General features: G+C 41.6%; 4 protein-coding genes across 15 annotated transcripts in view; 2 read left to right on the top strand and 2 right to left on the bottom strand.

The window, feature by feature from the left end:
• The first annotated feature begins 12731 nt into the window (after positions 1-12731).
• Positions 12732-28364, top strand: LOC307036101 (uncharacterized protein). Of its 6 annotated transcripts, none has more exons than XM_079676106.1 (8): positions 12732-16437; positions 16801-16964; positions 17069-17199; positions 17363-17437; positions 17762-18083; positions 18208-18388; positions 18584-18894; positions 25791-28364. In XM_079676106.1, exons 1-4 carry the CDS (start codon positions 16335-16337, stop codon positions 17421-17423), a joined length of 459 nt encoding a protein of 152 aa, XP_079532232.1. In that variant the 5' UTR covers positions 12732-16334; the 3' UTR covers positions 17424-17437; positions 17762-18083; positions 18208-18388; positions 18584-18894; positions 25791-28364. The 6 variants fall into 5 exon arrangements, with proteins under 6 accessions (XP_079532232.1, XP_079532236.1, XP_079532231.1 ...); XM_079676105.1 differs by lacking the exon at positions 17363-17437 and having other exon boundaries at positions 12735-16043; positions 16298-16437; positions 17069-17205; positions 17766-18083; XM_079676108.1 differs by lacking the exon at positions 17363-17437 and having other exon boundaries at positions 12736-16437.
• Positions 28365-30776: 2412 nt separating this feature from the next.
• On the bottom strand, positions 30777-57684 carry ngef (neuronal guanine nucleotide exchange factor). The gene is made up of 15 exons (XM_079673654.1): positions 56904-57684; positions 54016-54112; positions 51238-51576; positions 50464-50528; positions 48769-49019; positions 47755-47915; positions 47481-47633; positions 45008-45137; positions 44756-44830; positions 42228-42317; positions 41683-41846; positions 35050-35208; positions 33405-33484; positions 33213-33317; positions 30777-33126 (listed from the first exon to the last, which is right to left on the bottom strand). The coding sequence occupies exons 1-15, from the start codon at positions 57112-57114 to the stop codon at positions 32906-32908; spliced, it is 2301 nt and encodes a 766-aa protein (XP_079529780.1). The 5' UTR covers positions 57115-57684; the 3' UTR covers positions 30777-32905.
• Positions 57685-59664: 1980 nt separating this feature from the next.
• mrps23 (mitochondrial ribosomal protein S23) lies at positions 59665-65442 on the top strand. Of its 2 annotated transcripts, XM_079673656.1 has the most exons (6): positions 59665-59803; positions 60453-60524; positions 63702-63878; positions 64114-64191; positions 64462-64585; positions 65035-65442. In XM_079673656.1, exons 2-6 carry the CDS (start codon positions 60481-60483, stop codon positions 65137-65139), a joined length of 528 nt encoding a protein of 175 aa, XP_079529782.1. In that variant the 5' UTR covers positions 59665-59803; positions 60453-60480; the 3' UTR covers positions 65140-65442. The 2 variants fall into 2 exon arrangements, with proteins under 2 accessions (XP_079529782.1, XP_079529781.1); XM_079673655.1 differs by lacking the exon at positions 59665-59803 and having other exon boundaries at positions 60361-60524.
• Positions 65443-94841: 29399 nt separating this feature from the next.
• The window catches only part of LOC307035812 (RNA-binding protein Musashi homolog 2-like), a 232643-nt gene continuing 205588 nt past the window's right edge, over positions 94842-121896 (bottom strand). For 4 of the 6 annotated variants that reach the window (XM_079675526.1, XM_079675522.1, XM_079675527.1 and 1 more), the window contains 3 exons: positions 102793-102987; positions 100391-100545; positions 94842-96967 (listed from right to left, as the gene is read on the bottom strand). In XM_079675526.1, coding sequence (XP_079531652.1) covers positions 96899-96967; positions 100391-100545; positions 102793-102987 — 419 coding nt within the window. In that variant the 3' untranslated portion in view covers positions 94842-96898. Of the gene's footprint in view, positions 96968-98560; positions 98638-100390; positions 100546-102792; positions 102988-121896 lie in introns of all 6 variants that reach the window. The other 2 variants (XM_079675523.1, XM_079675525.1) reach the window with 1 other exon arrangement.

Below are 121896 nucleotides of genomic sequence, written 5' to 3'. Positions count from 1 at the left end.
CTCAACAAACCAATAAAAGTGACGTAAACAAATAATAATAATAATACAAATAATGAACTTGGGCTAAGTAGCATTATGGCACCTACACCCTCTTCAAAGAGACTTCCTTGTAGTTAATAAAGTAATTAAACATTAGTTCACAAGCCATACAACTTAAAAAGAACATCCTTAGTTAACACAAATCATATTAAAAACTAATCTAATTTAGAGAGGAAAATAACGTTTTAGGTGACTTAGTGAGTGAAAATGAATGGCTAGTTATAGGCTAACAGAAACATCAGGGGATGACAGGAAGGGGGAGAGGAAGAGGGGAGAGGAAGGGGTGTGAGGGGGACGGGGGGAGACAGTCTCACACATCCAGACTCTTTTTCATGAAGAGCCTCAGACGGAGGGGTCTGAACCCGGCACAGATACTGCATCCGTTTCTTGACTGGCGCTCCCGACGGATGGCGGTAAGTTGTCACAGGTGTCTCGCTGATTAAACCCATATCGATGCGTCTCTTAGCCATTTTCTTTTTTAAAGTTTTAGGTGACTTAGCGAGTGGAAATAACTGGCTTTTTATCTAGTTTGAACGGATTTCTTTTTTTACCTAACTCCACCTCCCGATCTTCTGGCATCACAGGGGGGTGACAGGAAGGGGGAGAGGAAGGGGTGACAGGGGGACGGAGGGAGACTGTCTCAAACAACTTCACAATGTCACATCTACATGATATCTGTCATCAGACACCTCACCCCTCACATCAAAGGACATATATCAAAGGTTAATTAGATTAGATTGACAACAAAGGGTCTATAACAGGGGGTAATATCACACCTACATGTTATAACACCTCACCCCTCACATCAAGGGACAGACATCAAAGGTTAATTAGATTAGATTGACAACAAAGGGTCTATTAGAGGGGGTAATATCACACCTACATGTTATAACACCTCACCCCTCACATCAAAGGATGTCACACCTATATGTGATATCACACCTACATGTGATACACCTCGAACAAAGGGTCCATTAGCATAAGTGGGGAAAGGTGTGACCTGTCACAGCACCTGCCACTTTGTATGCATACTAATGTGATTGAAACAGCATGAATATCACTACTAACATATTAAAAGACCGACTGGAAAACTTGGTCGGACTTTGGGAAACAATTCTGAATTTGTTTGAATCCTACGTAAAGGACAGTGAAAACATTGCTTCGATAGGTAACTATACATCTGAGTTGACAAATATGACATGTGGGGTTCCTCAAGTCTCCATCTTGGGGCCTCTTTTATCTACATGCTACCACTCAGATAATGAAAAACAACATAATAAGTTACCACATAATAAGTTACTATAGCTATGCAGATGACACACAAATGTACATAACCATTTCAACAGGAGACTATGCTCCAATTCAAACAAACACACAAGTAAATGCATTGAAAAAATACATGACTGTATGTGTCAGAACTTTCGTCAAATAAACAAAGATAAAACTGAGGTGATTGTTTTTGGAGCCTTGGAGGAACTAATAAAAGTCAGCGCTGAGCTTCAGTCAGCAATGTTCAAAACAACAGATAAAGACAGAAATGTAGGAGTAACAGTCACATTAAAACAATTACTAAGTCAGCCTACTTAAGAATATATCGAGGATTAAAGATTTATGTCACAGCTGATTTGGAAAAACCTGTACATGCTTTTATCTTCAGTAGACTCGACTGTAATGGTGTTTTTATAGGTGTCACAAAAAAAACTTTTAGAAAGCTGCAGCTGATTCAGAATGCCGCTCCCTGAGTCCTCACCTATATTCCTCACTAGCACTAAGAAAGTGGATCACATCAGTCCAGTTCTGAGGTGTTTACACTAGCCTGTCTTTCAAATAACTTATTTGAATAAAGCATTGAATGGTTTAGGGCCAAAATACATTTCTGATCACCTGATAAATTGATGAACCATCCAGATCTCTCAGGTCTTCTGGGACAGGTCTGCTTTCTGTCCCCAGAGTCAGAAGTAATCATGGAGAAGTTCAGTTATTATGCTCCAAATATTTGGAACAAACCAGAAAACTGCAGGTCCGCTGCAGCTCCTACTACTTTTAAATCCAGGCTGAAGACTTTTATTTTTGTCGCTGCTTTTAAGTGAACTATTCATATCTTACACTGCACTGTAACCTTTTTTTCATGCATTTTATACCTGTGTTATTATGTTTATTTTATTATCTTTGTTTTTAATGAATGTTTTTAAATGCCATTTTATAATGTGTTTCCGATGCAATATTTCTTAATGCCCTTAATGTCTTCCAATTTTTAAAAGCACTTTGAATTGCCTAGTGTTGAAAGGTGTTATGTAAATAAACATGCCTTGCCTTGTTTAGTACAATTTATTTTCTTTAAATCGTTCCTTTCTCAAACTTCAAAGACGCTTCTGGTCTGCTGATATTTAAACCTGATGTGGCTCCTTGTTTTGAGATAAACATTAAACATCCATGGCCTCTATGTTTATCTTATTCAACTCTCAGTGGTCTTGGGCATACAATGTATAAAGTTAATGTTTATAGTCACTGAGACGCCATTGGTTTGTACTCTGTTCAAACAGATCAGAGTATTGAAAAGTTGTCGTTTTTAATGTCACCTGGTATGGACAAGTCGATGTCTTTATCCTGTGAGTAAAAGTCAAATCAAATATGGAGAAAACATGCTGCTTTATAAAGAAAAAAGCCAAGAGTTGTTACAAAATCTGGCATAGTGCAATGTTCAATTGCTTGCAAGCTAAATTTCCTTTTTGAAAACAACATCATTCCTTTTTGAGAACAACATAACACGCAGAAAAAGTTAAACTTTTACTGTGTGTCTGGAGTAACAATTAACACAACGTAAACACCAATTACAAGTGTGAAAGATGGTCTGGTGGGGATGCAGGCAGCCGTCAGCCTTCTCTCCCACCTTTACGAACTGGGATCCCTTGAACACTGTGCATTCTGGCACCTCCTCAACTAGGGAGCTCATTATTTTCAGGTGTTTTGGAGTGACTTATTATGGCAGATTAATGTATGACCTGTTACATGAAACAAAAACATCAGCACTCTTGACAAGCCAAGCAATCATAGTTTAGTTTGAATGACTAGGATTTTAGCTAGACATGTGATTTAAATCTTTTAGCAGAAAGTTGTAATTTTTCTGTCCATTTTCTCAACTAGTTCAAATTCAAAGACTGGAGATAGAAAAACTAGGATAACAATAGAGGTTTACTTTATAGGACTCAATAACATTCAAGGGTACTGGAATAATGACATTAAATACTATGAGGTATTTTTGGGATTGTATCTACCCTGACTGTTTTAGCACATGCAAGAATAAAGAGCAGAACACTGGGTGATTATAGCCCCAGTTTGTGCCCTTAAAACATAGACCCTAGTTGCGTTAGCATATGTAAGCCTAACAACTGGAAATCAATGTCATTATTTATTCTTATTCAGTGGCAGTTAACACAACTGATGGTAAGTGTGCTATATTCAGACCTTCACAAGATGTTTAGGTAGTAAACATTAGGTTACTTGTGATGAACAGCAAGGCTATGTTCTGATAATCACCCACAGCCAACAGAGACCCTTTCTTAGCAGCAAAAATACTTGTACTATTTCTCAATTGGACCACTTCTGTTCGTACATGTGCTATTTTGAGTGCATAAATGCATCTGAATTCAAGGTTTGGCAAATGGCACACAGCAAATACCAAAGTTTTAAAATCCCAGAGTACTGATTACCAGAGTAGAAATGTTTACACTTTGGAATAGATTGCACCAGAACCTCTATTGGGTGTTGTTGCTTGGTGTGGTGTTGGTGTTGAGTTGTGTAGTGTTTATTCTGGGATGATGGACTCCCCGAGAGTATATCTTTGCATTGAGTTGTCTGGTCCGCATCTGATTTTAGGTTTCGATTCGTCATCAGACAGGCCGCGCCATCTCATTGGTTTAATGCAGCCTCGTGACCATCTTCATTTTTTGGAATATTCTCTTTGAGAAGCGCGACCGTGAACCTTTCAGGTCGATGCAGGAGATCAGAGACGTCGACATTTATCCGCAGGACTGTAACGTTTGGTAAGTAGACACCAAGTGAATAATTCTGAATACTCATATTTGTCTTCTTGTTTTAATGTGTATATCTAAACAACTAAAAACGCTAACGTTAGCATGTAGAGTAATCTTGACGATACTGTAGTGTCAACCTTAGCCGTAGCCAATCAGATTAGCTTATTCGTCAACGAAAGTTTTTTTGTTCGTTAATGTAGCTGCCGCTCCCGTTACCTGGGCTAATGTTAATTGTTAGGCTTAATTCACACTGACTCAGGCATTTCAAGAAAACCGCTACTCTTTCAAATCATTCGAAAGGGGGTAACGTGACGGGGGTGTTGCACAGGGTGCACAGAAAACACGTGCTGCTAACTGCTACCGCCAATGTACGTTACTCATGATTTTATGCTGTTAATGGTGAAGTCTGACTTTGCACTACATTGGTAAGCTACTGTAAATGTGCAATAAACCAATTGCAATGGTGGATGAAGTTTTCATATGATTTAAGTTTAGTAAAAGTACAAATACCACCCTGTGAAAAGATTCCACTAGAAGTAAAAGGGACGCATTTAAAACTTTACTTAAGTAAAAGTGTGAGTATTATAAGCAAAATGTAAGTAAAATCACTCATTAGGCGCTTTCACACCGGAGCACTTTTCCCAAGAACTAGGCTGATAAAAGGGGGGGGGGGGGGGGATTTGGTTTCACACCAAAAAGATAGTGGTGAAGCCACCATTTTATTTGCTCGCATTAGCATTAGTTCAGCGCAACAAAGTAAACATGGGAGCGGTGGAGTGATGAGGAGGTGTCATATGCTTCTGGCGATTTACTCGGAAGACACGACCCAGCAGCTTCTACTGAAGCCAGTCCCCAACTCCGGGACTTCGGGTGGTATACGCCGTGAAGTTGTTAACGGCCTTCCAGTAAACCCAAAGCAGAAGAAGAAGTGGCTTCATTTGCGTAATCATCCCTCAGGGATTTATTCCGGTGAGAACGCGATCTACTAGGACAGTTCCAGGGACTAAAGAGTTCGGGGGGACTAAGTACCGCGGACTAAGTACCGCAAAGTACTTGGTGTGAAAGTGGCTATTGTCAGGGCTGCACATAACTGGTGCGCAGGTGCGCATGCGCACCCCCTGCCAAACAATGTGCGAGCCATTTAGGTTTAATTGTCCTCCCCCCCCCCCCCTCAAAAGGACGGGTTTATTTCATTTTAAGGATGCGCACAAAGCAACATCTCCAGGTGCTCCTTTGAGGGGCAAAACAGTTATGTGCACCCCTGGCTATTGTGCATTAAAATTGTCCATGTCAGTGTTTTACAATATTTTACAGGATGCTTTTTGGATTTATATTACTGCTGCATTAATGTGTGTTGCATTTGACTGATAATGGCCCTGTTGATTTTTAACTAACTGGCTTACTTTATTTATTGTTGGGTAGTTTAAACTCACTCTCTTCAGACATAACATGTTCCAGCTCATCCAACAGGGTTTTTCAATCATTTAGCTTAAGATCTAGGATCATTTTCACAACCTATAAATACACGTAATCCTTTCAGTTTATCACACATTCAAAATCAAGACATTTGAAAATTCATCAACACAACCACATTTAAATATGAAAAGTAAATGGAGAAAATAGTACAATATTTCTCTCTGAAATGTAGTGGACTGGAAGTTTAAAGTTGCATCAAATGTAAATACTCAGGGAAAGTACAAACACGTAATGTATACTTAAGAACACTACTTGAGTAAATGTACTTAGCTACTGTCCGTCACTGACCAATTGTACTTTTATGTTGTAGTAACGTTGGAGGAGGAATACAGCAATGCTGTTCAAAGTGCAGTACCAAGGAAAGAAGAAGTACATCAAACAAAATGGAGCCTCATATCCAGAATTTCTCAATGAAGGTACACTGTAAAATATTACCATGATTTCACAATATTTAGCTGTAATGTTTTACAATACATTACTGTTTTACCACTTTACAGTCTTTACCTGTAATGTTCACAATATAATACTGTAATTTAGAATTTCACAGTGAAATCAATACATTCACAGTTAATTACTGTGAATGTACAGGATCAATGATTAGGATTTCACAACATGTTACTGTATTATTTCATATTAAAATACTGTATTCAGACCATCCTCTGTGATAACACAAATTAAGCGATTTTCTGGCTTTTATCGCTCTTGCTTGGCTTTAAATACTAATGTATTTCTTTGGTGCAGGTTTTACTTAAATTGAAAGGGGCACCGCTGCATGTGCCTTAAAATAAACGATGCAACATATAAATCTATGTCAAATTGAAATTGTTTTCTTGGCTTATTGTTTTCAGGTGCTTCCTGGTCATTAATCCTGAGACGGGCTCGAAAGCCAAAAAGAGGCATGGCAATTTAAACCCCATGTCAGCACATTCTTCAGAAAAATTGTTGACTTCGAGTGGATGTCTGTGTAGACATGTGCTACGTGCTCCCCTCCTTGTTTTCTTTCTGTCTTTCTGCTGCGCAGGTCCACCTGGTCTGCCCCTGGCTCCGCCTCTGCCGAGGTGCACCTGGTACAATACGATATTACTTTATTTGTCAGATCAAGTCTGAAATTTGACTTTCGTCACAGCAGTTCCATGTCCAACATCAACAGACAAGTATCCAGACACAATACATGAAACAAACAACAAACATTAACATAACAGCACAATCAGTGAGAGAAAACATGCTCAAAGAACCTTCAGCGTGCATTTGATCTGGGATTTAGCTCTGTATTTATTGTGAGGATTGACTGATGCACGAAGGAGTGCTTCAGTCTGGCTTTATTGAATCGTGGGACCCTGTATCTCCGATTAGATGGTAGCAGTTCATATTCAATGTTCAGAACATGGTTTGGGTCAGAGATGATGTTGTTGGACAGCCTAACTAGGTTGTTATGATAGGCTGAGTCATAGAGTCTCTGACAGGGTTGACCAACAATCTTTGAGCAGATTTTTAACAGGTGGAGCAGTTTTGATTTTAAAGCTGCTGACAAACATTTGTACCAGGTAGTATTGCAATGCTGCAGAATAGACAAGATCACAGATGCAAAGAACAACAGAAGAATTTCTCTGCTCGCCCCAAAAGACCTAAGACGGCGGAGAAAGTACAATTATTTGTTTTGTCCTTTTGCACAGATATTCAATGTGATCCTTCCATGACAGCAGATGGTCAATCATTACACCCAAGTATTTATATGAAACTCCCTGCTTGATTTCATCTGTATGGATGACAATGGGGACTTTATGGGAGTCAGATGGAGAGCCAAAAATGATTTCCTCATTTTTCTTGGTGTTGATCTCAAGAGCATTGTTATCACTCCACTCAACCACCTGATTTACAGCCTGTTGGTGCAGCTCAGGGTCGTCTGTGTTACTGAGCAGAGATATTATTGCAGTATCATCAGAGTACTTAATGATGACTTGATTGTATTTGTTGGTACGACAATCATCAGTGTAGAGAGTAAAGAGCACAGCTGAACTCACGCAGTCCTGGGGGGCCCCTACATTGGTTGTGATGGCAGATGACAGGGTTTTGTTAACCTTCGCAAGTTGCTCTCTACTAGTGAGGAAAGCAGCATACCAGTAAATCAGGTATGGATTTACTTCCATTTTGGCCATTTTTGACACCAACATGTCTGCTTGTATTGTGTTGAATGCTGATGAGAAGTCTAGGAAGAGGGCTCTTGCATAGGTGTTGCGTTTATCGAAATGTTTAGTGATGATGTGAACCAGAGTGGCCACAGCGTCTTCCGTGCCGCACCCTTGTTTAAAGGCAAATTGGTATGGATCCAGTTTGTCTTGTGTTGTACTGATAAGAAATCGGAGCAGAATTCTTTCGAGTGATTTCATAATCACTGAGGTGAGGGCTATTGGTCTATAGTCCTTATGTTCTTTTGGGCATGGAATTTTGGGCAGCGGTTTGATGTGTGAAGTTTTCCATGACAGAGGGATGGTGTGCGTGTCAATAGAAGCCTGAAAGATGTGTTGCCACACTGGAGCCAGCTCAGTAGCAAAGTTTTTCAGCAGAAAACCGCTGCACCCATCTGGCCCAGCCGCTTTCTTGGTGTTGGTGTACTGTAATGTTTTTCTGACCTCTTCGACACTGATGGTAATTTTGTCAGAGGAAGCAGGTATTATGGTTTCGAGCATTTCAGTGCACTTTGCAGAATTATCCAGTGACTCAAAACGGGTAAAGAAAGTGTTTAGTTCGTTAGCAAAACAAAATTCATTGTTCGTCACAATAGGTTTAGCTGAGGATGACATTCCTGTCATGGTTTTCATGGTGTCCCATACCTTTTGGGGGTTTTTGGCTTTAAAAGCATTTTGCAAAAGCTCTCTGTGTGCAAGTTTTGATTCCCTCAATTTGACTTTCAGTTCTTTCTCTGTCTGTTTAAGTGCTCCATAGTCTTTGTTTTTGAAAGCTATTTTCCTGGTATTTATAACGGTTTTAATGTCCTTAGTCACATAAGATTTATTATTTGGATAGATTTGTATTTCTTTAGTGGGAACAACTAGTTCTACACAGAAGTTGATATAGTCATTGGTAACAGTAGTTATTTAATCTAGTGAACCTTCCTGAAAAATGTCCCAATCTGTCCAATCAAAATAGGCTTTCAACTGTTACCTACTTTCATTTGTCCATGTCCTTATTACTTTCTTTTCTGGTTTTCTTCTCTTCAGTTTGGTCTTATACACTGGTATCATATTTACAACATTATGATCAGAGTTCAGTATTGGTGGTCTACATTTAGTCACATAGGCTCCTTTAACATTTACGAAACATTTGTCCAGGATATTGTCTTTTCTGGTGTGATCCTTAACATACTGTTGGAACCCAGGTAACACAGTCTCTAGGCGACATTGGTTCATGTCCCCGAGCACTATTGCCGGTGCATCGGGGTGGCTGAGTTGCAGCTCGTGAACACAGTCAGCGATGGAGCCGGCCGCCAGTGACGCTCTGCCGCTGGGAGGCACGTAAACAACAAACAGTAAAATACACCCGAATTCTCTAGGCAGATAGAAGGGTCTTAACGTCATGGTCTGCCCCTGGCTCCGCCTCTGCCCAGGTGTTCCAAATTCCACTCAGCCGTGTATACTGTATATAAAAAAATCTGAAGGAGAAGGATGTCTCACCTATCCTAACGCTGGGAGACACTCTCCTTATGCCTCTTTGCCATTTGGAGCTGTAGGCCATATTTTTGCAGATGTGTTTATGTTTAGCCTGCTGGTAGTCCAGTTTTTGCAGCTTTATTTTTTTTCCCAAAGGGGTTTATATTTGATATCTGGTTAGGGGGGGGTGGGTTAGCTCTGGGCCCTACGGCCCGTGGTGTGGCTGGCTCGGGTTCCCTCCTTCTGTTTGTTCCTTTTGGCCATTCATCCAGACCTCTTTTTGTTTCCCGTTTGGCTTGTGTGAGCAAACGGCTGATTAACAATAAATGCTCGTTACCAAGTGCCGGTTATTGCGTGTAGTCTTTCATGTTGCGGGTCTCAGCACGAGCCACTACCGCGGAGAGAGGTTGGGGCCGTAACAACATGTCCAAGACACTGTGAAATGTACTTTGCACTTCAATGGAGTAATAAGAAGTTAAAATGGGCATTTTCTTTGATTTTCTTTGTTGATTGAGCAGATTCAATTGTGTAGTTATGGCCAAAAGTCAAATTTAGAATATATTATCGTATTATTTACATTTTTATATTTACAGTAAATTACTGGCTACTGTGTTGCATTACTTCTACAGTAATAGTTTTAAAATGTAGATAATTACTGTAATTTATGTACAGCAAGGTACCATAATACAACAGCTCTGTACTGCTATATCACAGTAATTCCATGGGCATGGCAACTGTAAAGTCTACAGTAACTCTATCCATAAAGATAGAATGGTGCTAGAAGTTGATTGATTTGCCACTTTGTTGCATTTCTTTAAGCACAATGTGTTAGGTTTCTTGAGAAGTGACTGGAGATGAGAAACCGCTATGCAAGCACTAAAACTGAGACAGAGGTGAAGTGTAAAAAAAAGGCTTTATTTTGTCCACGACACTGACAAGGAGTTGACGAAGAGCACGTAGAGGGAAGACGTGGAGCGGGGCTGATCAGGAGGGGAGGCTGGACGTGGCAGGCAGAGCGGCTGGAGTATGTGGATCTGGAACAGGAAAAACAAGCAGGATTAGGAAATCATTTCCTTTCACAAGGAGCATCAAAAAGTCACTAGGAAAAAACACTAGTTGGCCTGGACGATAGTTTACCACTGAAGAATAAACGAAGAACTGGCGAAGTCTGAGGATGGGAACCAGGGTTTTAAGCAGATGCAGGTGAGTAGTGGCAATCAGTGAGATGAACAACAGCAGCGGAGGTGAGTTGGCGGGAATCGGAATGTAGGTAGCCATGCTCAGCCAGGAAGACAAACAAACCGACAAAACAAACACAGACAGGGGAAAAAGAAGGAGGAAATACTGCAGATCCTCACAGTATCCCTCAAAGGGAGCCTCCTGTCGACCACCAGGCTTGTCTGGATGAGCCCTGTGAAAGGCCCTTATCATCAAAGGGTAAAGGACTCGCGAGCGAGGGACCCAGCATTGCTCCTCGAGGCCATAACCCTCCCAGTCCACCGGATACTGTAAGCCCCTGCCCTGGTACCTGACGTCCATGAGACGGTGCACCGTGTAAGCAGGATGGTCATCGACGATACGGGGGGGAGGAGTGGGAACGGTTGGAGGGCTCAGGTCACTGGTGTGAACAGGCTTAATCTGGGAGACATGAAAGGTGGGATGGATTCTCAATGTTCTGGGAAGCTTCAGCCAGACTGCAGAGGGGTTAATAATCCTTTGAATGGAGAAGGGACCAATAAAGCGTGGGGACAGCTACTTAGACTCAGAGACGAGGAATGTTCCTGGAAGATAACCAGACAGACTGACCTGGGACGTAAGGAGGGGCAGCTTGTCTGTGGCGGTTGGCTGACCGTTGGTTCCGAGCTGAAGTCAGGAGAAGAGCAGATCGAGTGTCTCTCCAGATCTTCTGACAGCGACGAACATGCTGCTGGACCGAGGGGACTGCTAGTTCTCTTTCCTCTTCAGGGAACAGGGGCGGCTGGTACCCTAAAGAGGCCTCAAACGGGGTGAGACCAATAGCAGAACAGGTTAGGGCATTATGAGAGTACTCAACCCAGGGAAGATGGGTGCTCCAGGTTGAGGGGTTACGGTCAACGATGCAGCGGAGGGCTGATTCCAGGTCCTGGTTGGTTCGCTCAGTTTGACCGTTTGACTTGGGATGATATCCGGATGTTAAACTGACAGAAGCTCCCAGGGATTGACAGAACTCCTTCCACACTCGAGAGGTGAATTGAGGGCCGCGGTCAGAGACTATGTCAGAAGGGATTCCATGTAGCCTGAAAACATGTACAGAGAGGAGTTGGGAGGTCTCCAGGGCTGAAGGGAGCTTAGGAAGAGCTACAAAGTGGGCAGACTTAGAGAACCTGTCAACAATTGTGAGAATTGTGGTGTTACCCTGGGAGGGAGGCAGGCCGGTAACAAAGTCCAAGGCGATGTGTGACCAGGGACGACTAGGGATGGGTAGAGGCTGGAGCAATCCTGCGGGTGTTTGGTGGGAGGACTTACTCCTAGCACACGTGGGACAGGAAGAAACAAACTCCTGAGTGTCCTTGCTGACAGTTGGCCACCAGAAGTGTCTCTTAAGAAAGGAACGTGTGTGGTTTACTCCGGGATGGGTGGAGAACCGGGAACTGTGAACCCACTGTAGGACCTTGGAGCGAGCAGCATCGGGAACGAACTGACGGTTCGGAGGACCGTTACCCGGGTCTGGTTGCTCTCTCAAAGCCTCCTGGATGGTGTTATTAATCTCCCAGGAGAGGGCGCCTACAACACCACTCTTGGGCAGGATTGAAACAGCAGAGGACTTGGGAGAGTCAGGCGAGTCCAGTCTGGATAGAGCATCGGGCTTCACATTCCGGGAACCTGGACGGTATGTGAGACTAAAGTTGAAACGACTAAAAAAGAGAGCCCACCTTGCCTGTCGGGAGTTCAGCCGTTTCGCTGACTGGATGTAGGCGAGATTCTTGTGGTCTGTCCAGACCAGGAATGACTGCTTGCTGCCCTCGAGCCAGTGTCTCCACTCCTCTAACGCCAACTTTACTCCCAGATGCTCCCTGTTTCCAACATCATAATTGCGCTCAGCAGGAGAGAGGCGGCGTGAAAAGAAGGCACAAGGATGGAGGATGTTATTAGAACCAGCTGTTTGCGACAAGACAGCTCCCACCCCAGTGTCTGACGCATCAACCTCCACAACAAACTGCTTCTCAGGGTCTGGCTGGATGAGGATGGGAGCAGAGGTGAACAGGGATTTGAGTTTGTGAAAAGCCTCATTAGCCTCAGGGGTCCAGAAGAACTTACTGTTGACAGAGGTGAGTCTTGAGAGGGGTGCAGCAACCTTACTGAAGTTCCTGATGAAGCGGCGGTAAAAGTTGGCGAAGCCCAGAAACCTCTGAAGCTCCCTCCTCGTAGTAGGGGTTGGCCACTCCACCACCGCCTCGATCTTTCCAGGATCTGCCTCCACTCTGCCTTGCCTGATGATATAGCCCAGGAAGCTGATCCGGTTCTGGTGGAACTCACACTTCTCAGCCTTGACATAGAGCTTGTTCTCCAGCAGTCTCTGAAGCACCAGGCGGACATGGTTCTCGTGTTCCTCCTGGTTCTTGGGGGAAATCAGGATGTTGTCTATGTACACAAAGACAAATCAGTTAAGGAAATCACGCAGGACATCGTTGACCGGAGCCTGAAATACTGCTGGAGCGTTAGTGAGACAAAAAGGCATGACTATGTACTCAAAATGACCTAAGGGAGTGTTGAAAGACGTCTTCCATTCATCCCCTTGACGGATACGGATCAGGTGATAGGCGTTCCTAAGGTCAAGCTTGGTGAACAGGGTTGCCAATTGGAGAGGTTCAAAAGCAGAGGTGAGAAGTGGTAAAGGGTACTTGTTCTTAACAGTGATGTTGTTTAACCCACGAAAGTCAATGCAAGGTCGCAGTGACTTATCCTTCTTGCCAACGAAGAAGAACCCGGCACCCACGGGGGAGGAGGAAGGACGAATAATCCCAGCAGCCACTGAGTCAGTGATATATAGCTCCATAGCCTCTTTCTCAGGACAGGACAGGTTGTAGAGGCGGCTGGTGGGTAGAGGAGCCCCAGGAAACAGATCTATGGAGCAGTCGGTGAGGAGGAAGGGATAGAGCCCTCTCCTTGCTGAAGACCAATCTGAGGTCGTAGGGATTCCAGTTAAGTCTACAGAAGCAGCAGAGCAGAAGGCAGGGTTTGGGGAGACAGAGACAGGAGGCACGGCAGATAATAGGCAGTTAGCGAGACAGTCCTGATCCCATTCAATGATTTTTCCCTGAGCCCAATCAATGTGTGGGTTGTGGGTGTGAAGCCCTGGATAACCCAATACCAGAGGTGTGGAAGGTGCAGAGATTACCTTTAACTGGATGAGCTCTCTGTGGTTGCCGGAGGTGATCAATGTCAAAGGAGCTGACTGTGCTGTTACTGAGGAAATTATTTGCCCATTAAGTGCATAGGCTGTTAGAGGTTCATCTAAAGGCTCCAGACAGAGCTGTTCAGCTAGCTCACGGTCCAAAAAACTATCCTCAGCACCAGAATCAATGAGGGCTTGGAGAGGCAAAGTCATAGTGTTAACACAGATCTTGGCGGGTATTAGAAAACGACTCAAGGAAGGGGGTAAAGATGATGGCTGTGGACTCATCAGGACCCCCAATCTCACTGACGAGCTCCCACGTTTGGGCGTACTGGACAGTTGGCAATGACATGCCCGGCGTTGCCACAATACATGCATTGGCCAACACACATCCGGCGCTGACGCTCCTCTGGAGAGAGTCTAGCACGCCCCAGATGCATAGCCTCCTCGTGAGAAGAGGTGCGCACGCTGGGCGGCGAGAAAATGGAGGGAGACTTAAACACTGAGGGGACAGGGTAGATGGAAAAACTGGGCTTACTGTGTGAGACTGGTGGATTCCGCTGTGTCTGCTCAGCTCGGCGCCCCCGCAAACGACAGTCTAGGCGTGATACCAAGGAAATCAGATCTGGGAGATCCGCTGGAACGTCTCGTGCTGCCAATTCATCCCGGAGCTGATCCTCTAATCCTCTCAAAAACACCGCCTTGAGAGCCGCCTCGTCCCATCGAGCCTCTGCAGCGAGTGTGTGAAACTCTATGGAATACTCAGCTACAGTGCGGTTTCCTTGTTGTAAACTGAGCAGCTGACTCTCGGTGGAGCCAGAATAATTGGGATGATCAAAAACAGCAGAAAAAACGCAGAGAGTCATAATCCACTGAAGAGCTCAAAGCCTCTACCCAGGTTAAAGCCTTGCCACGGAGCAAACTCAGAACGTAATTAATCCTGGTAACATCAGCGGCAAACGAAACAGGACGCTGGCGAAAAACCTTGTTGCACTGAAAAAGAAATCCTCTGCATTTCTCCACCTCTCCGTGGAATGGCTCAGGGTCGGTGATGGGGAAATCCTGGCGTGGAGTAGGAAAAATAGCTGGATTGGGAGTGGCATGAGAAGCTGCAGCCGAGGTAGTTAGAGCTGAGATCTGGCATGCTAACTCAGAGACATGATGAGCCATGAATTGATTGCTCTCTACGAATGAGCTGGTCGTGTTGACCCAGAATGGAACCCTGACTAGACAGGGCATGATGGACTGTGGCGGGATCCGCTCCAGTGCCTGCGGGGTTCATTGTTGGCCAGTTCTTCTGTTAGGTTTCCCGAGAAGTGACTGGAGATGAGAACCCGCTATGCAAGCACCAAAGTTGGTTGTAACGCGTTACAAAGTAACACGTTATTGTAATAATATTACTTTTGTCGGTAACGGAGTAGTGTAACGTGCTACTTTTATAATTCAGTAATCACACTACAATTACTAAAATTGCCCCGACACGCGTTACTTCGTTACTTACTAAAATCGGTCATAATCAAACCTCAACAAACACCTGCAAAGAACACATGCTAAGGTGAAGCTAACGCACAGCTATTTGTTGTTTGTTTATATCACGCATTCTGTTCTTCTTCTCTGTTTTCCGGCTGTTGCCTGTTTTGAATGACGAATACACACTACCGCCGCCTGCTGGTAAGGAGAGTTATTGCCACTCACGCATACGCAGTTCGTACGTGCTCGGCTGAAGTCTTAGCGGTTTCAGTCTGGTTCCAGGGTTCCAGTGCAACACATGGCCAACACGCAGGAGAACACGCCGACGCAACAGCGTGAGCAGAGCTATACTGCGCAAAATATACAGATAGCAGGAGACAGAGGACAGTCATGGTCAGATAGGAAAACATTCAGGAGCTATCTGGATCAGTCTTATGCGACAATGCAAACTGAACTAAAGAGAACATTTAAAACTGTAGCAGTCTGCATGATCTGCCTGCAGGGAGGGGCGGGCCGGCCCTGCAAGTAAAGTAACGAGTAAAGTAACAAGTAAAGTAACGAGTAAAGTTAATTTATGTAGAGAGTAATGTAGTGTAATATATTACTTTTTTTTAAAGTAATATGTAATATATAATATATTACTTTTTTTTAGTAACGACCCCATCTCTGGCAAGCACTAAAACTGAGACAGTGGTGAAGTGTAAAAAAAAGGCTTTATTTTGTCCACGACACTGACAAGGAGTTGACGAAGAGCACATAGAGGGAAGACGCGGAGCTGGGCTGACCAGGAGGGGAGGCTGGACGTGGCAGGCAGAGCGGCTGGTATTGTTGATCTGGAACAGGAAAAACAAGCAGGATTAGGAAATAATTTCCTTTGACAAGGAGCATCAAAAAGTCACTAGAAAAAAACACTAGTTGGCCTGGACGATAGTTTACCACTGAAGAATAAACGAAGAACTGGCGAAGTCTGTGGATGGGAACCAGGGTTTTAAGCAGATGCAGGTGAGTAGTGGCAATCAGTGAGATGAACAACAGCAGCGGAGGTGAGTTGGCGGGAATCGGAATGTAGGTAGCCAAGCCCAGCCAGGAAGACAGACAAATAGACAAACAGACAAAACAAACTCAGACAGGGGAAAAAGAAGGAGGAAGTACTGCAGATCCTCACACAATGTCTGTATCTGTGGCAGTGAGATGAACAATATAATGTATTCCAGGTTTAACTTTGCATTAATTTAAAATGTAATTTGTGTTCAAAGCTAAAGCGAAGTTCAGCATACCCACTGAGAAAAACGTATGGATGACACAGGAACAGAGGTTGACGAAGAGGTCTTCAGTGACATCGTGGAGGAAAAATCAGACATCCTGTGGACCATTATTGCTGTTCCTTCAGTGACTGGTAAATGGTTGTATGATTACAGTGTAAATTGCCGATTTACAGTATCAACATGTGTCCATTGTAATTAATTTTGCACATTAAAACGCACAAAAAAGCCAGAGGTTCTCGCCAATGTCCTGTTGGAGTTTTGCCGGTTAAGCATTATTTCCCCTCCCATTTTTAAATAACACAAACAATTTATTGCCAACTAGTATACTACGTATCATGGCCAAAACTGCTTAAAATATGGCCAAATTAACTACCAAAGAAAACACAGTTTTCTGGGGGTATTCTCCTCATGCTCTCTTCTCGCTTGAACCTGTGGATCATTAAATTACAGGTAAAAAATGTTTTTGAAAATGATGTTGTGTTCTCCATCTTCAGACTCTCCTGCCCCATCCACGTGCACAGACACCTTGTCACTATCATCGCAGTCAGAAGAGTGTGATTTGTCTCTGATGTTGCCAAAAAGACCACACGTTGATGACGCCTTTCTGATGTCGCCAAAAAGACAACACATTGACGACAGTTCTTCACAGGCCAAAGAGGTAATATTTATTGTAGAAAATGCCTCCTTATGTTGTAAATGTTGTATATTCTTGGCATAATATGTTGGGGTTTTTTGGTGTTACATTTTTCTTTTTCATCAAAGCTTTTCAAAAGAGTTCTGGAACAAAAACCTGGAGGGGAGAAGATAATGAGAGAATATGCTATGAGAGGAGAGATGAAGGACCGAACACGCCGTAATCTAGTCAATATTGTTGTTGCTGATATGGTGGAAAAGTATGGGTTAGTAAAATGCTCTATGGTGCATGATTTAGTGAAGAGTATATTCATAGTATTTGATTGCAAACACACAGTAAAGTCAATAGAGAAAACTATTATGCCCTAACTTGGTAAAACAATGTAGCAATAATACACCGTTTTTTTTTTTTTACATCTGCAGGCGAGCTCCACCTATGGACAAAAGAACACAGTACGCATTGGGGATAGTAACACTGTTCTGAGTATATATTTTAAAGTACGATAAATATTTTCAAACACACTGCAATCAAAGCTTTTTAGTTAGTTTAGTCTTCGGAGTCATATAGACGTTCTTCTGTTGTAGGAACATCGCTAGTTGTGCAGGCAGCCAGAGGGCAATTAACAGTTTTGATAGTAACGGCAAGATTGCGAAGTTTGAGCAATATTTTCTTTCTAAATCTTAAAAAATGAATAATGTTCAAATGCATTTTGGAAGTCTTACACTTATTTTCTGTACTTCTCTTTGTTCATGCTGAAACCATTATTATTATTTTTGTAATGTTTTCCAACATTGTTGATATTGATATTGTCTTTGATACAGACAGCAATGAGGGCTACATTGCCTGGAAGCTTAAAAACACACAGCGAGAACTCAGCGGTGCCGGTACCAGTGGGGTTAGGAAAAACGGCACTCGAACCTCAAATGGCAGCGGACCAGAGTTGGAGAGAGAAGTGACTGAAGAGCAGCAATTGGAGACCAGTGTCGCGAGGCCATATCTCTACTGAAACACAGCACAGACATTGAACAGATCTGCATGAAAATGAGAGCAACCTTCAAGCACAGACAACAGTTGATCCATGATCCTGAGCAATGCAGCACAGTACTTACAGTGTTCCTGAGGTTCCTTGACACAAAAGGCCTGGTAAGTTTACATTCATTGTTTACAGTGTATTCTCTGTCAAGAACAGCTGTGCAAAGATGAAAATGGTCAACTCCTCCCACTACCACCATCATCAAATACACCTACATTTGTTTCCTCCCTTTAGGTGTTGCAAGACTTTGACCTGTTGTTTGGGGCTGAGACTTCATCAAAACTCCTTGAGAAATGGGGAACCCTCCTGAAGGCCAAAGTGATGGAGCAAGCCAAAGACTTCAGCAAGACTCCCCATCTTGACTACCTCATCCAGTGTGCAGAGGAGAACCCTGATGAGGATGAAGAAGTCCCAGGTAATTGATTGAAAAATGGCCAGGTTAATTTAATACATTTCAATTATCGTTGGCTTGTTTAACTTATTAACAATGAAAAATATTTTTGTAGACAAATAGCCTTTATATTGAAAATAACTTTTCATATTGATGTATCAAGGACCTTCGTTGGTTGTATTTCATGCTGAAAGCAGGTGCCCTCCTCCTTCTTCTCAGGTTGGGACAGCGACATGGCCTCACTGCTACTGCTGATCTACCTTCTGCCACCGCCACCAAGTCGAAATAAGGGAACTGTTAAGATCAGTGTCCGGGATGCTGTATACCCATAGACTGTATATATAAATGGACGTAGTGTCTGTGACGTCACCCATAGGATTCTGCAGAGTTGCCGAGAAGCCCTTAGTAGGCGGGAGTCGGCCACTAACGCTTGACAGCGACGTCAGAGTCTAATCCCGCCTGCTCCAAATAAGGGCAAAGAGGCGGAGCCGAGGCGGGACCTGCTGCCTCCGAACTGGAAGTAAACAGAGGTAGCTCAGGCGAAGAAGCTAAGCTAACATGAAGTACATGCATACCAAGTTACTGCTAACAGTGTAGTTCCCCTATATAAACGTTACATTCATAATCAAATGAGACAATCTGCTAGAGAATTAGCTATATTTTGTTATTCTTAATCAGTGTTGGGCAAGTTACTTCCAAAATGTAATATATTACATATTACTTATTACTCTCTTTTGAAAGTAATAAGTTACATTACAATATTACTGTCTCTGAAATGTAATGAGTTACACTACTTTAGTTACTTTTTAGTTACTTTCACCAAAATAACCGCAAAAGAATAGCTAGGTATTTTAAATGCTAAAATGTAGTTTAGTGCAGCTCATTATGCATCCAGTGAAGGGCAATGTGGTATAGCATAACAACTGTGTAGGCCCTTAAGGCTACTAACAACTTGTATTACACGGCTTAGTTGAATACTCGATTCTGATTGTAAATTCTTAACATGTGACACGTTGTTAATACAGCAGTACAAACCGCTGTTAAGGACTATAATGAAGGTTAACATATTGTAAATCAAGGCAAATATTATTTAAACCATGCTCATGGTTTGAAATGGCAAACATTGAAAGGCAAAAGTATTATTAAAACCATGTAGCCTACTACATCATCACCTTGGTCCCATCATATACTCTGGAAAGATAATATTTACTGTGCTTGAAAACTGGTATCACATCATCATGTGAGGTTGACTTTGTGACCTGGAGAACATTTCAGCTGCAACATCAGCTCGTTGATAAGCTTGGGATATGAGATATTTTTGTTGCCATTCGTGGTGAAGGCATCTGTGCTATTGTATGCATTATTTGTGACCCAAAATTTATACAGGCATGTCAGAATATGGTACTATTTTCACATGAATATTCTAGCCATTGTCTATTTTTATACCACAAGCTGCAAAATGACCGCCTTACCCCACTGTACAGGCGGGTAGTTGTTTAGATATACCTGGTACCTGCGGGCCGCAGAGGGGCAGCGTAGTTTCGGGCGACGAAGACTGCTGCTCCGGGGCCGGCGAGTCAGGCGGGAGTAAGCTAGTGTCCACAACGGAGGGTAATGTGATGTCCGCATCTGACCTGTTGCTACTGTCTGCAGTAGATGCAGTGTTGCTGGCGTTTAGTGATGGTTGCTTTAACCAGGTTCGTATAAATGATTATCCACAGATCAGATGTGTGTCACTGCTGTGGAAGCACTTTGGAAATGATGCACGTGCAGCGGAGCAGGTCACGCGCACCTGACCCAATTTGTTGTTTGTATTTTTCGCTACGTCCTCTTTTTTGAATGGTTGCATAACGTTCAACTTCCCCGAAGATCTCGAGCGAAGCCTGAAGGGTAAACACCAGGTTTACTAATCTACCCGCACAATTTGTCCGGTGTCGGAATGTCTCGCTATGTTAGTACATTCTTAAAAAACAAAACACCATTTAATTTCGGGTTAAAATGTGTTGTAACTGCGTTACTGAGCATTGTAACGGGTAATATATTACCCACATTTCATTAGTAATGCGTTACATTACTTCGTTACAGCAAAAAGTAATATATTACTGTAACTCCGTTACTTTTGTAACGCGTTACACCCAACACTGTTCTTAATGCTTGTCATTCACACGTTAAGAAAAGAAGTACCGATACATAGCAGAACCATTGTGGCGATGTTCAGCTTAATAAGCCTTGTTCAACATAATTTATTTAGCTAATACTACAGCAGGCAAACCAAGTCTGCGTTTCGCTGCATTCCTTGATTGCAGTTATAACGACGGACTCCATTGCCCGGACCTAACGGAGCCGCAGTGGGCTAGCTCAGTGGTTCTCAAAGTGGGGGGCGCGCCCCCCCTGGTGGGCGCAGAGGCATGCCAGGGGGGGCGCGAGAGACCAGGAGGAAAAATGGTTATAAAAAAAAAATAAAAAAGATTAAAAAAATAAATAAAATAAAAATCATAATTTGAAAAATTATTGATTCGAAAATAATATGATGCAGTACAGTACTATTACGTCTGGGTCTCTGTTTCATTAAAGCTCGGCTCTGTGCGTGTGTGTGGAACGAGCCATTTTGTGTGCGCGTGAGAGAGAGAGAGAGCGCACCGGTACTGGAGATCGTTGTTGTTAGCTTCTGGTGCTAGCGAGCTACGCTAACGGATATAAGGAGTTTTTTCAACAACAAAGTGGAGGAGAGTCCTCTCCTGTCAGACTGAGAGCTAAAGGACTCTCTCAGTGTTATCTCAGTGGGTCTCAAATGTTTTGGTCACCATTAATGTAAATAATTATTTCCGAGGCACACGTTTATATGATCATTATAGTTATAAAAAAATAAGAGAATAAATGAAAAACAGGTATGAAATACTATATGACAGTAAAACAAGAATAAAGTTTAAAAGGGTGATTTGTAAAATATCCATCAAGAAAAAGTAAATCTGTTTACATTTCTGTTTCATATGGGTGTTGAGAGATGTATCCATAGATCTCTTCCTTTCGCTCTCAAAGTGCACCAGATTGATGCTTTTAACTTCAATATTTAAAAATAAATATTCCCGGGGAAGCTTGCCCCCGGACCCCCCTATGTGACGTCCACACATCACCTATAAAAATAGCACTTTATCCCTGCTTACACCTATATGCCGTGAGCTGAATATTGAGCCTTCATTGTAACAGTCGCGGGTACGTTGTGTATTTGCGTGGGGATTGTTGCAGTAGAAAATTCCACTGTAGCGACCGGTACATTAATGGGAAACCCTAAATGTTTGAGCATCCTCTATGAAACGTCAAGCTACCCCACAGCACCCCCAAAATAAATCTCTGGCGCCGCCACTGAGCCTGATTATTCGTTTTGGGGGGGCCCGACTTTTTTTTTTCTCCAAAGGGGGGGCCTGACAGAAAAAGTTTGAGAACCACTGGGCTAGCTCCGGCGGCCACCAGTGGGATAATTGGGTCCCCTATTAACATTTGCTCCCGTTTAGCATTATGGGCGTCATAGCCATAGACTATAAAAGCAGGGTGTCCGCGGGGTCTTAAAAAGTATTAAAAGTTGATAAATCAATTTAGCGAAAATTAAGGCTATTAAAAAGTATTAAACGGCATTTTCCAAGGTATTAAGAAGTCCCACAGCAACGACAACATGAAACACCCTTTAATTTACTGAAACGACATGTCGGGAAACCCCCTCAAGGCGGCCCCATGCATAGCGCGCCGTAAAATGCTGCTTCTTATTTTAAGTTTCGTTGCCTTGCTCCGCTCTGTGGGGGGGGGGGGGGTGTCCCAAGGTGGGTAGACCGACATATGCAACGCTCTGGGGGTCCAACGGCTCCGTGTGTAAGCCCTATAAGATAATTTTCTGATAACGATGAAATAGCCCGCCTCCCTCTCCCCACGTCTCCTGCTGCTGCTGGGCTGTCAGAAGAGGGGGAGGAAAAGAGAGGCAGGCACCGTTTATTAAATATTATTATACAGAAAACAGAGTCGTTATCAATTTGTTTTAAAGCTCAATAAATAACAAAGAAGACCTCTGATCGGCACTTTTCTAATTTTGTACGGAAGATTTAAACTTTAACGGACATGTTGACCGGCGGAACATTTTTTTTAACGGAAACTCTGCCGCACGGTCCCCTCGTTCCTTGGAAGTGGTGGAGAGGTGGGTGCTTTTCATCTGCTGGTGGACTACCTGAGAGATATACAGCAGGAGAACACGCCATCCACCGCGGAGAATAAACAGAAGGGCAACCATGGCAACCATGCTCCGGGGTCTTCTTCGCTGCTTTTGGTGTATTTTGTGGCGGCAGCTGCGCCACTTACAGGCCTGGCATATGTACTACAGCGTTTCCAGCATTTCCAGCGGTCTTTAGTGTGAACGGACATATTAATGAATCGAATGCGTGTGAACGGAATAATTTTTTGCGTTTGCGTATGCGTTTTACCGCATGCGTCCTCGTGGGACCGGGGTCTAAGTCAAACTATATCCGGTCACAGAGATCTGCTATTTTAAAGTAAAGTCAACACATATCGACCCTAATATAGTCTATATTAAGAACGAGAAAAGTCTTAATATATATATCGTTTTTTGTAAACATATGACAAATGTGTGAGGGTGATGACGTCAGAGCATCGTCCTATGTGCCAGGGCTTAGCCCCGGACAGTCCCAGCCCAATTTAACCCCTGGGTATTTGTGAGGGAGCTCCTATATGGCATTACCCCGCTGAAGCTCACCAAAGTTTAATATATTTCATAGTTCAAAGTTTTGTAAATTGTTTTGTTTGTTGGTCAAATACTAGTTTCTAATTGTTTCTGAGGAGTTTTACTGGAATGAAAGAGCACGGAGTCTACAGAAGCAACAAAGCAGCATACTGCATTAAAACTGACCTTCACAGAGAGGTTGAAGTTCATGTGGAGAGGAGGCTTCAGTAGTCTGTCTGCACTCTGTTTAGTTGTGCTATCTTACAATCAATATAGTCAATGTGAGGTAAAGTGTGTAACCGGTTAGAACTCAAAGTTGTGACGAGGTCTTAAAATGTATGGAAAGGGTCTTAAAAAAGTTCTTAAAAGGTATTAAATTTGACCTCAGGATTTCTGCATATACCCTGAAAAATCTTACCCAAGGCTGAATCATAAACTAAAATGTATATATATGTATAAAGGGTTACGTCCTTCGCTGGCTAATAAGTAACAAGCTAAGCTACCAAGCACACAAGCACCTGCGAACGGGATTAACATGTATAATATTATCATTTTAGACTTCTTGGAAGTTCTGTTAGTACATTCAAGCGCACCGCACAACATTTTAATTGTCTGGTATTTGTAACAATATTCCCTAAAAGGCACAATCACCACGAACACGGCTAAAGCTAAAGGGTCAAGTACAGTACTATGACTAACTAACGTTGTAGCCTCTATGGTAGTAGCCTACAGAGTGGACAAGTTGCTGTTAGCTGACAGTGAGGCATGTGCCTGTCCATCAAAGTGACCACGCCCTAATTTATGCAAAAACTTTAAGACCTAATATAAATAAAAGGGTCGTGTTAGAAAACAATTCACTCACAGATTCATAATCATGAAGGTGGAATCTAACTAATAATATTTATTGCATCCATGGGTAGAAACATGTTTTTTTCTGCTGTAAAGTTGGGCATTTTAACATGGTGGTCTATGGAAATTGTTCCTTTCTGCAGTCAGTCCCTAGCGGCCCATGTATGAACTGCAGTGTGTTGCACTTCCGTATTGGCGTCCTGGCTGTTCCCCAGAGTTTGCCGCTTGTGTAGACCATGTAGTAAAGTTTCATAAGGTTAGTGTGTCCTGATTTCCAATTTTAACCATCCAATAGGAAATAGAGTAACCCGCACTCCAAAAACAAACATATTGGCCAAATATCATGCCTTGCACTCCAAACAAAGGAACTATAGGTGGAATATCTCATAGCTAATCACATGACTGTTCAACATACATGCTGAATAGAGTAAAAGTCAGGGAGGAAATGCCTGAAATTATGCATATAGATAAAGTCCCCCTCCACTCAAAAACTTGGTAGTCTTCTTGTTCCTTCAGTTGGATGTTTGAGCATCACTGTACAGAATGACGTAAAGGCAGAGTTTGTTTTCACATTCACCAACTAAAGGGGAAAGTTTCCATGTAGGCCTACTCATTGAAAATTACATTTTAAGAGGTGGGCCTGCAATTATAATTTGTGACACCTCAAATAGTGTGGAAACCAATCCTGGTCCAATATTCAACCTATACTGTACAAGTGTGATGTGGAAAATTGAAGCCTCCAATGCAAAAACAGTGAGAATGGACTTTACAGTGAAGTAGGAGAGATATTGTGTCAGCAGTAGGGCTGCACGATATATCGTGTCGTGACGATAACTACGATATGCGCATGTGTGATATTAGCATCGCAGGCTGTGACGATTTAAATAAAATAAAAATTCATTTACATTTTTTTATTTTTTGGACTTGCGATATTAAGTAGGCAAATTAACTCAAACACGTCATGTTACAATTATTTTTCTACTTGCTACAAAAGGAAAACTTGCACGGCTCTCATGTCAGGGGTACTTGAGTGAGTGACATGCAGGCTCTGCATGCACAGCAAACCACAATCACAATCAAATCTCCAAAGCAAACGGACCCGGTGATTAAAGGTAAAAACACTGAATAAAGTAGTTTCATGTGTTTCTCCAGGGTAGTTTGGCGCTGCTAACCGAGCTAGCTCAGCTTGTTGCTCTGATAACTTAAGATCCAGACTTCCGCGACTAAAATCCTTCATCCAGTTAAATATAGTTACAAAAATACCAATTGTATAGCATTAAAGTTCAAGAAAGGATGGTTTGCGGGGAAAAAAAGGTATTTTCTTCAATTCCTGTATGTTTTTATATATCGCAATATATATTGCAGGGGGGGGGAGGGAAATCGCAATGTCAGTTTTTTTCCAATATCGTGCAGCCCTAGTCAGCAGTGAATATATTGAGATGAAAAATATATGAAAATGTATAGAATGAGGAATTTTTAATCAGGGAAAAGGAACTAATATCATTTAAAGGATATAACAAGTTAATTTGTCTTTTTCGTATGGGAAAAACTATATCATACAAATTATTATTCAGAGTTGAGTATTTCATGTACATCCTTAAAAGATGTCCGGTTTATCCTTTTAAGTTGTGTGTACAGGGACATGTGATAAGGTAGATAACGCAGATTATCTCTTTGATGTTTTATTCTCGTTGTGTGACCGTGCTACAAAAACATTAATTGTACATCACAGGCTGAAAAGATAGTGCAGAGAAAAAAGCCAACTGTGTATCAAAGGTTTATGTCAGAGTCTGACCTTTCCATCAAAATATGATGTACAGTGTAGTTATATTTTTGTTTATTGTTATTTTACAGTCATGTCACAGCCTTCAGGAGCACTCTGGTCCAGACCAGCGGAGGCAGCCCTAAATCGTGGCAGTTGGGACCACAAGGGACAGCATCCATGACTACTATATTGCATTCGATGGTGAGCTCCTTCCCTGCAAGGCCAAGTCTTCGCTGTCTGCTTTTGATGAACTCTTTAAAAAAAAATTATGTGTTCGGAATCAAGTATGACCAGGCCATTTAAGGCCTTTACACATTTGTGCAGACCACGATCTTCAACATCGATCTAGGTCTAGGAGTCAAAGACCTTAGGGCTAAGCTCCTCAACTGATGTTAAGATGCTTTGTTTGCAAGTCCACCTTTGTCACCATTCAACAGTTGGTCCGTCATCTCAAGTTCACACATGCATTTTATCCTGGGAAGAAGTTTCAATTGATGTGTGACCAAAAAGGATGCCACCAGACATGTTGCACCTTTTCAGGCCTCAGGAAACATCTCCATAAAAAACATAGCGCTGATCATCATAGTCTAGATGAAATCGGCAATGAACCCACCACTACTTCAGTTAATGTATCTGATTAGCAAACAGTGTCAACTTTAATCCCAGAGCAACCAGATGATTCTCAAAGCTGTAACCAGACCAGGCAACATACCCAAGAAATGTGTGCATCTCCTATTGCAAAACTCCAAGGCTCTGGTGTGGCTACTAATGTCATAAAGACTGTTGTTGAAAACATGGAGGAGCTTGTACAGGAATTGCATTCAAATGTCAAAGAAGATGTTCTAAAATTACTCCCCAACGATGAGGACATGAGAACAAAATTAAACGGTTATTTTGACAGCCTTGAAAATCAGTTCAGCAAACTGAACACTGAGACAAAATGGAAAAAACATTTAAGTGAAAAATTGAGTTTTGTAGAACCTGTTGAGCACTGAGACAAAATGGAAAAAACATTTAAGTGAAAAATTGAGTTTTATAGAACCTGTTGAGGTCGCCCTAGGAGTGAGGTATGACACCAGAAGGAATCGAACCACTGGCACATATGATCAAGTTCCCATAACGACACATTTGTGTACATTCCTCTATTGGAAACTTTAAAATTCATATTCGCCAACCAAGAGATCTGTAATCATATTGTCAAGCCTTGTAAGGAAACAGGGGTTTATAAAGATTTCTGTGATGGGAACTATTTTAGGGAACACCCACTATTCTCTGAAAAACCAAACGCTCTCCAAATACAGATATTCTATGATGATTTTGAAATCATCTAGGATCAAAGCACGGTATCCACAAGGTTGGAAGTGTATACTTTATTTTACGAAACCTATCTCCAAAGGTAAACTCAGCTCTTATGAATATTCATCTTTTGGCACTTTTTCATACTGAGGATTTGAAGAAGTATGGATTTGATGCTATCTTGGAGCCCATTGTACATGATCTGAAAGTCCTTGAGAGTACAGGAATTACATTTCCTTTTTCTGATGAACCAGTTCATGGGACAATTGCGCAAGTACCTGGGGACAATTTGGGATTGCACACGTTTCTTGGGTATGTTAAATCATTCAGCGCAAACCATTTTTGCCACTTTTGTCTAGTAGATAAACAGACCTCACAGACAGTTTTCAGTGATGATGATCACAGAATAACATTGCGCATTAGAGCACTGCATGCTCAGCAATGCAATGACCTCATGGCAGATCCTACACTGCCGTCAACATTTGGAGTTAAGCGAACATGTTTACTCAATGACCTTGAGTACTTTCATGTTTCTGACAATTATGCTGTTGACATTATGCACGACATATTGGAAGGAGTGGGACAATTTGAGCTGAAGTTGCTTTTTGGTTACCTCTCAAACAACAAAATAATATCCAAGATGGATATTTGTAACCGAATATACGCATACAATTATGGCTTTGTTGAGCGAAAAAATAGAGCAACCAGAATCCACTTGGAACAGACTGGAAACAAAATTGGTCTCAATGCCATTCAGACATTTTGCTTAATCCGTCATGTTCCCTTGATACTTGGAGATGTTTTACAAGAAGAAAATGAACACTGGAGACTTTTGCTGCTTCTGTTGCAAATTATAAACATAATATTTTCTCCAGTCATTACTGATAGCATGACATTATGTCTGAAGCATCTAATTGTTGAACATCATACACTTTTCAAAGATCTTTACACACATCGCAAATTGATCCCTAAACATCACTTCATGACTCATCCGAAAAATGTGTCCAATTATCCATGTTTGGGCAATGACATTTGAAGCGAAACATAGGTTTTTCAAGAACACAATTAACAATTTCAAAAACATAACAAAGTCGTTTGCCAGGATTTGCCAGTATTTAGTCAGATAAAAGACATTATTGGTTTTGATGGAACATTTTTCTTATAACAGAGGACCTTGAAACACTTTGTTTTGCAGAGCCTTTCGATTCCTTTCATCTTGTACTGGGAAATGATGCAAATGTTTCCATGCTGAAGGTTGAGGAGTTGCGCTTCTTTAAGCCATTTGATCTGCAGACAAGTTATGGTTTTGACAGAGATGACCAGTATGTGATTCCTGTTCATGTGTTTGTATAACTTGTCACTTAACTGAACATAAATGTAAGTCCAGTCTTACTTTGTTTGACATTTTAAGAACCTACACCAGGTTAATACTTAATTTTATGTAGGCACTGTAATTTTCTGTGGTGTTGGTACTGTATTCCACATTTAAGATGGTATCTAATCAGACAACTTTTCTGATTAGACACCATCTTAAATGTGGAATACAGTACAAACACCACAGAAAATTACAGTTAAACTTAAGTATTGACCTAGTTCGTAAAATGTCAAACAAAGTAAGACTGGGCTTACATTTATGTACAGTTAAGTGACAAGTTATACAAACATGGAGACATGAACACTTGTCACTTAAAGAGCCTGTGAGACGGGTTTTACCCATCATCCAAACCCATCAATTTTAGTAAATATTTTCCCCCTTGAAACCGTTACTGAACTGATTTGGGATATTTATACTTTGATAACCATTAATCTCCCCTTCAATGTTGACCATATTCTGGATCTTCTTGGGGATTCTTCAAATCCCGCCAAATTATGTGTGACGTAATTACGGGCCAAGAGCTCCAGCTGCACCGTTCCGGATCCCAGCATCTGCATGCAAGCGCACGATGGCGCACACAGCTGCAAGCTCAGACAGCGATGACAGTTTAATTTTGAACGTGTCTGAGAGCTCATATGAGGCTGAAGGATCGGTTTATGTTTTATCTGTTAGAAGTTTAGGAATTAGGTGCGTCAATATGGGCGATAATACGGTCATGTAGCCAGTGGTGGAGTGGGACTAAAAATCAGCCCGGGACTCTAGACCTGCCCTCTTCGGTACCGCTAGTAAATTGTCAACGGGGGGAGTGGGGGAGTGACTTATCCGACTGGCCCACTTCGGTACCGGCCCATCGGGATTCGTCCCGAGGGGAACCTCGCTGTGGGGAAACGGTGGACCTCGTGTCCCGATCGGAGTGGGAATAATAATAATCATAATCTGTGCATTTTATCCATTAATTTCCCCAACATTGTGGTAAAAAAAACACACGTTTAATCCATGTTGGTGTACTAAAACTACAAAAAGCATCGGTTTGTTTTTTCATCAGGAAATGCAGACCGGCTCAAACAAACGATTTTTAAATCATCCTCCTCATGATCATTTAATGTATCATATGTTCGCCGTATTGACATAAAAGCACTAAAAAATGTAGTTTCATCCACTTGAGTTTACAACTACAAAAATAATCGATTTGTTTTTATATCACATCCGACAGGAGGAAATTCAGCAGCTCTCACTACCGATTTTTAATTCTAATTTAATAATCATCTTCACCACGATCATTTATGTTTATGTTCACCGAATTGACATGAAAGCACTGACAAATATGAATATACTGTAGTCAACTTCATTAAAACGTTATAAACGTTACGTGCCTAAACTCAGTAATTCACAATTTATACGCATGACAACACACTTTGTCCGTGTTTGGCTCTCTCGCCGCACAGTGAAGCATTCCCGCATTGACGTCACTTCCGGCTTCACCCAAAACTTCAAAATGAGTCGAATGAATTTTCCCGCGATGTTCGAAATTATTGATATTTATCGGAACCGTATCGCACCTTCTTTTTTAAACTGACGGTTCAAGATTACTTGTAGCCCAATATTTCATTGCACAACAGTTGTTGGGAGGCTTTCACAGGCTCTTTAAGCCCGGGGGAGAAATGCTAACGCTACATTAGCACCGGCGACCTGTTCTACGTCATGCTAACTGCACAAATGGTTGACATTAAACATTAAAAAGATCAGGCAGTTCAGAGAGAATCAAAGGAAGGCAGGCAGCTTTGCATGACATTCTTCTGGACATGTTTCATTGCGGTGATAGCGAGGGTAGTCGATCCCTTGTTTAGCAAGACAGTAGTGACGGCCGTCTTGGTGACGTCTGTGTTGTTGTGCGAGAGCAGAGATGTAGTTCTTTGAGCGTTTCACACAAAAAAATGTGTTACTTCACAGTTTCACGACAGTCTTTTTTTTTTTTTGACTGGCAAAATTATCTTTTAAATTGACAAACATCATATGTGTAATTCGTGGCACAATTCAAACGGGATCGAAAGATAATCTTTCTCTCTCCATTGACTTCAATACATGTTTTTTACAAAATAAGGTCCCATGGAGGTCCACCGGAAGGGGAGGGACTTCGCCACTCTATAGATCAGTTAGAAGTGACGCACTTAATAAACACATTCAGTTGCTAAAAATATACCGGTGCTATCATGAAGCTTCTTTCTAGCATTATTGACACGTCGCATGTATGTCTGCTCTATTTTCAAAGAACTTAAAGAGAAAAGGAACAGCCATGCATATTAATTTGTATATTCCACACTGGAGAAAATACAACAACCAAAATACAATATAATATATTATATAATAATTGAATCAGTAAATGTACATCAGCAAGACAGGCCCATTTCTGATTAATGCTTTTTTATGAACAATAATTTACATCTTAAAAAATGAAATAACAATTATTTAGTAATCATACGCTTTAACATCAAATGTTTGCTTTACTGTACACATGCCATATTTAAAGACACAGGGCTTTACAATCATGCTGATCCATAGTTATTTATAGGGTTGATACATTCTGTACAGTTACGACATATTGCATTTTTTTGGCATTACATTGATATTACAGGATTTAACCCTTGCACATGTATGTGCTCCTGTTGTGTTGGCAATTTCCAAGTGATATTCCACACAAAATGAATATTCTGAATATAAAACACTGAAATAAAATTATCTTTAGTGTGCAGTTTCTTCTATGACAGAAGCCTATCGTGGGTTTATGCCAGGTAGAAGATTACAAGGGCTGTGTGCTATCTTATCTTATAACATGTAGGGGTCCATGTGCAATGTATAATAGCAGCTCTTCTCTTCTTCACTTATCTTTCTGTATCATACTTGGTGGTTACTGGAATAATGTTTTCCATTGTCGATTGTCTATTTGATGATTTGATTTTAGTGTTCAAGCTAAGTGCTTCAGGCAGAATGCTGGAAAAGCCTTTCATTCCAAACTAAGTCAAAATGTAAAGGCTTCCATAAAGTCTCCCACAAATGAAAAATATGCCCACTGTGGACAAAGCTTTTTAAAGTTTAGACAAATTATGAACCGTTACATGAATTCTATCAAACTGAGAACACCTGATTTACGACCGTCATTAAGGATTCTTCAAAGCCCAAGGTTTGTTCAGATGCCATTTGGTGAGTGGATTATAGGCTAGGAGTTTGTTTTGTGAGGGGTATGTGTTCTGACAATCGAACATGCTGACCTGATACAGTTATATACATGTTGTTCTCTGATAGTATTTTAAATATCAAATGCACTTTTTTTTAACCTAATGGTAACTAATAAAATTAATTTGTTGCAGTGGTGTTTGTATTAGCAATCTATTTGGCATGTGTTTTTGTACTCACGATTCAGTTCTCATCTCGAGGTCCTTTCGTTACCAGTTGAAATCACAGATTCCTATAATTTTTTTAACTCTAGTAGCGGCTGTCTTAACGGCTTTGAATGAATCTGCTATTGTTTATCTGTTTCCTATTTTATTTTGAAACATTTTGTATTCCCCTGTTTCTTGTCTGTTTTTACTTCCTGTCTTTGGGTGTTTTCCCGTCTGCCATATTAGTTCCATCTGTTCACCATTAGCCCTGCAATCACGTGACCATTGGTACACCTGCAATGTATCCCCTGATTAGTTGTGGTTGTATTTAAGGCTGGTTTTCGGTTCTGTTCTGCCTTGTCTTGTCTTGACCAAACCTTGTATCTGTTCTAAGTTTCCTATGAGTTTGGATCCATCCTGCTCCACAGCTGAAAAATTCACAGCCAGCATCATGTCTGGCTGTAGCCAGTGTTTCGTATTCATAAAGGGTTTTGGGTGGAGTATCACTTCAGCTGACTCTTTTAAATAATAATTTGTATGTGAAACTTTTACGGTGGACCTGAAAACTCAATGCACTTCATGTATTTTGTTTTGTTTTAGAATTTTGCAGCATGTTTTTGTATTGCATTGTGTTGTGTTTTAATCGCATGTGTTTTTCTTAAGTTGCAGTGCATTGAGTTCTTTGGGCAATCGTACATTTGAAGGTTTGTGTTTTGGGGTAGAATCCCGAGTGCAAAGATGTTTTTTTACAATGAAATGAACACATTTAAAATAGTTAAATTTGCCCATGCAGCTGAGGGATGATTACAGTACTTTTGCAAGACCTGCTGGGATTCTTTCCATCTCCAAACGTAGCTCCTTACCAAATACAGATATTTGCTTCATGCATTACACTCCAGTGTGTGGGGCTGAATAACACCTGTAGCACACGTTTATATTAGACATGCAGCATGGCTTGTACATGGTTATCGACCCAAGCGCTTTGATCATTTGGATTTTTAAAACCATCAAGTCAAATCAAAAGGACAAGGGGACATTGTAAGGGATAAAAGTCACATGTATCCTGATTGTTTCTTTTAATGCATTTAGCCCTGAACGGTGACATTCTTCCCGCTTTACTGCTTGAAGAATATTGCTTTTCCCCCATTTGATCAATTCAAGAATTGGAATGGTTGGAGACCCTTCCGGTGCGTCTCCCCGCCCTTATACCACTTCTGGCTCCAGTTTGCACTGCTCCTCCACCTTCCTGGGCTTGCTGGATCCTGAAGGCCTCTCTCAGGTTTTGAGCCCGGAGCTCCTTGCTCTGGATCTCCTCTACAACTCGACTAGGGAACCAGCCCCTTTCTCCATCATGGAGCCTTTCACCCATCATCCAGCCTGGATTACATAAAACAAAAGATTCACTCAGAAATACAAGCAAAAGTCTCAAATAGGATATAAAGTGGATTTGTGCCTTTACACACCATCGTTTGTTCTCTCTAGGAGGTTCAAGACATCAGCCATCTCAATGGAGAGTTCATCTGGTTCCTGGGATGAGTATGACTGAATGCACTGCACCTGGGGAGAGTCTGAAAAATAGAGATAGTTTGAGTTTATATCAACATATCTGCATGTTGAGGACTGTCCACAATGTCGGGAATGATATTCTGTTGTACCTGGTTGGTGGGCACTAGTAGACATAAAGCGTGTGCGCCGGTTAGGAGTGAGGGTACACATCCATCGAAGCTTGTCACTCCTGTGTACAGGATGTAGTTCATGAGAAACCAGTTTAAGGCTAAGCATTTATAATACTATTGTTATTTGGTATGTTTATTGTTCTCCCTGTAGGGCCAACAAGTTAGACAAAAGGGTTCTATACAAATCCACATCCATCATATTCTATATTTTTTCTTTGGTTACCAAACCCCATAAAATTAAAAAACAACAGTGAGGTCATTCTTATCAACACACTGATATATATCCTCTGATTTCCTATATGAATATGAAAGTGGAAAATCATATTGTATCAGTCAGATGTAACATTTAATTGCAGAGCGATAGTGTGTATAAATGATATACAACTGACGTGAAGACAGTAAAGGAGGTGAAGATGGTGTCGATAAAGCTGATTCTTAGAATTTTCAGTAAGTCTTAAGTCTTACCTGTACATGACATATGCAGGTATTTTTTATTAATATTTATTTGTATTTAATAGGATCAAGTGTTAATAATGACAATATCAAAATAATTTCAAGTTAGTTATGTACTGGTTGTCTTTTTAAATAATAGCCGCTTTCACACCAAGTACTTTGCCCTACTTAGTTCCCAGTACTTAGTCCTGCAAACTCTTTAGTCCCGGAACTGTCCTAGTAGGTCTTGTTCACACTGGAATAAGTCCCTCAGGGAGGATTATGCAAATGAAGCCGCTGACATCACTTCTTCTTCTTCTGCTTTGGGTTTACTGGCAGGCCGCAAACAACTTCACGGCGTACACCCGAAGTCCCCGGACGGAAGTCCCCGGAGTTGAGGACTGGCTTCAGTAGAAGCTGCTGGGACTCCCGGCAGCTTCTACTGCTAATAATAATAATAATGCTAATAATGCTAATGCGAGCAAATAAAATGGCGGCTTCGCAAAATTGAGTTTTTCGGGGCGTGGTGTGCAATTCGCCCAGCCAATCAGAAATTGGAACCTTTTCCTCCCCAGGAAAGTACCACCTCTCTAGCAGGGACTATCTGGGGGTGAAAAGGTTTGCATGAACTTGGTTCTAGTTTCAGATGTTTTTGGTGTGAAATCAAAATCTCAAAAAGTAAAAAAAAAGTACTCCGATGTGAAAGCGCCTATTGTGTTAAAATGTCTCTATCTCTATAAATGTATTCATTGTATTTTACTCATATCTTACACTGCATTTATTCATGTATTTTTTATGTATATTTTATTATCTTTTACTAGCTTTTTCATGACTGTTTTTGAATGCCATTTTATAATGTGTTTCAGCTGCACTATTTCCTAATGCTCTTAATGTCTTTCATTTTTGTAACTCACTTTGAATTTCCTTGTGTTGAAAGGTGCTATGTAAATCAAATTGCTACCTTGCCTTATTGATGACAGCTCTTCAGATTTTTGTATAGGCTTTTGTAATATGTCTACAGAGGTGTAAACTTTTCCACACGAAATTGACCCTTTAAGCTTTCCATATTTTATCACGAAAGCCTTAGTTCTTTGTGCCAAAAGCATAGTCAAAGGGCACAGTTATCATATAGGCTTCCTGTGTGTATTTTTTACATTCATAACTGCTTGATGATTCTGCTTCAGATACTCACATGCTGGCGGTCTTCAGCATGTAGCTGACTGGACGCTCCTCTTGGTTCTCCAGCAGTTTAAGATTAAAGACATTTGCCAAGAGCTGGCCCTGGTCTTCAAGATCTTCAGTCCTCAACATGGACCGAGTGCATGAGTCCAGAACCTGGAACCTTTCCCCACTGACAAACAAGTTGATTTAATTAATATTTGTTCAATGTAAACAAACATTTACTAAGATTATGGTGCTGTGGAATTCATTTGTAAAATATATTTGTCATGTGGAGGACAAACATTTAAAATGATAAATTATGGTACTACATCCTTTATGATAAATCATTCATTTGAATCAGCACAACACAACACTTCTAATGAAAATGTAATTAATTGATTAATTTAGGTTCAGGAGCAGGGCCATGCCTCAACCCCACCCATCCTTAGCTACATCCCTCAATCCCTCCACCTATCAACCCATTCATGTGTCCCACCATCCACTTCCCTTTATTCCTACACCCATTGACCCCTTCATTCATTGGTCCTTAATCCCTCCTTCCCCTCAACGTTTCATCCCTTCATTGTCTCTACCCATGTCTTCCCATCCCTAACCAGCTTGTGCTTACTTCTCTGATGTCTCATTCTATTGACTCCTTCATCCCTTCATCCCTCCAGGAACACCCTTCATCCTTTTCCCCCTAAGTCTTTTTATCCGTCCCTCCCCTATCCCCTCATCCCTTCATCCCCATCGCATCCTTTCCTATTCAACTTGTGAAAACCTCTTTCACTTCATCCATTCATCCCTTACATTGCTTCTGCCCTCCCACCCTTCATATCTTCATTCTCACACACATCCCTTCATCGTACCACCCATTACTCTAGTGGGTAGAAGGGGGTATCATCCACCCCCCTGAAATATACTTCTAATCAGCTTTTCTAGATTGGAAAAATTATTTAGAAAACGATTAGCTATGTTAAAAAGTTGGCAAATTGTCCCACGTATATATTTTTCCCAAATTAGTGTTTATTTACCCTAAAAATCGAGTTTCACTCTTTTTATACCTTTCACTATATCTCAGCCATTATTACAGATAACTGAACAAATAAGGTATCCATATCCATGTTTAGAGGGTCAAGGAACACAATAAAACTATTCTTACAGTGATCACATGTGCCTGTGGCATGCTATTATACTAATTAGTGCCGCCATTACAAGAAAATAGCAATTTAGTCTTGTACCAAGAACGATGTATTTTGCACCGACACAGAAATATTCTTATAATCAGTGTTTCCTAAGTGTAAAAAGTATGTAGAAAATGATGAGCTATGTTAAAATGTTGTCTGGATGTCCCATATGTATTTTTTATGCAAATGTATCACCATTACCAAAAACGGAGTTTTCACACTTTCCACTCTATCTCAGCCAATATTGCAAATAAATGAACCAATAATGTGTCTAGACCCATGTTTTGATGGTCAAAGATCACAATAAAACTATTCCCAAAGTGATCACATGTATCTGTGGAATGCTAGCATACAGCGCTGGCAGTAGTGAAAATTCCTGCCTTTTTTTTTTACTATGTTTAATCTGAATTTACTCTGAAACAGCAATATCTATATTGATTCTGACACTTATACAGCCAACTCACAGGTGTATCATTGCTTTGATAAAAAATATTATTCATATACCCCTTTTAGTTGTGAAGATATAATCATTCATTCTGGGCATGAGGCATGAGGCCTGAAAAATAGGCCCATGGCTTAACAGGTTAAACTGTGGAACATGATGGCTGCTCTCAGAACATCTGTTATAATTATCAAAAGTTCTGATTGTATAACAGGGTGTCTTTAGGTGCTTTCACACCGGAGTACTTTTCCCACAATAGTTCCGATATAGTTCCGAAAAGTTGCGTTCACACAAAAAAAACAAAAAACTAAAATTAGTTAATCAGAACCTTTTTTACCCCCTTTGCTAGAGAGCAGGGACTTTCGTGGGAGAAAAAGGTTTGTATTTCTGATTGGCTTGGCGGATTGCAAACCATGCCCTGTAAAACTTCCAAAAGGTTTTGTGAATCTGCCATTTTATTAACTTCGCATTAGCATTAGCCCAACGCACAAACGCAGAGAGACTAACTTATGGCTTATTAACTTGAATGATGATTTCTATTTCATTTATCTGACAGTGATGTAGTAAGCCAGCATGCCCAAAAGAAAACGAAGTGTAGATTGTCCAGCCCACAAATGCTCGCCAAGTGTCTGCATCCTTCATGTGCCATCCATGTCTGATCATGGTCCGTTTACACCCCTCACTAAAATTAAAGGAACAGCTATAGAAACAGCTGCATGAGATCCGGGCCCAACGTCTCCATCATCCCCATATTGTATGCAATCAGTTTTTGACCAGATCCCTACAATTCTCCCTGATGACCTGGAAAGTGTTGAGTATCAACACAACTGTTATCAGCGCTTTACTTGCAACCTTCCTCTTCTGGAAAATGCATGGGAGCAAATTGAATCACGGACTGAGAAAATGGGTTTAGTTTGACTTCAAAGACAAGTGAATGGCAAAGACCTCTTTGCTTGCGAGGCTAAACACCATCAGTCGTGCTTTAAATCTTTCCGCACAGCATTCGCCAACTACGAGCGCAGCAGTATTCTTAAAGCAGGAGCTAAGGATACTAACCAAGCTTTCATGTCAGCCTCCCATGAAAAGGCATTTGTTTCAGTACTGGAAAACATTGGAACTCATGTAGTCCAGCAAAATGAGGTCGTACTGCTATCTTCCTTGCGCTTGCTGTATGTGGAAGAGCTGAAATTGAATGGGTACGAGAACACAAATTATCGCTCAGATAAACTCCTGAAACGGCTACAGAAAGATCCAATCTAGGAGCATATCCAGTTTACGAGAGTTGACCACGACAATGCTGATGCCATTTCTTTCTGGCTGGTGTACAGCTTGAAAATCACGGTATCGAATGCCGTTGCGCGAGCTTACACTCTCGGAACCACAGACAAGTACAAACACGTTGCTCTCCTACTTTGCCAGAATATTCTGCAGGCTTTCAGAGAGTCCAAAGACCTACAGTGTGGGCCAACAGCTGACGAAATGGAGCTCACTCCTGAAAATCTCCTACCCACAGACCTCGTCCGGTTTCTCAGCATGGTTATGGCTGGCAAGGAAGACATGGAGACGAATGAAAAGATGAAGTGCCTGGTATTTTTCATTGGGCAAGACCTGTGCCGTGCAGTGTCAGAGGGAGAATGGAAGTTACCAAAACACATTCTACTCTGTGTGACTGTCAGAAGCAAGCAGCTCACCACAATATTACACAGGCTTGGCCACTCTGAGAGCTACAGATTTGGTTTAGAGTTGGAAACTGCCCTGGCAAAGGTCCTGAACAAAGTCTCATCCTATCGGACACCCGCAATTGTGATAGGAGAGGGAAACCTGGTATTCCACTGTGAGTGAGACAATTTGAATAAAACCACACCCAGTGTGCACGGCAGCAACATTGTCAACAGTGCTGGGGGAATCATGGTCCAGGAGGTCAAGACTGGGTTTGAGAGCAACAAGGTCCGAATGCTACCCGTCATCGACAAGTCGCAAGTCGCAACAGTATAGCCTGAAAGTCAACACACCAGAAACACTCCCACCCTTGCACTTCACTCGCGCCGACCCAAAGTTTAAGGATGGCTCATCATTCACACCGCCTGCAGAAAATGACACAGTCTATGTAACTGAGATGCAAGTGTACGACATCTGGCTCTTTATCAGGTACATCAGAAGCAATGGAAAGCAGCCTGTGCCTGGACTAGGGGGCTTCACCTCTGCAACTGGTACTCCTCCACTCAGAAAATCAATAGTGGACTACTTCACGCCCATCCATCAACCAATCAATGACAATGCAGTTGTTCGTGAGCTACTGAAGCGTTCTGAGCTAGCCACTGATGAGGTGGGTCAGAGGTGGGTCCTGGATACATTTAATCTTGGTGTCTGTATGAAAGCCCTACCCATCATCTGGCGTTGGCCAGATACATTTGTCCGTCATGTGGTTATGATTGGACCCTTTCTTTACATTCTGGAGGACACCACCCCAAAGGATCTGCCACACCCTAAGGATGCCCTGTTCATCCAGGATAGCATGGCTCTGCTCCATGTCCTCACCAACATTCCCCGAAACCTGTGGGGAGATATGCCTACAAGTGCTTGATCAGATGGTGGCCAAAAAGCACTTTTTGCTCTCGACTGACAGTTACCATCCAGGATCTATCAAAGTACAGGAGAGGTTGAGACGAGGGAGTTCAGAGAAGATCATTTTTGGCTGGACCAGCAACCAGGAAGCCATATGACTTCAAGATGTTTCTCACAATTGATGACAACAAAAAGGAACTCTGCCAGCTCCTGCTGCCAGTAAGGAGTGATCAACAGGCAGCTTCAAGGCTGGAGAGAACAGAAATGGCAGTGCTGATCGTGGAAGGGAGAGCCCATCAACTTCTCTCTTCAAATGGCAAGGTAAATTGAAAGCCCATATTAAAAATAATTGATGGTTAAATTATACTCTAAGTGATTATCTGTGATTTGTGTCTCTGTCATTGTTGATCAAAGTGCAATGTCCCATTGTGTATCAGGTTGAGGTACGTGAGCTCCCCACAATCTACAGCAACCAGGAAGAGACTGATACAAGGGTGGTACTCTACCTTCATCATGCTGCTGCCTTTGGGTACAAGAATGCTGTTGTCTGAACACCTGACACAGATATCTTTGTGATTCTTCTTTACCACGCTCATGCCATCAGGCTGACTATATACCTGGATACGGGGTCAGGGAAACATAGACAACTTCTCAACCTCTCTGAGCTCGCAGAATCCCTGGGAGAAGACTACAGTGCCAAACTTCTTGGATTCCATGTGTTCAGCAGAGAAGACTGCACCAGTGGCTTCAAATGGAAGGGGAAGGTGGGGCCCTTGAAAAAGCTGGAGGAGAACCTGAAGTTTCACAGGGCGTTCAGTCAACTCGGTGACAACTGCAATGTCAAGCCTGAGGTGCTGAAGCAGTTGGAGCAATTCACCTGTCTGATATATGGAGAGAGTTGTGAGTCTTCAGTGGACGTAGTCCGTGCCAAGTTGCTGCGCAAAATGGTGGGGCAGGATGATAAACTCACTGCCAATTCTAAGGTTGACCTGGCTCGCCTTCCTCCATGCTATGATGCTCTGAAGCCGCACGTCCAACGTGTGAACCATCACGTCGCCCTGTACAAGCGAGCTGATGAATCAATTTTAGAAAAAACAAACCCCTATGATGAGGAGCAGGGATGGATGAGGACTGATGGAGTGTTGAGACCGGTGTGGTCCTGTGGTCCTGTCCTGCCAACCTCCCTGGTTGATCTCCTGGACATGACAGAGCGTGAACAGGAAGACGAGGAGGAAGAGGAATTTGACTCTGATGATAGCATTGAAAACGATGATTGAGTATTAATCAGATAGTGGAGAGCCAAACCTTGACTGCTTATCTGGAATGGGAAAGAGTACATCAATACTTATATTATTATGTTTGACCCTTGCTGTAGGCTAGTAAAAAACAAATAAATATTGGTTAAATACACAACATCTGTCTAGACACCTTATGTGTTCACTTACTGTACTGCAATATTGGCATCTCTTCATTTGCATAGCATGCCACAGATACATGTGATCACTTTGGGAATAGTTTTATTGTGATCTTTGACCATCAAAACATGGGTCTAGACACATGATTTGTTCATTTATCTGCAATATTGGCTGAGATAGAGTGAAAAGTGTGAGAATTCGGTTTTGGTAATGGTGGCCATAATTTGCATAAAACATACATGTGGGACATCCAGGCAACATTTTAACATAGCTCATCATTTTCTACATACTTTTCCACTTAGGAAACACTGATTATAAGAATATTTCTGTGTCAGTGCAAAATACATCGTTCTTGGTACAAGACTAAAATGCTATTTTCTTGTAATAGCGGCACTAATTAGCATAATAGCATGCCACAGACACATGTGATCACTTTAAGAATAGTTTTATTGCGTTCCTTGACCCTCTAAACATGGATCTGGATACCTTATTTGTTCAGTTATCTGTAATAATGGCTGAGATATAGTGAAAGGTGTAAAAAGAGTGAAACTCAATTTTTAGGGTAAATAAACACTAATTTGGGAAAAAAATATACGCGGGACAATTTGTCAGCTTTTTAACATAGCTAATCGTTTTCTACACAATTTTTCCAATCTAGAAATTATTTTTATCCATCCCTCCGCTATCGCCTCATCCCTTCATCCTTTATACCCATCACATCTCATCCCTTCCTATTCAACTCCCATCATCGTTCCACCCATCAACCCTTCATCCCTCCATTTCCTCATAATTTGACCTATTTTTTCTATCTCATCCCTTCCCATTTAAAATTGTGCAAACTTGTCTCATGTCTCCTTCTGTGTACCATCTGGTAGAACAATCTTTAAATTACATTGTTAAGGCGTGGTCCTTGCTATTGAAACCAAACGTGGAAAACTTCATGGACGGAGGAGGCTTTTTAGGACTCTTTGTTTGACTGTATTAGTTTTGGCTAAGGGTTCCAAATGAACTGGCAACTTCGTGTTTCACAGTGAGAATGCATAACCAAAGCTTACCTGGAGCTTGGCTTGGTGACCAGTAGCAGATTGTTAAAAAGGAACAAGTATACTGGTTGATAGAGCTTACGACTCCGCATGGTCCGAGTGCTCTTAGGTCCAGCCATGAGCTGCACTTCACCTTTCTTTAGCAACCAGCGTGAGTGGGAAATGATGGGCACAGACTGCAAAGGACAAAACAATTGGGGGTTGAAATAAGGTTAACTGCAGATATCTCTAGTTTGTCTCAATAATTCACCAAGTCTTAGGAAATGTGGAATACTACGAATAGCCAAGCTAGCCTAAACAGGTGTATTGATAAATTATTGGCTTTTTACTCTGAGGTCCCCAGGCCCATCCCTGCCAGCCTGTCATATTGGAAGAACCGTTGAGTTATGACCAATGCCAATATTTCTTATTAATATGCAAAGAGTCAGGTTTGCTTTTCTATTTATTTTGAACAAGAAATGTCCTAAATGATGAACGTTAAATTCCCTCAATCTTTGTGTGTTGTGGTTCAACTACTTCCTGTATTGGAACTTCCCATTCACTAAAACTTGGATTACCTTGGATTTGAACTCCAGTGTTTTCTCAATGCTGATAAGCTCCTCAGTGCGACTCATTTTTCTCACCCCTTCATTACACTCTTTCACGATCTGAAAAAGATAAAATATACAGCATGAATGCATAACCTTATAGCATCATATGCTATGGTTTTCCCTTTCTCTTGATCAGTGGTTCCCAACCTGTGGGCCGCGGCCGTGTTCTTATTATACATGCAACCAAGGCGGAATATTACTTCCAAAAGTCACGTGACTTTTGGCAGTAATATTCCGCCGTGAGAAGAAAACATTTTGTACTTATAAAAAAAAGTGTTGTACTTGAATTTGAATTTGTCTGTGAAACATGATTTATTAGAAAAATGTTATGTGTTTGTTTGATAGACGTTTTTTCTTTGCAAAACTAAATGCATTAGTTTGTAGATGGTGTTTTGTATTTGCAAACCACATTGTGTTTGTTAGTGAATCATGAGGCATTTTTAAAACCTGTTTAGCTTGTTTGTGGAGTTATGGCAGGAAATTAGCTCCATACATTTGTTTTTACAAGTGCTAGTCTGAGCCTTTACGGCCCCTACACAGGGCGGCGTGCGTTGCCGCTTCAACGCTTCTGCCCATTCACTTTGAATGGGGTGACGTCACGATTCGCCGAACTGCATTCTGGGAGCAAAGCGTAACTTCTCTCGTGGTGCTCGCTGCAAAAGTAGAGCAATGTTCTACTTTTGACGTCTCGACGGAGGCGTCAGCCAATCGAATCATATGCCAGTACAAGCTCTAGCCAATCAAACCGCGTGCTTGTGTGTCTGGGGCGGGAGATTCATGTGATTTGTTGTTGTTCGAGTTTCAGCCCCCCCCACGCCGGCAAGCGACAACGCACGCCGCAATTAGGGTTATGCAAACTGCAGTATAACCTGCTTTTATTCAAGTGCTGACTCCACTTACAAGTGAGCCCAGTAAATGACTGATGTTGCACAAGTGGGTGTAAATAGGAATTCTAACTAGTAGAATTATTTTTTTAAAACGTTTGTCACTTCTCTAAAATCAAGCTTGCTTTTCTTTGCTAATATCTCATTGGCTCACAGTAAACACAAGCTGAATAAGGAGCGCTATGTAGAGCTATGGTTTGGACAGAAAACACAACAAAGCACAAGTCGTGGTTAACTTAATCTCAATAGGGCCCGTCAAGACCAGGCTCGCCCCTCCCCTACAGGCCAATCAGAGGGCCTCAGCTGCTGTGCGCAGTTCTCCGCGCACCCCCCGCTGACACGCGAGAGTGAGAGGTGACAAGGGGAGCACGTCTGTAACCCGACACCATTGCAATGAATCGACATCTGACCAATCACGGCTTTGATACGGCCACTAGTGCAGGTGAAGAGATGTCGGTGAAAAGACAGTTTCAGTCCGGCGCAGGCAAGAGGGAAAAAAATTAAAAACATGAAGAAACTAGAGCATCACTCGCAGGTGGGTTATTGTATGAGTCAAATGTACAACTTGCGAATGTTTTATAAGTCAAATTGCTAATTGCCATATTAAAACATTAGCTGCAATTCAGGACATGAAGAAGGCAGTCTCTGCATAGCATATAGGCTGATGGAGATGCAGTTATTTCCAGCATTCTTTATTTACCATTCATTCAAGTATCGTATGCCTTTTATCTGCTAATGTACATGAGGAAGAGTGATAAACTGTGTGTCTAGTTGGCTTACATAACAGTTAAAGTTTACAGCCTAAAAAACACGTAGCATTTTTTCCCTTTTTATTCATTTTTATGTCAATTTGCACATTTCATGGTGGTGCTCATTCTCTCCCCTTAACTCCTAACAGTCATCATCATGTCAACCACAACACAGAGAAATACTGATAGAAATGTGTGTGTAGTTGTTGATACATTGCTGACAGAGGGAACTTCCTTTGAATACAGATTTAAGAAATATCCGTTTTTGTCATAAGCATGTTTTGTCTTGACTATATTACAACTATATTATAATAAAATAATATAGTATTTATATTATTGAATTGATTATGATTATTATTATTATTAGTAGAAGTAGTTTATTTGCATTAATTATATTTTAATCTTTTTGAGGCTAGTATTTGGCAGGAAATGCAGACGTATTCACCTGTAAACGCATACTGAACGACATGCAGGCACATTTACCATTTACCTAACTGTATAAAAAAGTAACTGTGTTAAAATATAATAACAATGAACAGGAACAGTCTGACTGCATTTGTTTTTGTTATGTTTGTTTTGCCCATGTTCTTCTTTGTAAAGCGACCTTGGGCCTCATGAAAGGCGCTATATAAATCCAAGCTATTATTATTATTAATAAACAATGCAAATGATGCTTCTAATGACACAAGGAATATACAGGGAATGTATGCTTGCGCGTAATTGATAAGCCCCTGCAGTGCGAAAATAAATATGTCAACACAGTGACAGGTATGTTATTATATCTTTATATTGAGTCACATTATAATGACTAATGATAGGCATATTATCATGTTGACATGATCCTATTAACTCTGATGCTTACCTGCTCCAGTTGCTGATGTGCTTTTATAGCGTTTGCCTCCCTCTCTGAGTTCTCCTCTGCTTTTTTCAGGATATTCTGTGTGAGAAACAAAGTCACATTAAGAAAACAAAACATTTCAGCAGTGGCACCAAACCATTTCTTTATTACTGCAACATAACGTGTTAGAATGTATCTAAACTCACTGCTCAATCTTGCAATTTTACTTTGTAGTTTCTCTTTGTATAAAGTGTCTACTGCTGTTAGAACACTCACCTGAACAAGCATCTTGAGCCGTGTGATCCTCTGGAAGGGAAGGATTAGGAAGGAGGTGAAGGACAGGCCCCTGACACAGGGGTGATTCTCCAGAGCAGCCATGGCATCACGGAACGCCTGGTTTCCCTCTCTGCAGTCAGGTTAAGACAACACAATGCTTTCTTTAAAATACAGCTGCATTACAAACTCACACACTCTTTCTCCTCTTTGTTGTGTTGACAAGAAATAGAAAAGGAAGCTATCACGGTAACCCAGGTCAGAGATCACACTGGCGTTAAGGGGTTTTCATACTAACATGATGCCGTTATGTGTATATATGGCATTGTGTGTGTGTGTGTGTGTGTGTGTGTGTGTGTGTGTGTGTGTGTGTGTGTGTGTGTGTGTGTGTGTGTGTGTGTGTGTGTGTGTGTGTGTGTGTGTGTGTGTGTGTGTGTGTGTGTGTGTGTGTGTGTGTGTGTGTGTGTGTGTGTGTGTGTGTGTGTATGTATGTATGAGTGTGTATCCGTGTGGGTATACATGTACATGTGTATATCTGAGGGTGTATCATGGGTATATATACAGTAAGTGTACAAATGTGTGATTATTTGTATGTATTTATGTGTATATGTGTTTGTGTATGTGTGTTTATATGTTTGTTTATGTATGTGTGTGTATATGTTTGTTTATGTGTGTGTATATACAGTATACAGTATGTTTGGATATGTCTGTGTATATATGTGTGGATATGTGTGTTTTCATGTCTGTGTTCATGAATGTGTATGTGTGTATATGTGGTTTTGAGTTTGTTTATATGTCTGTATGTATATATGTGTGTATGTATATATATATATATACTGTATATATATATATATATATATATATATGTGTGTGTATCTGTGTGTAAATGTGTGTGTATGTTTATGAGTGTGTATATGTTTGTGTATATATGTGTGTGTGTATATGTGTGTAAATGTAAATCTATATGTTTGTGTAAATCAAGCTGATATCTAGGCATCCTTATCATGATATTGTTTATACTTCTGTTCCATTGGGGACTGCCCAATATTTCAAAACCAAAATAGTCAAACAAATGTCCCATTTAACTAACTCCAACACAACGACACTCATTGTAACCTGCTAATTGCAGTTTTGTTTTACCTTTTTAGTTGAACCACTTAAATATGCATTAGGTAAGCATGTGCTCCCTGAAGGGAAAAAAGGGTTGCTCCCTTACCTCTAATAGTAAATATGAAGTAAAGGAGCTAATCATCTTTGCTTTAAGTCATGCAGTCTGGAAATAATCTGTCCTGGATTGCTGGAATCTACCATTCTGTATGAGGAAGGACCATGCTTTACAAATTGAGAGGGAGGGAAAAATCTCTTCTCTTCTCAAGCATCAAAACAAAATGAGTCATGGGGTTTATGCACAGTTCTGATACAACTAACATTTCTACATGTGACAAGTAAGTAGGCTTGCCACTCCTTATGCCAACACAATTGCCATCGCACGCCTGTAAAAAACCCTTCTGAATGTGCTTGAAACATGTTGTGTAAACAGATGAATCTCCAAGATTTTAGATCATGAACGAGTTACAGGCTGTTTAATGTTCATATTAAAAATGTAAACCCTGAAAAACCCTAACCAACAGGTGTCAGAGTTTCTTCCAGTAACTGGCAGAGGTCCATTTGGTTTCACTGCAGCGTGTGGGAACGCTGAACTCTCACTCAGGTATGTGTGGTTGATGAAGAGGGACATACGCATTATAGTCACCACACCCTTAACATCACATTTCTTATGATAAAAAACAAACCTGTTATAAAAATACGGACAAACAACATTCATAGACATAAAGAAACAAATAAGATGACTATTATTCTTTCTCTCAATTACTCTAGTCATGTATTCCTCATCAGTAATAAAACAGGCCACAGTATTGTTTTGAGCAGAGCCCTTCAGTTATTATTATTTTCTGTTTTCAAAAGAAAATACTGTCCAATATTTTAAAAAAAATACCATATATCGGTCAAAACCACCAAGAAACTGCTACCCAGCTCATTGAAAGTTTATAAGGAAGGCTTGGTCCACTATAGCGACAGCAGGAAACAAAATCGCTGAGAGGCTGAGGCCGGGCCTGTTTGATATTGTGTGACACGCTACAAAAAAGTACTTGTTGAAATCAAAAACTCTGTTGCAAAATAATGTAGTTTAATGAAAACTGGGATCCTTGGACATGTACATTGTTATATTAATCAAAGCAATAATTTCAACTGGCGGTCAACAAAAAAGTACAACGGCCCTGTGTCACCCTCTCTTCCACCCACACCTCACGCAGGTGAACAGGATTATAATGAGTGCCGCCCATATCCATGTGACCCAAGCTAACCAATCAATAGAGATCAAACAAATATCTTATATTAAAACATAAAGGATTACTAAACACGTTTCATGGCTCCTACAGTCCACATTGTAACTAATAATTAACTGGGTACTTACAAAAGGCGCCTGTAGTTCTTCTCCTGGTACACTTGGTTGATGACGTATTTGATGAAGACATTGAAGTGTTCCACAGCATGGAAGAAAACAATGTCACACACATCAGAGATCAAAATTGACTTCTCCATTCGGTGCTCAAGATCCATCAGGAACCTGAAGATATTAAGAGATGGTTATCGTGGAATAGGAAGCCAAAGTTTGTAATCTGGGTTAGTGTTTGTTGTTTCATCAGACTTCATATATCAAACTCATTTTAATCAAGACCATGTCCTACCTTTCACTGGCTTTCATGACTTCCTCGATGTTGGAGAACAGGAAATGCATGTCAGACTGGCTGAGAGAGTTGATTAAAACTGGGTTACGCAGGAAGTGAGCCTCTAAAACTTCCAAACTCTTGTAGTACGATGCTTCTGAAGTTACAAGCTCAAACATGGCCTTGACAGAAAAGAAAAATCATAAGGCCACATTAATACTAACCAAGTGAACAATTGATATGATGACATGATAAAGAAGGATGTTGTTATTTTCTTTTCATTTTACTAATTTTCATTGAGAAACTACCAGATATTAATGATGGTTGTTTAATATGGTACTTATGTGTTGAGGTAATCCATGTGGGTTCTCAATCTGTTTACATGAATATTCATAAAGGATGTATTGCACTGTTATTTGGGAGCAAGGCATCTGCCCGTCCATGTGTTTGTTTCTCTTGTAATTATCACGTTTAGCCATGCTAGCATCTTGGCTCTATGTTTGGCAATGTCAGTCTGTCGCCCGTCTGTCCAGCAATTCTATCCAGACTGACACATCTCAGCAACTATTAAATGGACCATGAAGTCCACTTTATTTTTTCCTCGAGTCTAGTGCCACAGTGAGGATGACATGTTTGTGTTATAGTGAAACATCTCATCATGTAGTTGATGGATTGCCTTCAGATTTGGTAAAAACATGCATGGCCACTAGAGGATGCTCCTTATGATTTTAAAGACTCAACTCAGCCTGTGAAATACTAATTTAATAATGGCACAGAATTGTGTGCAGAGTAGACATTCTTGGTCTCCAGAGGATGTGACTTTCCATAATGTTTTCCTCTAACTCCAACATGGGGTTTGTATTTTTAGTGAGGGGAAATGTCCCGACATGAAGGGTCAGGTCAACATTTGATTCCGTCCAATGCTTTAGTTAATGACCAAATACTAAAATGAATGCCTGTATGCTCACTCTTGACCACAGTATTCAAAATTAACGTTTGTACCTATCCATATAACCCTGTTCCCTATTTGCTCACCTCTTGCATTATGATTTCTTTCTGCAGTAGCTGGGTGAGCAGACCGCTGGCCTGCACCACGTCTAGGTTCTGCCACAGGCTCATTGAGCGAGCACTTCTCCTCAGCTGGAGCTGTAACACTGGGGGGGACACCATACCGGACCCTTCCACCACAGTCCCTGCAGAGACCCGGGGGGAAAGGTTCTCAAGCTGCCGCCGCTGCTCGATCTCCTGCTGCTTGGACGTGTCCCGGTATTCCTGGTATAGGAAGGCTGGAGAAACAAATTACAATGAGTCAGGCGTCAGTTTATAATTGGGCTGGATTACCACTCGAAATAGTAAAATAATGATAAATAGAATTACTAAGGAGGAATTTGTATGATATGTATTACTTCAGAATTACTGTACCCAGATTTAAAGTACCAACAGATCCATGCTTTTTTTCTGTTGCCAACAGGTGGATTTTGACCTTTCTGTCATGGCGACTGGTAACAATGTGATGATGTAAGTGTTCTGTAATGGGCTTATAACAACATAATATCATAACAGAAGTGTGGCTTTTGTGCATACAATATTTCTTAATAGTAATTATAGTAGGATCCAAAATAAATGGGTGGGTGAAAAGTTACATCTTTATATATATTTAATATCCTCTTCGATAAATACAAAGCAACCATCAGATAGTTCGGTGATCGTTTGTGTCCGCAAATACGTTTTTTTCTAGGCCCACCCAGGAGTTAGCATCATAAGGGATCGCTCGACAAAAAGCTAAAAAGCTAACAGAAACTACCCGAGGCTAACAGACAAAACCAGAAGGACACAAGTGACGGCTCAAAAGGTCAGCAATGTTGCTAGCATTGAATTTTGTGGAGAAGAATGTTTATAATACATTCTGCAACTTCATATTTCAATGCATGGTTGGCAACATGTGATTGTAGATTTGCTTTAGTTTATTCAACTGCAAGTAAAACACTTGCAGATAAGAAAAGCTTCTCTATTTGGAGGGAACATTCGCAATGTGTATATGAAGAGGCAAGGTGACTTTGAACAACACAGGCCTGTTGCATAATCTCCCTCAGTCATATACTGCAGATTGCTTTGGTGGGCGTAGAACTGGACTAAGACTTACATAAGAGAGAGTGAAATGTGCATAGATATGAACAGTATCTGTACAAAATATCTGTAAACCAATACTGTTTGTTGAGATTTTGATTTGTTTACCATACTACTCGTGCGGGTAAGCTGCCGTCTTGAGTACATTTGTATAAATCTATGCAAATAACCATTATGCTATGTACACAGCGAACAACACAACTCAGAGAGGCACTCAACCCTGCTGAACGAGTCCCTGATAGGCAGCAGCAGACACAGCTCAGTGGAGCTGCTGAAAACCTTATCAAGTTGTCTATGAGAGAGTTGTGTTTGCACGTGTACAGGTGTGTGTGTGTGTGTGTGTGTGTGTGTGTGTGTGTGTGTGTGTGTGTGTGTGTGTGTGTGTGTGTGTGTGTGTGTGTGTGTGTGTGTGTGTGTGTGTGTGTGTGTGTGTGTGTGTGTGTGTGTGTGGGGGGGGGGGGTGTGTGTGGGGGGGGTGTGTGTGTGTGTGTGTGTGTGATTTACCAATGTTCAGTCTTAGTCCTATAATAAATTCACAAATAAAAGAGAGAGGTGGTAAAGTGGGTGGAATATATATATATATCTTTATGAGTCTTTCCTCACCAATGTTTTTGACGATGTTGAGGCTGTGGCAGATTGTCTGGGGGCCTTCTCCATTGCTGGGTACCCTGAAAGGGAAAAAAAAGTCATGCTACCAAAAACATTACCTTCCAGTTAGGTGTGACAAAAAAAATCGGAATTAATAATGTATCCGTTATCTGTTTACCATATCCTAAATGATTTGTTTGTTTTTTCAGCTTTCTTTCTCTTTTTCTGATGCATGGATTTTTATGGATTTTTATATTTCAGTATTGACTGAATTTCATTTTGTTATGAATGCCTTGTTTCCATATCATTTCTTAAAATAAAAATGATACAAATTAAAAACTATACATTACTGTTCTTATTGTTTCTTAGTTTGTTTTCTTTTTCTGATTTCTGGATATTTGTTTAGCTATCTATATGCATTTTTGTTTACTGTATTCCAATGCATTATAAATGCCTTGTTACCATATCATTTCCTAAAGTGCAAATACAAAACAAATGTGAAAATGATGCAATGATGTTGGTGCATTCCAGCACACAGACAGCCAGGAATCAAGATTCCTCTTTGCAATATTGGATGGGAAATAAAAACACTCAACCACACAATGAGTCACAGCCCAATCTCTCCATCACCTATTTTCTCACTTTGTCTTTGTCATTGTGTTGCTCTCAAGCAAAAGTACCAAGTGTATTTCTGATCAGGACTAGAACCCCACAGTTTAATCTTTATAAAAAACAATCCTTTCCATTTCCACCCTCTACCCCTCTCTGTTTCTAGTCGTTAGATCTGACCTGAACTTGGCGTTCTCCGGGTCTGCTCCCTCAACGCTGGTCCGTGGTGAGTTCATGGTCTTCCCTATGACCTCCTGCACAGTGCACGCTGCAGCTGTTTTCTCAGACAGCTGTTTTATGTCTCCGCTATGAATGTCGTGAGTCCGGTAAGGGATCATGTCTTGTGTAAAACCTTGATGCTTGCTGTTGGAGGCAGCAGATATGTCCAAACTCCTCCCTCCTCCCACTCCTCTTCTCTTATCCACAGCATCTTTTCCGTACAGAGCATGTCTGCTGCTGGCCTCCCCATTGCTTGGCAACGGAGTCCTGGAATGATGGAGCTGTGGCGAAAGCTGAGGGCTACATTTGAAGGCAGAAACACACACTTTAGAATCACATTTATAGCAGCCCTATCTACGTAGAAACTATAGTAGCTATACCTATTTCATGTGTTTTTCACAGTTGTATCTCTAGTTGTTTAAAGTTGAATTCATTGCTTTTGTGCAGCAACCTTCAGCCAGCTTGTATTTGACATTCAGTTCCCTAACTCATTGGTTGGATTCTTAAAAGGAAACATTTCTAGTTCAAAAACGGTATGTTAATACTGTAACTAGGGCTGTAAAAGTTAACGCCATAATAACAAGTAAACGGAAATTCCTTTTTAATGCCACTCATTTTAATCTATGATTATGACCCTCTGCCTGCCCTGAAGTTTGGGAAACCAGGAAGCAATGGAGCAGCAGACATGTTGTGTATGGCAAGCAGAATCATACCTCAAATGGAAAAAGAAAAGGCCCTTACTGGCGTACATCAAGTCTTAAAACCACTTGATGACCAGCCATACAGCTCATGCAGAGAGGCCCCCTGCCCCTCACCAAAAGCAGACCACTCTGGATATTCTGCAACATATAGACGCATGGACTATGCACAAGCAACAAACTTTAAACAGTGATAGGTAATGGGTGGCTACAGCTTTTTGTGGAGGACTAGGGTCTGCATCAAATAATTTGCATTGCATCCAACTACACTGAAAAAACTGAACCGTTGACTTTAATAAAATGTATTATGTAAGTGAAAATTCATATAACTGTATTAGGTTAGTTGAAAGCCATAATATTAAGTTGAACCAGATATTATTACATTGCAGATATGTTTTATTTAAACTTAATATTATTGTTTTCAACTAACCTAATACAGTTATGTGATATCTGTTGACATAATACATTTAGTATCAACGTTTCAGTTTTCAGTGCACTGTTTGTCCACTCAATTCTGATTGGTTGAACAGTGCATTATCCCGAACCACAGTTCTCACAGCTTCAACAAAAATGATCAAGATATTGAGCCATATCTTGCTGGCAAAATACATCTAGCAGTTATCCTTGGATCTTAATGAGCACTACATCAGGAGCTTTGACCAAAAAGCGGTTAGGGAGGACCTTCACTTCGTTTAAGATGATCATATTGGAACAGCGATACTGTCTTATGGGACCAAGTTCCTCACAGGTCAAGTAATTACTCCTGAGCCAGCTCTCTCTGCTGAACGAAGGCTGTGAGGCGTGGGTGAAAGTTATGAAACGTTGTTTATTGACCTTTTAGCCTTTTTTTTGTTACATGTACTTTCTGTCATGAAGGTCAGATAGGGGTTTATTGGAGGAATCCAGTTACCGTTGGCAACTTGTAGGAAGTTGAACCAAGTGCATGCATCACTGCCAATTTAAAGAGCGGAAATCAGACAAACCCCTACCATGTTTAATCTATAAGTATGTTATTCCCTTAAACTGGTAGAGTTATTGCCTTTTGTTCACCGTCGCAACCTCTACTGTAACCCCAGGTGTTATAAAACGTTACGTTTCTCCCAGTGATAAACTCAGAACAGTTTGACTTGATAAGTTGTAGTCAAACATTCACTGAATAACTGACTGAAAGTAACGTGATTGTTCTTTCCCATCAGACTAAGACCATCTTGTATCATCTCCACTTTATGGTTAAATGGGTCAACATTGTAACAAATTGTTCTCTATAAGCTTGCCACCCATACTGAAATGCCAAAAAGCAGAAAGGACAAGGTTAGCATTTCCTTCATGGTCACATTGAGAACTCAGAAGCTAGACCTCTGTTCTCTCACCTCAGACTCCTTCTCTTATCGGCAGATGAATAAAAGAAAAATTGAGTGAGTGAGAGACTCATGTCTATAACCTGTTCTCTGTTTGTTCAGCATGGCATGCCTACAATTCAGATGTTAAGTGGTTCGGGCCACAGCCCCTGAACATAACATGTCAAAGTGTACTTGAGCAAGAGACTCAACCCCATATTGCTCCAATAAGCATGAATGTGATTATTGAAGTGTAAGTTAATTTGGATAAAAGTGTCAGCTAAATACTGTCATAAAATGTAATGATGTGCTATATTTCATATCTCAGTCTTCAGATCAAGCTGCCTATTGTTGAGTCTTCAAAACCACAAGCCAGACTGCAGTATCAATTGTTGACTTATGCTATATGCTTGTTTTGAAATAAGAAAACAGTACTGTGTCTTGAACCTTCAGCATTCTGCTTCCTGTGACCACAGTCTTCAGCTCAAAACTGAATTCATTAGGAGACGGCTGTCTGTCTCAATGAGTTGACCTTCAAAATGGATAGCCTTGTGTGCTGATCGAGGCCCGATACGTAGAGTAAGTAGTATGTATAAAAAGTGGATTGTGTGCAGAGTTTAAACAAGCCCTGTACGTGCGTGTTTGTTTTACGGGCGTTTTTGTGTTCAGTGTTAGGGTTGGGCATTGGAGGCATGAGGACTCACCGTCTAGCCCTTGGCAACAAAGGTGATTTTCTGGGTGGGAGAACATTAGGGGGGGAGAGCCCCGCTCTGCTAGATGGACTGTGGTCCAAATGAGGATCTGGAAAAAGGGAAGAAAAAATAAAAGTATTCAGATTAGATGAGATTTAACTTTATTGTCATTCAAATGCCTTTAGCGTCTAACCAAGAGTGCAAAAGAAGTAGTAAAGTGCAGTGTGATATATGGGAATGATATAATAATATAAATATGGCAGGTATAAAAAATAAAAAACACATAAAGTATGAACTGTATTAATGGGTATAAACTACACTATGAAAAGTATATCAGGAAAAACAGTGAGAATCATTATTTCTTCGTTTTCTATCACCTGTTATAAACACACACACAAACACACACACACAACACAATCAAATCACAGAGTAACCATTAAGCTTTAGTGGAAGATTATTTCATCTAAGTATTACAAAGAAACGTATGCTTTAGAAGTTGTTGTAATGCAAACTTCATGCCATTAATATGGGTACAATAAACATATGTAACTTGTTCTAGCACGGCTTGTCTGTAAATGCCGCTGTATTCCCCTCAATCCGATACCAAAAGTACTATAAATTGCTTTCAGCCTATGACAAGGAAAAAACCTGCGTCAGGTTTAACCATATTCAAATTGTGCAATAAGCTAATGATGTGCCAGTGTTTTTACACCTGTTTAGTGCTGCAGGCTAGTGGCAATCCAACTGTAAGTGGGTGTGTGTGTTTAACTTTGACTTGAAAATGCCCATGTGTGACACATAAATGCAGTATCTACAGCTCTATGAAAAAGTTGACAAAAGACGGAGTTAACAAAATAAAACAATAAAAGCACTGAGGATACACTGATGTATAAATCGAGCAGCGCGTAATAAATTACAAGAAGGAAATATAAGAAAAATACAATGTCTGTTCAACAGTCTATATATAAACTGCCTGTGTTTTAATGTATAAAAGCATATCATTAAATACTGTATACGTTTCCAACCCAGGGCCATGGGACATTTCTTGCAGGGCCACAAGGACGCAATCTTAGTTGGTAAGATAATCTGATAAAGCTGGATAATAGTTTCAACACTTCACAGGCTGTTTGTGTTGTAATCACTTTTTACTAATTATGTAAAGACACAGTGCCTATGCACTTCTTGTCACTGCTCTAAATCTAGTTTGAACTGATTTCAAACCATCTCATCAATGCTTCAGGACAGATTTTGATAAAAAGCATACAACACGGTTGGATAGAAATCCCTCTAATAACACAACATATTCTAATTGTGTCTCATTATAGAAGACGTTCCCTTTCTCTGTGACCTTTGAATTCTATCATAAAATGACTATGTGATGGGTTTAGACATGTGGAGTTGGCCAAAGTCTACTTCACATCATGCATACTGCAAAACATGCAGTTTAATGTGGGAAAGACTGCAAGCCTGATTATTCATCACTGGCAAAGCCACTAAAAGTACAAGAAGACTTGATGAGACTTGAAAAAATAACTCTTCGGGGTGTGACAGCAGTTAAAAATGACGTTTACTGTACCTTGAGTTTTGTTGTTGCCAGACACTATTCATAAATCCTGTTTTCTTCTGAAAAAACTGACTAACCTGTTCTTTTGAAGTACAACTAACCCACCCCCCCCGAAACATTCTTACTATCTTACTTTTTTATTTATTTGTACCTTTTATTGTAAATTGTACTTAACTTCTTATATTTGTATAAATATTTTAATTCTATTTTATCTTATTTAATTATAATATGGAACAAATGTCACGAAACCGAATCTCCCCAGGAATAAACAAAGTATTCTGATGGTGATGATTCTTAAGGATCAGTCACAATTCTGTACTATTCGTAAAACAGTTTGGTCTAATTGGTACCTGGAGATAACATCAGGAAATGTAATTCAATGAACAGAATTTAGCATTAGGACTGGAGACTGCCTCTGAAAATCCATTACCGTTTTTAGTTTCCTTGTTCCATGTCAATGGATTATCATGTTATCAGGCCTCACTTTTTTATGACTGAAATGTACTTTTTTTTCTTTCTATGGCTGATGCTGACTGGTTATGTATTAAGTAATCTCTTCAATCCCTCCCTTTGAGGCCTCTCCGAGATGCCGGGCAAAGTCTAAGCCCGAACACTTTATTGTTGCGTGTGGTGTGGCTCTGTGAATAAGGTGCATTCCTTTAGATGACAATGCACAGGATAACAACACCAGAACAATACCTTTGTTTTGGCACATTAAGTTATCACTTTTATTCAGATGATGTGATTCTGCTTCCTGAAGGCTGTTGAGTATTGATCTCAAATTGGCAAATATAACTACTTTCCAAGTGATTTCAGACTCTGATATAAACCTAATATTTGGTTGCTTTAATTCAACATACAAACTTCAATTGGTTTTAGCTTGAAATCATGACCTTTAGAAATGAAAGCACTGTCATTACAGACAATGGTGAAGTTCAATCAAAACTAGTTTCTCAGGTTCTATTTTAATCTAGGGATAGGAGCACCAAGCCTTTGTTCCAGTTAAATTCATTTGAATGACGTGCCAGATGACAACAATGTGTGTAGAACAACAATGTACTGTATGTATGCAGTACATTGTTGTTCTACACATTGTTGTCTTTAGTAGGAAGTAGGAAATTAGGAACTAGTAGGAAAGACAGAACTGAGTTCTTAACCAATGCATATGCTGTGATTCTCTCCAATGGAGCCTGTCAAAGCATTCATCATCAGGAGCAAACTTGTTAGAATTGGGCCGAAAACCAAACCCTTCAGGGCCACAAAAGTTGAGAAAAGTTCCACAAATTTGAGTTACAGTTGAAAAAACGGTGTGAAAATTCAGATCATGTTTTCTTACTGTCAGGCTGCTCAGATGGGATCCTCTTCTTCCTCATGGACCGATAAAAGCGAGAGTTCCTGCGGCAAGTATCCCTGCTGAACCCCGATTTTGTGTCATCTTCATCTTCGTCATCTTCGCGGCTGGGTTGAACTACAGGTGGTGGATGCTTCTCCGAGGCATCTTGTGATTTCTGCCACAACTTGCCCCTGAACAGGGCAGTCACAGACATGGCAAAGGATTGCTGTTGCTTTCAGAGAAAAGTCAGGGAATTTCTGTTTGACTTTGAGAAAAATGGGAGAAAGTCATAATCAGCCAGAATCCAAGAGCAAATCCATGACTGAAAAATCAAAAGATCTGTTGAAAAGTAAATCCAAGCAACAACTGAGAGAGAGAGAGAATTGTTGTGTTGGCTGTCAGTGTGACAGCAGTGTTGTTAGCTACGCAGACAGCCTGTTGAATCTGCAGAGTGCGTCACTTTTTTCTGCCTAAACTGTAATTATTGCATGTATGACTCTCTCTCCCTTTCTTGCGCTTTGTCCCTCCTCTGATAGGCGCCCTCCCTCCGTCCCTCTCTCTACACCACCCTGTTACGTACTGACATTCCTCAACTCAACCTGGCCCTACCAGCCAGCCTGTCCCACGGCTCCAAAACTCTCCCTGTTGTGGAACCTGAAAAGTCACCTGGTGACTCTCTGACTCTTTGTTTCAGAGCTCCTCAGAGCCCATCACAAAACCTGTATGATGGGCCAAATAATTAAAGGTAAAGAATAACAAATAAATCCTCCATTTTGCAGGTGGTGTGTTTTATTTCCTTGTTGATAGTGAATTGGTTATACAGTAATTGTATCTGCAGTCAGCTGACAAGGAGAGTTTAAAGTTCACTTTCACTCTTTCTTTTTTTTCCTCAGTGCAATAATCCTCACTGTGCTGTCTTTTCTACTATAACACTGTGCTCTGTATTCAGAGTAACAAAGACAAAGAATGTCTATAGAGGCAGAGAGATTCCCTTCATCGTTGAGACAACACAACCCTGTGGGTTACAATACACTAATGGTATTCTTTTTCATAATTGTTTTGGATTGCCCTCTATAGTCTTTAATAAATGCATTGCATGCATTACAGTTTGGTTTGGTTAAGTTATTATAATATCCCTACATTCTGTTTTTTCAATGCAATTCATTGTATTCACAAACAGTTCAAAAATACAGTACAATCATATATTCTCAATATATATAAAATGGGCCACCCCAAAAAGCAAACAATTATTTACAATATAAATTATTAACATATCTCAAATTAGAGAGTTGGTCATTCCAGAATTGGAGGACAATTTAGACACCATCATTTTTGAAAAATGAACCTTTTATTTTATAATTTATTTTAATGTATTTAGGAAAAAAAGATAATAAACCATCAAAAAAAGTGATTTGCCCAGCTAAGGCATAAAAAGTATATTTTCCAATGAAGAATTACCCCTGTTACTCTAATTATAGTAACAGGGTTGAAAGTAAAAGGGTTGAAAATCAATGCTAATTTGATCTTTAACCTCAGGAATTATTGCTAGATGTAGCATGGAATGCTACTTTCAAGGCAAGGACAAACTTGGATATTTAATGAAAGAAAGATAACTTTGAAATGAATATGCTTTATTCTGATAATATGAGTAATAGGGTTGAGTGGGTTAGAGTGCCACACTCTTTTAAGACTGAAAAGATTGTAAAAATATGAAAAATAAAAGAGAGGACTTAGTTTTGGTTTACCCTCTCGCACATGGCTTGCCGATGTCACTTCTACTGTGTCATTTGACTTACCGTTTTTTCACTTCCTCTGCCAATCTAAAAAGGTTTAGGTAACAGGGTTGAACGCATGTTGAGGGACACACCTTCTATGCAAAATTACTGTTATTTAAAACATGTTTATGATTTAACCAATTGATTTTACCATTGCAAGAGACATATATCAATAGAATAATAACAACCAAAAGTAAATAAAATCCCTATTTTTAATGTTATATTTGACATACAAGTTGGTCACCAAGAAGTGGGGACAAGAGAAAAATGCCATTTTAGGGGATGTTCGAGAGCTATTTGATCATTTCAATGATATTTTGAAACCACTTTTTCTACAACTTTATATACATTTTGTCTCAAGACAAGTATGTTTAACACAGCAAGTGCATGCTTTAGCTTTTTGGGCATGGATTATTAGATTTTGTATATGGGGGACATCATGAAATGTCCTCCAATTCTGGAATGAAAGCTAAAAGTACCCAACACTAACAACCAGACTAAGCTAACTTTACCTGAACTACTACAATACAGACACAATGGTGTGTGTGTGTGTGTGTGTGTGTGTGTGTGTGTGTGTGTGTGTGTGTGTGTGTGTGTGTGTGTGTGTGTGTGTGTGTGTGTGTGTGTGTGTGTGTGTGTGTGTGTGTGTGTGTGTGTGTGTGTGTGTGTGTGTGTGTAATCCTTACATGACATGTCATTTAGTTAACGTTTGTATTCAAAGTCCCTTACATGCACTTAAATGCCTTTGACATGCTAACTGAAGAACTGTGTGGTTGAGTATCTTTCCCAAGGGACATTAGATAAGAAAAAGTACTTTATTGATCCCAATTTGGGAAATGTTTGCTTTGCTGTAGAATCAAAAAACATGGCATTTGTACAATCAAAATGTATAGACTAAAAATAAACATTCCATGCTCTGCTGCCCAGCTGCTTTAGTATGCGATGTACCTTCAGCTCGTGAAATCTCTGCAGTACCAGAAGGAAGTAGCCTAATGATAAATCTGCAGCCTCTGAAAAGTGCTGCGTCAGAGAACCAGTGCCATTTACGCACGGCCGCTCACTTCGCTACATCCGCTAAAAAGGACAGCAGGCAGCAGTCTAACCACACAGACACACATCAGGAGCTCGGTAATTATTCCATATTCTGCCGTTGTATGCTCTTTGTTTATAAATGTATCAATGTATTGTGAACCAAAACAAAATAACATGCTGAGTAGGCTATAACATTTAATGTCACTCATTGCGGCCATGCAGCGTGCCGCTTAATCATTTAAATAATATTTAAGCTTCTTATACGTGAACATGTTTAAGAGACAAGGGTTTAGAAAAAGTGTCTTTACTATAGGAAATATGCATTACACAGTTGCTTACAATGGTATGCAGGCATTTCGTTTTCTTTTCTTTTTGTTAACGAGAAACATTTGAACAGGCCCAGCCGAAATTACATTGGCCCACCCACAATTGAAATCCTGCCGCCGCGGCTGACGCTAACTACAGGGGATGGCGATTGAACTCTAAGCTACAGTCTTACTTTTATTTTTCTCTCTCTTCATGTTTGTTTGTTTTGTTTTATAAATAGTCATTAATATAGCACCATGGTACTAAACATTACGATACGGCAGGTGGCGGTATGCACTTTAAACGTTGGTTTCTGATCTACCTATAAACCCATAGAAGAAGTAGGAAAGGGACGAAGAAGAACACACATTAAAAAGTAAAAAAAATATCTCACCGGAGGTCTGTTTGTGTAAGTTGACAGAATACACTTTTGTTACAGTTTTGCAGCCGTCGGTAAACAAACACAAATGGCTGGCAGCAGACTGGAGAAGTTTGGAACCGTTTACTCCCGGTAAGAGATCCTTGTGTTATAAGCGTGTGGAAGCTAGGTAGCTAACACTATTAGCCATATCCTTGACCTATAAAAAGCCATATTATCAAGAGCAATGTTGTTGTTTTACTTAACACAGATGTACTTTCGGTGTTGGTTATTGCTTATACACGCTGTTCCTTTGATAACATCCAGGTTTGTTGCAGTAAGTGTAATAAAGTCTGCTGTCCTTCAGCAGCGGTGTCAGCTTTATTCAGCAGGAGTTACGTCCGGGCATTAACGGTGCTCATGCAACACCTATGTGTACGAAACAAGGCCAAAAGGGACAATTATAAAACAATTAAAATGTTCAAGAACATGACAGGTCACACGAGTTTAATGATACAGGGTGATGACGTCATATCCATGCGACCAAGGCGGCAGTCCCGTTTGTGTTTTAAAAACATGGGTTGCGTTCGGATAGTTTAAAAATCAGCTCCTAAATTCTAACCCTATCTCCTATTCCTTGACCTCTGAGTGAAACGTCATGGGGTTAAGGGATAGTGGATAGGAGAATTCAAAAGGACTTAGGAGAAGAGACTGCAGTACTATAGAGAATCCGAATGCACTTTCACTATCCGACGTGTTTATGATGCGCCAGCGGACGTCATTAGAGGTTTCTCAATACTCACATTTCCCCTCCTCGACTCCTTTCCTCGACTCCTATCCTCGATACTTAGTCCCGCCCACAGGAGATGCGAGAGGAGGACTGAGGAGGGGAACCGAGGAGAGAGGAGGGGAAGCAGCAGGCGGCTAGAGAAATGAGAACTCCTCTCCTCTGAGCGGTCATTTTAAAGAGATGTCCATCGATGATGACAGGAGGCACAGCAGCCCTCTGTTTGATGGACAGATGTGTTCATGACGACTTATATATTTACTTTAATTCATTCACGGTGCGGTATAATGAGACAATAACAGGCTACAGATGCGGACATATATACACACATATATTTATATAAATATATACAATTTCAGAATCAAACAAGTATGAGAGCACTCTCATAATAACGTAACACAATCAGAGACTGGATATATCCCCCCTCTCTCTGGTCGCTGAAATGGGGAATTGAAATTACGGGCCAAAAGTTGTATTTACAAGTATTTAAAGTAAGCATAGGATACCAAACCAACTGAGACCCGTCTGTCCGCCGCATCTACGCACTGTACAACACACACACCTACACACTGTACCACACACACCTACACACTGTACCACACACACCTACAGCTCCTAAAGCATAATCAGGCTACAGCCGTTTTGTATTTTATTATGTGAAGCACTAAATGGTCTTAGAAAGATATCGACTCTTTGTTTGTAGATATCTACTAAACTAAAGCAAATAGGCCTAAAGAGAGTACGCCTGTTATACTGAGTGATATATATTTTACACACTGCTCTGCTTTCTGCACGGACCTCACAGCTGTTCTCACTGTAAACATCGCGTCGCGATGAAAGCAGTTACTAAAATAATATCCAGGGGATGCATGCAGAGCTGTCATTGGCTGAGATAAGTCCTGCCGTGCGTCACGCCTCCACCGTTCCCGGAAATGCATCCGTGGAGGAGCCGTGGAGGACCCATCAGTGTCTCCTCGGCTATAGCTCCTCCAGAGAGCCTCCTCGACGCTCGATGCTCGGTCCTCGAAGTGCATTTAGAGAAATGAGATGTCCTTCAACATGGCGCGCTGAAATTCATTTCCGGGTCACTACCGGAGGGTCGAGGAGGGGAAATTTGAGTATTGAGAAACCTCTATGGTGTGCGTCTGCTGCTGTGGGGAAACTATGGAAACTACAGTTTTCTATACAACGGACTACAACATGGATGTTTAATAAGAACGACGGACTGATCTAGAGACTCTGCACCGTGCCCTGATGCTGTTGCTTTATGCTTTATGAACAACAGAGAAACATATTCTTCATGACCAAAGCTGGAATTGAAATAAAAAATGAAAGTGAAACTTATGCTCGTCACCCTCTCCCTCCGGTCCACATTAATACAAATGATCCCAATACGTATGATTGTATGAACTATGAAAATATCTTAAAATCAATACAAAGGTATTTATTATAAACCTTAGTCCTTAACATCTATCACTGTGTATATCACCATTCAAACATCTTTTAAAAGTTGAACAAACCCCACACAGCTCAGTGAAATGTTGACTTTATTTGATCATTTCAGTAAAAACTAACGTTCATATTTCTCTTTTTGATTATAATACTGATGAACGTTCAAAACAAAGCACTTTGGCAAGTTACCACATACGTTTTAAAATGCTTAATAAGCACCGTAACTTTCATGATATAATTTCTCCGTCATAATAGTTTGTGTGACGGCAAATGCTGCGGCTGCAAGGCATTGTGGGGCAGCATTTTCTCCTCTCCTTTCGGTTAGGGAGGTCCAATGGTTCCTAAGCTAAAGGAGGTTATAAAGGAAGTTTGAAACCTCCTTTCCTATCATTCTAGAGAATTCGAACAGCACTTATCATGGCTGCCACTGAGGGACTTCCGGGTCATTTCACTCCGTTAGGAAGGTTCCTAAGCTAAATGGACTATTTGAACGCAACCATGGTATAAAAGTGGTCAGAAACGTGCTTTATTTTTAAAAGTCTTCTTGATACTGCTCAACAATATGAAAGGTAGAAATGTAACTTACCTAGAATTTAGATTTTAATAATACAAAAATCACAGCAATATCAAAGTACAATGGTCACTATCAAACAGGTGATACAAGAACTGAATCAGCACTTTTCTTTCTTATTCATTTTATGTCACTATATTTCACTTGTTATTGTATGGCAAATATTACAGTTATTGAAGGGTTCATTTATTGCCGTTAAGTGCAGCAGTATTCAAAGTGGGCTGTTTATGTGATATGAAAAAGTAATATTACCAATGAAGATGTATAATTTCCAGAAGTTTCATGCATTCATTTACCTAAGGTAAAATAAGTCAACTTGTGTTAGCATCTCCTCATTTCATTTGTATTATGCCTATTTAAAAAAAAAAAGAGTGACGATGCTAGAAAAAGGACTAAATAGCCTATAAAGTGCTTTATCAGCGCTGTCTGCTGAGAGTAGGAGATGCAAAGTATATAACTATATATAGTATCAGAATTTGTACACATTTATAATTAACTCTCCAACTCTAATTTCACTCAGGGTTCGAGATCTGATGCGCTCAGGGGTCATAAAGCCGTCACAGAAACCCATCTGGTTCGATGTATACGATGCGTTTCCACCCAAGAAGGAGCCCCTCTACGTGAAGCCACACACCAGAACCACCAAGAAGCAGAACCCAGTGCCGGAAATCCTGTACAGAGAGGATGAAATCAGAGCGTAAGTCACGTCCTCTCAGTAGAGACAAAAGCCACAAAGCTTCCATAACACCGACATGCTGTTTTTGTTAATGTTGGGAAAAGAAAACGTCAATCAGTGTTGTTTTTTATCAGAGACTCACTGATGTTCTATATAAAATAAAATAAAACACATTTACTTAATGAATAAAGGTCGCTGAAGGTCATACCTGCTTTTATGTCAGCATTTTTGCCGATCGAGTGTTTTTGTCTTTCAGGAAGTTCTTTGAGCAATATGGGACGGGTTATCGATCCTTTTTGCTTCACAAGCCAGACTTTGTTTCTACGTGTCAGAGGTAGGTTTTTCCTTCTTCTTAATACCGCAATTATCCTGTAGCAGGAAAGTAACTGTCAGGTTGGAAAAGGTGTTTCAAATGTTAAGTGTGATCGAAGTCCTCTGGTTGTTTATGTTTTTATGTAATGCCAGAATCTAGTTATTTGATTAATTATTAAGTGTAAGGTGGAAGAAATGAATGAGTAACATAAAAAAGATGACTGCTTGCTACACAATAAACAAATTTCATTCCATGCCTGTGTTATGAAGTGTTTGTATTTCTCTCACGCAGGTTCGTAGACAAGTACATGGAGCTGAAGAGCCGCGATGAGCTGAGTGAGGCCGCTCTGTTTGAGGAGACCGGGAAGGCATTGCTCGCAGAGGGCATCACGCTGAAAAGGAGAGGAGCTCCCCATGTAAGAGTCCTTGCTTCAAGTTTAAATACTAACTAATTGTGTTTTCACACTTGACGAAAGCAAATTTTGGCCCTGCGTTTGTGAGTATGTAGTAATAGTATGATAAGGGTCCCCCCCCCACCCACCCTGCAGCCACCTAAACTCAATGAATTATAACCTCATCCTTTAGGGGAAGAGAATAAAGCCTTTGAACCATTGGAAGGACAGTAGACATCTTGTCTGATACTGGAGTTGATAAATAATGTTATGGTTAAATGTTATTGTTCAAACAATTATCCAATCAGAATGTTACACTGTGCCATGCTGAGCTGCTTTTGAGCAAGACCCCAGTCCCCTACACTGCTGTGTAGAATAGCTAACCCTAATACGAGGATGGGTACCTAATACTTAATTTGCATGAATGCAGCGCCAGATGAGCACATGCTTATAGTTATCTCTTTGTCCTGCAGGTGTCAGCAGAGTCCAGGGAGTCCAGGCTAACAGATGTGTCAGCGGAGCAGCAGGTGGTTGGTGCTGGCAGCGAGGAGACAACAGATGCCACACACACACAATAGACCTCAGCACAAATGATGTTTGACTCTGAGAAGCTGTAGCTCTGGTTCTGCTGCCCCTCTGAAAGGGATGTTCATCTGTGGAAACGGCTGTAGAGCGGCTGTGGGTGTCAGCTTCATGTTTCCTGAACTAAGAAGTCGCTCTCTCCACAGGGCACTGCGCCACCAGCTGGGGGTCCTTATTTTAAGATCAACGGGTCTTTAAATCTTGACTGTACATTGTCGTTATGTTAGTTTATATATTTATGTTTAATCATGTAACTGTGGAAATGAAAGATACAATTAAAGTTACTTGGTTAACAAGTAGGAGTCGCTCTTTCACTTCCTTCAGCTTTGAAAGGTTAAAAGAATGCATGGATTTAATGTTTTTAATATATGTAATAAAGATCATAATCTACATTAGACATATAATACATCAAGTAAAAGTGGCTGATGTAGGTCAAAAGTTTAAAATGCTTGGAAGACTGATTTTTTTTATGTTAGCCTATATTATTATTGTATTTTTAAAACAATGTCACAGTGTTGATCTGTGATCTAATACAGTCTCAATCTAGGATCTGAGGAAGCAACACTTTTCACTCGTTATTATTTCTCCCCTTTTATCAGTCATAGTTGGGTTACATCTGGTTGATCATGTTTAGTCTTTATAATCTTTGTCCACACTTTTGCTACCACTTCTAAAATACTTTTTGAAAAAATGCTAGATATTGCAAATGTCTGTGAGGCACAAAGACTGACAAGAGAGGAAGACAGTCATTTGAGGTGTATAAAAGATTGCAATAATTTGCACAGATTTTCTTTTATCTTTAACATGTTTAGACATACAGAACTTATTTTATTTAGATAAAAACATAAGCAGATGAAATTGCTTGCTTTTTTCTTCATTCACAGTATATTCAAATGTACCAGTCAAGATAACAATAGTTATGTGTCAATAGTCTAGACACTTGTTATGTGTCTTTGTCCTCTGCCACAGCGATATCTCATCATCATGTAGAGTAGACAGTGCCTCAAAGCGCAATCATTGTTTTGCCTTTTCGGATAAGGCACGGCATTCCGCTCACTTTAAAAGACAGCTGTAACATTATGTGGAGGGCAGGCAGTAAAAGATCTCATGTCTTTATTTTCCAAAGGCCTTTATGTAGTGTGATAGGGGTCCCCTCCCCCTTACCTCTGGAACTAACTTTTTAGATAACGGTCCCCCCTTATTTAAAGCTTCTGAAACTGATTAACATCCTTTGCACGACCACAGAATATGTCTTCTGTTCTGACATGGTTGTTAAAGAAATGAGAAGCTAAACAACGTATCAGCTAGAGTGAAATAACTTGTTGCCAGCTGAAACATATGAATCACTGCAGTAATTATCCAATGGAAGGCTCTTGGAGATTGGCTTAGTTACATCCAGGTAGTGACTTTTTTTTGGGAAGAGCAGTGTATAAATAAAACTTAACACAAAAAGTAAAAATGTTTGGTAGATTATTTCTTTGTTGTAACAATGCTTTTTGGCAATACATCTTATACTGTTGGAAAGCCTGTTTTCTTACCTTTCAAATGGAGCCACGTTTGTGAGGAACAAGCATTTGTGGGATGAGCAGCCGAGCTGAGTATGTGGATTGTGCCCATGATATGTGAAATGTGACAAATCTCCTCTGCCAATGCCAAACGGCTTTTCCCCTCATCTTAAACATTAACTTTTTAGATCCAGAAATATAAAAAAGGCAGAGTTTTGCCAGTTAAAAAAAGTCATCGTGGAGTTCGTCAAAAAACATAAAAAAAAAGTCATACTATATTCCAAAACACAACATACTAAAGTCTAAAAATCATACTATAGTGTGTCAAAATATAAAACATTCTATCTATCTAGTAGAGTTATTCAAGTATGACAAACCTCACAGTAGAGTATGTAAAAGAAAAACAAATTAAAAAGTAATGAATAAAGTAATAGTACCACATTGAAAAATATGAAAAAGTCATAAAATAGTTAAGTTAAGTGATTTGTCACTTCATTCATCAGCCATCTCACCAGCTTTTACACACACTCCTTTCTCGATAGTTAGTGCTGCCATGTGCATTGTCCCTTCTTTCTAGCCTTTCTGTTATCTTGCAGTCCTGTTTCCTGGAACCTGCACCTGCCTGACATCCTGCCTCACTTTGGACTGCCTTCCCAGAGTTGACCCTTGTCAGCATCATGATTCCTGTATCTGCTTGTATATATGGTTGGTCTGGAGGAGATATTCAGAAAGTGACTTTGGGCAGAAAGACGAAAGAGAAAGGAGAAAGATGGTTGTTCTCCAATCGGAATGTCATTTTTAGGTTAGTGCATACAATGCCGATGTGCTGATATTTACCCCAAATCAACCCAATGGCATGGCAATGTGTTTGTAAATGTGTGTGGATGATATTCTCCCTGAGCATGTGGCACCTTGTATGGCAGCCCCTGATGAATGCATGAATGCTTACCTGTGTTGTTAGTGCTTTGAGGCGTTGCAAAGCACTATATAAATGCATACCATACAGTTTGTAAGCCATGATGCATTCAGTCAACCAAGTTTAGTGCAGCTTATCACAGTCAGTTGCATTAAAGACCAATGCACACTTAGAGACATTGGAATATAAACAGTACATGTTGTGGCTCATGCTGTCTTTAGGCCCTAAATATTCCTGTAAACTACAAGTGATGAGATTTTGATTTGGCTGAGAAAACTGCAGGCTGAAAAGGCACGACAGAGAAAATGTCCATGATCAGCCCATTAGGGGGAAGCAGAGACACACTCAGAATCAGAAATCAGAATTTTTTTTTTGTCAAACAGCTGGGAAATGTAAAGCAAATAAGGTACTCGGACCGTGGCTTATTAGCAATCGCTCTAAACACCTGAGCCTGTGATTCGGCTATAAACCCATCATCGTACAAATTCACATAATAATAGATTAAAAGGTGCAGTACAAAGTTTCTACTCTATATCTTCGAATGTAAGTTTCATTCTGAAAAGCAATGGGGGGATCTAATGAAGTAAATGTATCGCATTTTGTATTGTACAATTGTGTATTGTACTGTACAATACTTTTATTGTATTGTACTTATTGAGGTACCTACCTGAGTATTTTCAGGTGTGTGTGTGTGTGTGTGTGTGTGTGTGTGTGTGCGTGCGTGCGTGCGTGCGTGCGTCCGTGCGTGCGTGCGTGTGTGCGTGCGTGCGTGCGTGTGTGTGTGTGTGATTTGCTATACTGTTACTGGATGATAGGTGTCTTCTCCTGACGTTCCTTCAAGCAGCCCTGTCCTCGCAGTGGCCCAGGTGCAGGAGAAATGAAACAAGAGGCGTGAAAGTGGTAAATTCACAGGAGTGGAACGGTCACTCATGGAGAGAGGTTTCAAGGGTAGGATTTGCTGTGTCACGCCTCCCCAAACAGGCCCTGGATAACAGCAGACTGAATACATTGGTCTAAATTGGGCAGGCATCCGTCCCATCACCCGACAACCACAGCCAGTCGTGGCAAATAGCACAGGATGCATTATGCAGATGCTCCCGTCACAGCAGTCCACAGAGAGGGAGCACACAGGCAGAGGTCTCAGGGTCCTCAGCGATATGCCCCGACAGATGTTCTGCTCATCCAAGTGTGATTTCCAATCCATCTTTACAAGTCATTTGATCTCATATTCAGACTTATTTTTTAACATTTGAAAAATCTGCCATATTTTAGATACAGTAGATGATTGTCAAGGCAGTTTTCACTTGTTGTTTATTCTTCTCTTGTACAGGTGTTTCTGACTTGAAATGAGACAGAAGACCACATATGGCTATTACAACAGAACATTTAAAAGTACACAACATAAAACGGTTACTAGAGAGTATAAAGTGAAGGAGAAGTTAGTCCTAAAACCTGGAAATAAGTCAGCATTTTACCACTCATCTTGAAGCCAAACTTTTCTTTAAGTGATTTTGGTTAGATGTATGAAATAAGGTCTGTGGTTAACACAAGCTTCTATGTGTCATAAAACAGTAGTTGCTAACAAAAAAGCTAAATGAGACTTCTAAACATCATCATGCTTTGACCCATAACGATCATCATTTCAATTCGGTATTTGGCAAGCCATTGACCCTCTTTCAAATTCACTTTAAAGCAGCACTTCTGGCTGGTTGGATGTCCTTCGTCTATATTGAGAATCATTCTGGAAGGAAGTGAAGGAGCTGTCTTGATTAGCATTTGGTGGACCCCTTGAGTTGCCGGTCAAGACTCTGGCTGCGGTTGGTTCTGGAGAGGAGGCTGGAAGCATTGCTTTATTGTCGCTGCTATGAAAGGGAATGCTTTACTTCGTCAGGTCCTTTTAGGCAGCACATCCAGCGTAACACTTACTAATAATGATTCTGACCTGTATGACAAAGGGTAGATTCCAACACACACGCCAAACAAAAATAAAAGAAAGGGGGACAAACCAGGAACGTAATCGTCACTAAACTAGAACGACTGACACACAGCTATTTCAGGTATTCCTAAAACCTCCTGGATTACCATTGTAACCTTTTTAGTGTTCAATTTTTAGAATTTGTGTCACTGGATTTGAAATACATTATATTTTCCAAATTATTCCAATGAGAAACATTAAATATTGATGCCATCACAGGAAGGAGACGCTGATAAAGGAGCCATTAATAATTATATCTTTAAATAAATAATGTTACCTCATCTGGATCTATCAGTCTTCAATCTTGCTGTCCTTTTTTTCATTTCCTCTGCCATCCACTTTTAGACATATCATCAATTGTTCAAGAGTTTCAGAATCTGTGATGATACAGGCAAGATTGGTTTTGTAGATCATTAATGATTTTTGGCATTATTGTGTTCTATCTTTCTTTAGTTGTCTCCATAGAATTGCAGACTTCGGGATCGGGGCTTTTTCCAAAGGCTTTTTAACCCTTTTAGATTATTTGGGGAAAAATGGCCATCACCCACTCGGATTCAAAATCCAGATCCTCAGAGACTTTTGTCACATCTCTTTTCCTTTTGCCACCATCTACGTGTGGCTTTGGTCTGTGGTTGGCGGCTGACCTGAGGTTGTCAGCGATAATCTTATCTGCCTATGGTTGAGGAGAGGAACAAAAGAAGCCAGGACACAGTGGAAGGTCTGACAGGCCGCTGGGCTGTCTCATTCCAAAGGCCGTTGCCATGACAATGATCAATGGAAGTTGCCTTGTATGACAGGGAGTCACGGGTGGACAGATAAATGTTGATGTGCCTGACAGATGATGGACGGTCTTCTGTTAGTGTATCCTCTGTGCACTTACTGTGGACCACCTCTGTCTAGGATTTCTGATTACATTATAAGTATTTTTCAATGCTCATGATTGTTTGATTAGAAAAGAAAACATTATTTTAGAAAAACTTTTCGGACAGTTTTACTCTTGATTAGAAAACCTTATTTGTAGTGGTTTTCTACGGAGGCACTGCACTGCCGCTGTTGCAACATTATGTGCTGGTTTCCCAGAACACTCATGCAGATGTGCAAAACAAGTCCAAATTGTCTTTGGTGTCAAGTCCCATCGAGCCCCTGCTTGTCATACACCTCTGCATATATAATGATGTGGCAGATGAGAAATCTCAGACCTACTGCTGTATTGAAGCAGGATGTCATCCTCTCATCATCATTAATATTTAAAGTAGGCTTTTACCATGATCAGATTTCAACATGACTATTTCCTTGAGAAGAAGTGGTATTAAAGGGAATGTATTTGGGAGTTACTGCACTTACAAGTACAGAGCCAATTTGACATTATAACCAAACAAAGAAGAGGAATTGGAATAAACTGGGAATTTTGAAAATTGAAGGTTGGCTCTTCATAGGGAACTTAAATATAGTTGGGAAAGTATATTTCAGCATAATCTTGACTAAAACAAACAGATGCCATTCAAGTACACTTGAATATCCATGCCATTCCTCAATCAAATACACATAGCACACTGCTTAATGCATGGCTATTGAGACCACACCCCCTACAGGCACTGTGCATTCCTCCATCACATGCACAGATGATTTCTAGAAGACTGGACCACACTTTTGAGCCCAAAGCACAAGACAAATGAAGCCACACATTTGAGCCTGTGAACTACACAAAGTGAAGTAAGTTTTGATGATATTATGGGGTAATATATTTATTTAATGTTTAAATTGCAAATATCACATACAAATGTATTCATCTAGTACAGTATTTCTCAAACTTTTTCATACTAAGGACCACTTAACCAATAAAAAAACACTCGCGGACCACCTAACTCCCCAAATATCCAAAAACACATCGTTTTTCTAGAACAGATTACAAATCGCCTGAAAATGGTACAAACACGTGGCAACATGTATGAAACTTAAGCTCGCTCCATTGCGGAGATATTCCCGCGAGAGTGCGGAAAACAAATATCCAAAAACACATCGTTTTTCTAGAACAGATTACAAATCACCTGAAAATGGTACAAACACGTGGCAACATGTATGAAACTTAAGCTCGCTCCATTGCGGAGATATTCCCGCGAGAGTGCGGAAAACTTTAATTAATTAATTAATTTCAAATATGGAATATTTCCAAAATTGCCCAGCTTAACTTCCCATGGAAATTTACCGGAAACTTTCCGGAAATTTACCGGAAGTTTTCCGCCCTTTTGCAACCCTAGTTGGTAGACTGTTTTTATTAACAGACTATATGATATCATTATGTTTGCCGATCGAGTGGTTGTTCCAAAACAAGGAGTACGAAGAAGAAAGCAAAAAAGCAAAAACCAAAAGATGCTTCTCAGTTCTCTTACAAACTACATAGTTGGATAGTAGCAAAACCACTCCAGGGTGCTGCTACCCCCTATTCTTCTTCTTTTGAAATATACAATCAATGATATGAATTGAATCAGAATGTCACAGCCAGTTAGACTACATAAATGGACATCTTAATAGTACCAAGAATCACAGACCACACCTTCTCTACGAGTAAGAATATTGTGTACCTGCTCATAGCAAAGCTTCAGGAGTCTGTGGAGAGCTCTCTCCTGTGCCGGCTGATTGGGGCCAATAATTAGTGTGCTTTTTAATAGCAGGCAGTGTCAGGTGGTAACACAGGGCTGATTTGAGAGTGTGTAATAAGATGAGTAGGACGCCTCACAGGCCTGGGTGAAATATTCCTTAGTAAATACTTCACTGTGCAGCAAGAGAAGGGAGTGGGGGGAGCTGGATGTAATTGCTCCAGCATAGAGACCCACACGGGACACACAGACAGCCAGGCCCGTAATCAACTGATGGAGACTGGGGCAGCAGGGTGCTTGAGAAGGGGTTGATTGAAATATTTCAGGACTGTTCATATATTTCTAAGGATTTGCATTCTGTGATATAATCCGCTTCAGTAAGGAAAAAATCCCTTACAAACCAAGAAATGCTTAACAAAGCCCTTGTACATGGGCGGTAGTCCATTACTTCATATAATTCAATTAATTTGTTAAACGAATATAAATGAACCAATAACCTTGAAAAAGACTTGGACAAATAAATTGGGTAAAGCAATAGGTAGCCAGTAAGGAGGCAAGATGGGGGTGCTGTGGTCATACAGTATTTCCGAGCTTGAGATAAGACCCTTGCAGCAGAGTTTCGATGGGCTACAGACAGGAGAGGGATTTCTTAATGCTGCCAGAGAGCAATGATTAACAGCAGTCTAATCGACTGGTGATGAAGGCGTGGTTAACAGTTTCCACACTATTAGGAGAAAATAATTGTCTGATCTTTAAAATGTGCTTGAGGAGGATTGATTTGACATGTTTGTGTAAGCTAAGGCAGTGTTTTTTCAAAGTGGGGGGCCGCCAGGGGGGCGCCAGGCGGGTCACGCAAAGTTTGAGGGAAAGGGGAATTTAATTTTTTTAAAGTTACATTATTTAATTTTTTTGATTTTATTAATAAATGCATATCTATCAATCTATGTGTCCTTTGATGCCAATCTTTTTTTTTTTTTTTTTTTTTGAAGTGTGCATGAAACCTATCATTTCCCCCTGGGAGATGGGAGAACCGTCCCAGTTTCAGGCATGTGCCGCGTTCTTGTAGTCAGTCAATCCTGTCTCCTAATAATTACGTATCCCACAGAACTAAACGGCATTCTCAATTACGTTTAGCTAGAAACTTATTTTCTCCCGCGTTACGTTTGTTATGAACGTATCTCAAATATGTTTATTTTAGACATATTTTCTAGAAACATATTTTCTCCCACGTTATGTTAGTTATGAACGCATCTTAAATATGTTTAGTTTTGACATATCTTCTAGAAACGTATTTTCTCCCACGTTACGTTTGTTATGAACGTATCTTAAATACGTTTATTTTCTACATATCTTTGCCATTTATTGTCTTGCTTATAATAATGATAATAGTCATTTATAAATATCATTTTAGAGCACACATTTGAAATCGAGAATCGGGCTCAATATATGATTAAATTGAACTGCATTGTGGTTCCGTTGCTTCGCTTTGCCTCCGTTGCTCGCGCTGAAAGTTGAGAAAAATTCAACTTATTAAGAGTCGATGGAAGCGCCAGCCAATCAAATCATATGCCACTACAAGCGCTAGCCAATCAAACCGCGTGCTTGTGTGTCCGGGGCGAGAGATTAATGTGGTTGTTGGCCGCGCGCCAAATACGCCCACCGGCAAGCTTCAACGCAACGGAATCGTGTGGACGATACGGAAGAAGAGGGTCACTGTGAAGCTGACCATTGAGCGGCCCGACCAAGCAAGGAGGCAGAGAGTTCAAATATAACCCGGTGTGGGCATTTATTACCCTTTTTTCTTATGGATACACAGCCTCAATATGACTGTCTCCCGTGAACACAGTCACCAGCAACAAAGACCTCACACACACACACTAACAGGAAAAACAGCCCCTAAATACACACAGACTAATCAAACCAACAAGACACAGGTGAAGGGGGAGGAGACAACACAGGTCACCAGGTCACCACAATCAGCAGCAACAGACAAGACGGGAGGGGGAACACTTTTCAAAAATAAAACCAGGGAACAAATCAACATACTTCGCCAATAAGGACGCTACACAATCCATAACGGAGGCCGAGATCTATGGCCCCAAAGATCACTTCCGTTACAGTCACTGACAGAACCTTGTTTCACTCATCATTGGATCAGGGATCCGTGATGGGTCCTCTCCTTTTTTCTCTTTAAATCAATTCACTTGGATCTGTCATTTGCTTTCTTTGCAACACAGCCACACACGCAGATGAAACGTAATGCTGTCTTAAACCGAGGTGGTTGCCAAATCTCTACTTGTCTAGCTGATATTTCTCAGTGGATGTCTGCACATCACTTGAAGCAAAACCTGGACAAGAGCAAACAGCTGTTTTTCCCCCCCTGAAATACCATGAATTCACTGGAGTAACAAATCAGATTAATTAAAGCTGCGGTTAATTAAAGCCGCTCCGCTGTTGTCCGCTGTTGTCCGCTGTTGTCCGCTGTTGTCCGCTGTTGTCCTCACGTCGACGCATCAAGCAGATGTTTTCCTGAGTCGGCCTTTGGCAAACGTGGGATGCTTCAGGCCGATCGGACAATGTCTATAGGAGTTACAGCAGTAACATAAACATTGTGTTTGATGACGAGTGATCTGTCGCCATGGCAACGGCATTTGATGACACTCCATAATATACTTAGATGTCTTGAGGGCTGCATCGTTACCAAACCTGTGAATGTATTTTCTGTCCGGAGCATGCTGACTGGAATTATGAGAAAACGTGTTTCATGGCGGGCATTATGTTGACATGGCAACGGCATTTGACGAAATCTCAAAACTGACTCTTAGATGTCTTCAGGGCTGGACTGTTAGCACAGATGTGAAGTTTGAGCACTTTTTGACCATTTTCATAGGAGTTATAGCAATATCGTTTTTTATGGTGAGTAATGTGTTGTCATGGCAATGGTGTTTTAGGGAATCTCACAATTGTCATATAGACATGTTGAGGGCCGGACCGTTAGCCATCATCTGAAGTCTGGTGCCGTTTAGACCATTTTCCTAAGAGTTACAGTCAGACAACATCGTGTTTTTTGGCGAGGGATGGAAACGGCATATGGTGAAACCTGAGATTTGGCCTAGAGCTGTTGAGGCATGGAGAGGTGATATATAAGTGAAATTTGGGGAACGATCGGACCGTGTCCATTGGAGTTACAGTGACATCGTGTTTTATGGCGAGGGATGCGTTGCCATGGTAACGCCACATTATGTAACCTCAGATTTGTTTCGTGATAACTTTTTTCCACCCATGTCTCGAGATGCTACCCGCCGAATTTGGAGACAGTCAGATACAATCCCTAGTATCAAGCATAATTTATCTTGATAGAAGGGGAGGCGTGTGGCGCAGTGGACTAGTTTGTTGGTGTTCGGATCAGGGGGTCACAGGTTTAAACCCCACTGCCACTAGCATGTTGTTGTGTCCCTGGGCAAGACACTTCACCCCAAACTGCTCCTGTGGGGATTGCCCACAGTATTGAGTATGTAAGTCGCTTTGTATAAAAGCATCTAACATGTAATGTAATTGAATTTATTAGGCTATATCATAGACTGTATATATAAATGGACGTAGGGTCCGTGACGTCACCCATAGGATTCAGAGTTGCCGAAAAGCCCTTAGTAGGCGGAGTCGGCCACTAACGGCTCGACAGTGACGTCAGAGTTCAACTCCCGCCTTCTCCAGCCTGCTCCAAATAAGGGCAAAGAGGCAGAGCCGAGGCGGGACCTGCTGCCACCGAGCTGAAAGTTCCAGAGCTAGCTGAAGCTACCAAGCTAAGCGGACATGAAACTACTCAGCAAAACTATAAATAATAAATAATAAAAAAAATGTTATTGAGTTTTTAGCATAATACTTCAGAATGTTAAAATCCCTTAACGTTTGTATGCAATTGTGCTAAATTCAACACTGGAATCAAGCAAATATTAATATGTTTGCATGACATTAGTTATTTATATGTTGATATCACTTAATTATACATTTAATACATTTAAGTCAAGCTAAGGTACATGTGATGGTAGCTAGTTAGTGCTCTTACCTGTGAGGCCTCTTCCAAACAGCATAATAACCAGACTGTATCATTAAAACTAAGTACCAGTTCAAGATCCTTGACTTTAGACAAACAATTCAAAAGACAACATGTATTTAAAGACCAATCTTTATTTGAATGTGCCTCTTAACCTGATATATTAGTTATACAGTAATAGTATTGAGCAACTCAACAGTCAACTTTATGTTTCTTATTGTCTAAAGCATTTGTTATTTTCATTTTCCCCCTCTCATATTCAGTGTGGACGGATTGAGACAGAGTGGTGTCCAGAAAACTGCAGAGACTTCAGGGAGAAACCTCCGTGTGATGGACGTCCTGTCTGTTTGTTTGGCCCGGAGAGGACTGAGGGTCTTTCCTCAGCGAGGGGGACCAGGCCTGATGGAGGAGCCCATGCTGGGCAAAGCTGATACCAACTGCACAGGCACAGTCTGTCACTTTATTTGACTAAATGTGTTTACTTATACATTTAATAGTTTTACACCTTCTGTCCATATGTGCTTTTTATTTAAAACATGTTTGATTAAGTTTTGGTTGACATTTCAATAAATTGTATTTGTATTTGCACTCCTTTTGTCCATTATTCTCACTGAAAATGTTAGATTACACATTCACATCTGACTGAAGATTGGCCCCATTTATTTGTGACGTTGCAAACTCTGCAGTACAAGGCACAAGTGATGCGAAGCTCATAAAGTGAGGCAAATAGAAATAATTAGCTGATGGAGTGTAGATGTGGAAATAGGTGCATTCGATCAGCTGACTGTTTTTACAATAAAAGTAGTTTCTTAGTGTACTGGTCTTAAAATCTCATAGCATCAGCTTTTAATGTTCCTCTTGGATGTTCTTCTTGACCCTCAGAGAAGGAGAACATTTAGTGTCTTTCAGGCATGTCCTTTCCTAACAAAAATTACAGGAAACATAAAACATATTATTGCAGAACAAGTGTGTTATTTATGAAAGTGGTGTGTTTGTGTGTTTAGGGGCTGTAGATATAATTATTTTGTAATTGTAATGTTTTTTTTGTATTTCAACAGTGAGCTACAAAGACAATCAGATTATGAACGAACAGTATGAAGTTCATCAACATTGAAATATATGTTATTATCAACATTTTTTTAACTGTTATCAAAATGTAGTGCAACTGTAGAAGCTTGCTCTGTTGTCTCACTGAAAGAATAACTTTTACCACGTTTTTTTAACAATATTCAGAGATAAATAGTAGCAGTTCTCACTATGTGTTAAATATCTTTGCCTTTAATACATTAAATTAGAAAACTGATAGCTTGTTAACATCTAAATGTAACTTTTTGAACAAAAAAAACCCTCAACTTCACTGGTGTGTAGGTGATCTAGTATTGTTTAATCAGTGGCGAGCCGTGACTTTTATACCTAGGCCCTCTGACCCTCCCCCCCTCCCTCTTAAAAAGAAGTGATATTACGTCAAAGTGTATACTTCAGCGGCCCGGGCTGCAAAACGCATCAATGACAGCGACCCTCTACCACACAAAACAACACCATTTATATTAACACCTATCATGACAGGGCACCCACAGCCAAGTAACAATTACAAAAGAATTAAGTCGGCACGGCGGCCCACATTGAAAATGACTTAGGCCTACCTTTGATGATCAAATCACTTAAACACAAAGTCCATCCTCCTGTCCTTTTGGATGAAGCACTTGCGGGTCATTCAGCTGATCCTTTGTCCCTCCAGTTTATCATTGAAACTCAATCTTGAAAATGACACGGTTAATAATTTCACAACGATGAGCCATCATGAACGAACTTATGCTATCGATCATAAATCTATCGATCATAAATCTATCGACCATAAATCTATCGATTAGATTTATGGCCTGTGGTTGGGGGAGCAGACGGGGGAGGGCGGGAAGTTGTGACGTAGACAGGGATATATACAGTATATGGGTATGTGTGGGAGTTAGAGTGAGAGTGTGTGAGGTTGAACCCGCAAGCTATACCTGTACCTGTGATCATCATATAAAAAGAAGAGTTATTAAAGCCTCATAACTTGAAGCCTGTTTCCGACTCCATCTGTGAATGTTACATTGGTATCAGAAGTGACTTTTCGAACGGAGGACGTCTATCATGAAGGGAGTTCGTAACTGCGTCAAGGAGCTAGCCGGTAAGCTAGCGGAGATGGAAAAGTTCAGCAAGATGGGAGTGAAGCAGGAAAGTAGTGATGGGGAGGAAGAATGAGCATGCGGGTGGTCGAAGGACATGAGTGGGGAGTTTTTGAAGGCACGGGAGGCGAGAGAGCGCCTGAGGGAGTCGGCGGTGATGATGGCTAGAGACGCGGGAATGTCGCCATCTTCAGCTGCGTTTCGCGCCTAAACCGAGCGGGATGTAAACAACAATGGCGGCGCCCATCAACCGGTAGCAGCCGCCGTGTCCGTGAAGACACCCAAGTACTCGGGTAAGGCTGACTGACGGGTGTACGTGCACATGCCGCCCGGAGTGCAGAGTGAGCTGGCACGTGATCAGTTCATCAGGGCTCTCCTCCCTGTGGACTTGAGGGTCGAGGTACAGCTGCAGCATCCACAGTCCTTGCAGGCGGCCTTGGAGATGGCTGTGGAGAGAGAGGATGTGTGGGTCCAGACCCGGTGAGGACACTATCTATACTGACTCAGCAATCACTGTGGCTCTTTCCTGGAGCGTCAGCTTCAGCGTCAGCCAGACGAAGACTGACAAAGACATTGGAGTCCTGTTGGAGTCACGAGGGAGGCAAAGAGGAGGCAAATCCTACTTTGATTTAGCTAAATATCGCTGGTGTTTTCTTTTGTTTTATTCAATTCTCTTTGGTTCTCTAGCCCCTCATGCTATAATCATGTGTATTTTCTCCATTCCTGTTCATGTGTCCTCTCGGAATTATCACTGGCCCCGTGTATCTCCGAATCTATTTAACCGGCCTGCTCTCGTCTATCCCACATGCTCCACTGAGATCCAACATCTCGTTTCAGGGGGCCTGTGGAACTGCCAGTCAGCTGTTCCTAAGGCTGACTTCATTTCTGGCTTCCCTGCAGTCTCTGGATTTCCTTGCTCTCACGGAGACCTGGATCACTCCATCCAACACATCCACCCCAGCAGCTCTCTCCACAGCATATTCCTTCTCCCATACAGCCAGACCCTCTGGCAGAGGAGGTGGCACTGGTCTCCTGCTCTCTCCCAACTGGAGCTTTTCCCTCTTCAAGCTACCTAACTTCACTCCTTCCACCTTTGAATTCCATGCCGTCACAGTAACCCATCCTATACAATTAACCATTGTTGTTCTCTACCATCCACCAGGCGCCTTGGGGGACTTCTTGGAGGAGTTAGATAATCTCCTCTCACACATCCCTGAAACTGGCCCTCCCGCTGTACTTCTCGGTGACTTCAACCTGCAGACAGGGAACATAGACGAACTAACATCTCTGTTAACCACCTTTGCTTTCTCACTGTCTCCATCCCCACCAACTCATAACGCTGGCAATGTCCTTGATCTCATATTCTCAAGGAACTGCACTAGTTCTAACCTCTCTGTAAACCCTCTCCACACATCCGATCACTTCTTCATTTCATTCTCTCTACCCCTTTCCAAACATAACAACCTAATCTCTTCTAATTCTGCACCTGTCCGCCGTAACCTTCGTTCCCTCTCCCCCTCTACATTTGCCTCATCGGTGCTCTCAGCCCTCCCCTCCTCTGATTCGTTCCAACTCCTGCCTCCAAACTCTGCTGCAGAAACTCTCCTCTCTACTCTCTCATCCTCTCTGGACTCTCTCTGTCCTCTCACATCTCGGCAGGCTCGTCAGTCCCCTCCTGCTCCCTGGCTAAATGACGCACTACGTGCTAATAGAACCATACTTCGGGCAGCAGAGCGGAAATGGTGGAAATCCAAACACCATGACGACCTCCTAACCTATCAGGCCTCTCCTCTTTCTCTGCTTCCATCTCTCAGGCAAAAAGCACTTTCTTTCAAGATAAGATCCAATCTTCCTATTCCAATCCCAAAAAACTATTTTCTATCTTCTCCACCCTCTTGGACCCTCCCAAAGCCCCTCCCCCCTCCTACCTTCTGTCAAGCGACTTTGTTAACCACTTTGAAAAAAAGGTTGATGATATTCGCTCTTCTTTTTCTGACTCACCTTTACTCACCGCTGGGTCACCAGACCCACCGTTCACCCACACACTAACCTCCTTCTCCCCTCTCTCTCCAAGTGAAGTTCTTACCCTTGTTACCTCTGCCCGTCCTACCACCTGTCCTCTGGACCCTATCCCCTCAAACCTCCTTCAGACTATCGCTCCTGATATTCTACCGTTTCTCACCCATTTCATCAACACTTCTCTAACTTCTGGTCACTTTCCAAACAGTCTCAAGGAGGCAAGAGTAAACCCTCTCCTAAAGAAACCCACTCTCAACCCGTCTGATGTTATAAACTACAGGCCTGTCTCTCTCCTCCCGTTCCTGTCTAAAACACTTGAACGTGCTGTCTTTAAACAACTCTCCTGTTATCTCCATCAGAACAACCTTCTTGATCCGCACCAGTCTGGTTTCAAGGCAGGTCACTCAACAGAAACTGCTCTCCTTGCTGTCTCTGACGAACTGCACACTGCTAAAGCAGCCTCCCTCTCCTCTGTCATCATCCTTCTGGACCTGTCTGCTGCATTCGACACAGTGCACCATCATATTCTCCTTCGCACTCTCCAAGAACTTGGAGTTTCAGGCACTGCACTTTCCCTCCTCACCTCATACCTCAAAGACCGCACCTACAGGGTTACTTGGAGAGGGTCAGAGTCCGACCCTTGTCAATTAACTACAGCGGTCCCTCAGGGCTCTGTTCTTGGTCCCCTCCTCTTCTCCTTGTACACAAACTCGCTCGGGTCTGTCATTAGCCCGCATGGTTTTTCATACCACTGCTACGTTGACGACACCCAACTAATTCTGTCCTTTTTCCCCGCTCAGAGACCCAGGTCGTCGCACGCATCTCTGCTTGCCTAGCAGACATCTCTCGGTGGATGTCTGCTCATCACCTCAAGCTCAACCTTGACAAGACTGAACTGCTTTTCCTTCCGGGAAAAGATTGTCCCACTCTTGACCTAACAATCAAAATCGGCACCTCTGTTGTTTCCCCGACTCAGACTGCAAGGAATCTGGGTGTGATCCTAGATAACAAACTGTCCTTCACTGCAAACATTGCTGCTACAACCCGCTGCTGCAGATACACTCTTTACAACATCAGGAGGATACGTCCCCAGCTGACCCAGAAATCAGCGCAGGTTCTGGTCCAGGCTCTCGTCATCTCACGCCTAGACTACTGTAACTCCCTCCTGGCTGGTCTACCTGCATGTGCCATCCGACCTCTGCAGCTCATCCAGAATGCAGCTGGTCGTCTGGTCTTCAACCTTCCAAAATTCTCCCACACTACGCCGCTCCTCCGCTCCCTTCAATGGCTTCCAGTAACTGCTAGAATCCACTTCAAGACACTGGTACTTGCGTACCATGCTGCGAATGGATCGGGCCTTCCTACATCCAGGACATGGTTAAACCATACACCCCAGCACGTGCACTCCGCTCTGCATCAGCCAAACAGCTCGCTGCACCTGCACTGCGAGGGGGACCCAAGTTCCCATCATCAAAAACATGTGGGTTTGCTATCCTGGCTCCAAAATGGTGGAATGAGCTCCCCATCGAAATCAGGACAGCAGAAAGCTTACACATCTTCCGGCGCAGACTGAAAACTCATCTCTTTAGACTCCACTTTGAGAGATAGAATTACTAACAAAGAACTGCTAACAAAGCACTTATATACTAATAAAGGACTGGCTTATCTAAAGCCAGTTGAGTAGCACTTGAAATGTTTGGCTCTATGAAACCTGATGTACTTATATGATTCTGTTTTCTTCAAGGTTGTATCTTCCTGGTCGAATGCACTTATTGTAAGTCGCTTTGGATAAAAGCATCAGCTAAATGCAATGTAATGTAATGTAATGGAGTGTAGCTGCGAGGAGCAACGGAGGGCTGCAGAGAGGAGGAGAAGCCGGCATGGGTTACCGAGATGACGGAAATGATAAGGGCTGTTTCTTTGCAGCCAACACGCGGAACAAGTACCAGGGTCTGCTGGGGGTGTGGTCAGCCGGGACATTTGGTCAGCCGGGACATTTGGTCAGAGACTGCCCCAAGGCACGCCGGACCCAGGGAAATGACGGGGGGTCCGCATAAAGGGGAAGATGCGGAGCCAAGCCCAAAAACTCCTCAACCAAACCACCGTTTTATTGTCATCAACACAGACATCAGAGGAAGGAGCCCGGCAGCACAGCCGGGGGAGCCAGATGCTACGCCTTCCTGAAGAAGATGACGGCACAGGCTTGGAGCCTGTAGTCGCGGTGGGCCGTGCTGGTGGTGGGGATTCCTGTTATGTCCCTGTCGCTGTGGAAGGGGTGCCCTGCGCTGCACTAGTGGACACAGGCTCTACAGTAACCCTAGTGAGACCAGAGGTGTTGCCCAGTGGGACTATGTTGGAGCCGACAGCGGTGCGTCTCCGCACAGTCACAGGAGAGCTGGCGCCTATGAAAGGAAGAGGCACGCTGACTGTGTCGGTGGTGGGGGTTGAAGTGCAGCACCCCGTGTGGATAGCGGAGGTACAGGACCCGTGTATTCTGGGTCTGGACTTTTTGAGGGCGTCTGGCTGCCATCTGGATTTTCTAGCAGGCACAGTGAGTTTCCATGGGGGGCCGGTCATCACTATGACCCGTATCCACGTCCCTGCTGAACCTGCGGGGAGACCCCCTACACACACTGTGAGTACTCTAGGAACGGAGGAAAATCCTCCCTCCTTTCCCGTATCCACGGTGACGCCCACTCAGGACAGTTCCACACCGGTCACCCCCGGACGGTGCCACCCGATCGCAGCCCCCCCTCAGTTACCCCAGACTGGGGTGGAAGAGGCTCCGTCTGCAGTATTGGAGGTGTGGAGGAAGAACTGTGGCGGCCTAAATCCAGAGCAGCAAGAGCAATTGTGGCAGCTGCTGCTAGAGTTCCAGGGCAGTTTTGCCATGAAGGAGGAGGAGGTGGGCCGAACGCATCTGGTAGAACACGAGATTGATACGGGGGACGCGCGTCCCATCAAGTGTCGCCCTCGTCGTCTTCCCCTAGCTCAGGGTTCTGCAACCTTTTTGACCAAAAGAGCCATTTTGCTCCTTTTTCCCCAAACATCTTTTGTCTGGAGCCGCAAAACATATTTCATAGCTTGATAGCTAAGTTGTATTTATTGTTATATCAGACAAAAACTACAGTTTTTTTTCATTGATTAGGCTATTTATTACATTATATAAAACTGTTAACCTCTAATAAGAAACAAAGAACTCCTATAAGGAGAATTACAAATAATACACAGGCCTACTTTAAAATAAATTAAACACAGCACTTGGGGAGTCCTCTGCACATTTGAAGGAAAGAAAAATATTATTAAAATGGGCCCACTTTGAAATAAATAAAACATATAGCTGCACCCTAAAACGAGTTAAAGGTAGGGTAGGTAAGAATGGAGAAACCAGCTCGTGTGTGCTAGAATTTGAAAATACACAACCGGAAAAAATATGCCTCTTCCTTCAGACTTCCTTACAGAGCCCCTCCTCCAACACATACAAACGCGCATCATCAATGAGGCCACCGGATAAGTTTGTGCACAGATGGAAGGCTGACAGGCAGGTAGGCCATCCAGTTATTTTAGCCGGGTCGGCTAAAATGATTGGTTGTGCTATTTACAGCGCTACGGCTTCCAGAGATTAATTTTTGTATGTATTTATTGTCAAAGCATTTAATATATTCATTGCTATCGGGACGTTAAGAGCATTCCATGGAAATAACAAAAAGTGTTTTCTGAAATAAATTACATACCCCATTGAATTATGACTGAAGATTGTCAGCTGTTTTCCTCTCCCTTGTTGTTCCTCGATACGTAAAGGCTGCAGCACCGTTGACAACTTCTCTCTACATATCAAACATACCGGTAAACCATTATCGTTTGCTGTGAAAGCATATAACTCTGTCCACACAGAATTAAATCCTGTGTTCCTCCGGTACTTTTCTTTGATTTATCCATAGTTCGCTCATCGAGCCGGGGGTCCCCGCGCGAGCGCCTCCAAGAAAAGGCGCTTGCGCGGGACCGTAGCAGGATGTGACGCATATTTTAGTTGACCTAATTAAAACCGTTTTGTTTTTTATTTATGTGTCACAGTATCACCTCAAAATACAAGATACGAAACATTTTCAACTGTGCAACAAAATATAAATAGTCCTACAAATACTTTTATTTTATTTCCTTCTTATTTTTGTCTAAGCTCAAGGGAGCCAGAGCAGAGGGCTGAAAGGGCCGCATGCGGCCCGTGGGCCGCGGGTTGCCGACCCCTGCCCTAGCTCGTCAGCAGGCTTGCGACGAGGCTGTGCAAAGCATACTGCGGGCAGACATCATCGAGCCCTCCGACAGGCAGTTCCGGTAGTCATGGTCCCGAAGAAGACAGGTGGCTGGCGGCTGTGCCCAGACTACAGACCGGTGAACAGGGTCACTAAGAAGGATTCATACCCCCTTCCCCGCATCGAGTCCCTGGACCTGGTCGCAGGGTCGTCATGGTTCTCTTCCTTGGAACTCCGCAGTGGGTATTACAAAGTTCCTCTGGCCCCAGACGCTAGACCAAAAACGGCTTTCTGTACCGGCCGGGGACTATGGCAGTTCAAGGTCCTCAGTTTTGGGCTTTGTAATGCCCCGGCCACTTTTGAGCGGTTGATGGACAGGGTGCTGTCAGAAGTTCCCCACCAGCAGTGCTTGGTTTACCTGGACGACATCCTGGTGCATGGCAGCTCGTTTGAGGCGGCCCTGGGATCTCTACGAGTGGTGCTGGAAAGGATCAGAGCCGCTGGTTTGAAGCTACATCCAGATAAGTGTCATTTCATGCAGAGAGAGGTCACTTTCCTGGGCCACAAAGTGGGGGGTGAGGGCATCGGCACCCTGCAAGAGAAAGTGCAGGCGGTCGCGGACTGGCCAAATCCTCGCAACCAGAAACAGCTGAAGAGCTTCCTGGGCCTGGCTTCGTAGTACAGGAAGTTTGTACGGGGTTTTGCTTGCACTGCTGCACTCCTGTTCCAGCTGCTGCAGAAGGACAGGGATTTCCTGTGGTCTGAGCCATGTCAAGCAGCGTTTGACAGCCTTCGGCGTGCCTTGAGTGAGTCCCCGGTTCTCGCCCCGGCCATCCCCAGCCTGCCGTTCACCCTGGACACAGACGCTAGTGGAGTGGGTGTAGGTGGAATGCTCTCCCAGACTACATCAGAGGGGGGCGGGTGGTGGCATACTTCAGCCGGGCGTTCAACAAAGCAGAGCGACGATACTGTGTCACTCGCAGGGAACTTTTGGCAGTGGTGCTGTCCATCAGGCACTTTAAATACTACCTGGGTGGTCAGGCGTTCACGGTGAGGACGGATCACTCTGCATTACAGTGGCTCATGACGTTCAAAGAGCCCGAAGGGCAGGTCGCCAGGTGGATAGAAGAGCTCCAAGCTTTCGACTTCAGGGTGGAGTACCGGGCTGGGGTGCGCCACACAAATGCGGATGCTCTCTCCCGCCGCCCGTGTGTTGCTGGCGGATGCCACTACTGCGAGAGGAGAGAGACTCGTGAAAAGGAGCTGCTGGAGGAGGAAGTCGTCTGTGCGGCAGCAAGGCAAGTGAAAGAAGTTGTCTGCCGGGAGCTCCTTTCAGTGGACGGGGCAGAGTGGAAGCAACAGCAGGAGCTGGACGCTGTTCTACATCCTGTACTGCAGTGGGTCGAGTCGCAGCAGCGCCCACCGCGGGAGGAAGTGCCCGTGCTCTATAAAGCGACCAAGGGGCTGTGGTCGCAGTTTGAGGCTCTACGCCTGTGTCAGGGCGTGCTACAGCGGGCGTGGAAGGAGCCGGCAACGGGGGAGAGGAGGTGGCAAGTGGTGGTCCCGAAGGGTTTGCAAGAGGCCGTACTCAAGGCCATGCATGGAACGGCAGGTTGTGGGCACTTTGGCGTCACTAAGATGCTCCGGCGCCTTCGTCAGGGCTGCTACTGGGGGCAGTGCGGGAGGGATGTCGAAGACTTCTGTCGCCGCTGTAACCCGTGTATGGCTCGGAAGGGTCCCCCTGGTTGTTTCCATGCTCCACTGCAACAGTTTCCCGTGGGGGCCCCGATGGAGAGAGTAGCGGTTGATGTGGTTGGTCCTCTACCTTTGTCGAACAGGGGTAACCGCTACGTGCTCACGGCCATAGACTATTTCACCAAATGGCCAGAGGCGTATGCCCTCCCTGATCAAGAAGCAGAGACAGTCACAGATGCCTTGGTGGATGGCATGTTCAGCCGGTTTGGAGTACCGGAAACCCTGCACAGTGACCAGGGGAGAAATTTCGAGTCCCGGGTGTTTGCCTCCATGTGCACACAACTGGGCATGCAAAAAACACGCACCTCCCCCTTGCGACCTCAGAGCGACGGACTAGTCGAGAGATTCAATCGCACCAGGGGACAACAGCTGGCCATCCTCAAGTCTCAGCATCAGCGCGACTGGGACGAGCATCTGCCCCTGGTGCTCATGGCATGTCGCTCTTTAGTCCAGGAGTCCTCAGCCTGTTTTCCTGCCCTCCTCATGTTGGGGAGAGAGCTACGAACCCCTGCTGTTTTGGCGTTTGGTCAGCCACCAGATTCCCTGGACACGCCTCCAGGGCCTGAGTACGCCAGGAGACTTCAGGACCGCCTTGATTCTGCTCACGCTTTTGCCCGCTTTTGCCAGCAGAAAAGTGCTGGGGTGAGACAGAAGTGGAACTATGACACCCGGACAAGAGGGCAGCGAGTGGAGCAGCAGTGCCTCATCAGGGACTGAGTGTCCCCCCATTTTCTTTCCCCTTTCCCCGCCTGGGCCGGAACCGGCCACCCCAGTCCCCCTGCCGAGAAGGCAGTCACGACCCCCGGGTCGTTTCAGAGACTTTGTGTGTTAGTGAAGTTTTTTTAGTGAGACCCCTTGTTTATGGTAGAGGGCAAGAATGCACCCTGGTCTCACTGGAAGGGATGGTAGTCCACCCAGACCTTCCTAGTCAAAGTTCAGTGTGTTGTTGTAGTGTTTGTGCTGAGTTTTGTTTGTTCCTCGTTGGCGAGGAACTTTGTAGGGGGGGGGTAGTGTAGCGACCCTGATAGGATGCTGAGGGTGTCACTCAGGCATCCCCCGTCTCTCTGCCAATCATAGAGCTGTACCGTGATGCTGGTTGAGGTGCGGGCCTGTGGTTGGGGAAGCAGACGGGGGAGGGCGGGAAGTTGTGAGGTAGACAGGGATATATATATATATGGGTATGTGTGGGAGTTAGAGTGAGAGTGTGTGAGGTTGAACCCACAAACTTTACCTGTACCTGTAAAAGAAGAGCTATTAAAGCCTAATAAATTGAAGCCTGTTTCCGACTCCATCTGTGAACGTTACAATATACACACATCTTATTGTGAGGTTGATTTCACATACACTACTACTTCGACATTAGCTTGTCTACATACTTGAGCATAGCCAATTTAAATTGGCTGCATACAGTTCCTACCTACATAATAAAATATCTCTCTAAGTTACAAGGATGACCTTATTTTATCAACCTCAAACAGAAGCTGTTTGTTCAACAGTATTATCCCACTTTACACTTAACCCTTCTCTATTTCGTTTTAACCTTTATATATACAGTCTATGATTTTAACTTGGAGGCTACGATTAGCATCGTTAGCACCTATGTAGCTACCACTCACTTACACGCTAACCCAAGCATTAACATTCATTACGTCGATTAAAATCATTAACACATAAATAAAGCACTCAAATTTCACTTACCGCAAAACCGCATTCATGCACCGTCTGTTTTAACCGCAGAGCGAGTCACAATAGCCCGATATATAAGCATGAAGAACAAACAACCACGGCCGGCTTCAAGTTGTGTTTCCTGGATGAACTGACCAGGCAGAGTCCCTGTAGCTAGCTTCACGGAGCAGCTAGCAGAGAGACAAGAAGCTAGCAGTAGCAGTCACTTGACAGAGCGGTCACTCAATGTGACCACGCCCTAATTTATGCAAAAACTTTAAGACCTAATATAAATAAAAGGGTCGTGTTAGAAAACAATTCACTCACAGATCCATAATCATGAAGGTGGAATCTAACTATATCGATAATAAAATGTATGGAGCCAGGGGTAGAAACATGTTTTTTTTCTGCTCTAAAATTGGGCATTTTAACATGGGGGTATATGGAAATTCCTCCTTTCTGCAGTCATCGCCTATCGGCCAATACATGAACTGCAGTATGTAGCACTCCCGTATTGGCGTCCCGGCTCTTCCACAGAGTTTGCCGCTTGGGCTATATACAGGGGTGCACATCGCAGGTACGCATGCGCGGCAACAATCTGAAATGCGCACCGTCACTTGTGTCACAAAGTGCATTTGCATGCCGACGTACTTGTGAAGCTTTTCCTGAAGGCGGTTAGATCACCGGACGACAGAGTCGGTCTCCGTGTGCACAGACAGGGCTGCTGTTAACGTTGGTCTGTACAACGGAATTGTGCCAAAACTACGCCAACCGGCTGCGGAGGGAGACTCCCCCCCCCCTTCAATGGAGAACTGCGCTAAAACAGCTGATCACAACGTTCACGCTCTGTATGTGGCCCGGTGAAACCCCTGGTTTACATATATTGCTGTTGAAGAGCTCCCATTTACTATTTTCAAAAGATGATATCCTTTTTCACAGATTCAGCTGGCTAATATAGGTTGTATGAATAATTTGATTGGGAGTAACATATGCATATTTTTATAAGAAATTCCACATTGTCAGGATGAATAAAACAAACACTATTGTAATTCCCATTCAGTATGACATCATCATTGACTGGTGATTGGTGAAAGGCCTGATCACAAAGAGCCCAGAGACAGGCTGAAGGTATGGTGACACTCAGAGCCCTGGTTATAATAAAAGCCTTCATACACATCGAAAGCTACACGACTGAGCAGAATGCTTTAAAATGAGCACTGGAGAGCACAGGGCCTCGCCAAATGAGTTCTCAAGAGCCCTTCCTGCACCTGCAGTCATTTTTCAACCTTTTTTAATTGGTCCTTTCAGTCAGCTGATGCCCTCTGTGAGTCAGCTGCGAGCCATATCCCAATGTAACCATGACTTCATTCTTACATAGAGGAAACAAGATGCTTTTTAGTGAATATCTTCTGTAGCATTGTCCTCTGGTAATTCAGATGCAACACACCAAGTTTAATCTGACTCAATGTAGACACACAAAACAAGCCTAAATCAGGCACTTATCTTACTGTAGGCAGTGATGGATGGTTTGCTTGCTTTCAACTTGTCCATGGGGGAAGTTGAGCTCTACAAAAAGGTACTTTAGATATGCTTTTCTCACAACATTTCTTCCCCAAGAGCAAAATATATGTTTCTTGGCAACTATTCTGCGATGCTAATTATTTGTTATTACACGGCTTAGTTGAACACTTGATTCTGATTGGTCAATTTGGACAATCCGTAGTTTGCTAAGGACCGCTGCTAAGGCTCTGATCAATGGACTATGTGCAGTCATATCCATCGGCAGAAGAAGTCCGGAATATTTACGGTCAGCTGTGGCTAAAGACAGAACACATTAGTTGAACTCCATCAGACACATTGGAATCATGTTTGAATATTCATTTATGTATTTGTGAAGAGCACCGAACTTTGGATTCATGATGGCTAAACCAACCTAAATGAAGAAAAGAATAAGTGAACAATAACAAGAGAACAAGTGTGAGAAGGAAAGAGGTCAAAAGACTCAGAGAAATCAGCAGAAGAAGACAGACAGGGAGTAAAAAGTAAGGGAATACAGTATGGGCTCTAACCAAAGGCTGGCTTAATGAAAAATAAACTGTGAACAGTCGTGGACAGTCATGAGGTAGAAAACCTTGTACAGTGTCGTTCCTCTGTTCTAGCCGTTGCTAGGCAGCAGAACCAAGAAGTGTCGGAATATATAGTATATATTGTATGTATGTACTCACTACAAACACCAGTAGTTTGGTCCTAAAAGGTGAAAACTGCAAAAAGTTATAAGGAGTTATTTTCCCACAACATTAATTTGACTGAGCCAAGAATGCATGTGTTGCTACCATGATGGAGCTGGTTGGAGATGGGGCTTAAGTAATACGAAAGTGCAAATGCTCTATGTGCTCAATGAATGCGGAGATTACCGGAAGATGCGGATATTTTCGATGTTGAGAGTTAGGCCATTTTGGCTACTAAGCAACTCTAATAGGAATTAACGGGGCCCCGCATCAAACGCTGCATCTTGTTCTCTTTATACCTCCATGAGTAGAACGGACTACTCTTTCTGAGTGGATGTAATACAATCATTTCATGAAGACCTGTCGATGTTCTTTTTGCTATAACTAACAGCTCACTGAAAAATCCCCTTCTCAATAATTGATAACATTTCTGTTGGTGTGTGTTTCTGTCAGGAAACCTTGCCAGGTAGCAAACACTTGAGGCCGTAGGCTGAGTTTCAGTCATTTCTTGCTGAATGATGATCAAGGATCCTTTGGATTGGATTTATTTTGCAATCGAAACGTTTTGAATTTGCCAAGAGGGGGGCATACGTGATGTAAGGACAATCCCACTTCAAGACTGCACACGATTAGTTTTAAATGACTATGTCCAAGTTTGATTTTGTTCGCTTGTTCTAATCATACTTTTGCAAGAGGAACTGATTGTGATGTGTTGTTTTTTTAATGAATGAATATCATGAATAGTTTATCATAACATAATTTCAGCAGTAAAAACAATAGGTGACTGATTGCAAACAGCTTTATTTTCATTTTTTAGGCAAACATTGATTTCTGGACCAGAGTAGAGGATGGAAAGCTTTCACAAACATGTTTTATTATCATTATTTGAAAATACAAATACAAAATTATACTTTCCACATCTGGGATGTGAGAACCCCATCCCCTTATTTCATATGTTTTTGTTTTTACAGCAGGGCTTGAGCAAGCCATAAAAGAAGACCTGAAAGATGTTTTCAGACTGTCAGTCCATTCAGTCAGCTCTCATGGTAAAAAGTCTGTTCACACAAAAAAAAAAAGGGCAAGTGGTAAGTATGGGCAAGGCAATCAGAAGACCTCCGGATGAAGGACAAGCATCTACTGCTACAGGATGAGACTAATGACTGAGAACATGAAACCTTTACATCAGAGTTGTGCCACTGTTGGCACACTAAACACAATTATTATTGTACCTTAGCATTTTCAGTATCAATTATTTTTGCTTTATTGGGAAAAAGTGAGCTGCAAGTGTTGGCTACATATAAAGCTGTTCATCCTGTGTGTACATGAGCGTCCAGCTGCTAGCAGGCTCCGTATCAGGGACAAAACAGCAGTTGGCCATTACCTAGCACTTGCCTCAAGATTCAAGTTTAAGTGGATAAAGTACACTCACAATAAAAATTCCCAAAACTTCCAGGTAGAATGTTCTCTTTTTTTTTCTGTCAACAGATTAACTTGTCTAGCAAGATGTATAACATTCATTCGCTGTAAACTGCTGTCAATATTTACGTACAGCAACAACAGAGCCATGCTACCTTAAAGTGCAGGATATGAATTCAAATCAAGACATGTGGACCGAGATCAGCTGCTTGAAATGGGCAAACAACTGCTACTTTAATAACACTTCATATCAAAGTGGCTTAGACAAGTGCATATCAGTGTGACAGTTCTAACACACAATGAACTGTCTGGAACAATTTGATTATGTAGTCATATACATACTGAGTGGAAGATTTGTCAAAATAGTTTGAACCGTTGCACCGTAGAGTGATGTAATAATAACATATTTTTGTAGGCGGTCTCAGAAGTTAGCATTGCAAGGGCTCTCTCGACCAAAAACGATTTTATGAATAGCTCTGTGCCAAACAATTGTGTTACTTACACATTTTGTTCAGCAGGATCATCTCCACATATTAACACCGTATTTATAATAGTTGAAGCGTAATAGCAAATGCTATAAGTAAAAAGCTAATCTTAGGTTATAAATTAACTACATCATGGACGCATGACCTCAAGTAGCTAAGCTAAAGGCGGCTAATGTTTGGCGTGATGACGTTTAGTATCTTCATTAAGCCACTTGTTAGCAGCAGCCACTTTTAGGACACCTGCAAGCTTAAGACAGTCACCACTGGGGTATTTACAGATGTACTGTATTTCAAGTAATAGAACAACCCCCCAGATTTTCATTAAAACACTCTCAGCACTTATATTAATGTTTTCTGACAATGATAATTTATAACTGCCCGTTTAGACTAGCTTTGCCCCCTTGCCCATCTATTCTAAATACTATATATTTGTTTGACATGTTTTTTCCACCATTAGAACCCACCAGAAGATTCTTGCTTTCACACTTTGTATGAATGAGCTAGTCACCGCTCAGTCTGACAGTAGTTCAGAGAGGAGGACAATCTGCGTATAGATAGATAGAATCAAAGGGATGAAACCCTCTTTAATGGTCACACATGCAGAGCTGCATTTAACCCATCCTACTAGGAGCATCTATTGTACAGCGCCCAAGGAGCAATGGGAGTGGGATGTCCGGTGCCTTGCTCAAGGGCACCAAGGCAGGGCCCAGGAGGTGAACTGGAACCTCTCCAAGTACCAGTCCACACTCCATATTTAGGTCTGGTCGGGGACTTCAACCAGCGACCCTACGGCTCACAGTGCAAGCCCCTACTAACTGAGCCACTGACGGACTCAGTTAAATGGCAGTTAAATCACATGTGGCGACATGGACCCACTCCTCATTGGAAATAATTGAAAAAAAAAACTAGAACAAACCTAGGATTACAACTGTCACTATTGGATTATTTTGGATGTATAAATATAATTCACTTGACTTTACTTGACGCCCCTAATGCAAATGCTAAGTAGTGATGAATGAGGATAATGTAAACGCTGCATTGTGTTCATTGACTTCCTGCCTGTCTACAGCACTGCTCTATGCAATCAATGCTTTTTGGTAAGAGTGCAAAGCCATGAAATAAATATAACAGATATATTACGGAAGATCTTAGGTAGATTTTGATCTAATATATACCATTTGAGTTCAGTTCACCACAGTTATATAGTATATGGATAACAAGCTTTAGTGATTGGAAATCTAACATTTATTAAAGTATGAGCTGTTTGATTGATCCAAGAGCAAAACTAAATATTTCAAATTGAGTTCAAACTCAAAAGTACTGAACAAGTAAAAAAAAAAACAGTATTCAAAAAGTAGTGCCACTGGGACATAAAAAAAATAAGAATAGTAGAACACAGCGTTCAGATTAGTTATATTTATAATAGTCTTTATTATTACCGTTGTAACTATATCAAAATATGCTTGTTGTTTCATCATTCCTCCTGCTCTTTAACTTCAAATTACAAAAAAAGTGTTTTGCATAACCAGCATTAGCATTTAAGGTAGTATGGCAAACCCCCTTACTATGACATTCAAAGGTGGGGGTCCTATTAATGCCGTGTTTAGAAGAACAACTCACAGCAAATCTTTCTTGAAACACTTACAGAGCCTTGTACGGTGGCCGACAGGCGCAAACACGCTACAACGGCCCAAAACACTTCCAGGAGAAACGTGCTGCATTTTCAAATACAATGAAAATAAAAAAACAAAAACATGCCAAAACATACGCAAATGAAGAAACATCTTTGCCAACTTGACAACACATGTGCAGTATTTACTAATAGCACTGAGAATACAAAAAAGAGCTGCAATAAGTTCAAACACGACGTAAACGGGGACACTAAAAAGTGTTGCACACAGCTGGGACCGGAGCACTTGTTGGCGTTCGGAGATTCTAAAGTTGGCTAACTCCCACATTGTTTCATAACTGTAAGTGTTTTGTCAGTATATTGGAAACGACTAGCTGAAATACGTTAGCGAGCTACCTTACAGCAGATCTGCAATAATATCAGAACGAATGACGCGATTACATTGTTGAAATAAGCTAATAAAACTATTTAGGTACGTTTCCAAACGGTGACAGTTGGCCGTATCTCCTAAGGTAAGTGGTTTGGCCGGTTGTAGCGCGTTTGCACGGGTCGGCCTCCGTAGATTTGGTTTGCTGAAACCATGTGAAAGCAGCACAAATTCAACATAAAAATATAAATTAAAGTGAAACAAATGTCCGCTTCAGTCAGGAAAATGTCAAAAAACTATCCTTACAGGTCCCTTGTGATGAGTACTAGCTAACAATATTGCAACTACAGAACATCTACCACTACATACTGGGAGAAAGAGTGAGAGAGACAAAACAAGTGAGTTTTAAAGGTAACACATCTGTGTATAGGACACTACACTGGTATCAAAGACAGCACTCCTATAAGTCATTAGATTTTCTTTAGTATATGTTACTGCAATACATTAATGCTCAACTAAAGATTATTGTAGAGGATGATGAAGAGAAAACTGGATGAATATACAGTACATGATATATTGTGATTTATATAGACATTATTTATAGAATCATTAACAGCCACAAAAATATTGATGCAAATCCTTCATAGAAATGTGAATCATACAAGGGAACATACATGTTTCTCTTTTTAATTAACAACTTACACATTTTTTTGTTTGTTTTCTGATTATTACTGCATTATAGAAACAGTCCAGCATTCATCTTCCCACAGTTTGTAAAAGTAACTTGAAAATATTTGTATTAGCACAGAGGGAAGAAAACTGCGTACATTTATCAATTCATATCAATTTAAAACTTAAAAAAAGATTGATTCTTTAGTTATAGCAAACCCTTATTTACATGAAATTACAGACAACATTCCTATTTTTCTTTACATTTTTTGTAATGCGTGTATGAACATCTGTGTGTTTTCATTGATGTTGGATCGACCAGTGTTATGCAAGCAACTGTAACATTTAAAAACAGTAAATAAAAGTTAGGCTGACCAAAATTAAGTTATAAATAAAAGTCCACTATATGTGCAAATGAAATCTGCTCTCAGCCTTACCTCTAATGACATGTCATATTTTTAAATAGGTTCTCTTGTCATCGTTAGAAAATCTCATAGGACTGAGGTAATAAGCAACACTCATCTGCTGCAATTCTTCCTCCTCGTAACAAACACAAGTTGCAAAACTTGAAATATTGTCTTTTCTGTGACACCGTACATGTGAAGACAATTACAGCATATGAAATAAAAATCATCTTTGTAATCCAAAAACGATCAAGTGTGCTTTGGATTGATTTGTTTTCATGCTACAGAGCTTCAGAGAGAATTCGAGGAGAGTCCGTCAGTTGTGTGTCACAGACATAATTGTGCGCACTATAGAGTTGTGCAGTGATGTTGTTGTTTTGTAGGCTGGCCCAAAAGTTAGCATCATAAAGGCCGCCACAACAAAACAAGCCAATGGGATTTTTCCTTTGGATTTTGGAACATTGCAAAAAATAAGATCTGTGGCTAACAATGATTTATGATACCAACATGTTTTGTTCAGGTGGATAATCATCATATATTTACTTCACATTTTGTAGAAGTCGAAGCGTTAATGCAATTTACAATAGTAAAATGCTACCGTTACTATAAACGAGGCTATAAACCATACATCACGGTCACATGACTTCACGTCACCGACACTAAGTTAAGGCGGACCATTGTTTGGCGTGATGAAGTTTGGAAGGCTTATTTAGCTACTTGTTAGCAACCACTGTATTAATGACACAAAACAGATTCAGACATGGATGGAGTATTTAACGACATATTTTATGTCGTAGAACAAAACAGGAAAATCTCTAAAGTTTGTGTTAACCGCAGACCTTATTTCAGGAATTAAACAAAACACAACATGTTCAAAAAATAGTTGACTTTGAGACAAGGGAACCGGAACTGGTAGAATACTAACTCATTCCTGGGTTAAAGGACTCATTCCTTCTGCTCTCTATAGCTCATAATGTAGACAAATATGCTGGTATCAAATTAGCCACAGGTAGCAAAGAGCATGTAAGAAGCGAACCAGCAGTGCATGATGGGACTATCTTCAGGTAATCCCTTCCTGTCCCTCACTAAACCACTATAATTACTTAAACACCATGTATACACTTCTTTCAAAATTTGACACAGAAATAAAAACACAACTTTGTATATATTAATTTTCTCAAGACAAAAAAACATTTATAAAACAGGACTGTGAAAATATTGTCGTCCTCTTATTGCCTAAAATGGGTATGTTGAGACCACATTGCTAGAACCAAAGCTACTAGGCATAATTGATATGTGAACCAACACTGTTCACATCTGACGTTTTGTACGTGCAAACTGACAATCTTTCATCACTCAGAGATAAGAAGTAACCAAAGTGACACACACAAAGGGTGTAGTACATTGCTTTCGTTTAACTTGCTAATCAAAACAAATAAACAAACAAACACTTAAAATAATCATAATTAAATATTTTAAAAATAATTTATCATTATTGATTAAATGTCCAATACAATACGTTTACAAATCAAAATGAAAGAAAAATAATTCAAATCTAAACCAGCAAATCTCAACACAAGTATACCGGACACAGTCAGAGGGATCTCCATCGCAGGCTGTTCACCACTTCTGGACTTTTGTTTTCAAACGGTTCTTCATCTGGTCCCACCCCCGCTCAGGCTCACTGCGTGGAGGCTGTAGTGGTTAGTGCTGGGTGGCATCACCTGTACACAGAAGCAGTTTAGAGACCCGGCCTGACTTCCCTTGGCATCAGTCCCTTTCAATGGTAATCCAACGCATCGTCCATGCGTCTATCGGTAATTAGAAAAAACATCCTTTCATGCTTCAAGGTGAAAAAGGACATTGACAGTATCCTAGCATCTTAGGAGTTGCAAACGAAAGCAACACACACTACAGACACACTATCTGTTGCCTTCTCTCATGGCACCCTGTGTTTCCATACAACACTGGGGATTCTCATACAGCAGTTAAAATGGTTTTCTATTGTAGAAGACAGTGAAGACTACCAGTGTGAAATGCTTTGGTAGGAACATATAAAAGGTGGAACTCATACAAGTATTGCTCTTGATTATTTTAACAAGATTTGAAAAAGACATGCAATTATGTAATTGACTCTTTATTCAGACCATTATTTAAGTAAGACCTAACAATGGCTGATGTGATACTTGTGGTCGGCTGTTTCCTGTTCAAGCCTGACAATGTCCCGTCCAAATTACACTGACATCATTCCTAACAAACACATTTGTGATGGACTACAACTCTGACTGCAAGTCAGGCCTAACATCGGGAGAAATGTGGGGTTAAGTATCTTGCCCAAGGACACTTCAATCTGTTGACTGCAAGGGCTGATATTGAACCAACAACCCTAATGGTAGAATGGTATGATAATAGGGGGTGTTATTTTATTCTTTCAGTGATGTTTGGTTTGTTATAACACCTTAAAAAGAGAAAGGTGGAACTGGTGGGATAGACATTTTATGTCACACCCTTTCAGAGATACTCCTTGCTGGCAGGTAGAAGACAAGCTGACAGCCAGCTGGCAGCCAAATGCCTCCGAAACCCCAGGGCATGTTTAGATTAAACTGTTAGCACACCCTTTCAATTTGGTGCAGGGTGTCACCACGAGAGGCCGCTTCCAATACAGAAACACATTAACCAGCTAAGGTTTATTGAGAGTAGGGGAATAGCATATGGTCATGGTTGGAGAACAAATCATTTGCATGCATGAGCGTTTTTCCATTTATGATAAAAAGGCTTTTAGCTACTTAAATATGCCTGTGTCAAATCAAGTGTGCTCTAATGTAATGTTTCACAATTGCATCTCTTCATCAAAATAAGTAAAAAAGTCAAAACAAATGCAGCTCTGTGCTCATCATAAAAGCTAATGAAGTTATATTTGAAAACACACGTGAATTAACATTTGAAAAAAGAGAAAGGGAACCATATGAAAAAAGAAACTTTCCCCCGCCCTTCATCCTAGAATTCCAAACTAACTGGGCAAATGTCAGAAAATAAACAGTGGGTAAAGCAAAGTTTGACAACAAAGGATTTCATGTAAAACTTGTTGTATGGATGCATGCATATGTGAGTCTTTAAAGGGTTCGCCATGGGAACATATTACATAGCTGTTGCTGGCACAAAACCCGGGGAATAGTTGTGACAATCCATTGAGGAATGACCAGGTCAACAATACATATGAGGAGCAGACATGACAGGGAAATAAGACGTTTAAAAGGGATGCAAGAACAATACATGTTTGTATGGGCAGATAAGGTTGTGGGAATAGTATCAAATACCTCAAAAGAGATGGCAACCAGTCACCTGTTAGCTTTCAATGGTATCCATTTGTAAAAGCTGTCGCAATCAATGGACCCTATAATGTACAATTAGTAACTGTCAGTACACACTTCTTTGAAAAAAAGTACTTGTGAGTGTAGTTTATTCAAAGGATGGGATGACAGCAGGAATGGAAACACATAGCGTGAGTCAAATGGCAACATTTGGGATTTCTGAAATGATAAACAGTTTGTTATCTATTAATGTTTGAACTGCGCCGTAATAACAGTGACCCACAAGCTATACCATATATATTCTACTATGAACTATGTCATAACATTACATGCCAGCCGAACTGCGTAATGTTTTTAGAAACGTAAACACATTTATCCAAAATTAGTTTATATTTTCTTTCTGTGAATTATTTAGTATTTGTAGGGCCGTTGGTTACAAAATACTGGTTTAAAGTACATGGTGCATATCGGATTAATGTTAGAAACATGGAATAAAACCTCATGTAACCACACCATCAAGTCAAGCCTTGACAGCAGGAAGTAATATTTGAGGTCATCGTCTATAAAATGAACCTGATTGTCATACAGATCTTTCAGAATCACAGACCACAATGTCTGTAAACACTACAGAGATTAATGATGAATATGTCTGTTTATTTACTTGGAGGAAATATCTACATTGAGGCATATTCAATTCAAAACAGAAATGATGGACAGATGTACAGAAGACGGTTGCATTTAACAAAAAGGGAACCAAACAACTGTTTTCATAACTTTTATGTATCATGATAACTGTATGTTCTGTATGCTCTATTTTTGTATTAATCTACAACTCATAGATGAATGTGGATTTAGTTTGTAAGGTGAATGCAGCACACTTCAGGTCATATCTAATGCATGAAATAATGCATACCACCTCAACATTATCTCAATGAAAAATGAGATGTTCGGATTAAATTTTTTCTCTTCTATACCAGATGTTGTTCACGATGTCTCTGTGTGTGTGTGTGTGTGTGTGTGTGTGTGTGTGTGTGTGTGTGTGTGTGTGTGTGTGTGTGTGTGTGTGTGTGTATTTGTGCACCAAAAAGCAGCTGGTGAAACACGAAAGGCCTTGTTAGCATTTTTGGTTAGTGTGCTGTTGACTTGAACAGTAGATTAAAACAGGCCATTCTCACTCTCATTCAATTGGTAATGGAAGTCAACTAGACATTATTTTATTGATGGCCTTTAGGAAAGGCAAACTGAATGTAGAAAGAAAGGGTTGGCAGTTAGCAGTGCCGTCGCTGACAAAACAATGATGCCTGTTTTTACAGCAATTCAACAAAGTAGTCGTCTCGTGCTGCTAATGAATGAAGAATGAGTTAACCACATTGAGTTAGGGCCTCTGTTCACATAGCGCCTTTTTCTGACCGCCAGCGTTTCTTTTGTTGTCGTTTCCAATGGTGAGAGAAAAAGCGTTGTGTATTTTTTCTGAGCGCACTACCTTTTTTGAGCGGCCACTGTGAGCGCTTAGGTGAAAATATTTCTTATACTTTTATCGCCGTACGCAGATCGTACTCGACGGCTGTAGATTGGTGTTCATGGTTAAAAAAATATCAAAGATATATACAGTATATACAAATAATTATATAGTAGCCTAACCAGATAGATACAGATAAGGGGGAGAATCTAGTCTGTCATATACATAAATTGGTCATATGTTATCAAGATATCATTGTCACTAAAACATTATAGAAACGCTTTCTGCCTAAAAAAGACGCACAGCCTTAGTGAGAATTGATGGGCTGGAAGATGAAGATGATGATGTCATGATGTCACATGAACAGGTATACTTACAGCAATGCTGTGGCTGAAGCCGGAGCCCGGCTGAGGGCTGGTGGTGCTGATGTAGTTTCCCACACCAGAATCCTGACTGGTGCCTCCATAGAGGTCAGCTACGGGTCCAGGACTGTTGGCCCCATGGAAGCCTCCAGGCCTGGTTTGGTTGCTTCCTGTTGAGGGGGGCCAGGAGATGGATTAGCCAGAGGAACTATTACACAGCTGGCACTCAGAGATAAAGGTTGACTATGATCAGGCACACATTGGAGAGGAAATGTATTTCAAACCATTGTCAGGCTACAGTGTGAAGTTGGACCCACGTAACACTCAACAACGGCTCCAAAATGGTGGAACAAGCTCTCCTTATATCAGGAATTCTGAAAGTCTACACATCCACTGCACCTTGACCAATAAACCTTTGAATAATGGTAGTACTTAAAAGGTTTCACTGATTTGAAGCCAATGGACTTGCAGGTATATACAGTATATATTTCTTTGTTAGCCTCTCTTTAGCCTTCTCTGCTTTGCACTGCTCAGAAACCTCAGATATGAATGCCTGGCAGAACATGCACAGGGGGATCGGGCACAGCACCCCTCGTCTTATCAACACCTGTCACAGGAGAGCCTCCACACTTCAGCACACCTACACCCCCTCCTCACCAAACCCTTACATATATAATTGTGATTATCTTCTCCAAAGTGCTTGAGGTATTGGACCTAGCCTGCCTGCCTGACAGGCAGAACATTACACAGGGTGTCCTGGGTAATGTATGCTAAAAGACTGCAGGGGTGAGACACATTTCCATGGACTCACTTCAGGAATGTATGATTGAAGAAGAAACGACATGCAGATCACATTCATATTTCTGACTGGTCCTTTTGGAGGAATGTTTATATGACCATATACTGTACACTAAGTTAAGTGTTGAGGGCAAAGGCTCTTTCCAAATACACGTCTATGATACTTACACATTTTGCTCAGCAGGATAAACTACATATTAGTACCACTATTACAACAGTTTAGGCATCAATGCAATCTTCAGAAGTGAATAGCTAACCTTAGGCTATAAACAAACTACGTTGTGGTCACATGGATGCGCATCAACACCGCTAAGCTCAAGGCGGACTCTTGTTCTGGGAGATGATGTTCAGAAGTCTGATTAAGCCACGTGTTATCCACTGAGGAGGCCCGGAAGTGGTCAAATGCTAACTCATTTCTCCAACACTCTATTGTTTCCCTTACCTTTGTTAGGAGAAATATACTAATGCAATGTGTTTGTGTTTGTGTGTGTGTGTGTGTGTGCGTGTGTGTGTGTGTGTGTGTGTGTGTGTGTGTGTGTGTGTGTGTGTGTGTGTGTGTGTGTGTGTGTGTGTTTGTGTGTGTGTGTGTGTTTGTGTGTGTGTGTGTGATGAGCTTGTGCCGCTTCTTCTTAGACTTTGAATTGAGTCTATGAAAATGCACAACCCCATTCTCAGAAAACTATGAGTCAGGAAGACGGACATTTTCCTAAGCTATTATTCTCAGGGGTAATTTGACCCCCTTGACCTCGTTTGGCCTCATGACCCACTTCTCTTTTGCTACTCTTTACTGGGCAGAGTTTTTAATATACATTCCAGATAATGTTGATGCTCAAATCAGGAAACACCGCAGTAACTCTAGAGAGTGCTGTGGCAGGAACAAGGGTTGTTTGTGAAAAAAATGTCGTCTTTCGTTATGTTTTTAGTTTTGTATCTAGCTCTTAGCGCCCATCAGTTGTAACTGGTGTGGCATAATTTGCTCCTCTACCTCTAGCACTACACGATTGGTTTATTTTTGCTGAATAAATGACACATGATTGCAGCTGGCTCACACTGTGTGTAGTGGAAGAGTTTCTCACAGGCGACACAATCATTGTTCCATCACATGTGTTGTGGACTCACAAACTTGAGGGCTTAGGAAATGAATAGTTACAAATAGTACCTTCCAATTTTACTTGTTGCTTTATCTGGAGACTAAAGTATCGAATAACCAATAACAACTTGCCAGCTAGGTTTCAAAAAGCACATTGACCATTAAAAGCTTCCATTGCATTTTTCTATTGCACTATTTTACTTCCTTATTTATTTACGTCCTCCAATACTGGAATATTAACGCAAGCAACACAACCCAAACACAAGATCTGCAGACTGTTACAGACCATTTAGAGGGTTCATACTAATCAACAAATGTAGTATTTTTATAATACTCCAACAAATGACACAACAACAGAAATAAAAATGAACCATTCTCCTAAGGCACAGCTAAGAAAAGCATGTACTGCATTCTGGGCAAATTGCCACACAGCGTCATGCCTCACTGCTTTGTTATCCCCCTCCTCTGTGTCTCATGGTGTTGCTGCATTGTGTGTGACTCTGCGTGCAGGAGACACAGAGATACACACCTGGGCTCTTGAAGGGGTCTGGGCTGTGCAGGTGGTGCTGGATGGAGTTGGGGGAGTTGCAGGAAGAGCTGGCGTGATCACTGGGCAGGATCTGAGCCGCCTGGGCCCCCAGGGAGCCGTAGTCAGCCAGGGAGTAGGAGCCCCCTCCCCGCATGTCACTGCCGGCCGCAGAATACAACCCATAGTCAGGGAAGCCTGGGAGATGGAGGAGGGGAGGGGACATTTTATTATGACCTTGATTTCATATTTGTTTTGAACTGCAGTTCAGCATTATTATCCTTTGAATACTTATACACCCCTGTTCATAGTTTATTATACAGGTTATATAGTGCAATGTGCACAATTCCACTTGATCTTGTGTATATAAATATTTGTATTCTATTCGATCTTTTATTGGACATTTTATTTATGTTTATGTAAGTTTCATTACTTTTCATTGAATGTTCTTGCTTTAACTCATGATTATATACATTTTGTATTCTTGTTTTATTTATTTTTTATTTAATTCTGAAAAATAATTAAAGCACAGAATACAAAAATGCTCAAACGAATAATTGTGTATTAATGTGATAACAGCTATAGGGGAGAAATGACTGCTTGAAAACTTTTACTAAAGCAAAATGAAGACATGATGATTAAAAATGTTCTATAATTTAGCTATGCTCATAAATCAATGAGAGTGAGTCAGAAAGGTCCTATTCATTTGAAATGCGACACTAACTGGTTTCCAAGTCGGGGTCTCAGCTTGATGAAAAGGGCCCATAACGGCTTCTTCTCTGGCATTGGCCCTCACTCTTCTACAGATTGTACTAGGATTGCACATTTTGAAAATGTGAAATAAATAAATCATGAAAGTTCAGAGCAACTAACCAGTTTGGTTGGTGGGTGTAGATCACTGGAAAGCTAATCACTTAAATAAATGTTTGGCCATTGAACACATTTCCGTAGCGACTAAATGGTGGTGCTACAACTTCCGTGTCAGCCTCTTTTGGCCAAAATGGCTTTTCACCATTGACGTAAATTGGGAAAGAGTTTGTTTGTTACATCAACTACCCAGTACCAACTTTTTAATTGAAATCATCAGGTTCTTACAGTTGTAAAAAGTGCTATAACCCGAATGCATGTTATTTCCCCTCTAATTTGACTGAGCCAAGACCGAACATAACGGAACAGATAAAAGGCGGAGTGTTTGAATGTGTTTACACTTGAAAAATGTTGTCTTTCCGTTAAACGGAAGGAGATTAACTTCATTACTTTACATTTGATTTGTTTTGTGATGTTTTTCATATATTGCCTGTGTTCTGATTAGCTCTCTGTCCTTTCTGCAGTATCACATTTCCACTGCATTATTCCTCACATTATCTATGACACATGATGTGCAGGGCGGTCTATCTTGTAATTTTTAGTATTTTAATGGGATTTTTGTTTCATAAAGTAATTTCAAATTTGACCAGGGGCCATAATCAGTGTCATTCTGAAGCAGACTCTGCTGAACATTGAACAATAACTTTTTTATGAGGAAATGTTATAACTTTTATGTATTACGTATTATGTCATTTCAACTAAATGAACCTTAAATTTTTCTCAAAAACGCTGCAGTAAAATGTCCTGCAATTCGACATGGCTTTAATCAGGGTCATTGTGATCAAAATGATTTCAATGAGGTAACATTTGATTTGAGCTGACTTTCCCTGCATAGAAATGTAGTACTTCTGCCAGTTGCCCTTTTCCATAAGTCCTCACATACAGTGGGGAAAAAAAGTATTTAGTCAGCCACCAATTGTGCAAGTTCTCCCACTTAAAAAGATGAGAGGCCCAACTATGAGAGACAAAATGAGAAAAAAAAATCCAGAAAATCACATTGTCTGATTTTTAAAGAATTTATTTGCAAATTATGGTGGAAAATAAGTATTTGGTCAATAACAAAAGTTAATCTCAATACTTTGTTATATACCCTTTGTTGGCAATGACAGAGGTCAAACGTTTTCTGTAAGTCTTCACAAGGTTTTCACACACTATTGCTGGTATTTTTGGCCCATTCCTCCATGCAGATCTCCCTAGAGCAGGGGTTCCTAAAGCTGGGGTCGGGAGACCCCGAGTGGGGGTCGCGAGATGATTACAAAATTAAAATGGAAAATTAAAAAAAGAATTGATTAATTTTTTTTATTTTTTATTTTCTTTAATTATTATTAATAATAACGTTTGCATAGACATTTTCAGGGGCGGACTAGCCATCCGTATAATTTCCCCGCAACGAGGCTCCCCCTTTGACAATCCACTAGCGCAGTGTTTCTCAAACTTTTTCATACCAAGGACCACTTAACCAATAAAAAACACTCATGGACCACCTAACTCCACAAATATCCAAAAACGATAGGCCTGCTTACCCATTCCAACAGTATATAACAAATTACAGCCTAATAATGACAGCTTAACCTTCTCTATATTATCGCCTCGTTCACACATTAAATCAACAATACAAATACAGATTGTATAAGCATTTAGTTCAAATGCGATTTAAAATCCTCTCAGGTTTTACACCTCTTATTATGAAATGTAGACTACATTTATCATGTAGTATTATTTTAAACAGATTATGTCCGAGCCAACAGACTCACAGATTGTTGGCTACTGAGATATATGCAAAATACACCGCATGTAGTACGACACAAACCTCCGCTGTGGATTTTCAAAAAAAAAATACAATAAAACTATGGTCGCAGGCCCAAGTTTAACTCTCTGAGGCCTGCATGGTCTGTATACAAAACAAAAATAAAAAAAACGTTTATGCAGCCCCAACAACAGCCTCTGATCATCAACAGACTTCATGCAATGCTTAATCATATGCACATATTAGATAATAATCTCTATCGCACTCCTAACACATCTAAATCTACTTTCAGCATGGATAAATGTTCATAAAATACAACCATTGTTTGTTCTATATGCTTCTTGAAATCCTAAAAAACACATCGCTCGTGAATTGTTTTTACGGAAACAGAGGGGTTTTAGGTTGCCATAAGGCTGTTGACGGTCTTATTATAGGCTGCATCCATTGGTTGGTTTTGTGGCACATTTATAACGCTGTGCCAACTTGGGCAAGCATGCAGGCAAACTTTAGGAGCGCACACAGGGTGGAGTGAGGTTGAGCGATGGAGAGAAAGGGAGAGAGAGAGATTGAGCGAGGCAGATAGCGTGTGCAGCGGTCTGCTTGCGCACAGAGCCGGAGTTTGTGAGAGAGCCGGCTTGAGAGTTAATTTCTCTTCAAAATATAATTGATTGCCAGCCTCCCTTGTCCCTGGCAAATCAGTTACGTTGGTAACGTAACTGATTTCTTCTAATGTGCCTGCATCTGGCGCTGAGTTGCCATATCCTTTCATGAACCACTTCCTGATATCCATTGTTGCAGATAAATAGAAATGATGATAGCCAAACTAACCTAGCAAGAGTAAACTGACAGGCTGCTGTGCCGCATCTCACTCAAAAACCCACACGACTCAATCCAGCGAAAAACCAGTCTCACGCGCAGCCTTTCATTCAGAATTTCATTCAGAATTTCATAGCAAAATTAAAAAATGATATTAAACCAATCTTTCAAAATAGTTTAAAACAAAAATAAATATTAGGACAGAGCCCTACAAATAACAACCATAAACATAATAATAAAACAATTAAAATGTTGTATTCAGCCCTGATTAAAACTGCGGGCCAAAATCCTGGATGGGCGGGCCCGGCCCCATGACGCCAGGTCTGCCCCCCCCCCCCCCCCCCCCCCCCCCCGTCGACAGGGGTCGCCAGTCTCTGGCACTGTTATTTTGGGGGTTGCGGGCTGAAAAGTTTGGGAACCCCTGCTAACCCAATGCTAGTTTCGACACAGAAGAAGTTGAACATGAATATTCGAATGCATATGACGGACCACAACCTTATAATGTACCGGAGGAGAGACGCGAGATACGGCTGATACTTGACGATCTGGCGGAGAAAGGTTGTGGAGCCTCCGTTGATATGCCGTTGTAAATGGCTTGATGGAAAGCAGGTGTGTAGTCGGGGAGGTTGCACAGCTGATTGCAGCAGGTGAGTGGAGGTTGAGCCGGGAGCCACGAGTGACAGCCACCACGCACACAAAAACAACACAGACAGGGGGAAACAAACAAACACAAAGGAGACGGCTGGAGCAGTACAGCCACCACAGCGTTACCTAATGGAACTCCACACTATGTCTTACGGTGCCGTGTACCGGAGGGGACAGAGAGAGAGCAGCGAATGGGGGGAGAGAGATGTAATACGGTTTCCTGATAAAGCTGTGGAGAGTATGTGCTGCAGGGAGGTGGATGCACAACGCACCCAGGAACGAACGCTAGCTCCGGTTCTTTTTACTGTCGACTCGATGTCCTGACAGGCTGGTATTTGTGCAACCTGCACAAACACAATACTGCACCATGATTACAAATGGTGAAATACAATGTAAAACTACCGAAAAATACCAGCTCCTTAAAACACAACCGCTCTACTCAACGCAACTCTACCCGTGGTCAGAGAGCGGAGATGTGTCCCCTGTGTGATGTAATATGGCGCGTTTGACGTATGACCTTTAAAAAAAGCAGTTTTTAAGAGCAGAACTCAAAATTGCTCCTTTCCCTCTGAATTCCTGCCCTTATGTCTCGTAAAACATATCAAATCTTGCATTCACTTTTTTTAATTGTAATTTATAAGCAAGTTTAAGCATAAATGTAGAAAAAATAAAAACCTGCAAGATGCTCTTTAAAGAAGAAATTACAGGTCTGTGAGAGCCAGAAATCTTGTTTGTTTGTAGGTGACCAAATACTTATTTTCCACCATAATTTGCAAATAAATTGTTTAAAAATCAGACAATGTGATTTTCTGGATTCTTTTTTCTCATTTTGTCTCATAGTTGAGGTATACTGTACCTAGGATGAAAATTACAGGCCTCTCTCATCTTTTTAAGTGGGAGAACTTGCACAATTGGTGGCTGACTAAATACTTTTTTGCCCCACTGAATTTCCCTACCTTTCTTATCTATCTTAGTGCGTACTAAAATAAATAAAGTAAAAAAAAGACAACAAATAAATCTTTAAAAGCAGTAACTGTAAACAACCAAAGCAAAGAACATTTTGAGCAGAAATCCCTTTCATGGAAACACATCACATTAGGACTGTATCATTGTTCGTTTTATTTGGTATAAAATATTAACTTCATAATTTCAAATTGCTATTCCAGCTAAATGAGTGTCAGTCAAAAACTTTTAAAATCAACTCAACAGTACATTTGTAGTTTTTCAGACATCATTTCCTCACTCAAAGCTTTACGTTGATGTACGAGCTAATGTCCTTGACATTCCCATTCGGGATATCCCAGTCGGAGACGGGCGTCCTGTTAACTTATCTCTCAGCTCTTTAATTAGATATGTAACAACATCAACAAAAGGAGACCTGTCCTGAGGTCCCGGGCCTTGGTCTGCTCTCTTAATTAATGGTTGCTAATAACAAAAAAGAAAGAAAGCAAAACAAGCACCATCAGATGCACACTAGAATGTTTAGATGTTGGTTTGAATAAAAAACAAAGGAAATGTAAATTATTAAAACCGATCATGAGAAACAAACCACTGCCCAGTTAAAATACACAATAAATACCTGCCAAAAAGGCTTTTTCAGATAAACACCAACTAGCACCTGCCACATCAAAAGAGATAAAAGGCCTCTTTATTATCGTACCATGTAAATGTCATGCTTTCATCTTGATCATTTACTTTAGAACAGGCCGATGAAAGATCGACAATTCAAGCCGTAAAGGTAAAAGTGCAATACCTGCAATACTAAATGATTATTGTAATACAGCAATTCTGTTAAATATGAATATTCTTCAGCAACACGTCTCAACAGAACATTACAATGATTATTGTGTTAATATGTAATGTGTGAGCAACATTTAGCAACTTGTATGTGAATGAAATAGTGTAAGTGTATTTCTTTTGTGTTTTTTGAGAGCATATCGGAGGAGCACCATCTCTCAATGATACCTTGTGGAGGTAAGTATCGTCTTTAGCCAACTGATTTGTAAGATGAGTTAGAACTTCATTTTGCCAAGACAATAACAGCAAGTTAAGCATGGAAAAATAAAAATGGTCATTTTCAGGGAACATTTCCTAAGAAATGGTTCGACTGTCGGGTTGTTAATCCTTGATGTTCTGAAAGGAACTTTCAAAGTAATAGTATTTTAGGGATCACAGTCTCTACATTTTAACACATTCATTTAAAAAAAGGAATGCAATTTTACAGTTTGATTTATTTTTTCTAAATGCTTGAATTTTCTGGATACTGTATGTTCTTCCTCCATTTTGTTCAAAGTTTTGGTTACATACAGCAATCATTTAAATAAAATAGCAATCCAAGAGCCAGTGATGTGATGACATGAACTCCCACTCCCACCTAATCTGCCTCATTAATGTGTGCAATGGAGGAATACATTTTTAACATCTGTCTTGTCAGCTAAAAAGCACTGTCACTTGTTGTTGATGGTTGAGGTTGTGGGGAGCCTGGGGTTAGTTCAGTACCCACCTTGGAAATAACAGTTTATATCATTTACTGCCAGGGGCTAAACTGTACAAATTCACCATGTCTATGAGTGTGTGTCTGTGTGTCTGTGTGTCTGTCTATGTGTCTGTCTGTGTGTCTGTCTGTCTGTGTGTGTGTCTGTGTGTCTGTGTGTCTGTGTGTCTGTCTGTCTGTCTGTCTGTGTGTGTCTGTGTGTCTGTCTGTCTGTCTGTCTGTCTGTCTGTGTCCTTTCTTGTGTACACTGAACTTGCAGTATCCAACCATCTGGTCTAGATGTACACATAAGCACATTAACACAATGTGTGTGACTAGTGTATACAGAGAACCGGACCGTGGGTTGGAGCCCCGTTTATATGAAAGTTACTCAGTGGTGCAACAAGAAGCCAAAATGTTCTGACTCTTAAGTACAAAAATATCCAGATCATCCGGGGGTCTGTTCCCATACAGCATATGCTTAATGGTTTACTCAAGCCCTACCCCACATCCACTCCGCTGCCATTTTTGGCTCAGTCAAATGTGAAGAGGGGAAGAAAGTCTGGTTCCAACCTTTAACAACTTTTAGGACCTAATGATATAATTAAATGTTCGTACTGGGTAGTTGATTTACCTTTAAACAAATGTATATGCTGATTTACAGCATATGTTAGTTAAAAATAAATGTGTAGGCCAAATGACATCACATGGCAGCCATGAGAGTTGCAGTACCGCCGTTTGGCCGGTACAAACATTTGCTTCAATGCAGGCTCACTCACAGGGGTTTGCTGACTGTTAAATTCCTCCTATCTTTCTTTATCTACTACATCTTCTGAATTACCAATGGAATTTAATGTAATCTTTCATTACAGGCTTAATTTCCTGTGATAGTTTTAAAAAGGATGTGGCCTTCGATTTCTGCCCTGCGGTGGCTTTTCTCTCAGTAAATGGTCTTCTTCAAGATGATTCAAAGAGTAATTAACATGAAGAGCACTCCTTTTCAGCCCAATACGGAAGCTCATTAATAATCTAGAATGGATGCCAGCTCATTTAGAACCCTGATAAAAACATCTTGAAGATGTCTAACAGGGTATGCGCTTTACAATATTAATTTGTTATTGTCCTAAACATGTATACCATATATTCAGACTTTCATGGCATTTCGACACATTTAAAAAAAATAAGAATGTGTTCATATCATATGCAAGTGTCAGAATACTGTATATGCACACTTTTAAACAAACATCACATAACACACACTAGTACACATTATACACACAACACAATATTTGCACCACACAGTCGGACAGCAGCAGAGTCCTGAGGTATTGGAAGTATTATTTTGTGAGGAGAGGTTGTTTGACCTACTTTTTCAATGCTCAAATATATTTTAGCCAAAAGGGGCCAAACGTGTGCTAAACGTGTGTTTAGCAGTGGTGGAATGTAACAAACTACATTTACTCAGGTATTGTACTATTAAGACATACTTTACACTCATAGTTATTATTTACGTATGAACACATGATATATACAGTGGGGCAAAAAAGTATTTAGTCAGCCATCAACTGTGCAAGTTCTTCCACTTAAAAAGATGAGAAAGGCCTGTAATTTTCATCCTAGGTATACCTCAACTATGAGAGACAAAATGAGAAGAAAAAAAATCCAGAAAATCACATTGTCTGATTTTTAAAGACTTTATTTGCAAATGATGGTGGAAAATAAGTATTTGGTCAATAACAAAAGTTAATCTCAATACTTTGTTATATACCCTTTGTTGGCAATGACAGAGGTCAAACGTTTTCTGTAAGTCTTCACAAGGTTTTCACACACTGTTGCTGGTATTTTTGCCCATTCCTCCATGCAGATCCCCTCTAGAGCAGTGATGTTTTGGGGCTGTCACTGGGCAACACAGACTTTCAACTCCCTCCAAAGATTTTCTATGGGGTTGAGATCTGGAGAATGGCTAGGCCACTCCAGGACCTTGAAATGCTTCTTACGAAGCCACTCCTTCGTTGCCCGGGCGGTGTGTTTGGGATTATTGTCATTCTGAAAGACCCAGCCACGTTTCATCTTCAATGCCCTTGCTGATGGAAGGAGGTTGTCACTCAAAATCTCACGATACATGGCCCCATTCATTCTTTCCTTTACACGGATCAGTCGTCCTGGTCCCTTTGCAGAGAAACAGCCCCAAAGCATGATGTTTCCACCCCCATGTTTCACAGTAGGTATGGTGTTCTTTGGATGCAACTCAGCATTCTTTCTCCTCCAAACACGTCTAGTTGAGTTTTTAACAAAAAGTTCTATTTTGGTTTCATCTGACCATATGACATTCTCCCAATCCTCTTCTGGATCATCTAAATGCTCTCTAGCAAACTTCAGACGGGCCTGGACATGTACTGGCTTAAGCAGGGGGACACGTCTGGCACTGCAGGATTTGAGTCCCTGGCGGCGTAGTGTGTTACTGATGGTAGCCTTTGTTACTTTGGTCCCAGCTCTCTGCAGGTCATTGACTAGGTCCCCCCGTGTGGTTCTGGGATTTTTGCTCACGGTTCTTGTGATCATTTTGACCCCATGGGGTGAGATCGAGGAGCCCCAGATCGAGGGAGATTATCAGTGGTCTTGTATGTCTTCCATTTTCTATTAATTGCTCCCACAGTTGATTTCTTCACACCAAGCTGCTTACCTATTGCAGATTGAGTCTTCCCAGCCTGGTGCAGGTCTACCATTTTGTTTCTGGTGTCCTTTGACAGCTCTTTGGTCTTGGCCATAGTGGAGTTTGGAGTGTGACTGTTTGAGGTTGTGGACAGGTGTCTTTTATACTGATAACGAGTTCAAACAGGTGCCATTAATACAGTTAACAAGTGGAGGACAGAGGAGGCTCTTAAAGAAGAAGTTACAGGTCTGTGAGAGCCAGAAATCTTGTTTGTTTGTAGGTGACCAAATACTTATTTTCTCTCAGGACAAAAAAAGAGAGAATATTTTTTTTTATTAAGTGCCGTTCCACACCAGCTAGGGGGGGGAGGGGGCGTTATTAAACCCTCCAAGAGGGAGTCAGCATCAGGCCAGACTTAACCAGCGATACTACCTGACCACCTGCAAAACTTTAAGTGTCATTGAACATGCTGAAATATTTACTTGTAATTGCAAAATAAGACGTTTAACAAATTGAAAGTTACTATTGCGGCAGTAATCTTAAACAAAGTGCCGCGAGGGACTAAACAAGAGAAAAAACACTGTGGACGCGCAAAAACTCAGTCTTTCCAACACAGTATGCGTTTGACTTTTTATTTGCAAAGCAAAAATGCAATATTCCATATCCATATGCGTGCGTGCGTCGTGCGTGCGTGCGGTCAACAAAAATGGTCCTTCTCTAGCTCACCCCCCCATCTATTACCAAGTGCGCAGGTAAAAGCAACCGGATATAAGCACAAACGTCACCACACAAATCCAATAACACGCCCACCAACTATAGTGACTCAAATAACATGTATCGTAACAAACACAGAAATGGCTTCATATGTGGCTCCTACATTCCGGCCCCTAATTATATCAACATAATAATTACACAACTTAAAAATTATGTAGGAGACAATCAAGGGAAAAACGTTTAAGGATAAAAATTAGGGGTGCACCGTATGGACAATTCTTGGCCGAAACCGATACCGAAAATAGGAAACAGTTGGCCGAAAACCGAATGCCGAAAGGCCGAAAATGACTAATAGAAATATATATATATATATAATGTATACATTTTTTACCAATGGTGTTCAGCTGCCTGATTATGGAAAAATACATGATTATGGCAAAACTTAACTTAAATAATAATAACTATTATGGGTCCATAAAACATTTATTCAGCACTTTTGAATGCATACAGTACATTAATTCCAAGTCAAGTGCATTTTCTTTTCTCTGTAGGATAACTACAACAAAGTGCATTCAGAACAAAGCCAAGGTGCTTTAAAACTGCATAAACATCTAGGCCAGTAGGCCTACAACAAACTAGTGTAAATAAAGACTGTAACAGCCAGGCCTTCAACAACAACAAATGCACCTATAAGTGCATGCATACAAATGTGCAAACTGGATAAATCCACATGAATGTAACTATTTACAAATGAAATTACAATTGAATTTCAAGAATCTGTAAATAAGGCTGTCTGTCCTCATAAGCAAAGTAGTAAACATTGTATAAAGATACATAAAGTGAAAACTGGATACAAAATCCACAACCAATTACAAATTAAATTACAATTTCAAGAATCTGCAAATAAGGTGGTCTGTCCTCATGAGCAATGTAAACAACATTGTATCATTTAGATACCGAAAGTACAATATATTGAACACTGTGCTGCTGTCATTTCCCCCTAATGATAACCTGAGATGGTGAATTATAACTCACAATGAAAATTGTTCAGGAAAGTGGGTATAGAGTAGACATGTAGAACTAGAGAAGCTTATGATAAGCCAGCCTTGTCTACTTATTAAGGAAAAGTGGGAGGTTCTTTTTAATGAACAGTAGCTTCTCTGCTTTATCAGCCATAAGTCTGTTCCTCTTCTCATCAAGCACATGAGAGGCAGCGCTGAACAGTCTCTCGCTGTCAGTGCTTGTAATTCGATACTCCGCATATTTGTCCGGGTGTTTTGATGTCAAGTGGTGGAGTAAATCCCGAAGGGGTGAAAGTCTTTGCAGTTACACCCCCTCGAGAAATGTCAGCTGAACATGTTTTACAAATCGCAATCCGCACCTCTTTCTCTGATATTTTTAAATATCTCCAAGCGGCAGACATGTTGGCTGTGAGCCAGCCGCGAGCATGGTCGCGCGCCGTGCTTGTCGCCGCGTTTTGATTACGTCATCACAACAACACGTTAGCTTACTAACATAACCCTGTTCTCTGACATTCGGTGATATTTTTTCGGTACTAGAACCCTTTCGGCCGAAAGGGCCTTTTTAACCATTTTCGGCCGATAATTTTCGGCTGCCGAATATTCGGTGCATCCCTAATAAAAATGTCCTTTGTTAAAGTCTCCTTTTCTTCTTTAGGCAAAAAATAGAAAATAAAATAAAAAATATAATTTGTTAGCCTATGAAGGAGTGATCTTTACTACTTTACTTTACTCAAGGTCTATGAAGTTCAATAACCCAATAATTTCCTCACGGCTCTTCTGCTTCCTGTAGAACGCAGATCTTTGTGATAGGCCTGTCCAAATGGCTAGTTTTTGTCTTCACTCGCACCTGACGTACAAGTCCTCTTCTGTCTGGAATGGTTTGTACAATCCTTCCTGTAAGCCATGAATTGCGAGGTGCTGAGTCATCGACTATGAGCACAATATCTCCTGGTATGAAGTTGCGCTTGACATTTGACCACTTCTGTCGTTCCTGGAGTAGAGGCAAGTAATAATAATAATAATAATAATACATAATATTTATATAGCGCCTTTCACGAAACCCAAGGTCGCTTCACAAGTCGGGCAGGGGGGGGGAGTAGGGGAAAAGAGGCAGACAGGTCAGGGAGGGGGGGGGCAAGCAAGTGAAAAATAAAAATAAACCTATCAAACTAACTATATAGTGGGGAAAGCCTTGGTGAAAAGGTGCGTTTTGAGGGCTTTTTTGAAAGTGTCCAAGGTTGGGGCGCTGCGGATTTCGGGGGGGAGAGAGTTCCAGAGGGTGGGGGATGCTACACTGAAAGCTCTGTCACCCAAAGTCCGCAACCTGGTGCGGGGGGTAGAGAGGAGATCCTGTCCAGACGATCGGAGCCTCCGGGATGGAGTGTGGTGGCGGAGAAGGTCAGACAGGTATTGGGGGGCGAGGGCATGGAGGCATTTGTAGGTCAGAAGAAGGAGTTTATATGTGATACGGTGCTTGACTTTGAGCCAGTGGAGGTGGATGAGGGTGGGGGTGATGTGCTGCCAGGGCTTGGTGTGAGTGAGCACCCTGGCAGCCGAGTTCTGCACATACTGGAGCCTGTCCAGGGCTTTACTGGGAACCCCGAACAGGACTCCGTTGCAGTAGTCCAACCGGGAGGAGACGAATGCATGGATGAGGGTCTCGGCCACGGAATCGGAGAGTGATGGTCGTAGATGGGAGATGTTCCTGAGGTGATATAAGGCAGACTTGGTGACGGATTTGATATGTGACTGAAATGAGAGAGTTGAGTCAAGGATGACACCCAGGTTACGGACTTCGGGAGACGGGGAGATGGAACAGCCGTCAATGTGGAGGAGGAGATCCCCAACCTTCCGGAGCAGTGCCTTGGGGGCCACAACCATGAGCTCAGTCTTCTTACTGTTGAGTTTGAGTAGATTTGCTGTCATCCAGGTTTTTATGGCATGGAGACAATTGACCAGAGACTGTGGAGGGAGCTGGGCAGATGGTGAGGTGCTGAGATAGAGCTGAGTGTCATCAGCGTAGCAGTGGAAATTGAGACCGAAGTGACGTATGATCTGGCCAAGGGGGAGCATGTAAATGGTGAAAAGTAGGGGACCAAGCACGGAGCCTTGGGGGACACCATGGTTGACTGGGGCCGGGGGGGAGGATGAGCCGCTGATGCTGACAAACTGAGACCTGGTTGAGAGATAGGACTGAAACCATGACAGAGCTGTGCCAGTGATGCCAAGGTTGTCGGAGAGGCATTTCAGGAGGACTGTATGAGAAACGGTGTCAAAGGCCGCAGAGAGGTCGAGGAGGATGAGAATACTGATTTATCCGGAGTCAGCAGCGAGAAGGAGGTCATTAGTGATCTTGAGGAGGGCGGTCTCTGTGCTGTGATGTGCTCTGTAGGCTGACTGTAGGGGTTCGTAGAGCTCATGGTTTGACAGATGTTGATGAAGCTGGGCGGCGACTGCTCTTTCCAAGGTTTTACTAAGGAAAGGAAGGTTGGAGATCGGTCGGTAGTTGTTCAGCTCCTCAGGGTCAAGACCAGGCTTCTTGAGGATGGGAGTGATGGAGGCGGTTTTGAAGCAGGAGGGAACTATTCCAGATGACAGAGAGGAGTTGATGATGTCTGTTATGATGGGGCAGAGGGTGGGAAGGCAGGCCTTGACCAGCACCGTGGGCATGGGGTCAAGGGAGCAGGTGGAGGCCTTAGCATTGGTCACCAGCTTCGAGACCAGTGGAACATCCACTGGGGAGAAGGAGGAGAGAGAGCATTGGGGATTGAGGGGTTGAGCTGGGAATGTGCATTTCTGTGTCAGGGGCCAGTGCAGAGAGGGGGAGGGGGCGGGCACCAGGAGTTGTTGATGAATGGAGATCACCTTAGCCTGAAAAAAGTTGAGGAATTTGGAGCAGAGGTCAGGAGCTTCAGCAGTGTACGTGGCAGGGAGGGGGCGGAGCAGTCGGTTGATGGTGGAGAACAAGGATCTGGGGTGATTTTGTTGTGAGGTGATGAGGGAGGAGTAGTAGGCGTTCTTGGTCTTGGAGAGAGCCTCCTTGTAGGACCTCACATGGTCCACCAAGGCCATACGATGGATGGTGAGGCCAGTTCGTCTGGAAAGCCGCTCCAGCCGACGACCAGTTTGCTTCATTGTGCGAAGATCAGAGGTGAACCATGGTGCCGGGCGGAGAAAAGACACCGTCCGGCTTCTGAGGGGAGCCAGAGAGTCCAGGCTGAGAGAGAGGGCAGTGTTGTAGCGGGCCACCAACACGTGGTACTCATACTCCTTAATCCATAGTACTCCTTAATCCATCGTTTCCAAAACAAGTCTGAGATGTACTGAACTTGTTTCCATCTTCGACTAATATATATGTCCTCTTTATGAAACAGTCCAGGTGGAAAAGATGGCATGGTTTTTAGCAGCAACACATGGTTAGCGGTTAGTGCTTCCAAGTCATTGGGGATCTGTGGATGCTCTCGTTATGGGACGGCTGTTGATGATGGATTCAGCTTCACAAAGAACCGTGTGAAGACACTCTTCATCAAGGTTCTGTGCCTTCAGTCTGGAATTCAGAACCTTACTCACAGATCTGATAAACCTTTCCCATACTCCTCCATGATGGGATCCAGTAGGGGGATTGAAAGTCCACTTTATTCCTTTCTGAAGGAGGGTGTTGTTGATTTTAGCAATATTCAACCTTTCTATTGCCTCTCTTAATTCACTCTCAGCTCCGACGAAGTTGGTTCCATTATCTGAGCGTAATTCCAATACTTGTCCACGTCTTGCGATGAAGCGTCAAAGAGCATTAACAAAGGAATCTGTATCCAAAGATGAAGCTACTTCAATGTGGATGGCTCTTACTGTTAAGCATGTGAAGAGAACACCATACTTTTTAACTGTACTCCTTCCTCGCTTGACCTCAAAAGGTCCAAAAATAGTCAACTCCAACACGAGTGAATGGAGGTTCATCTGGAGAAACTCTGTCTCGAGGTAAATCTGCCATCTGCTGCATTCCTGGAGCTCCATTTAGTCGCCGACAAACAATACATTTTGACAGGGTTTTCCTTATAGCCACACTAGCACCAGGAATCCAGTATATTTGTGGTTACGACCACCGTGTCCCACATCTTGATGTACTTGCCGTAGAATGATGTCAGAAATGTGAAGGTCTTTTGCCAATATAGCAGGATGTTTAGATTCTTCAGGCATTGCTGCTCTACTGAGACGTCCTCCCACTCTCAGAACACCATCTTCAAGTACTGGGTTGAGCTTGTAGATGTGACTAGTCCTTTTCACACCTTCTCCCTTTTGCAAGCCTTTGATTTCATCAGGAAACCTTTTTCTTTGGCAAAAGCAGATCATTTCTTTCTCAGCATTTCGGAGGTCCTCAATAGAAAGAAAACCAGAGACCACCTGAGCCTTGATAGTCTGCATTTCCTTTTTTATCTCTCGGTCTTGTTGTTCCTTATTCAAGCCAAACTGAGCAAGAGACAGACTCAATTGCTTCCTCTTCCGACTAAGGCACAGCAGCAGGTTTTTCCACCTAAGGATCCAACCAACCGTCTTCCTCAGGTGGATCCAAGAAGAGAAGTGATTGATCAATCGGGTTACAGCATCCATCTCTTTTTCAAACTGCACAGCATTCACATTCAGACTTATCTTGACCTCAGGGTCTTCTGGTGCCATTTCAGAGCCATCAGGGTTCACAGGCCACTGTTCTTCAGTTCCAGTGAGAAACTGAGGTCCAAACACCCATGTTTCATCTTTCAGGAGCGTTTCCACTTTGACTCCCCTGGAAGCCCAGTCGGCAGGATTGCTTGCGGTGGGAACATATCTCCACTGAGATGGATTTGATACGCTGCGTATTTTTGAAACCCTGTTTGCGACGAAGGTTAGAAACCTTAAGGTCTCATTACTGATGTACTTCAGTACGGAAGTACTATCAGTCCAAAAGATGGAGTCTTTAAGTTGCATTTGCAGCTCCTTCCTACACATCTTGTCCATAGGACTTGCAACCAAGGCAGCCGTCAATTCCATTATTGGTTTCAATGGGGCCACTCTAGCTTTTCTCATAATGAAGACACAGTGCACTTGTCCTTTGATGTTATGTAATAACAGGTAAGTCACTGTTCCATAGCCATCTTCGCTTGCATCTGCGAAGTGGTGTAGCTGAGCAGAGGTCACTTCCCCAAAATTCACCGGTTTTAGGCATCTGTCAACTTTAAACTCTTCGAGATTGCAGAGCTCCTTCAGCCAACTTTTCCACTCTTGTGCAGCTGAGGCTGGTATAATATCATCCCAACCAAGTTTTCTTCTGCACAAGTCTAGAAGAATCATCTTGGCTGACAGGACCACAGGTGCCAATATTCCTAATGGGTCAAATATTGAGCTGACCATGGAAAGGATCCCTCTTCTGGTTATGGGTTTGTCCTTGATCATGATCTTGAACTTAAAGACATCTGACTCAACACAGCACTGTACGCCCAATGCTCTTTCCACAGGGAGTGTGTCATTATCCAAGTCCAGATCCTTAACTTCTTTCGCTCTCTCCATCGAAGGTATAGCAGCAAGCACGATACGTCTGTTGCTAATCCACTTTGTGAGATGAAAGCCCCCTTGAGCACAAAGTGCACTAAGGTCATGATAGAGTGCCACTGCCTCCACCTCTGAGACCACAGATGTTAGACAATCATCAACATAGAAATTGTGCAGGACGGTGTTGATTACTTTGGGGCTGAACTGCTCCTGATGGTCCTCTGCACACTTTCTAAGGGCAAAACTAGCACAACTTGGCGACGATGTAGCTCCAAACAGATGTGCAACCATTCTGTGCTCTTCTAAGTTCTGATGATGATCTCCATTTGGCCACCAGAGAAACCTCAACAGATCTGAATCCTCAGCTGGTACTCGAAGCTGATGAAACATGGCTTCAATGTCTGCCATGAGTACAACAGGTTCCTTTCTGAATCTTGTCATGACTCCAACCAGTGTGCTGGTAAGATCTGGTCCCTGTAGGAGCTGCGCATTCAGCGATGTTCCCTGGAATGTAGCTGCACAGTCAAATACGACCCTGATCTTTTTCTTCTTTGGGTGGTATACACCATGGTGTGGTATATACCACACTCTGCCGTCACTGCGTTCCAGATCCACAGCTGGCACTTTCTCTGCATAGCCCTTCGAAAGGATGTCATTCATGAAAGCGGTGTAATCAGCATGAAATGAAACATCTTTATCAAACCTTCTCTTGAGGCTCAGTGTACGTTGTTCTGCTACTCTCCTGTGGTTTGGCATACTAACATCCCTTTTCCTTAAAGGTAAGCCAATACAGTAATGGCCATCCATCAACTTAGCAGACTTTGTGACATACTTCATAAAGTGACAGTCCTCTCTTGACGGTCCCATCTGCTCATCCTGACTGCATTCAGAGAAATCAGCCTTTAGCTGCTGCCTCCACAGATCTTCAAGGTTTGCAACAGATATCCTATTGACAGTGACATCTGGCTGTCCACAAGTCATTTCACTACTCCTGTCTCCTCTGAGAGGTCCATTGACAGTCCAACCCAGCATAGTTTTGACTGCATATGGGCCCCCGTCTACACTCCAAATAACTTCCCATGGCTCCAGTGCCTCAGGAACATTAGTCCCAATCAACAGGTCCACATCTGAATCAATCTCAGTAATCATTACATGTTTCAGGTGAGGCCATCTCTGAAGGTCTTTCTGCCGAGGAATGTTGCCTCGATGAACTGGCATAGTTTTCTGGGTGTAGGTGTCAGGCAGCTCACAATAATGACTGCTGTCTAATCCAGCCAAATGCAGGTCAGAAACAATGTGACTTCCAACTATTTTCTCCTGACCCATTGTCCGAAGGAGAATGTATGTTCTTCTTCCCCTGAGATTCAGTTTGTTCATCAGCCGCTCCGTGCAGAATGATGCTGAGCTCCCAGGATCCAGGAAGGCATATGTTATGAATGTTTCATGTCCCTTCTTAGACTTTACTTGAATAGGCACTGTGGAGAGAGTACAATCTGGCTCACCGGCCCCTGTAAGACCACTGGACTGAACGGAGATCAGAGCACTGCTTATAGCTTTTCCTTTAGTTTGCGTTGTGTCAGTTTCTTTCTCTTTCTGATAGATATGAAGTATGCTTGGGTGCTTCAGACTGCATACTTTGCACGAGAGGCGTTTCCTACAGTCTTTACTCATGTGCCCAATACACAAGCATCCAAAACACGCACCATGTTCCCTTAAGAAAGCAATTTTCTCACTATGAGCCTTTCTTTCCAGTTGAAAACACAGATCCAGTATATGTCCACCTCCACAAAACAGGCAAACACTTGTACCTACAGATGTAGCGATTCATTTCAGACAGTTTGAAACGCGAGGGCCGTGATTGGTACGTGATCTGCCCTCGCTCAAGGGAAAACCTCCAGCTTGACTTGAGACCGCCCCCGTGATAGATAAATGTAATTATAATGAAGCCAGCTGCAATGGATCATTGATCCACCAGGGGGTGCAGTGGGGTTCCACACTGGAGCTCATGTGAAATAAAGTGAGATACAGTATGCTGGATGTACAGCGGAACTTTGTTAAGATCCATATGTCACGGATATCATACTACTGTGCTAAATAAGAGACATGTAATAATTTACAAAACATCACCATGTTGTTATTTAACAAAATAATTTTGTTATTCGAAAAAAACGAACGGGAGGAAATGCAGCCCGGCTCTCAATTTTTAATCCTAATTTAATCATCATCTTCACCACGATCATTTATGTTTATGTTCGCCGAATTGGCATGAAATCACTGACACATATGAATATACTGTATTCAACTTCATTAAAACGTTATTAACGTGCCTAAACTCAGTAATTCACCAAAAATATGTATATTTTAATGGAGTTTCGTCGGTCGATCAGGATCCCAAAGTGTAGCGGAGGGATCCTCATCTGGATGAAGGGTGTTATTTTCCCCATAAAGAACAAGTCGCTGCAAATTATCCCGCTTATTACATGGCCACATTCTCAACAAAGTAACGACATGACTCCCAATATTAATTGAAATGCTTTTATGGATTTAGAAAATGTTTTTATTGATTTAAAAAATAGTTGTATGTATTGATTTAAATTCACATGCATCCGCTAAGAAAAATAGTCAGTTGTTACAGTTTTTTAAACAGTCT

The sequence above is a fragment of the Notothenia rossii genome, assembly GCF_949606895.1.
Source record: "Notothenia rossii genome assembly, chromosome: 4".
NCBI lineage: Eukaryota > Metazoa > Chordata > Actinopteri > Perciformes > Nototheniidae > Notothenia > Notothenia rossii.
This window is presented reverse-complemented; position numbering and strand designations above follow the sequence as displayed.

Coding starts and splice junctions, on each gene's coding strand:
- LOC307036101 (XM_079676105.1), top strand. CDS start 16,335: ATGGATGACACAGGAACAGAGGTTGACGAAGAGGTCTTCAGTGACATC. Junction 16,965..17,068: donor GTTCTTCACAGGCCAAAGAG/GTAATATTTATT, acceptor TTTTCATCAAAG/CTTTTCAAAAGAGTTCTGGA. Junction 17,206..17,765: donor GATATGGTGGAAAAGTATGG/GTTAGTAAAATG, acceptor TGATACAGACAG/CAATGAGGGCTACATTGCCT.
- ngef (XM_079673654.1), bottom strand. CDS start 57,114: ATGTCTGTGACTGCCCTGTTCAGGGGCAAGTTGTGGCAGAAATCACAA. Junction 41,847..42,227: donor CACTGGAGTTCAAATCCAAG/GTAATCCAAGTT, acceptor TGTCCTTTGCAG/TCTGTGCCCATCATTTCCCA. Junction 33,127..33,212: donor CCTAGAGAGAACAAACGATG/GTGTGTAAAGGC, acceptor TATGTAATCCAG/GCTGGATGATGGGTGAAAGG.
- mrps23 (XM_079673656.1), top strand. CDS start 60,481: ATGGCTGGCAGCAGACTGGAGAAGTTTGGAACCGTTTACTCCCG. Junction 60,525..63,701: donor TTTGGAACCGTTTACTCCCG/GTAAGAGATCCT, acceptor AATTTCACTCAG/GGTTCGAGATCTGATGCGCT. Junction 63,879..64,113: donor AGAGAGGATGAAATCAGAGC/GTAAGTCACGTC, acceptor TTTGTCTTTCAG/GAAGTTCTTTGAGCAATATG.